The sequence below is a fragment of the Crinia signifera genome, chromosome 19, assembly GCF_055691185.1.
Source record: "Crinia signifera chromosome 19, ASM5569118v1, whole genome shotgun sequence".
In the NCBI taxonomy this organism is placed as follows: Eukaryota; Metazoa; Chordata; class Amphibia; order Anura; family Myobatrachidae; genus Crinia; species Crinia signifera.
Genome location: NC_139226.1, coordinates 63,163,755 through 63,305,845, shown reverse-complemented (window position 1 = coordinate 63,305,845; position 142,091 = coordinate 63,163,755). Strand labels below are relative to the sequence as shown.

Here is a 142,091-nt window from a genome sequence, read left to right as displayed (position 1 = left end):
GACAAACGATGGGCCGCATTTATCGAACAATCTACTCAGGGTCACGAAGGATAATGTACAATTTTGGGATAAAAATAAAAACAGGGGTGGTTACAACATATACACGTTCACAAATATGGTTTCTTTAAAGGGAGGTGGTTTCGATTTTAGGGTCATATACCAAACCCTGGTCTTCCTCTGTATCTCTCGTTCTTACACTCATGATTTCGGTACGTTTTGCCTTTCCCCGGGTCACCACCTTTAAACATTTGAACAATAGCACAAAGACTATGATGGCACCACCGATGCAGAGAAGGAGTTTTCCTATGCTAGCTATGATCCCCTGCGCCCATTCTCCTAAACCAGAGAACCAGTGCATTGGATTCAACCAGGAGGTCCATTCGCTAACTTTGTTACCTATTTCTGCCAGGCTGATATTATGTTCCCTTCTAAATTCCCATTTAAGCTGAAGAATCTCATCCATCCGGTGATCGATGATTTCTTCTGGGTCTTCAGTATTGTTGGTGATATATGTACAACATTTCACCCCAAACTGTGTAGAGAGGGTGACACAATATCCTCCTGTCATGGCTGTCAGATAGTTCAATACCATCCGATGTTGGACTAGTTCTCTTTTATACGCTTGCAACTCCTTCCCAGTGTATCTAAAAGTGTCATCATAAATCTCAGTGATGTTATCTACCAAGCTCGCTAATGCTTGTATATACTTAAAATTGATAACTCCTCTGGCGGTATGGGTGATATCTAATGCAATGAGGAATTGGATACCGAACGACTCGTGTATCATTTCAGAAGCCAGGGGTTCTTTTCTTATGGTTAAATCCCTTTTATGGATTTGGTCATAATGGGTATGAGTGTAAGGAGGAGAAATACCTCTGTGTATGTTCATCATCTCATCGTGTGTGAGGGTCATCACTTCCGGTAACACTCTGCCTAGATAACAAATACCAACGTAGTTCATGGAGAGCCATTTGTACGCCCTTCTACCACAAATATAATAAACATCGTCAGGGAGAAAATAAGGGACAGAGTATTTCATTATCTTGTCACACATTATCCATAAGAACATCCCCGTCCCCTGCTCCCTGACTCGTTCCTCACATGTTTCTGGCTGGAGGATCATATTACAGTAGCCGGCTGATACTCTGCCGGCCATCATTTTACTTTTCTTCACCGTGTAGACATATTTATAGTGTCTTCCACTGGTTCGGATTTTTAACAATAATTCTTTATCTATGGGCTCTCCATCTGGACGCTGGGAGTAAGTTATTGTCTGGTTTTGCCATGTCACTTCCCAAGTACCAATTGTTCTGGAACTTGAGAAGTTCATACATACCAGGGATTTATCCACTTGGTATGGGTGTAATCTAAGACTAGGGGACCTGGTATACAGGTATCTCTTATCCAATGGCCTCCCCTTATTTAATACGCTTATCTCTGAAATATTAAGCGGGTATGGGACTAGGCCTACACTACTCCTTTTATGTAATACTTGTGAACACACCCAGCACTCTGTTTGGTTTAAAACCTTACCCACTAATGAGTGGTAATCACTCAAAGGATGTTGGCCGGTAGTTGCCTTACTGGTCGACTGACATCGCTGGATACATCCTTCTTCCATTTTAGGTTGACAATATCTACAGACACAGTACTCACCAGACAATAAATCATCACATAGCCCTTGAACTACGTTTTCCTCATACCTTTTACCTTCTCCTGTCATGGGCAAAGTGTCAAGCTGGTTTAGGGATTCTACCTCACCCATATCTGGGTCCATTATTACACTGTCAGGACTCCGCTCCGATCGCTCTAGAATGTGGCAGCCACCAAGTATTTTTGGATGAAAGAAAGAACACAGAAAGAAAACAAAGACATATATGCATAACTGTGAACCTTTTGCTTGGAGTCCTTCCATCATCTCTACCAGGGGACTTTTATTTTGCTCTGCTCTTAGACCTTTGTTCGCTCAGGTTGCTCGACCTTGGCTGCTTCTCAGTGTTCCCGAAACAATGCTTCTAGCGACACTTCTTCTCTCTCGCTCTCTGCACACTGGGATTCTGGGTTACTGGCTTTCTTGCAGTGGGACGAATGTATCCAAGTCTCTCTCTCTGCGACTTTAATCGATGTAGTGCTGGTCAACAAAACTTGGTACGGTCCTTCCCAACGGTCTATCAAACAACCTGAGCGTAAGAAATTTCGGATCATAACAAAGTCTCCTGGTTTAAGATTATGACAATTCTCGGTAGGCATATCAGGGTTCAGAAAATTCAGCTGCTTTTGTTGCTCCCTTAGCTGTTTGTTTAGCTTTAGGATATACTGTACAGTTAGCTCATTATTACATTTTAGATCATCCTGTGGGTCTATCATGATGTGTGGCTGCCGACCAAACAGTATCTCGAAGGGGGACAGGTTGAGCGGAGTCCTGGGAGTGGTCCTAATGCTATACAACACAATAGGCAGTGCCTCTGGCCATAACAACCCTGTTTCAGCCATAACTTTACCCAATTTGTTCTTAATAGTACCATTCATTCTCTCAACTTTGGCGCTCGCCTGGGGACGATATGGAGTATGAAGTTTACTATTAATCCCCAGGAGTTTACACATGATTTGGAAGACCTCTCCTGTGAAATGAGTGCCTCTGTCACTCTCAATGACCTTTGGGATACCATATCTACAGACAAACTCCTGACATATTTTCTTTGCTGTAAAGGTAGCAGTGTTGGAGGCAGCGGGGAAAGCCTCCACCCAGCTGGAAAACATGTCAACACAAACCAATACATATTTCAAATTTCTACAGGGTGGTAACTGTATGAAGTCGATTTGTATTACCTGGAAAGGGCCTTCTGTAGGAGGGATGTGGGATAGCTCTGTTGGGATGGCTTTTCCAACGTTCTTCCTCAAACAGGTGAGGCATGACATTGCCACTCTACCTGCTTGAGAAGCGAACCCTGGTGCACACCAGTAGGCCTTTACCAGCTTGCACATACCTTCCTTTCCAAGATGTGTCAGCCCATGGGCCGCCTCGGCTAGACTAGGAAGGTATGCTCTGGGGGCCACTGGTTTCCCGTGTCCATCTCTCCAAAGTCCGGTGGACTCTTGGCCACATCCCTTCGACTTCCATACTGCTCTTTCCTGTGGGGAACACAAATTCTGCATGTCTATCAGTTTGGATGTGGATACCATGTTCAGTGTACAAAGGTTGGTGGGATGGGTAAAAATATTTACAGGGCATGCGGCCCTTTTCGCTGCCTCATCAGCGCGGCTGTTACCAAGTGACACCGGGTCTTTCTCTGATGTGTGAGCTTTGCACTTGATAACAGCCACTCTGTCTGGAAGCTGGATAGCTCCCAGAAGTCTCCTAATGTACGTCGCATGCGCCACTGGTGTGCCAGCCGCCGTCATGAAATTTCGGAGGCGCCATAGGGCTCCAAAATCATGGACTACTCCGAAAGCATATCTGGAGTCGGTATATATGTTCACTGATTTCCCTTTGGCCAGTTCGCATGCTCTGGTCAGTGCCACCAGTTCTGCTACTTGCGCTGAGTGAGGTGGTCCTAAGGGTTCAGCTTCCACAATACCTTCTCCATCTACTACCGCGTAGCCTGTGCAAAGCTCTCCCGTCTCCGTCTGTCTATGACAGCTACCATCTGTGAATAAGGTTATGTCTACCTCACTTAATGGGCTGTCGCTTATGTCAGGACGTGCTGTGAAGGTCTGATTCAGGTAGGTCATGCAATCATGTTTGTCCTCACTCTCACTAAACTCTGCTTTACCATATTCAGCAACATTTCCATCACCCTCCACCCTTTGTGCCTTGGAGGGCACATGAGGAAGAAATGTGGCTGGGTTTAGTGTGTTGCATCTTTTGATGGTAATATTTACTGGGGCCATCAGCGCCAGTTCCCACTTAGTGAACCGTGCTGAGGACACATGACGTGTTTGGGCAGAATTTAGGAGAGCAGAGACAGCATGGGGAGCATGAACAGTTAAATCGTGTCCCAGCACTACGTCCTCACTCTTACTTACTAGTTGTGCTATTGCAGCCACACTTCGTAAGCAAGTTGGGAGTGAGCGTGCTACTGTGTCCAGCTGGCCACTGTAGTACGCTATTGGTCGGTTGGCATCACCATGTTTTTGTACAAGCACTCCTGCCGCACACCCACCTGATTCAGTTCCATATAGTTCAAAGGGTTTCCCATAATCTGGCATTCCCAGTGCTGGGGCCTTGGTTAGGCTCACCTTTAATTCCTCGAAAGCCAGCTCAGATTCCTCAGTATGAGAGACCCGGTCTGGCTTAGTTGAGGAAACCATCTCTTGTAGTGGTAATGCCAGAATAGAGAATCCTGGGATCCAATTGCGACAGTATCCACACATGCCTAGGAACGTACGGATCTGATGTTGGGTCTGTGGCAGTACCATGTTTTGAATCGCTTGGATTCTGTCGTCTGTGAGGTGTCTCAGCCCTTGGGTAAGGCAGTGGCCCAGATATTTAACCCTGGTCTGGCATAATTGCAGCTTATCCTTTGATACTTTATGTCCTGTCTCTGAGAGATGCATCAGTAGCTGTCTAGTGTCATCCACTGATGACTCCAGTGATTCAGAACACAACAATAAGTCATCCACATATTGTATCAGTATCGAACCACTCATGGGTTGAAAGGATTGCAAACAATCATGCAAGGCCTGGGAGAAGATGCTGGGGCTGTCTATGAACCCCTGGGGGAGTCGAGTCCAGGTATACTGTACTCCTCTGTAAGTAAAGGCGAACAGATACTGGCTGTCAGGATGCAAAGGGACGGAGAAGAACGCTGAACACAAATCAATGACTGTAAAATGAGTACAGTGGGGTGGGATTTGCATTAGGATGACAGCTGGGTTTGGCACTACGGGGAATTGGCTCTCAACTACTTTGTTTACCCCTCTCAAATCCTGCACTAGTCTGTAGCCCCTCCCCCCGCTCTTTTTCACAGGAAAGATGGGACTATTGGCCGTGCTGGAAGTTCTAACTAGGATTTCCTGTTGGAGCAATCGTTGGATCACTGGAAATATTCCTAGCTCAACTTCAGGTTTTAAAGGGTATTGCGGTATTTTTGGGGCTATCCTGCCTTCTTTTAAGCGGATTTCTACTGGAGCTACATTTGCCATCAGCCCAGCATCCTGTCCATCTTTAGGCCAAAGGGAACTCGGTATTTGTGCTGTAATTTCAGCTACCCTAGATGGATTTGATTCTACAACAGTGGAACACAACATTAGCCTCTGAGGACTATCCAGCATATCTTGCACTTCTTGTGTAAGATTTCTAGGAGTGTCCAAAAATACCCCATCGGGGGTGCAATAGATGACACATCCCATTTTGCATAGTAAATCTCTACCCAGGAGGTTAGTCGGGGCCGCTGCAGCTAACAGGAAAGAATGTTTGGTATGCAAAGGCCCAATTGTAACCTCCGCTGGTTTCGTCAGTGGGTAATGTTGTATTTTTCCTGTTACCCCAATTGCTGCTACTGATTGATTAGTGAAACCCAAGTGAAGAGGAGTGTTGAGAACAGATCTGGCCGCCCCTGTATCAACCAAAAAGGTTTGCCTTACTCCAGCTATATCAACCTTCACCTGGGGTTCCTCTCCAAGGTGTTGTGTTAGTCTAACTGGCTGTAGGATACAGGTATGACCTGTTTCCTATGGTCTGACCTGGGTTGCCCTTAGCACAGTGTCAGCCATCAGATGGGGAGGAGGCATGTTGCGTGACCTGTCTGTCTCCTCCCATTGTCTAGGGGCTGGGTATCTCCGTGTCTCACCTTTGTGAGATTCCCATTCTCGCTTATGTGTCTGATGAGCTGCAATGTGTCCCTCCTTATTGCAGTTGTAACAGATAATTGGCTTTCTACCTGTTTCCCTGGTGTTTCGTTGTTGGTATGCAACTTTGTTTGGGGCATTAGTAAGGGCTTGGATGCTAACCATCATCAGTTTGTCAGTTTGCAGTTCCCTGTGCTTCTTAATGTTGCGGTCGTGGTCCACAGCAGATTCCCGTAGGGCATCCACTGTCATTCCACGCCAATTTGGGAAAGAGGTTTGGACTCTGGCTCTCAGGTTTTCCCTAAGCCCTTCCACCAGCACAGAGACAATCATCTCCCTCAGGTGGGGGTCGTCCTTAGGCTCGGAGACACCAGTGTATTTTGATACCTCCAGTAAGGCCTTTGTAAAATAATCAGCAGCAGTTTCGCCATCTTTTTGTTTTATAGTGAAAATCTTGCTGTATTCTACTGCCGCTGGAAAATATACTCCCAACTGTAAGTTAATCAGGCGTATATTTTCCTGGTTGATCTCATCATTTATCTCCTTATCCACTTTCAATCCACTATCCTGAATGAATTTCGGGATGTCGATGTGAGTGGGGAGACAGGCCCTCAACATGATTCTCCAATCCTTGTTGGTGGGCTCATCAGAGTTTCCTAGATCCCTTACAAATTTCCGGCACAATGCCAGATCTTTCCTAGGATCAGGGAAATCTGTAATGATGGACCGCAGCTCTAACCGTGTCCATGGGTTTAGCATGGTCATCTTTCTGGTAGGTATCACACCCTCTCTGTCTGCCTTACCATAGGGAACCTCCAGTGTGCGTACAGGGTATGTTTGTACCACCTCTGCATTACTGGGACCTGCTTGGGAGTCGTCTGTGTCTGTGCTGTGTAGTGCATCCTTACCTGAGTCCAATTCTATGCCGTTGGCACCAGCTGCCTCCTCCTCCTGTGCTGGAGCCCCAGCAGCGGGTTGAGCTTTACCCTCAAGCATATTAATTGCATGGGAGACGGCCAGTGCCAACAGCTGCTCGTTCTCCTCTCGGGTTTCCTTATAAGGGGATAAGACAGGATACAAGTTAGTAACGGATACATTATTACTTAGGTCTTTCTTATGAGACATTAACCCCTTCGGCACATATGGGGGTGGGGGAGCTGATTCTATTGTGGCAGCGGTTGCATTTGCATTTTTATTGTGGCTGATTGCATCAGATACTGCCAGACTTCTGGTTCCCCATTGTTCCTGTCCTTCCTTCTGCCACAATTTAAGAATATTTATATGCTTCACTCTCTCCTTACGACTGGAGAGTAGGCATATTTCATCTTTTACTGCCGATAAGATTTCTGGGTCGAAGCTACCAACACTGGGAAATTCTAACTTGCTGCCTTGTGTCATTTTTCTCCATTTATTTTGGTAAACAACTGCGAGTTCACCGTGCTTCCTGCACATAATAAAAGCAGCCGATCCTCTTGGCCGGCTTGCTTCCTCCCTATCCTGCACGTTATCACAGCGTGACCCGTTATTACCCATAGTTACAGGAATAAACGTTCACAGCTTAATAGATATCGGTGGGTTATTACTTATCTGAGAGCTCCCCAAACACTCACTTCTACAGCTTCCTAGAACATCCCACAGTCAAGCAGGTGCGAAGGATACGAGGTATGATACTCAATCACCAAGTCTTTCAACTAGCAGCGAACTTCTAGCCAACTTGCTTGGCGCGGCACAATTTTTCCAGGGTATAACAAACTTGCTTTCCTATACCCCCAAAAATCGGATTTCTAAAGTAGCTAATCGGAAACAAGTGCGTTCCGATATATCTTCTTGTACCCTCCTAGCGGAATTAATTCCACTGAAGGGGCAGTTCCTATGTGTACGTCGGCACGTACACTCTGTCCTAACTGGACCTGTCCTACACTGGACTACACTGCGCTTGGGTCGTGTCCGTCTCACACCCGTCCGCCTCAGTTATTTTTCACACTGGGCGCTAGTTACACCTTGGTCTTATGCTTATTTTTGAAATATTTCTGTACAGAAAATTTTTCCCAGGCCGGTAGCTTTTCACTAGATTCTTATGCAGGTATAGATCCCTTATAATAAACTATAGGAATCTATTAAAATAATGCTTGAGTTGCTTGCTTATGAGAAAATGAACAAAAAGAAAAAGAAACTTATTTTCTTTTATTAATCACCGCTTCATTCGCAGTATATTACTATACTGTTTAAATGAAGCTAGTGGTTTAATACTGTTCACCTCTTAATTCCTATGTGTGCTGCGTGTGCAGTACCAATGAACATCCACGTGTGTACGTGCGTTGTTCACAGGCCGCCGATGAATCGGCCACCCACGTGTTCTATAGTGTATTTGCAAGGTTGCGCTCGGGTTTCGCTATACGCAGTAATTGCGCCCAAATGTGGAATAAATCCCTTAACTCTGTCCGAGAGTTACGTATCAAGATGCGAAATAAATCCCGTACTTGATCCGTAAACCACGTACAAAGATGCGAAACCTTCCCGATGTGGGCACGTGCGCGCGCACCTTGCGTAATACACAATAGACGCTTTACGTTACTGCAAAAGGCCCAGGACTTGTCGCCACGTGGCGGAGTCCCTGTTTTTGTGGTAACTAACAATAAACAATTATAGTTTTGCACAGAGGGGATCCTCTATGTACTATAATAAACACAGATTCCACGTGTGCGAACCTTATCGCACGTGGTACATATACTGTAATGAACAAGCAACTCAAGACACTATACCCCGTTAAACTACTTGTGGCCGGCAGAAGTACAGTTTATTAAACACTTAATATATGCTTTAAAACACGTGGCTTTCACTCATTGTACTCCGGGTTCAGCGCTAGCACTTCCCGAACCCCGCACCGCCGTGGACTCGGCCTATCCAGCAATGGAAACAAATAAATACTTCCACCCTTTTGCTGGTATAGGTCGAGTCGCACGCCTGGTACTGAGTTCTGGGCTGTGGAGCGGACGGACGAGCGCTCAATTGTAAAAGTGCATTAAATATGACCAGAGAGACAATGAGTGAAAAGCGCAGTTTACGTAATGTGTCCGTAACCTGCTTACCCTTTATACCTAACTACGTGCGAACAAAACGTAGCGCAGCGTAGCGTACCTTTTATTGTGTATTTTGCACCAAGAACCAATACCTTAATACGAGATCCTTTCGCAGTACTTTGTCTCTAATCTGCGAATATACCTTAAAGGACAGAGTCCGCAATGTACCTTATCGCTACTATGCGAATAAACAGACACGACCACTGAATAGGAATAAGGAGATTAGAACTCCATAAAAAGGTTTGTATTTAAGTCCCTAACGGACAAAAAGGGGGTTACAGAAATAAGAATAAACAGGTATAACAGGTAATACAATATACTAACAATGAATACTAAACAGACTCTACTAAGGGGAAAGAATACAGTTACAAGACACAATCAGCCAACAATACTTATAAGAATAAATACCATGAAAATGCAACCGTTTACCGTGGTCATCTAGTAAGCGAAGCGCAGTCCGGTCAGAGCTCACTATCGTTCAGGAATGAACTATAGTCCGGTAGGAAGGTCCAGGGAAAGTAGATGTGCCGAAGAGACCGAGCCTGCTCCGGGTCGCCTATCTTATAGGGTCAGAAGGGGGAGGTCAAAGGCCATTCTCATTGGTCAGAGATCATATGTCCGGTCCACTGTGATTGGAGGTTAGACGCTGTACCTGGTCTGACCAGGTGCAGGGGAGTGAACTTTAAGAGTCCTTTGTTTGGTGGTTTCGGCGTCAGCAAGGATAAGAACCGGTTTGAGCTAGTTTCCTTTGTTAACTACTTACAACAGAAACTGTCTCTGGATTATGGATTATGTCCATAACTATCGGGCAATGTACATTGCGACATATTCGCAATGACCGGAATACTTCGCATAATGAACTGAGCGGAACGGTACTAAACACGATATAGACAGGTGTGTGCAGGGCTAACTAAGCTATGTGTGGCGTTCTAAACCTTTTAACTATATTTCATTTCGTGTAAGTGTGTTATTATGAATTTATGTGTGATAGTATGTCTACTCTTCTGGTCCACATTGTCACACATATTCGGGTATGGAAACTTTATTTGCGCAACTCTGCGAACCAAAATGGCGGCCATACTATCACAAAATGGCGTGTGTGTACCTAGACTTCAACAGGCCCTTAGACTGCTGGGGGGGGGGTTTCTGGGTACTCAGAACCCCCCCCCATGCGTACGCTACTGGAGGTGTAACAGACAGACAGAGCCCAGCAGATCCATAAGGCTCATTTACTGGATCTTTACTTCCTGAATCTAAAGTTAAATGTACAACAAAGCCCAGCAAATACAGATCTAATAAAATAAAAATATGCACTGCCTAGCCAGAGTCTATGGGCCTTATTCTAGTTCACTCTTTCTGACAAAATCTTCTTAGAAGGACAAAACCATGTGCACTGCAGGGGGGCAGATGTAAAATGATTTGGGTGAGTTATTTTGTTTCTGTGCAGGGTAAATACTGGCTGCTTTATTTTTACACTGCAATATAGATCTCACTTTGAAGTTAAACCCCACCCAAATCTAATTCTCTCTGCACAAGTAACATCTGCCCCACCTGCAGTGCACATGGTTTTGTCCATCTAAAGCCCCGTACACACAGGGGGAGATATATTGCTCAGCCATATATTGCTAGCAATATATGGCTGAGCAATATATTGCTCAGTTTCTCTGGTCGCTGATGAAAAGGAAAACATATCTGCTCCTGATGAAGCCGGAGATTCCGGGGAAACGCGTTGAGCCTTTGAGAAAAATGCTGTTTTAAACCATCTTCCTCCATCTATCAAGTGACGAGTCCATTCTCCCATCGATGATCCTCCAAAAATCGTTCTGGACCTAAGAATATCTGGGATACAGCCTGATCCCTAATTATCCAACAAATAACAAGAGGACATTCATTTTGGGATATCCTGAGTCCTTGAAAATATAGGACAACCCAAGGACACAGAGTCACAGACCCTGGCTTCCAATCGACCAGGCAGAATTGGGATGGTAATATACAGCTATACTCATATTATTACATCAGCTTAACAGCTACCAAAATCTATCTAAATATCCCCTGGGCTAACCCTTCTAATTGTGCACTATGGACTTTTAGGTTCTAGAGCGACTCATTGCAGTATTTTAATTGTTGTTTTTTAATATTGTTATTACCAATAATAAATTGTATACCTTTTTGAGAACCGTGTACTGGTATATTTGATTACAGCCAGCGCTGGCACACCTTCTTGATGATGAAAAGGAACCTCTGCCAACGGCGCCGCAGAGGTAATCAGCTGGTCATCGATTAGAACGGGGCTGAAAACGGGAGCGCGCACCACTGGCAATATGTTTGCCTGCGACCATATTTCCAGCGATTTCAGCCCCTATCGCCCCCGTGTTTACACAGCTTAAGAAGGATTTTGTCAGAAAGAGTGAACTAGAATAAGGCCCTATGTGTGGTGTGTCTGTGAGTGAGAATGTGTGTTCATGCTGCTCACCTTTCTGTGATTCTATCACTATCCTATTAGTCCAGATGTCCAAACACTTGCTGCTGCTTCTGGTACTGGGCCCTGAGCATACTGCTGTGCTAAATCTTCTGCTGGGACCTGTGTAGGTGCTTCTGCAGCAGGCATCTTATTCTGCTCTCATGCAATGCTCATTGCTCAGGACTCAGGAGTCAGTACATCTCAGCTGCCACAGGTGCTCTACATTGTCCTTATGACTCATGAGTCCTGCAAATAGTTCAGTAGATCAATTAGTTCACAGATTCATACAGATCCCTGAACTAATCTCTGAGTCATACAGCCATAACGAGTCTGTACAGTACCTCTGAGCTACCATGTGTGGCACTGCTGTGCTTAGGCATGTGTATTGTGTGTATGGAGCAGAACTATGCACTACCATGCTGCCTTCCACTAGGATATTAGGTCACAAGCTACACTCCCAATAAGCCACATACACAGTCACAGTGCGGGCTGCTGCATGTTACATACTGTAGCTCTGTTTACTCCACAACACAAAGATGGGTATGTATAAACCTTCATAATACATAAAGTGGAGCAGTTGCCCCTAGCAACCAATCAGCTTCTGTCACATCTTATGCAGCCCACACACGCACCGATTCCAGCGTGCGTTGTGGGCTGAACTAGCACACACAGCATCGCATCGTATGCCTTGTGCATACGATGTGCATGCGATGCGATGCTGTGCTAGAAAAAGCAGGTACAAAAAGTATGTGCAGCACATACTTTTTGTACTGTGCGATGAGGTGCCGCGGGAGCGCGCACCCCATCGTACAGCATCGCACCGCCGGCATCGGCGCGTGTGCGGGCTGCATGACTGTGCAAGATAAATGACAGAAGCTGACCGGGGGCCAAATGTAATAGGGTGAGAGTTTCAGAAAGTGAGAGATTTTGGGAGAGATTTCCCATGTTTTTTAAAGCAGCAATCAATTACATGGCAAAATCAACCTGGTTTTGCGGTGGCTCCGTTTTGTACTTTGAGATGCGCGCTCCCGTGCATCTCATCGTACAGTACAAAAAGTATGTGCTGCACATACTTTTTGTACCAACTTTTCATCGCATCGCATTGCATGCACAAGGCATGCGATGCGATGTGTACTATTAAAGTACAAAACGTACGCCCACAACGGAGCGTGTATGGGCTCCTTAAGACTATAACTCCTCCAATGAGCTAGTATTACAAATGCCTGATCTGTGTGTAATAATCTAGTCTAGTTCCATTAACTCCTCTGAGTCTCTGAGTCAGTGAGTGAATAATACCCCTTTTACACCAAAAACCCTGGTCGGACTCTGGTCTTTGAACGCTGGAGTATCCAGGGTCTGACCATGCTTTATACCCTATTTACACAGCACTTTGACCTGGGTCGGACCTGGGTCTGCACCATTTACACTGAACCCGGGTCAGCCCTGCCTTAAATATTATATATATATATTATATTTATATAATATATATATATATATATATATATATATATATATATATATTATATTTATATAAATATATAATATATATATATATATATATATATATATATATTTCTAGAAATGTAAATATTTATAAATAATTACTACTGTTTGAATACAATTTTTGAGGGGGTAGATGGGGAGTGCTGTCCCCGGGTGCTGTGAGGAGGGGGGTCCCTGCGACTGTTGAGGGGAATAGGGGTACCTGTCAGCCTGGAGCTCAGTGGAGGGGATGATGTGCGCCGCTGCTGTACCTCTCCCCGCAGCCGCGAAGTTCCTGCGGCGAATGTACAGTCAGTGGCGGGGGTCCCTCTGGCGCATGGGAACTAGTACTAGTTCCCATGCGCTGGAGGGAGATCCGACACTGACTGTCCATTCGCCGCAGGGACCGGCTGCCAGGGAGTGGTACAGCAGCGACGCACATCATCCCCTCCGCTGAGCTCCGACCGCAGGCTGACAGGTACCCTCAGCAGCCGCAGGGACCCCCTCCTCCCGCACATCATCCCCTCCGCTGAGCTCCGACCCGACCGCAGGCTGACAGGTACCCTCAGCAGCCGCAGGGACCCCCCTCCTCCCGCAGCAGCTGGGCACATCTTCCCCAGCGCTGCACGCCCAGGTAGAGGACCCCTGTAAATGGACACGGATATACCCCATTTACACCGCCGATAAACCGGGTCTGACCCGCAGCTGACCCAGATTTTTCGGCGGTGTAAAAGGGGTATACTTAACTAAATGAATGTCATCAGAACTGTACAGACCCTCAATGTGTGCCTGGAGAAAGACACAAGAGATGATATTATCTTTTAGCGGGATGCGGTCATTTGGTCTACAGCATTATGGTAGACAGTCATTAGATTGACATGGTAAAAGGTCGACATGGGTCTAGGTCGACATAGGAAAAGGTCGACATGGTTCTAGGTCAACAGGTCATTAGTTCGACAGGTCATTAGTTCGACAGGTCATTAGTTTGACAGGTCATAAGTTCGACAGTGTCTAGGTCGACAGTCAAAAGGTCGACATGGGGTTTTTTACTGTTTTTTGAGCTGACATGTGCCGACAGGCAGTATTTCATGCCCTACCATCCACTAGGGCGTGGTGGAAGAATAAAATAGTGTGCCGAGCGCAGCAAGGCACCGTGCCCGACGAATCGCAAGCGCAGCGACTCCACTCTAAAGAGAGTTATAGTACATGGACCCCTAATGGTTAAATGGGACACCCCTGTCTTGTGCCATTCATGATGGTGAAGGGAAACAAAAGGATTTCATTGTTAAAACTCATATGACCACTGTATACTAGGGGCGTGCTCCCACAACTTTTCGTGTTTTGGACTCTTAACAACACATCAAGATTTTTAGAACATATTTCTAAATTGCGACAAAATGCTAAATTTTGTCTATGCTTTTATTATATTAATTTACATGTATGTATATTATAATACTTTCCATTATTAATCTATTCCCATTTCAGAATACTACAATAAGGCTAATACAGGTGTGTCAAACTTGCGGCCCAGCACTTACACATCAGGCACCAAAGGAGTTGGTGGAGGCGGGCAGTCGGCTATAGGGAGGGAAGGATTTCTGGTGACTGAAGGCGGAGGTTTCTGGCGGCTATAGGCGAAGGGGTGGACGGCGCTGATTTCTGGCGAAGGAGTCGGGAGGGAAGGATTTCTGGTGGCTGAAGGCAGAGGGGCGGACAGCGCTGCAAAAAAGGTACACACTCCAGGTGGGGTGGGGTGGTCGGTTGGGGGGGGGGGTAGGAAGGAAACACTCGGTGACCCTCATTGTAAGGTTGGTGGGCATAGCTTGCTTTTGTGGTGTCAAAATCATGGCCCTCCAGCTGTTGTGGAACTTCAAATTCCAGCATGCCCTGCCACAGTTTTTATATAATGGATTGCTAAAACTGTGGCAGGGCATGCTGGGACATGTAGTTCCACAACAGCTGGAGGGCCATGAGTTTGACACAGCTTGTAATTTATGGTGTGTTAGGTGGACCCCTATACCACACCCGTCAGCTGACATTCCCTGTGTCAGGATGTGAATTTTTACTCATTCCCTGTGTCAAATGTAAATTTTGGCTTATTCTCTGTGTCCGAATGTGAATTTAGACTTATGTCACAATGTGAATTTTGGCTTATTCTCTGTGTCAGAATGTGAATTTCGGCTTATTCTCTGTCAGAATGTGAATTTTTACTCATTCCCTGTGTCACAATGTGAATTTCGGCTTATTCTCTGTCAGAATGTGAATTTTGGCTTATTCTCTGTGTCAGAATACGAATTTGAAGGCTAAATAGACACTGATATATAATATAGATTTTCTAATAACCCTTTGAAAATTGTATATAGGACTCTTTTTTTTTTTTTTTGCGGCCCACACAAGACTTACCTTGATTATTCGGCCCAGTTGGCATTTTGAGTTTGACATGCCTGGGCTAATACATTTTTCTGGTTACAATAAGGAAGAGGATTCTGCCATCTAGTGGTAAAATAGTATTTATTTTTATTTTTATAAAAGTACATCATGCTGTATAAATCTTTTAAGGCAAAGAAGATTCTTTAAAAACTCTGAAGAGATTTCTATGAAACCATCAGGAATCCAAAAACTGTATATTGACAAATACATCAGGGTTGCCTACCCTCCCGGTATGGCTGGGAGGGTCCCGGAAATCGGGTCCCCCTTCCGACCCCCTGGAAAGAGGGGCAACCCTCCTGCAAAAGCGCATGGCTCCCGTGACCCCCCCCCCCCCCTGCTTGTCGGGGGCGTGGATAAAATGATGCTATCGCTCTGGCCAAATCCCCAACAAGTAGCCACCCCACGTGGCTCCGCCCCCTCCCCAACCCTTTTCACTTCCGGAGCTCATAAGTTTACATACCCTAGCAGAATTTGTGATTTTCTGGCCATTTGTCAGAGATGATGACTCATAAACTTTAGTTTCACTCATGGTTAGTGGCTGGGTGAAGCCATTTATTGCCAAACAACTGTGTTTACCCTTTTTAAATTATAATGACAACAGCAACTACCAAAATGACCCTGATCAAAAGTTTACATACCCTGGAGATTTTGGCCCCATAACATGCACACTAGAGATGTGCACCGGCCACTTTTCGGGTTTTGGGTTCTGATTACCTTGAGGTTTTGGGTTCTAATGGGTTTTGCCAAAACACCTCCTAAGTGTTTTGTGTTTGGATTTCTTGGGTTTTGGGTTCTGATTTTTTTGTTAAAAAAGCATAAAAACTGCTAAAATTGCAGATTTTTTTTTTTTTTTTTGCTCCTACGCTATATTAACCTCAATAACATTCATTACCACTCATTTACAGTCTATTCTGAACAGCTCACACCTTACAATATTGTTTTTAGGGCAAAAGGTTGCACCGAGGTAGCTGGATAACTATGATAAGCCACACAAGTGTGCGGCACAAACACTAGACTGATATGGCACACTTAGCATCCCCTCTAGGCTGATACTGCACACCTAGAATTACCCCTGGACTGATATAGCACAGGTAGCATCACCCCTGGACTGATACGGCACATTTAGCATCACCCCTGGACTGATATGGCACACTTAGCATCCCCCCTAGTCTGATACAGCACACCTAGCATCACCCCTGGACTGATATGGCACAGGTAGCATCACTCCTGGACTGATACGGCACATTTAGCATCACCCCTGGACTGATATGGCACACTTAGCATCCCCCCTAGTCTGATACGGCACACCTAGCATCACCCCTGGACTGATATGGCACGCTTAGCATCACCCCTGGACTAATACAGCACACTTGGCAGCACCCCATGAATTATACGGCAGACTTGGCTTACCCCAGGAATTATACGGCACAGATGGTGGCACCCCTGACCTGATACAGCACACATGGAATTATACGGCACAGATGGCAGCACCCCTGGACTGTTACGGCACACATGGCGGCAGGCATGGAATTATACGGCAGACAAATTCCTGCAGTAAAAATAAAAATGTGTATTCTTTTAATTATAAAAAAGAGCAGCACACCTTACTTAGCAACACCCCATGAATTATACAGAACTCTTGGCTCACCCCTGGACTACAGTGCATTTAACAGCCCTTGCAGTAAAAAAAAAACAAAAAAAAAACACCTTAATTTTATTTTCATTAAAAAAAAGGGCAGCTCCCCTGGTCTGATATGGGACACATGGGGCACCCCTGGAATTATACGGCACACATGCGGGCACCCCAGGACTGATACAGGACACATGGGGGCACCCCTGGACAAATACAGCACACATGTGGGCACCCCTGGATGGATACAGCACACATGTGGGCACCCCTGGACTAATAGTACTGGTAGCCAGTGGAAACAGCAGATTGGAATTATATACTGCAATAAATACTGGTAGCCAGTGGCAACAGACTGGAATTATATACTGCGATAAATACTGGTAGCCAGTGGAAACAGCAGACTGGATTTTTATATACTGTGATAAATAATACTGGTAGCCAGCGGCAACAGCAGACTGGAATTATATACTGCGATAAATACTGGTAGCCAGTGGAAACCGCAGACTGGATTTATATACTGTGATAAATAATACTGGTAGCCAGCGGCAACAGCAGACTGGAATTATATACTGCGATAAATACTGGTAGCCAGTGGCAACAGCAGACTAGAATTATATACTGCAATAAATAAAATACTGGTAGCCACTGCCAGTGGCAACAGCAAACTGGAATTATATACTGTGATAGGTACTGATAGCCAGGGGCAACAGCACACTGGAATTATATACTGCAATAGGTACTGGTAGGCACTAGCCAGTGGCAACAGCAGAGAGCAGACTGCAGCAGACACTAGGCAGTGCAGGGCAGGCAGTGGCACTAGCAGCACCAGTGGACTATCACACTGTGACTGACTATACAGGAGCAGACTCAGCAGAGGCAGGCCCCAGCACAAAGGAGAGACAGAACACAGCACCAGTCATCCTTGCAATGGTGATGTCTTGATCACTGAGCAGAGACACAGTACACAGCAGCACAGGCCCCAGCAGAGACCACACACAGCAGCAGCACACTCTTCCCTTCCCTTCTCCGAGATTGGAGTGAAGATGGCGGCACGAGGTTGCGGAATTTAAGGGTTCCGTGATCTCGCGAGAATCCGACGCCGGGTGATGACGTTTTGCCCGTGCGCCCGGATTCGAGTAAGGCGGGAAGCGCCGAGCGCTGCTCGTATCCGGGCCCGGATTGATGACGTCCGTGCTGGCTCGGATCTGAGGAATCCGAGCCCGCACATCTCTAATGCACACAAGTTGATACAAATGGGTTTGAATAGCTACTAAAGGTAACCATCCTCACCTGTGCCCGGGGCGGGGCCACGACGGAGTGGGTGTATGGTGTATGGTGTGTGAGCTCCCAAGCAGGGAAGGGAACATCCTACCTATGTAGCGCCGAGCTGCCTTATCCTCCCAGCAAGAGAGTCCCTGAGCCGGGCAGTGTGGAGAGGAGACACGGTACGATTGACCCGGCGCCGCAACCCAGAAGTCTGGTTGTGCACCTGAGACGGAATCCCCTGCCGATCACGTGACACCGCTAGCGTCCGGAGTATTTGCGCCCGGAGTGCAGGCGAAACTGAGCACTGAGGGGGACCTGCTGGCGCCTGGAGTGCGGGTGTAACTGAGCCCTTGGGGTACCTGCTGGCGCCTGGCGTGCGGCCGAAAGTGAGTGTTGGGAGATCTGAGGGGAATCTGTGGCTGGGCGGCCGAAGTAAATGACGGGGACAGCAGGTTGGAGGCTGAACTGTGCCTCACACTGTGAAAATTCTGCCACTGGTGACAGACAGCCATAACCTTGGCAGACTATAGGTGGAAACCCCGGTCCCTGGAAGAAAGTGGAGAGTGGCTAAGTGACACCATACAGCAAGCTAAATATCAAGTGAAGCCGGTGCAGTATATTCTTTTGCCTTTTTACATATCCTACATCTTATGTGCCTGTTGCAATGACTGTTATCTGGTGCTAAATCAAAACTGGACATTAGCGGTGAACTCTATCTTTATTATTGAAAAGCTCCAGCTCTCTTCACTTACATGGGGTCAGGTGAGAGCGGCCCTGTGTGTGAGAAATTTAATATATAAGGTGGAGTATACACTGGACAGTAAATAGCAGCATCTTTAGGTTTGGCATACGTTTGGTGGCCATCACTGTTACTCGGTCCTAAATGTAATCGGACACTGTTCTGAAAACCAGATAAAACCCTTAACCCCTTTCCACCCACTTGAGGCTAGGTGTGAGCTGTCTGGGTGGTCTGAGGTACGCAGTATACAGCCAGGGCACATTGTGCTGTGACAATTAGCACTATTAAAAAATAAAAAAAGGAAACATGGGTAAAACCGGTAATGCCGCGGCCGCCGCCCGGCTTGAGAAATTTACTAGATCACAGTCTGGCAACCCCCCCACAGACCCCGACTACAATCCCGCATGCTACCCCGACGAAACATAAAAGCCCAGAGAAATCCACTGAGCCTATGTTACAGCAGGTCCTTGAGGCTATTACTAACTCAGAACAACGCCTCTCAGGGCAGATTAAGGATCTTCAAACTGAAATTTTATCCCTAAAGTCTGATCTTAGAGTCACCAGCGAACGCATTGATGAAGCTGAAAAACGCATATCGCTTCTGGAAGACTTTAACACCCAATGGCTTAAGAAGTGGACTCATTGCACCCAGCAGACCTCCGAATTAAAAAACAAATTGGTCGAGATGGAAGGAAGGCTGAGGCGCAATAACCTCAGGTTTGTGGGCCTGCCGGAACATGCCGAGGGACAAGACCCACAAAAATTTGTGGAATCCTGGCTGATGGACACAGTCGGTAAAACGGCATTCACACCCCAATTTGAGGCCGAACGGGCCCATAGAGTTCCTCCTCGACCACCCCCTCCTGGGGCTCCACCGCAAACCTTTATTGTAAAATTCTTAAGTTTTTTGGACAGAGACATTGTGTTGCGCTCAATACGCACTAATGGGCCTTTGCTCTATAATGGAAACAAGATCTCCGTCTTTCCGGACTTTGCGCTTGAAGTGCAGAGGGAACGTGCTAAATTTGGAGAGATAAAGAAAAAACTGCGTGAACAAAATCTGAGCTACTCCATGATATTCCCATCCAAATTACGTGTGGTGGATAATAATGCAACACATTTTTTTCTCTACCCCAAATGAAGCTGCCCAGTGGCTGGACACTAAATCCCTTGGCTCTAGGCAAATGGTTGCTATGTAGTATAAAAATGCAACTTAGAAAATGTAACCTGCTCGGGCTCTCCTCCCGCTCAGGGGTGGCCCTTTGTGCTTTTTTTCAGCCCCTATAGAGTGCTGTTCTTTTTTCTTTTTTCTTTAGATATTGCTGTTTTTTTTTGTTTGTTTTTTTTTTTTTAGTTTTTTCTTTACATTTTTGGGGGGGGGGAGGGGATCAGGTATGCCTAGAGGGTTTGGGTATACAGGGTGGGGGGACTTGCTGGGAGACCATTAAACCTGTAAAGCACTGCTCTGTGTTTATAACTACAACTGTTCTTACTGACCCATATGCAGACTTTGCCGAGAGGGAAATTAATAACCCTCTGGTCAAGGCCTGGGGGGATGAGGGTAGAATGTTCCATATAAGGGCTGTGTATAAAATAACGAAACTGGGATGGAGAATGTCAAGTTTGATATATTTTGTCTCTGTATATCCTCATTGGTTCTTTGATGGCCATTATAAAGAGTAAGAATCATGGTAGAGATAATAATTAGAAAAGTCAATGATTAAACTATTATCCTGGAATATTAGGGGGCTAAATAATAAGATTAAACGCTCTTTGGTGATGAACCAACGCTCCTATGGGGCGGATATCGCCTGTTTATCAGAAACCCATTTAACAGGTGGCAAACTCATGGCCCTGAAGCAGCGTTGGGTTGGCTGGGTATTTCACGCCCCGTTTACAACCTCCTCTAGAGGTGTTTCGATACTTATAAAGAAATCACTAGCATTCATGAGTAATCGGGTGGAGATAGATCATGGTGGTAGATACATCTTTCTAGATTGTATTATTAACTCTCTTCCACTGATGCTACTAGCGGTATATATCCCTCCCCCTTTTTCTTTTGAGATTCTAGTGAAAGCCATTGCCTTTGTCGCAGGTAATCCCTCGGCATCGGTAATATGCGCAGGGGACTTCAATAATATTCTAGATCCACAATTGGATAGATGGAGGGTGCGTCCCACCACAGTGGCGGGTGGAGGTACCCCTTTCTTGAATTTTATACAAGATGTCGGTTGGGTGGACATTTGGAGAGACCGGCACCCCAGGGAATCGCAATTCTCCTGTTTTTCTTCATCATATCAAACTTTCTCTAGAATTGACTTAATATTGACATCTCAGGCTTTTACTCCCTCTGTTAGCGTGGTAGAATATATACCTCGGGGTATATCCGATCACTCCCCAATGATTATGGAGTTTTCGGATAAACTACAAAGGGGTCAAAGTTTCTGGAAACTTAATCCAGCCTGGCTACACTATCTAGGACAGGAAGATATTATGCATAACCTTTGGCATGAATTTTGGGAGGCTAACCAGGGCTCGTCCAAGGCTGCTACGGAATGGGACGCCTTTAAAGCCTTCATGGTGGGGGGTATTTAGAAAACGAATAACTAAAGTTAAGAAGGCTAAGAAACAGAGAATACAGGAGTTGGAGGAGAAATCCCTGGAGCTGGAAGCGCAATATTTAACAAACAAAACAAAAACAGCAAGGCAGAGTTGGCAAGAAGCCCAAAAAAATTGGTTAGAGGCAGTACAGGAAGATAATAATAAATTAATGATCAGTCAGTCTTGCAGGGCCTACCCAACATCCGACAGAACAGGGCGGTATCTTGCATACCTGGCAAAAGCAGAGTCTCCCTCCTCCTGTATAGGCCCAATTAGGGATAAGCAAGGGCAACTGGTATTCGATACACCACAGATGGGTAATATGTTCTGTGAGTATTTTGAAGCGCTTTACTCCTCGGAGCTCAAGATTACACCGGATGAAATTCAGTCCCAGATAGATAAGATTGAACACCCTAGTTTGTCTCCAATCGATAGGGTCGATCTTGAAAAACCACTAGAGATTACCGAAGTTTGTCAGGCTATAAATGAGCTTCCGGGGAGAAAAGCACCTGATCTAGACGGGATCCCAATTGAGGTATTTAAAAGACATACAGAGGCAATTGCCCCTCAATTTCATGCCATCCTGACCCGTTGCTTTGATGAAGGAGAGATCCCTGCGTCAATGGTCGAAGCCAAAATTATAGTTATTCCAAAATAAGGAAAGGATCCTAGTAATTTAGATTCATATCGACCTATATCTTTACTATCAAATGAGGCTAAAATCCTCGCAAAAGTTTTAGCTAATAGATTAAAAAAACATATCCTTAAAATAGTTCATCCTAATCAATCAGGATTCATGCCTGGAAAATCAACATCGGCCAACTTACGCCGGTTATATACTCACCTACAGCTACCGGTGGATCCTGACAGCCATCCAGCAGTGTTATCTTTAGATGCGACCAAAGCTTTTGACGTGGTGGAGTGGTCATTTCTGTGGGCTACCCTAAAAGCTTTCGGCATAGAATAATTTCATTAAATGGGTGCAACTACTGTATAAATGTCCCACGGCACGGGTATCCCTGAATGGGTGGACATCACCCGCATTCAGGCTTTTTAGAGGCACCAGGCAGGGGTGTCCCCTTTCCCCCCTTTTATTTTCCCTTGCAATTGAACCTCTTGCCTGTATGTTAAGGGCACACACCGACATTCGTGGTCTTCGGATGGCCCATGGGATGGATGTGGTCTCCCTATACGCTGACGATGTGTTGGTATACCTATTTGATTACAGGGATTCACTCCCTGTTGTGATAAAACAGATAGCCGACTTTGTAAGGCTTTCTAGTTTTAAAATCAACTGGGAAAAATCAAACATTCTGTATCTGGGGACCGCACCATCCCAGGGTCTGCCCCCCCTCCATTGACATGGGTGGAAAAATTTAAATATCTGGGGATACAGATAACCCGAAAATCAGAGGAATTTGTCCAGTATAATATGCTTCCAATTCTGAACAAATTAGTCTCCAAATTTAAATCGTGGAGCAAATTACCGTTTACAGTAACGGGACGCATCAATCAGTGGCGTGAGGCAGGTGAGGCACAGCCTTTTCTGTGATACTAGCATATATGCCAGAGTTTTAAATTGATAAATTATGTAAAAAATAGAAATAATTTATAAAAAAAAATCTTATTTTTATTATTCTTATCATTTTTTTTAGTCAAAACTCTGGAGTAAAAAGTCAATGGCAGGTGAGGCAGTGCCTCACCTGGCTACCTTTTCTGCACCTCTCTTATCAAAACTCAGCGAATCTCCAGCAGTTTATACTGCTGCACATGTGTATAATGCTGGCATGTACCCCATGGCTCATATATTGTGTGCAAATCTGACTGGTACTTGTCAGGGACTCTTCAGCCATTTACCTCACCGCACATCTCTGGCATCAATTTAATTAAAATGGTGGTACTCCCACAATTGCTGTATATAATTGAGCAGGCCCCAATCTTTCTCCCTAAAGCAATATTTAGGCAATTCAATAGTAAACTTTCGTCCTTTATATGGCATAACACCCGCCCAAAGGTTCAGCTTAATAAACTAACAATGGACAAAGGAGCAGGGGGACTGGGTCTCCCAGATTTTCACTTATACTATCTCTCTGCCCAAGTGGCACAGCTCCGCCCGTGGTTAATGGAGGTCGAGGAAAGCGACATGGCGCTCGCCGTGGTTACGGTGGCATCATTGAGCAACAACCCTAAAAATAGGATTCTACAAACTAGTACTCAACTAAGGGATCCACCAATAGTGAAACAAGCTATAAAAACTTGGCAAGAGGCAAATAGAATTTTGGATATACAAAATATAGACCCTTTGCATCCAATAGACGACCCGGTGATGTTTAAAGAATTAACAAAAATACAAGTTAAAGAAGTCTGGCATCGTTATTCTATTACAACCCTGGGCCAAATAGTTTATTCGGGTCGGTTAAAAACCTTTGCGGAATTAAAAATGGAATTTGGTCTCCCTAAATCATATCTATACCGGTATTTGCAGTTGAAGGCGGCAATAGGGGCACAATTTCGTGAAGGCTTGCCAACCCTAGTAGAATCCCCATTAAAAACAATAATTGGGACAGATGGGGGGAAAAAATTAGTTAGTAGATTATACAAGAGATTTAACCAGGATAAGGGTCAGGATGGAATGGAAGCCGTAGTAGTAGTAGTAGTAGTAGTATGTTTATTTATAAGGCGCCGCAAAGTGTCCGCAGCGCCGTACATAGCAAACAAAAAACAAATTACAAGGTAACGTACAGGGTGTGTTGAAAAATACAGTATGAATAGGGGTATAGCTGGTAGAACTAAAATCAGCATCAGTTCAGAAGTAGGTGTCAAAATTGTCGAGGAGACTGAAGATGAAGTAGAGGAAGGGAAGCACAGGTGAGGTAAAGAGGTAGGGTGAGTACGTGAGGAAGGAGGACCCTACTCATAAGAGTTAACATACTAAAAATAGGTGGGTGGACGAACGAAAAACAATAGGATAGGAGGATCAAAAGAGGTTAGGAGGAGGGATAGGCTAGTCGAAAAAAGTGGGTTTTGAGGGAGCGCTTGAAGGAGGTAAGGGAATCAGAAACCCTGATGGGTGGCGGGAGGTTGTTCCAGTGCAAGGGGGCAACGCGAGAGAAGTCTTGGACACGGGAGTGGGAGGAGGTGATTAGGTGAGAGGTCAGTCGGCGGTCAGTGATGGAGCGAAGAGGCCGGGAGGGAGTGTGGATAGAGATCAGTGAAGAGAGGTAAGGAGCGGTGGAGGAGGAGAGAGCCTTGTAGGTGGTGGTGAGGAGTTTAAAGAGAACTCGGAAAGGAATGGGGAGCCAGTGAAGAGATAGACAGAGGGGGGAGGCGGAGGTAGAGCGGCGGGAGAGGAAGATGAGCCTAGCAGCAGCGTTAAGAATGGATTGGAGGCATAAATGGGCACAGGAGGTGGGGCTAATTGAGGAGGCAGATTGGCGATTTGCGGTCTCTAATATTGCTCAGGCTACTAACGCCCTGAGGGTACAACAAGTGCAATACTTTATAATGCACAGAGTCTATATGTCAGCAACTCGCATAGCCAAATTTAACGGACGCACATCCACACTGTGCCCGAAGTGCAAACAGTATGAGGGCACCTTTGTTAATCTTTTATTGCAGTGCCGATTGGTGGCTGCATTCTGGGCGAAAGTAATTCAAACTCTTGTGGATTGCCAAAATCCAGACAAGGGGGGGACGTGGATCGCCCCCCCTTGTGGGCTCGCTGCGCTCGCCACGCAGCGGGCCCGGTGCCTCGCTAAGCTTGGCACACTAGTTTATTCTCCCTCCAGGGGTGTCGTGGACACCCCAGGAGGGAGAATGTGTTGGGATTTCGGCGGTCGGGATTCCGGCGTCGGGATTCTGAACGCCGGGATCCCGACCGCCGGGATTTTAACTGCATCCCATACAAGCAATTGAGAATGCCAATCAGCAGTGTTCAAACTAACTAATTAAGAAGTGGAAAATTAGGGATTCTGTGGAACCAAATCACAGTCAGGTAGACCAACAAAAATTTCAGCCACAACTGCCAGGAAAATTGTTCAGAAGCTGCGCATGGGACGTACTTGGACGTTCCAACATGACAATGATCCAAAACACAAGGCCAAGTCAACCTGTAATTGGATACAGCAGAATAAAGTGAAGGTTCTGGAGTGTCCATCTCAGTCTCCTGACCTCAATATCATTGAGCCACTCTGGGGAGATCTCAAATGAGAAACACCAGTGATCAAGTGCCTAGCAGGAACACCACCACTGAGAAACACCAGTGATCAAGTGCCTAGCGGGAAAACCACCACTGAGAAATACCAGTGATCAAGTGCCTAGCGGGAAAACCACCACTGAAAAACACCAGTAATCAAGTGCCTAGGGGGAAAACCACCACTGAGAAATACCAGTGATCAAGTGCCTAGCGGGAAAACCACCACTGAAAAACACCAGTGATCAAGTGCCTAGTGGAAAACCACCACCAGTGATCGCTAGGTGATACTGTAATAAATGAGGGTAGATATAATTGATCTGGAGTTTGGGTCGACATGCATAAGGCAACAGTCAATACAATAGGTCGTCCAATATAGGTGTTTTTCACAATTTTTTTGAACTGTTTCATACTTTAATATCCACGTGCACTAAAATTGGGAATGGTAGGTAAGCATACGCAGTACACTAATTGGCGTTCCACGTGCAGAAATCTTCAAATTTACATAAAAAATTGAATGCCGCATGTTGTCTTGACCTTTCTCCATGTTGAATTTTAGGGTCGATGTAGACAATGCCGACCTAATTACTGCCGACCCTATATCCCCAGGGCAATGCTTTCCCTATGTGTCTAATTTTCTAGTAAGCCAACTGCTGATCTCTGCTGACCCTCATTTACCATTTACATTCTATAAGTGGTGGCTTATACTTGCTATATTTACAGTATAGATTGAGATACAATCAGTTACAATATGTGAATATATTACATTACAAAAAAATAAACACAATTAAAACATTGCCACGATCCAGTTTGCAGCAATGAAAAATCAGATTCGGAACATGAGTTTTTGTCATTTAAAAATCTTCCTATAGTATTACAACATTATCAGTATGAGCAGATATGGGCCCTTATTCAGATCAGTGCCCCACCTGCAGTGCACATGGTTTTGCCCATTTTGAGAACAAATTTGTACTGCGATCAGATCTGAATAAGGGCCATACTGCGTGCAAAACCTCACACTGATAACACTGAATTTAGTAACAGGGGCAGGATATGGCAGGATGACAGGAAAGTAAGAGGAAATTCTCTCTAAGGAAACATCCTTCAACTTCAGATATCAATACTCTGCAGCATGTTGTGCTGTACTGTATGTAGCTACCGATGTTACCACGGCACATTATGCTCCTCAGGACAAGTACAACTGCCTAGGACCAAACCATGAGGGATTCTGTAATAGCAGGTAATCATGGAATTATTCTATGCACAGATACATATATGGAGTAACTAAGAGGTACACTCGTGTTCTTATGTAGATTTCTAATAATATGTGTAACTAATTTGGGTTATTATTACAGATATAAATATACCAATAAAGGTGTAGAATAATTCTGGTTTTATTATATGCAGTTCCGATTCCAAACGAAACACAGATGCCTAAATGGTTGTTGTTATGGGTTACAGCAAGCCTGTGCATTTTGTAGAGTCAGTATCACACAGGGGACTAAATAATTAAATAAGTATTTGTTTAAACAGGTCTTGTTCATGTATAAGTACTGTAGTTCTATTTAATACATTTGTGACATCTGTAACTACATTTTATTAGGCAATGCATTTATCAAAACTAAGCTCTTTTTACATCTCCTATGTTATAATGAGATGATGAAACTATTTTCTATTCCTTGGGAGCCGATATATCACCACCTGAGGATGCGGATGTGCTGCGAAAACATCGGCCCAACTCGCAATGCGATAATTGACTACATCGTATGGATCTATCAATTATCACATGCAGGGACAGAGCTTGCGATAAAGCTCCGTACCTGTGACATGCTTAGCTACCCGAAAATTGGGTCCCCTTACCTCTGCCGGTCAACTACCAGTATTTGGGGCTCTTTGGGGAGGAGGCGGGGCTAAAATTATGCAAATCACATCATTTAAGACCACCCTGAAGAGTCGTGAATCACGGTATTTACCGGAAAGGGCATGGCTTAATACTGGCAAGCCCCGCACCTGGAAAAGCCGCATAGAGGCTCCTCCCAGAGAGGAGACACTTAAAGTATTGCCTGTGGGCAGAGAAAGCAGTGCAGAAGCCCCCAATTTGGACTCAATGTGATTTTTTGTTTTACATTTTTGGGGGTAAATTCATCCAGATTGCATTTCCTATTATAGTTAGAGGAAATGCAATCTAATTATTAAAGAAATTCGAATGAAACTATTTGGAGCAGTTTTTTTATGAAAACTGCTCCAAAAGCCCTTTAATGCATTCATGTGAAACTAAAATAATATGGAAAGGTAGAGAAAGCCGCCATCCAGCCAGAGTAAAAACCCGCGCTGTGAAAGGCTGTGAATGGTCCGTGAAATTCTTGCCGATCGGTGAATAGCGGCAAATCCATACAGAACTTACTCACCATCAAATGATTTTCCTAGTCTGTGCAGTCTGTGCGTAACCCAAAACCTTCTCAGCCAGTGCAATAGAAACAAACTGATTGAGGCCGGAGCTAACGTCACACACCCTCCCTGAATATGCCCAGGCACCTCTGCATTTTCCCTGACACTACCAGAAAGTGGTCAGTTACCACCCCCAATTGCCGGCTTCTGTCAATTTACTTGCGATCGGCTTGTGATCAGTATATAAGATGGATTATTTAGCTGTTTAGCCTTACACATGCATACTGCAATCTGTACGCATGCGCAGTTGATCAATAATCATCCACCTTGTGAAATCGCAGGTCTGCGTTCAGGTCTGAATAACCCCCGTAGACCCAACGTTGACTCCTGATTTTTTTTTTTATCTTTCAGTTCTCTGTCTGTGGATGAATCTGACCAGTGGCATGATGAATATTAAGTTGATCCCCCAGTATCCAGTGATCAACGAATCAGTCATCCTAAGTGTTACTGGGGTTACTGAGAAGATTCTCGCTTTCTCTTGGTTTAAAGGTCCAGACACAAGTGCCAAGTATCAAATCCTCACGTATTTACCTGATTTCAGTCCCCCATTATTAATTGGACAGCAATACGACTTACGAGTTAGTGCAGTGTCTAATGGCTCATTACAGATCACAAGTCTCCTCCTGAGCGATCAGGGCACTTACACAGTGAGGATGCAGACAGAGAAACCTGAGCAACAAGCCTCAGTTGTATTACCAGTTTATGGTAAGTGACACTTTGTTAATGATGATTGTATATGAGCTTTCTCTGTCCATACAGTCCGTACAGAGTTCATCATGGTTCTTAGAGTCTGATTCTGGTTGGTTTGGTAAGTTGTGAATATCTTACTGAGCACCAGAGACGCCGACCGCTGCCCCACCAAATACCTGACCCTCCCGCCACCTTTTCCCCTCGCAACCATAGTAGGGGATGAGCAATAAAGACAAATCCCCTCGCATGCCGCTGCTGCAGGAGAAACCATTTGATGTTTGCCGACCATTGAATGATTTCTCCTGCCATTTGCAAATAAGTCAGTCTGAACAGAAGACGGGGCAGGAGGCTGATGTCCTGTGATGTCCTGTGATGAGGCCTCTGACAGGCATTGGCCCATTCGCCTACCCATGGGAATGCCCATAAAATGTTGTGTGTTCCCATGGGCAATCCCCATCCACGCCACCTTTGTGCACCCGGCCCTTCCTCATCGCTGTGAACTCGCCGTGGCCGTTCACTTCCGGGGTTTGCACATGTGTAGAAATGCGCATGCGCAAACTCCAATCATCGGGGTAGGGGCTGAATTTGGATCACTACATGTGATCCATAATTGGCCTCTTAATCTGTGATGAGGCCTAAGGAGATCAGCTTTGTAACCCACTGTTCAGTATCTAATTCATTAATACCTCTTTCAGACAGCCACGGCCTAATAACCCAGCAATTACACAGCATATGAAGCGCTGGGTTATTCGGCCGTTGCGCTGTCCTGACCCCTTCACACAGGAGAGCAAATCTCCGGGTCTAAAATTTAGACCCAGTAATTTGCTTAATTACACTGGGTTTTCGCCTGTGTGAAAGGGTCAACCTGGATCTTAAACTTAGGTCTCCTACCCTGGTCATTTGCGGAGTTTAAGATCCGTATTGACCCTTTCACACAGAAAAAGGACCTGTGTATTTAATGAAAGGTCGCTGCACATGCGCATTTCGAAAGCTACGCATGCGCAGATAAAAAAAAAACCCAGATCCGCCCGTTTACGGTCCCACCGTACCAAACAGAATAAACCCCTATGTACATTTGTTTTTTTATATTTTTATGTTTTCTGGTGTCATATTAAAATACAGACAATTATATTGCCTGGACTTTTTTGTGATCATTTCAAGCTACTAGATTAACATTGCATTATCTTTCTATGGTTAAGGTTACTTTTTATTTGGGTGCAAATTGATGTGTACACATTATTGCAGCAAGAGGTGCCCTTGTCTTTAGTTGGTTTCAGAAGTAAATGTTGTGTATCCAGATGGTGAGCTTGGGTGCCCGATATCTAGATTCATGATAGATTGACTCTAGGTCAACAGTCATAAGGTCGACCACTATTGGTCGACAGCCAAAAGGTCAACAGGGTCCAAAGGTCAACAACCTAAAGGTCGACAGTGGAAAGGTTGACAGGGTCTAAAGGTCGAAGTTAATAGGTTTACAGGGTCAATAGGTCGACATGTCAAAAGGTCGACATGGAAAAGGTTGACATGCATTTTAAACAAAATTTTGGGTCGGAAGACGGTATTTCATGCCCTACCATCCACGACAGCTTGGAGTGAGAATATAATAGAGGGTGGAGTGCAGCAAGACACCGAGCCCGATTCGGTACACTTCGACAGCGTCCATGTTGACCTGTGTCGACATAGACAACAATAAAACAGAAAAAAATCACGTCAACCTTTTCCATGTTGATCTTTAGAATGTCGACCTTTTGACCATGTTGACCTTTTCACTGTCAACCTTTTGAACCTGTTGACTTTTTTGACTGTCGACCTTTGGACCCTGTTGACCTTTTGACTGTCGACCATTAGTGGTCGACCATATGATTATAGACCTAGACATTGTAGATCTAATATACCATAACCTGGCTGCCCCATACTTGTGGAATTTCCTATGCACTTTATTATAATTTTTTAAATATTTTTGATACATTGTATGCGCCTGATAGCACTTCATTTGTTCTGTTCTTATATTCAATTATATACAAAATTAACTCACAGAAGAGAAATCTTAATCAAATCAATATGTGGTGTCACCACCAGAAACAGCATCAAATCTTTTAAGTACAGATACTGTATGTCCTACATCTATGGGTAGCGGCTGCTTCCCGCTACCTATGCAGCCTCGACCTCTATACATAAGGTAGCAGGAGCATAGCTCCCTGCTACCCGCGGGGGCTGTCTGGTGTCCTCTGCTTGGAGTAGCGGGCGTTTGCATATACACGGAATGAATCTGGGTCCAGCTTGCAGTGTGTACATGGTTTACAAGTGGCTTAAACAGTGTTCAATAACCCAGATTGGGCCCAGGTTTCTAGTTTGAAATTGGTATCATTGGTATAATTGGAATAATAGTGTTACCTCTGGCTCATTTGTTCAATTACATTGGGCCCTAGGAGTGTAGAGCCAGCGATCTGTGGGCCATCATCCATTTTTCCATAAGCCCTGTGAGCACCCCAGGCGACCCCTACTCTCCCCTACACTCACCCACACCGAGCCGGTCGCCTGGCTCCAGGGGGGGGTGCGGATGCCCCACCGCTCACCCGCTCCATGGGTGGATGCGGCTACCACCGCTGAACTGCTCCATGGCACGGGGGGGGATGTATTACAATGTTTGCTGTAGCTCCATGGTGGGTGCAATGGCCGCTGCTTCCATGGCACACAGTGCCGCCCTACAGTGACCGGTGCCCAAGGCAAATGCCTAAAGCTGCCTAGTGGTGGTGCCTGCCCTGGCTGGACATCCATGCAGATCCTGCTACCACTGCGGAGTTTGGAACCAGCATAATAGCAGGTATATGGCCAGAGAGGAAGGAGGTGTGGCCATTGCTGGAACTGCAGCATCAACAGGAAGTGGGAGGTTTTTCTGTATACTGGCTTTAACTGTAATGTGGTAGTTTTGCAAGCTTCTCAATACTTATTGAGAACTTAGGTATATCATTTATTTTGTTTTGATATAATAAAGCAGAAATCTTTACCTAGTCACAGGGGCGTAACTTGTGTCTGGTTGGCTCAGGTGCAAAAATATAATTTGGGCCCTCCTCCTACACTCCAACCCTAGTCGACATTATGCCACACAGCAGTGGGTGCAGCAGTGGGCCCCTTAGTCCTCAGGGGCCCTTCTGCACCAATGGTAGTTCCACCTCTGACAAGTTATACTAAATGAGGTTCAACCTCAAACTTAAAAATAGGTAACAGAAAGAAGAATTTGTATGGTGGTGCACTGAGGCGGTTACTTACTAAGATGGGAATTCTATTTTAGATGGAATGCTGCTCATAGTAACAAATCAGAATCTACTTATTTATTAAGCACCTTCTAGAAGATAATATATAGAATCTGATTGGTTGTTCAAAACAACATCTCTGCTTCAATAGAACTCCTCTCTTAGTAAATAACCCCCTGAGGGACTATTAGGGCCCTTATTCTGGTTGGTGCGGCCAGAGCCGCACACGGGGCTCCGGCCGCACAAACCAATCCCCGCCCACCCTACGGATCGCCACGGCCGTCCGTACACGGACGGCTGGCGATCCGCATAAAAATGGTGGAGGCGTACGCCTCCACCATGGTGGGAGCTGCCCCCTGCATTCGATGGTCGTCGACCATCGAAGGCAGGTCCGCACGCCCCGGCAGCTCCGTGTGGTAGCTTGTATGGGGGCTGAAAGCTGACATCCGGCGACGTCAGCTTTCCGCCCCCATGAGTTGCGTCATGCCCTCATTACCATGCATACGCCCCGCGTTTGCATGGGAACGCCCATGAAACGCGGGGCGTACACATAGGGAAATGAGGGCATGAAGCCTCTCACGCCCCTATACGCCCCCTTTGCGGCGGACGAAATACGTCTGCGGCGAAGGGGGCTGCACATGCGCAGATTGACCTCTGCGCATGTGCAGAGTAAAAACATCGGCGGTACGGCCGCACGCGGGCCGTACCGCACGAAGCAGAATAAGGGCCTAGGTGTGGATGTAGCATTCAGTGGTGGATTTAAGGGGGGCACCAAAGGTCATTAGTAAGGGCTGTCTGCCACTTCTCTGGTTTCGGTGCAGCCTGTTAATTTTAGAAGGGAAGCATGACTGCGCTATCTGACAGAGCAGAATGGCCATCATCCCACAGCTGCCGCACTGCTGAGAGCCGGGCAGAGAGGAATTGAGGGTATTGGTCAGATCGGAGCTTAGGCTGGCCCCCAGCCCTACTGGCTCACCCATGGAGCTACAGTGCACAACCACTCCACTCCAAGTCCCGTCTTGCAGATTCCATAGCCCCTGCAGATTCAATGACTGCTTTAATTATGTGCAGGCTATGGGAACATTTGAATATTGACCAACTCTATATTTTCTGAAATGTGACCATTTGCTTTGCCCACAGAACTGGTCAGTAAACCAGTAATCACAACGTCTCACTCTCAGATCCAAGAAAATGACACTGTTACCCTCACATGTGTCTCAGTGAATGCAGAGAGGGTAATATGGAGCAGAGACAATGCCAAACTGCAGCACGAAGCCAGTATATCAGTGGATCAAAGGAACATAACATTTTCCAAAATCAAACGCAGGAACGAAGGAAGATATAAGTGTGAGGCTGAAAATCTGGTCAGTAAGAGCACCAGTGACATCTACACTCTGATTATTTTATGTAAGTTATTATATACTTAGAGCATAATGACATTACTTACTAACTTGTACAACACTGAATACAGTAGATGTCATGGGGATGTTGGCGGAATCAAGGGCTTTGGTGATTTTGGATTGATGTCTTGAGCAAGGCAGAGGTGGATTTTCCACAAGGCAACGTAGCAGCCAGCCTAGGACCTTGGAGGTCCCAAGGAGCCCCATAAAGATAGCCTGGCTGTCAAAAACGTTCCAAGAGGAGCATTGCACGACTACTGAGTGACATTATGACATCATGTAGACCTGCCCACACTCTGAAAGACCCTTTGATGTTCTTTGTTAGCATAATAAAATGTTTGGACATGCAAAATGGTTTCATTCACTGTATGTGGGCAGCCAGTTTACTGTAAATCTGACACAGGTATTAAGACTACTTCCAAAAGACCCGGGGCCTGACTAGACCATGATATTGCTACTGAATCTAGTGTTGCCACCTCTCCCAAATTTCTGTGATTCTCCAGGATTTGGTGGCAACCCTCCAGGAGGCTTTTCCAGTCACCCGGATTCCGGGATTCCCCCAGAATTTGGGTGACTGGAAAAGCCAGGACAGCCTCCCGCTGTGCGCTGATGCGCACCACTGCTGTCGGACTGGTCTACAGGAACATGGCCTCCGGCTTCCTGCAACGAGGACAGGTCTTGTAGGGTTTTTACAGAGGGCAGGGCTGTGGGTGGGGTGTAGGAGGGGAGGGGCCAGACACAAGGAATCAGCCTGTGCCAATCACACCCTACTTCCAGGCTGTGCGTTCCACCTTACTTCCCAATAGTGCTGTAGCCATGGTATCCGTCAAGATCAGGTAATGGCATCTGTACAAAGGGAGCAGCCCGTAGTGTCCTGTTAATATACAGGGGGGGGGGGGGCAGCCTGTCTTGTCCTGAAGCAGCCTGTGGTGTCCTGTTACTATACAGGGAAGCAGCCTGTGGTGTCCTGTTACTATATAGGGTAAGAAGCCTGTGGTGTCCTGTTACTATACAGGGGAAGCAGCCTGTGGTGTCCTGTTACAATACAGGGTAAGCAGCCTGTGGTGTCCTGTTATGTTTATACAGGGAAATCAGCCTGTGGTGTCCTCTTTTTACTGTTAAACAGTGGGAGTGGCCTGTGGTGTCCTGCTATTGGTATTATACAATGGAAGCTGCATGTGGTGCTGTTATGATTATACAGGGGGAGCAGCCTGTGGTGTCCTGTTATTATTATTATAGAGGGGGGAAGGGGCAGCCTGTGGTGTCCTGTTAGTATTGTTATATAGGAGGAGCAGCCAATACAAAAAATACATAATATATAATGTGTGTAATACACATTATATATTATGTATTTTTTGTATGCATTGAGTTTAAAATATCATAGTGCACGTCGTCATTATCTACTGTTATATCACACCAATTCTGATAAAGTTCCCTTCCTTAAATTCATGGGTCTTCAAACTGTGGCCCTCCAGATGTTGTGAAACTACAAATCCCAGCATGCCTTGCCACAGTTTTAACACTCCCTTATAGCAAAACTGTGGCAAGTTATGCTGGGATTTGTAGTTTCACAACAATTGGAGGGCCGCAGTTTGAAGACCCATGCTCTAATAACTTGGCACATACTGGTCAATATATACCAGTCGACCATCTGTACACTTGCTACAGGCAGGGTTTATTCAAATGCTCGCCCAGCTGTGATGTAAGTGCAGACACATCAAGCAGTCAATCAGTTAGTTTGTATGCTCACCGGGTACTGCACCCTTATAATTTTTAGCCTACAGGACTTCTAGACATGTAAGCTCTCAGGAAGGAACTTGTAAATAATGAACTTGTTCTTTCTTAATTGTCAGCTGACCGAACAGAAGAACATAAAAGTAATGAGGAAACCACCTCCACATTCCTGGACGGTAAGGTCTCTGGTACAGATTCCCTGTTTAATTAATTCAATGATTTGCTGAATGCCCTTCACCTGCCTGCACTCAAAATGCTCCATTTGACTCCATCACTCAGTCTTTATTATATATACCATGTTATGACTGTGGTACACAGTGGCGTAAATTCATCCCAGTTGCGGAGGCAAGATAAATATCGTGCCCCCCCTTCCCCACAAACACACACACACACATACTGCCTTATATAAATATATTTTTGCTTGTGTGTATGTATGTTATGTGTAATGTGTTTAAAATAAAGAGAGTGTGACCTCTATGGGACTGCTAGGAGGGGGAATAAGCCATAGAAGCGATATCAATGGATTTCAATTACCTGATTTAAACTAGCAGGGGAGTAGAGGTGCCCCCTTGGGAGCAGGAGCCCGGCAGCAGATGACTCCATTGCCTCCCAGAGTTCTGCCTCTGGTGGTACAGATAAAACAGGGACGGATCTTACTTGTTGCTTTCTGCACAGATAAATAACATAGCTAGCAGTTACTACTACAGTTATAGCCAAAACATTGTGTTGAATGGATTCTAATTGTGTACTGTATGTGCTAAGGACTCCGGGGTGCAAGCCAGAGATGCTCATGGTCTTCTCTCTCTTATTCAATCACAGAATAATCAGTAGTAGCTCAAATATGTGATTCCCAAGCTCTCCTTGTCCAGAGCAGACCATGTTGACATGAATGCTCATTATAGAAACTATGGGTGAGATTTAATAGGATGTGAGATTCACAAAGTGAGAGATTTGGTCAGAAATCTCCAGGTTTTTTAAAGCGGCAATCATTTACACTGCAAAACCAGTTTGATTTTGCAGTGTAAATGATCGCCGCTTAAATAACCTGGAGATTTCTGACCAAATCTCTCACTTTGTGAATCTCTCATCCTATTAAATCTCACCCTATGCATCTCCCGCTTGAGGCAAGATTAGGACACATCTGTATTAGGTCATTCCTGACCCTGTCAGAAACACCAATCAGTGATCAAATCTTCCGGGGAATAAGAGAACTTAAATGTTTCCGGTCAGGATTGGAGAACCAGGGTTTTAAAGCATACTTTATATTACCGATTTCCATCCCCACCAACAGTGGATTGGGGCAATACCTTATTAAACTGGCAGGGGTGAAATTCTACACAAACTACAGTCTACTCCTGGACTGTAAAATGACAGAATCTAATTAGCTGCTGTGGGAAAGGTTTGGTACATCTCCCCTCAAATATGGAATTTATATTTTCTTGTTGGATCCTTCCATGTGCTCAAGTGTCCTTTCTCTTTCCAATTATATACTGGTGTATTAATATAATAATGTCTAAATTAGCCTTACTATCTATCTTTATATGCTTGAGGTACAGTAGGGAAATAAAAATGTTAGCACTACCAGGGCAAGGGAATTATGTGCTTGAATAAAACGTTATGCCTTTACGGGGCTTTATATAGCTTTTCTAAAGTGATTATGTTAACAGAGACAACAGAAAGTCAGTACTGGCAGCCCATAATGGTTAGAATGCAACTTAAAGCATTATAACCATGCAGACATTATTGGGCTCTTTTATCAACGAGTTTTAAGGCCACACAGGGCAATTTCAGTGGTTCCCAACCTTTTTTTCTCTCCCATACCCCATAATTATCCATGGGGTGGGACGACACTCACTCGAAAGATTCCTTAATGCTGGGGTGCACACTCAAAATAGTCCTCCAAATGGAGTATACTTGGTATATACGTGGGTACAGGTAAGGTCACTCGCCAGACTGAAGTTTTTAAATCATTGCTTTATTTCATTATCTTCATACGCTGCCAACACTCTGGTCAACGTTTCGACCCGAATTAGGGCCTTTATCAAGACTTGTTTTGACAGCCATCATAAATACATCGAACAAAGTACACACCTTGCGGTGTGGAAAGAGTAGCAACACAATCTGTTGCACGTGCCAACGCCGTAATATAATTAGGCTTTTTATTTATTATTACCCTTTCCTCTTTATTTGAAATATCCACATTGGAAGTAAGCAGTATACGTGTCCTTACAGCAGGCATGTCCAAACTGTGGCCATCCAGCTGTGGTAAAAAAAATGGTGGAGCCCTAGAAAAAATAATTTATGATGAATTGGGTATCACAATAATGTTTTTATTTTGTTAAATTACAATATTGATATAATAAACACAATGTAAATATTTATAAAAAAAAAAACTAAAAGAAAGGTCAAATGACAATAGTAAGTCTAATAATTGAAATAACCAAATTCAGGTATAATAAAGGTTGTATACTTAATCAGTTGGAGTCTCACTTTCTCAGCTCTCATTTACTTGTTTTGGCTCACTTTTCCACTGGGTATCCTTATTAAAAAGAACAATTCTCAAGGGGGTCCAGAAACCTTGCAGGATAGGCCACTGTAGGGTAATGGCAGTCCTCAGTTATTTGGATAGAGGCATCCTCACAATGTTGCTGTGTTTTTAGCCAGATTGTGCAGGTGGTGGAGTGCCAATAAAGTGATTGCAGTGCAAAATCTTGTGCAGACTGTGGCCCAGGAGTGAGCTTGGGCGGCTGGTTAGAAGTAGGTAGTCCAAAGTAGTCCTTTGATAAAGTCATCTGGCACGATGAAACATGTCAGAAGCACCAGCACTTTTTGAAAAATACCATTGTTGGACTCTTAAGGTTGTATTAGACAGCTAATGAGAATATGTCTAGGCAGAATTATAATTGTTTTTGAAGTTCTGCTTACAATACTGTAATGGAGTCCATAAAGCAATTATTGGTGGGAGCAACTCCCTCACTGGGTGCAGGTAACGGTACCTGGAAATATATCTTTAAAGCATGCTGGTCCGGAAATGGAGTGGTACAATTTCCTGGGTGTGCAGTCAAAGTTCAATAGGATGGTGAATGGCAAACAGGCTCATGTACGGCTATCACATGATTAACGCATTTCAACATGGAAGTGCCCATATCTTCATCAGGAGAAAAAGGCAGAATGACCCAGGGCCTCTATAAATACCCCTGTATTAATGACATAGTTAATTTCAGGTATACCAAGCCGAATAATAAATACAATATTTTCTAACTTAGTTAGATAGTCACACGATCTAGATAAGTCACGTGATTCAATTGGTATACGATTCCCCTGAAATCAGGGATATATTATTATTATAGAAGGAGCGAGCTACTCCACCGGAGGGAACAGCATACCTAGCATAGACTCTTCAGGCTTGACTAAAATTGTTGGCCCCGCCATGTAGCGGTGTCCGCCGCACCTGGTTGGCGGAAGTCGCCGGGACCTGGATTTAGATGGACCATGGTGGAAGTGAAGCATTTAACACTATGGTTTTGACTTGCATATATTATGATTGGCGGAACTAATAGATATACAGTATATAGCGCCCAATAGGTAAAAGTTACAATTAAACATAAAACTTACAAAGGACATAAATGTACAATATAGAGGGAAATAACTGGGATGCAAGATGGGATTTAACATTATCGATATCTTAGCCTAGAATAATTTTTATATATTGAATATTAATGATTATAAAAATAAATAAACAAAACTAGGTAGAATTGAGTACAAATAATAAATACAGTGTGATACATTTTTCACTATTTATTGTTTGTAATTCAGTATAGCACAAGCGCTGTTCTACACCTTTTTTCTTTGCCATGGGTGCTAGTGCCTGCTTGGCGCAGCATACTATGCTGTGCACCAGCTAATTCTTTTCAATGAGCCAAAGGTGTGACTTCGATTCATGATCGTGGTGGTGGGTGTCATGATTAAGCGCCATTCTGGTGCCAGAACGAGCGTAATTGTTCATAACCTGCTATTGATAAGTGACCTGCATTTACCCTGGATGGTTATGAAGAAATGGTGGGTGAAAATGTTATTCCAACAATCAGGGAAGCAAATGAAATTCCTTTCCTTTGAAGTCCATACTCTCTGTCTATGATGTTGTGATGATCTCTCCTCAGCATAGCATCAATGGAAGTAATTCCCCTAGAACCCAGACCGAGATCTGGTCTGGTAAGTCTCAACACAGTTGTTGACTCTGACCCCAGGGGGTTGCTCTGGATACAAAAGTGTCAAAGCTTTGGTTGTTGATGGCTAATTGCTCAGCTTCAAAAGGAAAGTAAATTAGCCAGCCCCTGCGTATCTCACCAGGAGACCCCAGGTGAGAGTGAAGATTCTGGAGGTGGGGCTGTGTGATTGTGTGGGGGTTTGCAGATCTTAAAAAGTGTTTGGCACATAAGAAAAGTTGTCATTATCTTGGAATAAGACAGGATTAGTACCTGGTCTGCTATAATCATCCTGATGAAAAATCGGAGAGGTTCCACTCTGTCCCACTGTCCCAAACTGCATGTACTTGGATCAGTGGGTTTTTCTTTCCCTGTTTATTTTGTTTGAGAATGTTTTTCTGTGACTTAACTTTTAACAATATATCTTGTAACCTATGTTTTCTGTAATATACTGTAAGCCTTGTAGTGTTTTCACTTAAATTAAAAATCATAATTTAGTTTTGGTGTCTGTTGTTATCCAGCCCAAGCCTCTGATGAATTCGTCAGGGCGCTACCGTGTAATTCATAATTTGGTGTGTTGACAGAACCAAAGCTGTCGTGGACTAGGTCCAAAAAGTACTTTGGTTGTTGGCAAGTCGAAAATCGCAGTGAAATAAACACACGCTTGGGGTACACAGTAATCCTGTCATGTGGCTGTGATTCGCAGAGATTCCAGAGAATCTGGAAATTCATCATGCTAGGATCGTGACAGTGGGTGCGTGCCTTTCACCACGCATGTCACACGTGCAATACGCTGGACGCTTGATGAGCGTGGTTGTATCTGTAATAGATGTGCTCCCCTTCTGAAGGCCGTTCACAAGTTGATTGACAGGAAGCCTTTGTTTCTGGACGGCAACCTGACCTTTTATGGGAGTGTCAGGAAAACTGCAAGCGTGCCCAGGTATTTTAAGGGCGGGTGTGTGACGTCTGGCCTTGGTCAGGGTGATTCATTCGCAACTGCTGTGTAAGTCCTGGGCTACACAGAGTGTGCACACTGGGGAAATCATTCAGTGGTGAGCAACTTGCTGATGGATATGGAGCCCATTCGCTGGGCTGCAACATATTCACTACCCGTTTGCAAGCTAACTATTCACACGGTGCTCGCACGACACTGCTAATTCACCCAGCAAGACTGAATCAGGCCCTATATACATTGTTTAACGGACAAGGTACTGTATATACCAGTAATCTCGCTCCACCCCTCTCTGGAAACCCCCACTGACGAATCCTGCATTTGACCCTGAAGGGGCATACACAAGAGGCGTTTTTAACCACAATTCTAAGCGATCTCAATAGATTGCTTAGAAATGAAGCACGGATCACTCTGTGGGCCTTATTCAGATCTGAGCTCAATACAAATTTGTTTGGAAATGGGCAAAACCATGTGCACTGCAGGTGGGGCAGATGTAACCTGTGCAAAGAGAGTTACATTTGGGTGGGTTGTACTGAAACTGAAATCTAAATTGCAGTGTAGAAATAAAGCAGCCAGTATTTACCCTGCTCAGAAACAAAATAACTCACACAAATCTAACTCTCTCTATACATGTTACATCTGCCCCACCTGCACTGCTCATGGTTTTGCCCATTTTCTGAACAAATTTTTACTGAGCTCAAATCTGAATAAGGGCCTGTGTGTATGGCCCTGGGCAATGGTGATGTGTGTTCCTGTGTTTTGCTATTGCCAGCAGAGATAGACAGTACATGCACTATCTATCCTGCTAGATTGCAGGATAAAACTTTATTTTATGACATTATTAAAAGCAAAGCCTCTAGCGGTACAAAGCTATTATTGGTTTATGTCTGTCTCGGTTCAGTTTATTAAAAGCCAATAAACCAAAATAAGTGACTTGTGGTTCCAGAGATCAGTAGTACACTCATTCATCTCTTCTATCATAGATATTCCTGAATTCTCTGCCCAGACAAACGCTGCAGTTACAGCAGGAATCATCAGTGGGACCGTCCTGGGACTTGTACTGATTGCCAGTGTAAGCTTCCTAGTCTACAAGCGGTGTGTCCCACCAGTGAGAGGGGAGATGACAGGTAAGGAGAGGAGTACAATTTCTAATACGCTGCAGCACATCCTCAAGCGGGTGTGATATGCATACAGGAGGAAGTATGCGTTCCACCGCCTGGGGATGTAGTAGCGCTGCAAAGGCAGAAGTTGTCACAATGGGCCTTATTTTGGTTCATTCTTTCTGACAAAATCCTTCTTAGATGGACAAAACCATGTGCACTGCAGGGGGGCAGATGTAACATGTGCAGAGAGAATTAGATTTGGGTGAGTTATTTTGTTTCTGTGCAGGGAAAATACTGACTGCTTTATTTTTACACTGCAATATAGATCTCACTTTGAAGTAAAACCCCACCCAAATCAAATTCTCTTTGCACATGTTACATCTGCCCCACCTGCAGTGCACATGGTTTTGCCCATCTAATAAGGATTTTGTCAGAAAGAATGAACCAAAATAAGGCCCAATATGCACTCCATTTATAGGAAGTTGGAGCACGGCGTGCACTCCAATGACCGGAAGGGGGGGCGCTGTGAATATTTTGTGTCTTCTCAAGTTGTTTTATGTATGAAATATGGTAAATATATGTTCCAAACAAATATTATAGATCTGCCTCTTTTTAATATATTATTATATAATGGTGTATATTATTTTACAAGCTAAAAAATGTTTCTATACTGTATGTCTTAATTAAATGGATCAATTAGTTAAATTGTTAAGTGTATTTCCTGTTCATGGGTATAAAAACCCAGACATAACACAGGGTGCTACACCTTTGACAGTGGACAACAAAAAATGTTAGGAAGCAGCTGCTCTTTTTAACAGTTGTTGGACTTGAGGCTATATTGGAATTCCCCACACTACACCAGCTCTCTTTTGTCTCACCCCTGGTTTTGGTCCAGAATACTCTGCTACTTTTACAGCTTTTGCTAATTGGGACACTAACACTTGCCAAAATTTGGATTACAATATCGCAACATTGTGAGGATACCTCTGTGATTGAGAACTGCAATAACCTCCAGCGGTACAAATAATGCTGCAAGGTTAATGGACTCCCTCAAGATTTACAACTCAAAGGGGTATATTTAATGCCGGGGGGCGAGCTGTGACAGCAAGCAGTATTCAACTGACCCCGCTGAATATGCCAATTCCCCCTCGCTCTGTTTTTTGGAGCGAGGGGGAATCAGCGTATGCGGCCGCTGAAACAGCAAGACTTGCTGCTAAATGCAGAGGGCTCCCTACATTAGTCACGAGCCGCGCTGTTTGGGGGAATCCTCGCCGTCCTGTGACAGTGAGGATTCCCACTGGTGAGGGGGTTAAAAACCGAGGATCGCCTGTTTTCTGTGATCACCACCGTTTAACGCCCTCGCCGGCCACATTGAATACGGGCCAAAGTTCAAATCCATACCAGGGAACTGAGCATTCGCCATTCCACAGAGCCTAACAAGAAGAAGTGGGACTCCACACAAATAAGTATATAACCTCACCTGTCCACTAATTAGCATACTCATATTTGTAAATTGTACAGAACACTTGCTGCCATTATTATTATTATTAATTTTTACAGAATTATTAACTACTATTTTTTTATTAATAAAATGCTATTAACAAATGTAATACCTAATTGATCCTACCTTTATAGCACTCCACCATTTCCTTACCGAGTTTTTTGAGGTGGACAATGAGCAGGGTGAGGCCAGTATTTGCTGTGGGGGAGGGGATTGGTGGGTGAACTGTGACGTCGGTGAGTTCTTCGCAGGGCCCAATGTTATATGGAAGGAACTGACCGAGAGAGAGAGAGCTATAGAAGGAGTAATGAAAGACAGCAATGGAGGGGACAATGGAGATATGTGTTGTGTGAACTAAATAAGACAGCTATGGAAAGGATAGTCAGGGAAATATGTGGCAGGGCTGGTAGAAAAGCCAGGGCCACTTGGTTGTATTTTCCCCCAGGCTGAAAGATGCCAGCCACCCACGGGACACTCCACATTTAATATAATTGTCATTGGCATAAGTTCTCTCTCCTTTGTTCTGCAAACAGCTGAGCTTGGCACAGACTCTGTACTATACTGTGTTTATCTGGGGACCAATGTACTTTATTTGTGCTTAAAGGGGCACAGTGTGATTGATTGCTTTTTTCACATGGAGGCTAATGTGGTTTTTATTTCTTTATTGTTTGGGCCAATGTTATTTATTTATGTTTTCTGCGGGGGCCTGAGTGATTATTTTATTTTTATATAGGGGCCAATGCATTTTTTTTTATCCTGTGGGGGCCAATGTTTATGTTTTTCCCATGGAGGATTGATGGTGTGCATTGTTCAGTAAGTCTATAAGGTAATATGCATTAATACACTAGAATAGGTGTTCTCTATTGCATAATGGTTCACCAGATTACAAAGGTTCTTAGGGCCTGTTAGGGTATCATGGGTGTTGTAATGGTTAGGGGTTTGATTCCCACGACGGCCTTAACTGTGTGGTGTTTGTATATTCTCTCTGTGCTTGCATGGGTTTACTCTGGGTACTCCGGTTTCCTCCAACAATCCAAAAATATACTGGAAGGCTAATTGGCTCCCAACAAAATTAACCCTAGAATGAATGTGTTTACATGTATATGTAGTAGGGAATATACAGTAGATAGTAAGCACCGCAGGTGCACTCATTACTCATTGACATTTTAAAAGATCCACAGGTGGAGCTAATTATTTCACTAGTGATTCTGTGAGGAGACCTGGAAAACTTGCACTGTGTGGGGTCCTGAGGACCGATTTTGAGAACCTGTGCATTAGGTGTTGTAACTTGAATACACTTGGTGCTCTTCTATTCTGTTTACTGTTTGCAACATGCATGGCCCGAAGACCACATTAACTTTACCAGTGACATTTCTTGATTGATCCCAAATCAATGGTCAGGGTTTAGAAAAACAAGGAAAGAGTATTAAGATTTAGATACAGACTCAAGGGCATCACAAATCTACAACTAACCCATCACCTAGCAGCAGTGGTGTAACAATGGAGGGTGCAGGGGGTGCAACTGCTATGTTTCCCTTTGGCTTGGGGGCCTGAGGGCCCAGCAGGCAATCCCCTGCGGACCCTCCCTCACCCCTGCAGGTGACAGCCTATCTGCCCCCCCGATCCCTCCTGTGCAACCCCCCACTACCCTGCCAAGTCAGAGCCTGCTACCTGCGATGTCCTGTTCCTGCGGACCCCTTCCCCCTCACCCCTGCAGGTGATAGTATACCCCCCTGCTTCCTGAACCCACAGGTCATAGCCTGCTACCCCCTACCAAAGCCCTCTTAAGAGGTATTGTAGTGATAATGGCCGGGGGGCCTATGAAGATTTTGAGAAGGGACCCACAAGGCTCTATTTACGCCCCGGCCTAGCACTCTCAGAAATACAAATGTTAATGTTTTGTAAGAATGTTTTACTTCCACAGTTTTACAACAATTTTATAATATAATTTTATATTTCATGTAGGGTCCCCCAGTATCGAGCAACCTTCATATGCCACATATGATAATGTGCTGGACCTGGCAATGGTAAGTAACATGTAAGGCGATGTTACATAACATTAAATCTGTGGTTTCACTAGTCATATCAAAAAGCAATTGAAAAAATGATTATTTCCCACCAAAGTGAACCTGCTACAGGAATTCAGTCTATGGGCCATATGTAATGCCAGCCGAGTTCGGAAGCCATGCTGGATGCTGGATGAACTTGTAAGTTTTTTTAAAGTGCCAATAATAAGTTCAAAAAGAACGTACTTATGTTATGGAAGGTAAGAGAGTTCAACAACCAATTTCAGACATAATCCGCTGCCATTTTTGCCGATACCCAGACTTTCCAACACTCGACAGCCAGAAGATAGAATTCTGACTGTTGAGTTACTGTTGGATCAGAAGAAAATGGCCTGGGATTCAGACTGTTGGGACGTTCCGACAGTCAGAAACCCATATTGAATACCCCCCCATGGTCTCTTTCGAGAGGGGTTGAAATGTGTTGGCCCTACACCTTGGGTTGCAGAACCAGACTCGCAGCACAAACAGATGAGGAACTGAAACAGAGTCTGTACCGTGTTGAACCCAATATCTACTCTTGACCATGCTCTGATTGAACTGTCAGTTTGCCAGTTCCACTACCGCTGGTAATTACTACCCCTCTGGGTTATTTTTTGCATCCTTTTACTGCTTTTATATTGTTAAGAATTTTCGTTGTTCGGCTGGGATTGGCACTGCTTACTGAGCCAATGAGAAATAAGCCCATAGTGCTGGTTAAGTTAATACCAATCTTTTTCTTGCATGGTTTATTGGTGAAGAGAGGAGGAACCTTGATATGTACCTTGACTGATCTTGCAGCTCTGTCAGCATGACCTATATTTCTACATTTCGCCTACTTACAGTATACTGCAGTCACCACTAATAAAAATGGGTTGTCATTTGTAGTGATAGTTTGACCAATGCAAAAGTAATTTTGATTTTTCTTGAATTTAGGCTTAAATAGTTACTTAAATCAGGCATACTATTCTGATGACATTGTGTTGATAGACTCTTAATATATTATAACCAGCTGCAACTCTTTGTATAGATTGTTAGCTTGCTTCCATTCAAGTAGAAGGAACTCTTTACTTCTGATGGATTAGCATGAGGGCTGAGAGAGCCTAATGATAACAAAGCCAACTTCTGATAGGGAAATTTTCTAAGATCGAATGGGTACGCATGAGTACGAATGTTCCATTGTCTGATGGGAATCCCACATCAGAGAATTTACTAAACTGAAAATTCATTGGATTTTGCTCATTTACTAATGAAAACTATGGTAGAAAATACAAGTACGAATAAATAGAGCCTCAGCCAAACTGGGCAGGACTTTACATAGGCAAAAGGACAACACAGAAAATTTACTATAATTCATATGATAAGAGTCGCCCAATAATTCAGCTTAAAATACGAATGGCAAATAGAACACCATTTTCCATTTTGAGTTTGCAGAAGCATGCATGGGATCAGTGAGATCTGTGAGATGCTTCTGTATGTAAAAGTAAAGAAAGAGTTACAAATGAGAAAAAAAATAGTGTGGGGTTCCGCTTCCTACACAAAAACAACACTGGGCTATCCTTGTTCCAAAAATATGGGGAATATTTTTAAAACCAGCACCGTGCTCCATTAGTCAGTAAGGTATTGCCACAGCCAGGGGACACTTTTATATAGGTCCATTCGGCCGTGGCATTATCCACCCAACTAGTCAGCCCTGGGTGGGGTCCCTGGGGGAGCGTGGACCCCCAATAAAGGTCCCTCCAGAGCACCCAAGGGCAAGGGATGAAGACCGGGGCTATCTCGGGCACTCCTGGGTGGTGGATGAAAAGTTGATATCAAATGTGTAAATAAATAGAAAAAATATTGGGTGAAATGTAATAGGATGAGAGACTCAGAAAGTTTTTTTAAAGCGGCAATCAATTATACTTCAAAATTTAAACTGATTTTGCAGTGTAAATGATTGCCGCTTTTAAAAAACCTGGAGATTTCTTACCAAATCTCTAACTTTCTGAGGGCAGTATGTATTAAATTATGCAGCTAGCATCACAGTGTGGTGACAAGGGGGTCTCCATCACATCCTGGCTCAGTGCGGCTGTCCCTTGCGCCTCCTCCTCCCCCCTGCAGCCGGAAGGACATCCGGCTGTGAGATATGCTAGGGGGAGGAGGAGTTTCACGGCAGACGGGGAGGGGGGTTGGAGTCTGCAACGGATGGCAGTGTGCGGCGATAGAAGCCCGTAGGCTTCTATAGGGTATCGGCACCCTAAGGTGGCAATACCCTGCCCAGCGATGACACAGAGGCAGACTATTAGTGCATTTTCGTCTTAGTGCATTCCGCCCTTAATCTCTTATCCTATTAAATTCCCCCTTTTATCCTATTAAATACCAGCATATGGGACCATAAAGGGCCTGCTGGCACTTGTAGATCTACAGCTGAACAAAAAAAGTTTCACAGTATAACATTATTAAATATACATGCACACTTATACACACACACTTTAAAAAAAAGTCAGTCCACACAGTCTCAAGCGCTCTCCCCCTGCAGCTGCTGAATCCCAGGTGAAAATATTCAATCAATGATTATTTCAATGGACAATCTCTATGCAGAAACAGGGATTATCTGCAGCGCTGGGTTAATGTGCAATTCTTTATATGGGGTTCGCAGGTTTTCAAAATGAACAGATTGTTCCAGAAGTTTTTTCTTCTTTTACTTAAAAAAACTTTTATTTATGAAGCCAATATATATGCAAAAAAAAAAACTTTTGCCAAAGATATAAGTAAAAAACTTTTCCCAAAGATATGAATAAAAAAATTGCAAAAAATACAAAATATAAAACACAGTATACAGTCTCGTTCCTTGCAGAAAAAAAGTTTTAAAATAGGCTCACCGGACCTCTCGGGGGCAGAATCTCCTACCACTTAGATGTTTCTCAGTGGGATTTCTTTAGCAGGATGAAATGCTGCTCCTTCACTGGTACTCTTCCCTTCAGGCACCACACTGCCACTGTGGTGACCCTTCGGGTTTTCCCTGTGTTTGGATAAAGTATTCCCTCGTGTGTAGGAGATAGGGACAGGTAATCCTTAGAGCAAAAAGAACACACAGCCTGCGTTCCTCTCACCAGCCAGCACCTGCCTGCGCTCGCAGTCTGGCAGGGTCACCGGGACGCTGATCTTTAAATGTATGCTGTGGGGCTCCGATGTTATCTGGATACCTCTCCCAGGCTTCACTTGAATGTATGTGAGCCTCTCGGGGTGCGATTGTATATACCCCGGTACTGCTCCCTTGTGTCTGGTGGCTTTTTACTTTTCTGTGAGCTCCAATCTCCAGCTGCTCATCTACTAGTTTCAACCTCTTGGGTCTTTCTCAAGATGCAGCTGGAGAGTGTAGCTCCTGATTATTTATCCTCCCTGAGAGTTCCGGTTTGCCTGTTCCTGGGCTTCATGTTCTTTCTTGTACATGTTGCCCGGCTTTCTTAAAGTTGTATACACATATAAAAAAGCATGAAAAATTCTTACACATAAAATATATAAAACCAGATACATAAATCAGGTATATAAAACAAGATGGGGATATTTCTATTTGTAATGCAGTTAGAATACAAAGTCGGCATGGGTTTTATCTGGAGTGAGGTATTGGGGATACGTTATAGAAACCACTTTATTTCGAACTCCCCATTTAGCCCGTTTGGGTGCAATGTATCTAACTCGTAGATCCATCGCATTTCTGCGCAGGCCAAATCACTTTTTTTGTCCTCTCTTCTTCAATTTCCCTTCACTGAGTCTATTATTTTAAAACTCACAATTTTATTTAATGAACATTCATGCACTTGTTTAAAATGGGCCGACATACAGTGTCTCTCCACCCCTTTTCTGATATTATTTAGGTGTTCTCTTAATCTAATTTTGAACTGCCGACTTGTTCTCCCTACGTACCTATGTTGACACAAGAGTAAATTTGAGGCACTTACACGTCCATGTAGAACCCATTAGGGCATGGGTCTTCAAACTGTGGCCCTCCAGATGTTGTGGAATTACATGTCCCAGCATGCCCTGACAGTTTTGGCATGCTCTTATAGGAAAAAATGTGGCAACGCATGTTGGAACATGTAGTTTCACAACATCTGGAGGGCCACAGTTTGAAGACACATGCATTAGGGTATCTGTTTTAAAAAAACTCAACTATAACCAGTGTAGATTAGACCCCTTTGGTCCCTGTAGGTATCCAAAGGGTTAAAATAAAATAAAAACCTTATATTCCAGACCAGTTGGTTTCCACATGCTAAGTGTCCACATAAATAAAGACAGGGATTCTGCTGACTTTTGCCAATGGGAATCCTCTCAGTCAGTAATCATAGAGCTCCAGGGGAGCTCATCTGGTGCTTGTCTCTCCTCGTCCCATAGAGCTCAAGGTTATGAAAATGAATGAATGAATGAAAACAGAGTTCGATGATGAGAACCTGCAATTCAGCTTGAACATAAAGTTTTTCAAAGGTATCCAAAAGATTAGGAAAAGTGGGTTGTGGTTGGGGCTCTGTCGTACAAGACTAGGGGAGTCTTATTAGTTATATAAGAGGTGGCCTCCTGCTAAATAAATACCGTATTTGCCGGCGTATAAGACGACTGGGCGTATAAGACGACCCCCCAACATTTCCACTCAAAATGTAGAGTTTGTTATATACTCGCCATATAAGACTACCCCCTCTTCCGCACACCTCCCTGTCACTAGCAGCTGTCTGGTCCCTTGAGTGGTGGGTTTTGCTGGGGCAGGACAAACCTATCAGGGCAGGTTTGTCCTGCCCCAGCATAACCCACCACATAAAGTTTTAATACCCCCTCATCTGCAGCTTCCCTGCAGTGATGCCGCTGTCCTCATTAAAGGGTACCTCGGTATTCATTAAAGGGTACCTCTCCTCGCCCCCCCCCTTCTTATGCATAGGTACCATACCTTAATAATAAAAGATAGAAGTACGGTATTTGTCTGCATCGTGTTTTCTTCAGGATAACGGCCTGTCAGATTGCGCATTTGATGTCGGCGGCAGGCTCGGGTGCTTTCGGCGGGGTTCGGGGGGACTCGTGTGCCTGAGCGCTCCCGAGTCCCCCCGAGCCCCGCCGAAAATGCCCGAGCCTGCCGCCGACGTCACTGCCGTTAGGCTGAAGAAAACACCGCTGCAGACAAATACTGTACTTCTATCTTTTATTATTAAGGTACGGTACGTATGCATAAGAAGGGGGGGGGGGCCGAGGAGAGGTACCCTTTAGTGAATATATGCCGTACCCGGCGTATAAGACGACCCCCCACTAGAGGGAAAAATTTTATGGGCTAAAAAGTCGTCTTATACGCCGGAATATACGGTATATGAATTTTATTGCTGATTGCAGGGGTGTGCTACCACGGACAATGGCAAGTAGTATTTATAATGGGAAAGAGAATGTTTTGTCACTAAGTGGTGCACCAGTTACAAGAAAACACAATATTAAAATGTACCTTTTATTGGTTATTTATTAAAAAACGGTGAAATACAGTATAACAACAAATAACATCAAAGACAATTGAGTACAGTGCAAATGCACGTGCGGGGGTTGCCAAGTAACTGCCTCCCTGTATATTACTCCTATTAATCAAGGTGCCACCCTATTGTTCCTTCCCATTAAATTACACGGTAGTGCTATTCAATATGTATGTGGGAGGAGAGGTGTGTATCGACTAGAAATGGTAACAAGGAGTCTGTGTGTGAAAAATATATACAAAAATATAAATGCGTTCTATATGCTCAAAGAAAGTTGGTCAAATTGGTGTCACTAAATGGCTTGTCTATTAATTAGTCTTAAAGAGTCGATATGCTGCTAACTGGAATTCACTGTGAGTTATATATATATATATATATATATATATATCTTAGTCAGAGATTGGGTAAAACAAGGTGCAATGCCTATGTTTATTCTAAATCAATATTATTCTCCTAGTACAAATTGTACCAATGCCCCTTTATGTTATAGGGACGTGTGCTGGGAGTATAAGTCAGTGATTAAACATGCTAGGTTTAGCAAAGTGTTATATACAGTAAACATTCACACTATATTTTCAATTATGACAGTCTCTTGGTATATTGATGAATGGGTTAATATTCTACCCATTCAGACTATTATTGATATTGAAATATATAGGTGTTGTCTCACAGATAATAAATGCTAAAAGTAATTGCCAATGAATGGTGCAATACAGTTATTGCCACATATAGAATTTAATATGTTTAGGTTCTAGCGTGCCCTAAGGGATATTAGTAATGTGGCTGTGATAGCGTGACATGCTGCCGAGAGTCACAGGAGATCCCTGTGATGGGATAGGAGCTGCGAGACGGCCAGCGGTCACTAACTGACCAGCTTGTTCACTCTGGTCCCGTGCAGCGGCTATGAACAGATTGACTACAACATTTATAAATCACATTAGAGTCCTAAGAAGGACTGAGAGCATGAAGGTTACCATGTTTAGAAGGCATTAGAGTCCTGAAAAGGACTAGTCAAACACACATAGAGACAACAGGAGAGGCAGTACACGGAAGCCGCCCGCACGGCAGGTCAGCCGGTGTACGCTTCGCAGAGCTTCCTCAGGGAAACGTTGCCCTGAGGAAGATCTGTGAAGAGTACGCCGGCTGACCTGCCGTGCGGGCAGCTTCCGTGTACTGCCTCTCCTATTGTCTCTATGGGCCTTATTTTGGTTCATTCTTTCTGACAAAATCCTTCTTAGATGGGCAAAACCATGTGCACTGCAGGTGGGGCAGATGTAACGTGCAGAGAGAATTAGATTTGGGTGGGGTTTTACTTCAAAGTGGGATCTATATTGCAGTGTAAAAATAAAGCAGTCAGTATTTTTCCTGCACAGAAACAAAATTACTCACCCAAATCTAATTCTCTCTGCACATGTTACATCTGCCCCACCTGCAGTGCACATGGTTTTGTCCATCTAAGAAGGATTTTGTCAGAAAGAATGAACCAAAATAAGGCCCTATTTTGTGTTTGACTAGTGCTTTTCAGGACTCTAATGCCTTCTAAACATCATAACCTTCATGCTCTCAGTCCTTCTTAGGACTAGTCCTAGTATGTGTCACTGTCATATACCCAGCTCATTCCCCTATATAGGTGCTGCTGCATAGTTACTGTCTCTGTCTTGCTATGTATGTGCGGATCCTCTTAAATTCTTATACAGTATTCTTTTACTACTGTTATCTCAATAAACCAAAGTCCTGATCGTGTGGATTAACATCACCCATAAACAGCAACACTCTGCCAACATGGGCATCTTAGACCTTGAGAAAGTAGCCTTAGACAAGGACTTGCCTATATATTTCCCGGTAATCTATCAGACATCCAAATTTATTAACAAAGCACATGTGGTATCTAAAATGCTGAGAACTCTCAAAGTACCAGAGAACAGAAACAAAAACAAAACAAACAAAAAAATATAGTTTTATCTTGATTATAATGTTGCTTATGATGTTGTTGTTGTTGTTGTTGTTGTTGTTGTAATGCTTCATTTATTATTTCAAATGAAATCGAAAGATCATTGGTGTTATATTTTCATTTACAGAACATATTCCAGTGTTTTTTTCTCTCTGCCATGAAAATATACTTACACAATAACGGAACATGTATAATGTTATTTTACGTAACAATTGTATTATAATTTCATTTAAAAAAAATTTAAAACTTCCAAGATGTTACTAAAGGCCCCCTGAGCTGAGGTATTGCCTGCAGCCTCGCATGTCATACCTTGGCAACTACCCAGCAGCTAGGATAACATACAATACAGTGTATTCAGTCCTTTTGTATGTGATGTATCGTATGCAATGCCATTCACTGAAACAGGATCTGACAAATCCTTGTTGCAGCCATGGCGATTTCTGTATCCGATGCGCACGGGAACACCTATCAGATTGGAATCAGAAGCAAATGATATGACACTTTCACGCTATTTATCAACCCGATGGTTTGAAATCGTGTAACAAATGGTCTTACCATACTAGTGCATGGGCGCCTTTAGATTACAATAATATGAGAGAACGCTGCTCCACTAGATAAAGGACTACTAGATACTAACAATATTTATGTTTATTAGAGCCTGAAGACAACAGAAGAAGCTTCATATATGGTAAGTCTCTTGTAGTGTATGTTTAGCCCCAGTTATGATAAGATTTCACTTGCACATTAATCTAAGGGCACACAGTAAAGGCCCATACACATTGTGTTTTGTTGTTTGAGCTGCTTTCAGCACAAAAGTCACCCAGTGTGTATGTCCCGGCGATGAGTGCTGGTGCGCGCTCCTGCATCATCGCCGACAGCCACCGCTCTTCTGCTGGTATTGCCAGCAGATGAGCGATGTGGTGAATGGCTTTCCATTGCATCCTGCTATGGAAAGTGGACCACGCTGGAGAAAATTGATTATGGGCAGTTGCTTAGTGCGCATGCACTGGAGCAATTTTCAGCCGATTGATTTTCCCCATCATCGGTCTGCGTACACGCCGGGCAAAATTGCCAGTGTGTATGGGCCTTAGCACTTAAATGATCCAGACCCAATTGTCTTCTTACCCCTAACTTGCACCTCTCCCAATCCTACCCTACCCATCATGGTTCTACAGTACTATGCTCACTGCTGACAAGAAGTCGCTAAATTTGCCGGGATATTATAGGAGACAATTTTGATCTGATTTTGTAAAAATAAACAATTACATTAGCCAACTATTGTGAAAAAATCAGATATTTTACATAGTCGGCTAATATAACAGAATCTGAGTTCAGGCGCAGGACAGTCCCGAAAAAAAGGGACTGTCCTTCGACAATCGGGTCAGTTGGGCAGTATGCTATAAGTAATGCTACATGTTACAATCACATAGGTAAATGAAAACCTTTCAATAAAAATACAGTATGTTTGCTGCAAAGCACATGGCACAACCTTATACCTCCCAACATCCAGCAAGGTGCAGTAGGGACTTCTGCTCCCTAGAAAAGGGCATGGCCTCTGCAAAATGGGGCGTGACTTTAACGCAATGCCATAATGGGGAGCCATGCCCCTGTTTGCTGTCACTATGGGGGCATGCCCATAGCTTTGCATGCTCCCAGTCCCTCTGTCTCCTGTGAACATGGGCACAGCATCTATTCACCACTGCTCTGCTTAACATCAGCAAAATGACAGGTGAATTCCCAACTGACACCCCTTACCACCACCACGAGACCCTGCTTGCTGTGGGTGGGACAGCGGGACAGTCCTAAAAAAAAAAAACTGCTCCACGAACATCCGGACATTTGGGAGTATGCAATCTACTTCCATGAAACTACAGTTTCCCTTTCTATATAGCTAGGTTTGTTAATGGATTGTAATTTAAATAACAACATTTCTTTTTTGTAATTTTGACAGTGTCTTCAGTTTCAGTCAGAGGGTATATACGACGAGCTAGGTGGATGAGATGTCATTCTATGACATGCCGGATGGATACTATCACAGTCATTTTATTCTCACAGAGATGTCAGGTTTCTCTACTTTCCCATGGAAGCAGATGATTTGCTGGAACAAGTCAGCTCCTCGTTGTAGTCAAGCAATGCTTCTTTATCTTTCATGTCATTTACTTACAGTTATTAGCAGACATACCAGCATATTTTGTTTGTTTGATATGACTCAAATAAAATATAGTCACAGTATGAGATAAACAAAAAATAAAGGCCCAGAGTCTACAATGCTATTGTTTTGTCAGTCACATTATTTACTGTCAAGCATTTTCTGCCATCAGGATGCCTTAAGGCCCCCTTACACTTGTTCAAATTATTGATCAACAAATTGAACCTGATTGACTCGAGATTTATGTGCAGGAGGTTCAATCTCTTCCAATCTCTTGGTTATACCCAATGGCAAGGGATTGTGGATTGTGTCCTACACATCAGGCACATAAGATTTTGTCAGATAAATTGACTAAAATTCTTGCAGCCTGGGGGCATAGCCAGCAGCTCAAGGAGTGGTGTAAACAGGACGTGGCCTACTACAGGCCACGCCCCTTTTTCACTAGGCCCTGTGTGATGTTGTCAAACTCAGATGTGGTGTTACTGGTACCTTGTACTCTTTACTCCTGCCTGTCACGGTCCATCATTGGTCTTCTGATTTCACTCACCTGAACTCTGAGGGCAAAGGAACAAGGAACCACAAAGAGCAACCCCCCCTTCCCCCCCACACACACACACACACAATAACGGGTTCACCACATGTGAGGACGGTGAACAAAAGTTTTATTTGGCAGCTCTGGTTCACAGGTCACCGTTGTGAGCAAGTATGGAATAACAGGTGTAACAACCGGTAGTAGTAATGGAAGTGATAGAGCTAAAGTACACCGTGCGCTATGAGACCCTATCACACAGGTTGCAACTCGCACAGTACATGACATCCACCGTCACAATATGACAATCAATAGTGCAATTAATTTCAATCAATCAAAATCACTGAGCAATATTATTCAATAAGCAATACACGGTAATACAATCACTTAAAGGATACTGTGCGCAATGGGGCCCACAGTAGGCACTGGGCCGCAATTCGCACAATATGCTACACCAACCCCAACTATTGGCATAAACAGTATGATCATACAGGTAAGACGATTCCTGGTTTTAAAATGCAATAGGTTACATTAAGTAAAAATGAAACTCTGTTAGAGTGTAATAATTCCCCTAAACTGCGCAGTTTTACCCTTACAGTTAGGTACCTTTGGCCTAGGTGCACCGAATTTACTGCCAAGTGCGGCATAGCAGTATAACACTGGGAAACAGGCTCGGGCCTGAACAGTCTACAACTGATCCCAGAAAGGCACTGAGTGTGTGAGTGAGGTGGCAGTTCCTGCGGCCTTCTCAGTATGGGGCTGTGTGGTAAGGCCTCTGTCACAAAGCGGCCAAGTATCCTGGACAAGGTCTATTGCTGAGGACCTGAGGAGGCGGCCAATAAAGATGGCATCTTGGGACACAACTTCGGACTTGGAGGTAGTAAGGGCAAAGGGCCACTGGGAACATTGAAGCAAAAAGGGCTTGATGGCTTAGGGGGCAATTGGGCACCCAGGAGGGGCAATGTGGAGATACCTGGGGTACTGGTGCCTTTGCCAACTCCTGCCAGTCACTGCTAAATCAGAAGCACAGCAGCGTGCTCCTGATTCAGCTGCCGGGCACTTGGGAACTGCTGGGCACTTGTCACACTGCTGGGCACTTGAATCTGCTGGGCTCTTGTCATGGGTTCCTCCGTTCTTTCTGGGCTCCAGCTGTCAATCACCGCCGGGGGTTAAGTCTGGGGCGCAGGGTCAGGCTGTCTCCAGTTGGTGGCAGGCTGCCTCTCTCTTCCCGGCGGCTGGTCCCATCTGTCAATCACCGCCACCGTGCTGCACACGGGCGCGTCTCTCCCTCCTCTGCAGTAGCCCTGCTGACTGCCCGGGTCCCCGCTGCCAGTCTCTGGTTCGGGCGCTGGTTGTACTGCTAGGCTCTCTCCCTCTCTCTCCGCCGCCTGACCCCACTGTCAATCACCTACGGGGCTTGCAGTGGCGCTACGTGCCGGGAGTACCTCAACGGCTCTCTACAGCCAGATCTCCTCGGCTGCTGCTGCGGCTCACTGCACACTGTCCTTGCGCACCGGGACTCTCTCCTGCGGTCGGCTCCCCGGTCTCCTCTTCGGCGGCTTTGCTGGGGTTCTCTTTACAGTGCCCTGCACGACTACTTACTCCTTACTGCCGGGTACAACGCTTCGCGCCCAGTGCTCTCCTCCTCAGGGGCACTTGCTCCATGGTTTTCTGCCCAGCAACAGACTGGGACGCCCCTCTGAGTTGGCGCCCACTGAGTCACCAGTGAAAAAGGTCCAGGATTACTGGTGGGCACTGGGTCCCTAAGCTTGTCATTTATCTCCAGGCTGAGCTGTGGGGCGGTTGCCTAGTAACCCCCCGAGCACACGGCTGTCCACCATTTTGTTTAAGGGCAAAAAGATTGGCACAAAGAGGAAAAGGGGGTAAGAGGGGTATCCCCAGTTCTGGGGTACCACACATGTCCCCAATAAATTGCCTCCCTGGGTGCCAAAGTTGGGAGGTATGTAAGTACCAAATCCTCACACCCCATGCAGCCTAACCCAAAACTTCCCACCCCCTGCATCTTAACCCTAAGGTTCCCCACTAGTGCCCACTAATTCCTAAACCTAACCTGCCACCTTCCTGGGCTACTTGCATTCTGGCATCGGTATCCTACTTTCTGAAGTGCTGGCACCAGTGTTTTGATGGCAGTTGGGATGCTGGCATTGGAATATTTAGAGTCCTGATAGGCCAATGACCAGTTGATTTTTTTTGTTCACTACAAATTATTTTTTTAACTATGCAACTTAAGTGCAAGCACTTCACGGCCCTATGCACTGTAACCTACAACACAACAAAAATACTAAAGGGAAAAGATGGGAGTTCTATTTCACATGGGTTGTTGCTATGAGTGAACAATAAGATATTATCTATTATCTTCTAGTAGGTGTTAAACAAAAAAATAGTAGATTCTGATTGGTTTCTCACAGGGCCGCCGAGAGGAATGCTGGGCCCGGTAAAATTTGGGTGTGTGGCCTAAAAACAGGAGGCGTGGCCACATCCCATGATGAGGCCACGCCCCCAAACAATGTTAAGGTACATGCAGTAGGTGTGTGCTGCAGCTGCCCACTAGGGAGAGGGAAGAGGGGGGTGTCGGACCAGGGCCCCCGCCAGGCCCCTCCAGCAAGCCTGGGTCCTGGTAATTAGTACCTGCTCCCCCCCTCTTGGCACCCCTGGTTGCCCATAGCAACCATGTGAAATAGAACACCCATCTAAATGACCCCCTAAAGGTGCATACATACTGGGCGTTTTAGCGATATTTAGGAAAATCACTGGGCTGAAAACCGCTCAATGCATACACACTGAGCATTTTTCCCGGTCCAAGCATTTTACCTGGGGGTCGACAGCATTCCATAGCAGGACGCTATGGAAAGCTGTCCACCCCATCACTCATCTGCCGGTAATACCAGCAGATCAGCGGCGGCAGGCAGCGATAATGCGGCAGCGCGCAAAAGCGCTCACCGCTGGGTCATACACACTGGGCGGCTTTTGAGATTAAAGCAGCTCAAACGGCTGGTATGGGCCTTAATTATTATATTTATGATGCAGATCTGAAAATGTTTATTCGGTTGTTATGGGTTACGGTGCAAAGCACTGTTTTAAAAACAAGACCTTTAAGCTGTATTTATAGGAATGAGGCTTACATTTTTGCTAAATATTGTAGATTATGTGACACTCCACAGAGGAGTATTCAATTAGTGATGATTTTTCAGGCAAAAAATCTGCACTTTTCTTGGGGTTTTTTGGGGTGAAATGGTATTCGCACTTTTCAACTGGAGTGCAATTTGTTTGTCTAGAGGAAAAAATTTGGGAGCAGTAAAAAAACACTGGGATTGGCAAATTAGCTGCCAGTCCACATGTTTTCGCCACTTTGCCAGCCTTTTTGACGCTTTTTGACTTATTTTTTTCCAATACCTTTTCACAAAAAAAAACTATAGGAAAAAAACTGAACTAATTGAATCATCCCCCCCCCCCCAGTCTTAAACACACAGAGGGGGGAATTTACTAAGATGTGTATTCTACTTCACATGTGCTGTTGCTTTGGGCAACCAATCAGAATCTACTTCTTTTTAAATCTCTTTATTTATAAACACCATAGGAAAGGTTAACATTGAAGACATTTCGATACAGTATGCAAGTATGTTATTATATCAATAACAGAGTACAAAACCAATGTATTTCTGTATGCATAGTCATGACAATAAAAATCAAACTTGAAACCATGTCTGTTGGTGCAAATTTTTTTTTTTTGTCTAAACAGTAAAAATAATAATAAAAAAAAAAGGGGTGGGGGGGATTGTGATTGACAACTACTGAATCGCAAATTTAGTTGAGAAAAAATAAAAAAAAATAGTACCAGAATAGCATTGGTTACAGATATGCACTTGAAGAAGTGGTGAAATCATACCACACCAGGGAGTTGTCTGTGGAAATGAGAAAACCAGGGACCCCAGATACCATGGTATTTGGCCACTCTATCGTGGAGAAGAGCGGTAATATATTCCATTGATGCTAAGGACCAAATTTTATTTATTAAAGCTGGCATCGGAGGAGCAGAAGGTTGTTTCCACTGTGTAGCAATGAGGAGTTTAGCTGTGTTAAAAATATGGAGACAGAGTTTATCCTGGGGTTTAGGTAGCCCGCTCAATGGCTTGCACAATAAAATGTGTATCGGCTCTTTAGGGTACGTGAAGTTGATCACGTTGCTGACCAGAGATAGGACCTCATCCCAATATGCAGAGATCAGAGGGCATTCCCACCAAATGTGCATAAAGGTGCCCTTATTTCCACAATTCCACCAGCAGAGGTCTGGAGTTGTTGGGAAAATAGAATGTAATTTCTCAGGGACCAGGTACCAGCGCGAGTAAATCTTAACCCCTTCCTGACAGAGCCAGTTTTTGCGTTCCTGACAGAGCCCTTTTTTTCAAATCTGACATGTATCACTTAAGTGGGGATAACTTTTTTTTGCTTTTACTTATCCCAGTGATTTTGAGATTGTTTTTTCGTGACACATTGTACTTCAAATTAGTGGTAAATTTGGGTCGATACAGTCTGTGTTTTTTTGTGAAAAATACCAAAATGTCGTAAAAAAATGGAAAATTTAGCAATTTGCAAAATTTTAAATTTTCTGCTTGTGAGACAAATAATCATACCACTCAAAATAGTTAATAACTAACATAGACCATATGTCTACTTTATGTTTCCATCATTATTTCAACTTCCTTTTAATTTTTTTGGACACTAGGAGGCTTACAATATGAATAGCAAATTCTCAAATTTTCAAGAAAATTTCAAACACTGATTTTTTTAGGGACCAGTTCAGTTCTGATGTGACTTTGAGGGACTTGTATGTGAGACACCCCCATAAATGATACCATTTCAAAAACTACACCCCTCACAGTATTCAAAACAGCATTTTGGAAGTTTGTTAACCCTTTAGGTGTTTCACAGGAATTAAAACAAAGTGTAGGTGAAATTTAAAAATTTCATTTTTTTTTGCAGATTTGCAATTTTAATAAATTTTTCTAAGGAACACAGTACATTTTACTAGAGAAATGTGACTAAAAATTGATTCCCCCAATTCTTTTGTTTTCAAAAATATCCTATATGTGGCCCTAGTGTGCACGTTGACCAAACCACAGGCTTCATAATAGAAGGAGCACCTACTTGATTTTGGAGCCTCCTTTTTATGAGATTATTTTTTAGGCACCATGTAGGTTTCTAGGCACCATAAGATGCTAAAATTTAGGAACCCCCCCACAAGTGACCCCATTTTGCAAACTACACCCCTCAGGGAATTCATCTAGGGGTATAGTGTACTTTTCAAACCCCCAGGGGTTTCACCAATTGTGGTACAACTGGGCAGTGAAAATGAAAAATTACATTTTTTACACAAAAATGCAGTTCTGGCTCAAAAATTTTCATTTTCAGAAGGTATGAAGGAGAAAAAGCACCCCAAAATCTGTGCCCCAATTTCTCCCGAGTACGGCAATGCCTCACATGTGACCAAAAAATACCATTTGGGTGCATGGCAGGACTCAGAAAGGAAGGAGTGATTTTTGGATTTTGCAGCTCAGATTCTGGTGGAACGTTGGTGGGTGCTATGTTGCATTAGCAAGACCCCCCAAGCACCAATACAGTGGAACCCCCCCACAAGTGACCCCATTTTGCAAACTACACCCCTCAGGGAATTCATCTAGGGGTATAGTGTACATTTCAAACCCCCAGGGGTTTCACCAATTTTGATACAACTGGGCAGTGAAAATGAAAAATTACATTTTTTTACACAAAAATGCAGTTCTGGCTCAAAATTTTTCATTTTCATAAGGTATGAAGGAGAAAAAGCACCCCAAAATATGTGCCCCAATTTCTCCCGAGTATGGCAATGCCTCATATGTGACCAAAAAATACCAGTTGGGTGCATGGCAGGACTCAGAAGGGAAGGAGTGATTTTTGGTGGTGGAATGTTGGTGGGTGCTATGTCGCATTAGCAAGACCCCCAAAGCACCAATACAGTGGAACCCCCCCACAAGTGACCCCATTTTGCAAACTACACCCCTCAGGGAATTCATCTAGGGGTATAGTGTACATTTCAAACCCCCAGGGGTTTCACCAATTTTGATACAACTGGGCTGTGCAAATGCAAAATTACATTTTTTACACAAAAATGCAGTTCTGGCTCAAAATTTTTCATTTTCACAAGGAATGAAGGAGACAAAGCACCCCAAAATCTGTGCCCCAATTTCTCCCGAGTACGGCAATGCCTCACATGTGACCAAAAAATACCATTTGGGTGCATGGCAGGACTCAGAAAGGAAGGAGTGATTTTTGGATTTTGCAGCTCAGATTCTGGTGGAATGTTGGTGGGTGCTATGTTGCATTAGCAAGACCCCCCAAGCACCAATACAGTGGAACCCCCCCACAAGTGACCCCATTTTGCAAACTACACCCCTCAGGGAATTCATCTAGGGGTATAGTGTACATTTCAAACCCCCAGGGGTTTCACCAATTTTGATACAACTGGGCAGTGAAAATGAAAAATTACATTTTTTTACACAAAAATGCTGTTCTGGCTCAAAATTTTTCATTTTCAGAAGGTATAAAGGAGAAAAAGCACCCCAAAATCTGTGCCCCAATTTCTCCCGAGTATGGCAATGCCTCATATGTGACCAAAAAATACCAGTTGGGTGCATGGCAGGACTCAGAAGGGAAGGAGTGATTTTTGGTGGTGGAATGTTGGTGGGTGCTATGTCGCATTAGCAAGACCCCCAAAGCACCAATACAGTGGAACCCCCCCACAAGTGACCCCATTTTGCAAACTACACCCCTCAGGGAATTCATCTAGGGGTATAGTGTACATTTCAAACCCCCAGGGGTTTCACCAATTTTGATACAACTGGGCAGTGAAAATGAAAAATTACATTTTTTTACACAAAAATGCAGTTCTGGCTCAAAATTTTTCATTTTCAGAAGGTATGAAGGAGAAAAAGCACCCCAAAATCTGTGCCCCAATTTCTCCCGAGTACGGCAATGCCTCATGTGTGACCAAAAAGTGGCAGGACTCAGAAGGGAAGGAGTGATATTTGGATTTTGCAGCACAAATTCTGGTGGAATGTTGGTGGGTGCTATGTCGCATTAGCAAGACCCCCAAAGCACCAATACAGTGGAACCCCCCCACAAGTGACCCCATTTTGCAAACTACACCCCTCAGGGAATTCATCTAGGGGTATAGTGTACATTTCAAACCCCCAGGGGTTTCACCAATTGTGGTACAACTGGGCAGTGAAAATGAAAAATTACATTTTTTTACACAAAAATGCAGTTCTGGCTCAAAATTTTTTATTTTCAGAAGGTATGAAGGAGAAAAAGCACCCCAAAATCTGTGCCCCAATTTCTCCCGAGTACGGCAATGCCTCACATGTGACCAAAAAATACCAGTTGGGTGCATGGCAGGACTCAGAAGGGAAGGAGTGATTTTTGGATTTTGCGGCTCTGATTCTGGTGAAATGAATGGTGGGTGCTATGTGGCATTAGCAAGACCCCCGAAGCACGGTGAAATTATGAACCTAATAATCCATAGATGTGTGGTATAATTTAAAACACTCCTTTATACATAGGCCGGGTTTGTCGGGGCAAGTGTCACACTGGAAAATAGTTTGCTTTCTTATTCCCTTTTTATAGCAAACTTTGCACCTTTTTTGTGTCCTGCCCTTTTTTCCAGTGGAGGGGATTTCATCAGGAAAATGCTGCCCTGGTACAATACGGGGGCCAGTACTAGAAGTACTGGGGCCCTCTGCTTGCTGGTTCCCAAATATTAGGCCCTTTATGACTTCCTCTTGAAAGTGCATAAATGTCCCCCTCTGGCCGGTAGAACGGAATAGCACGTAAGCGTTATACAGTGCCATCTGGATGATATACACGGCCAGCTTCTTGTACCAGATTTTTGTTTTCCGCAGGGCACTGTACGGCTTCAGTACCTGATCTGAAAGATCCACTCCGCCCATGTACCTATTGTAATCCAGGATACAATTAGGTTTTGAGGTGTGGGTACTGGTACCTCGTACAGGGACGGAGGTGGTACTGTCTCCGTGAATTGTTGTCAGTATAAGGACATCCCTCTTGTCCTTATATTTGACCAACAACATATTTTCGGTGCATATTCCCCTGCTTTCACCCCTTCTCATTACTTGGGCAATGTGCGTTTTTGGGAGGCCTCTTTGGTTCTTGCGCACAGTACCGCAAGCTGCTGTACCTCTTGAACCAAGGGCCTTAAACAGGGGGATGCTAGTGTAAAAGTTATCCACATAGAGGTGATAACCTTTATCCAGGAAGAGGTGCACTAAATCCCAGACAATTTTTCCACTAACACCTACGAGGGAGGGGGGGCATTCTGGCGGTTCAATTCTTGAATCCTTCCCTTCATATACCCTAAACCTGTGAGTGTACCCTGAGGTGCTTTCACACAGCTTATACATTTTTATGCCATACCTTGCCCTCTTACTGGGAAGGTACTGGCGGAATTTAACCCTTCCTTTAAAATGTATAAGGGACTCGTCTATGCAAATGAATTTATCTGGGATGTACATCTCTTCAAATTTGGCACTGAAATGATCAATGACCGGCCTGACTTTGAATAGCCGGTCAAAGGTGGGATCATCTCTGGGTGGGCACTGTGCATTATCGTTGTAATGCAAAAATTTAAGGATCGTCTCAAATCGAGCCCGGGGCATGGCCATACGGTAAAATGGGGTGCTGTACAGAACATCTGTACTCCAATATTGCCTAATTTCTGGCTTTTTTACTATGCCCATATGAAACACCAGACCCCAAAACGTCATCATCTCTACTGCATCTACAGGGGTCCACCTAGCAAATGATGACGTGGGGTTTTGAGCAATAAACTGCTGGGCATATAAATTAGTTTGGTCCACCATTAAATTTATAAAATCATCAGAGAAAAATAATTTGAAAAAGTCAATTTCTCTGAGACCTGTGGAATCAAATTGGATTCCTGGCATGGCCAAAAACTCAGGAACCTGGGGCTCAAAATTGTCTGGTGGTGGGGTCCATACGAGATCAATTATTGGGGGGGGGGTCTCAGCTGCTCTACGGGGGCGTCTTTGAGGGGGTCCCTCGTCACCAGAGGAGGAAGAGGAGCTTAAGACGAATCCTTCAAATTCCCCGCTTGCATCACTGGCTGTGTCAGAGTCAGAGGCAAGCATGGCATATGCCTCCTCCGCTGAATACATTCTTCTGGATGACTGGGATGACATTTGGGATGACATTTGGGATGCCATTTTTATTTTTGTGTTACTGGTAGTGAAATGTTTCAACACGTGTATAGTGTAGGGGGGGGTACAAACTTTATTTCAACCCGGGGGGTATGTAGTGTGTAGTGTGTATGTAGTGCAGAAAAAAAAAATACTTTATACAAAAAAAAAAAATTGAAGGGGTTAAAAAAAAAAAAAATTGAAGGGGTTAAAAAAAAAAAAATTGAAGGGGTTAAAAAAAAAAAAGGTCCTGCGCCAAAAATTGAGCACAGATGTTGGTCAGTAACGTCCGTCACTGAACAGCGCTCAAAGGCAACAGGAATTTGATCAAAAAAAAAAAAAAAATAGATCAACCCTGTGCCGAAAAAGATGATCAGTGATGTACGTCACTGATCAGCGCTCAGTTATATAAAAAATATATAGCACAATCTGTCACTATCTCTCTATCTCTCTCTCTCTATCTCTCTCTATCTCTCTATCTATAACTATATCAAACTGCAGCAGCACAAAATATAGCACTCTCTGACACTATCTCTCTCTATCTCTCTATCTCTCTCTATCTATCTCTCTCTATCTAACGCTATTACACTGCAGCAGCACAAGTTCACAACACAGGAAGTCACAAGTAGTAACAGGATCCAGGAAGCATCCAGCACACTACAAGCAGTGATGAAGCAGTGATCAGGTAAGTATTTTGCTCGGTTCAGGTCAGTAAATGGCGGCAGCTGGGCACGGTGACCGCACTGCACGCAATTCCAGACCGGAATGGCGTCTGCAGTGCAGTCACCGTTAGTTTAAATCCCCCTCCTTGGCTGTGATTGGTCCGTCGGTCCGACGAACCAATCACGGCCTTTGGGGGCGGGCGGGGTGAGGTGGAGTGACACCAGTGTCACCCTTACACCCCGCGGTGATTGGTGCTGTACTTTACAGCACCAATCACCTCCGATCGCGTGTCACCGGCGAACGTTATTCGCCGGTGACACAGAAAACGCTGTGAATGGCTGTTCACACTGAACAGCCAATCACAGCGATCGCCGACGGGGGGGCAGCATCGCAGCCCCCCCTGGGCATGCAGGGACATGTCTGCTGTCAGGGACAGCAGACATGTTGAAACTGTCACCGCGTCTATAGACGCGGTGACAGTTACAAGCCATGACGTACATTTACGCCATGTGTCGGGAAGTACTTCCCGACCATGACGTAAATGTACGTCAAATGTCGGGAAGGGGTTAAAAGAGTTTTCTTTGATATTTGTGTTAATAGAAGTTTTAGCTACCCGTCGTCTAATATCTGCCCAATCTTCTTCCTCTATATTAATCCCCAGATCCGTTTCCCAGGCCCTTTCAAAAGATTCTTTGTGTTGGTCAGGTTGGGCATTTAATACAGAGTAGAGAACAGAAATGGCTCCTACACTCAGCTCAGGGCTATAGTTGCAGATTCGCTCAAACGTTGTCATTGGCCTCGGCTTTTGTGTCTTATAGGAAGTTTGGATGAAACTTTTCAATTGCATATATTGAAAAAGGGTTGATATTCAAGAGAGAATATCAAAAAAGAAACTCCCGGGTGGGGCACAACCTTCTATGGTAATATACGTATCAGTCTAAAATGTCAACTTTATTAATACTAAAATTGATCCTTTAGGTGGATCAAATGACAAACATGAGACAAGAACATACAGATAACATGAATAGTAGTAAACACTTGAGAAAAATCGTGAAAATATGATGTGAACGTCTGAAAAAGGGGCTAGATTGCCTCTATAATCAATGTAGCAAGAATATCAATATATTTCTGTAGAGAATTATTTCAGACAAAACAAGTCTTCACTTAACCAACAAATGGTTTACATATCAATATATCAAAATAAATAAATGTCAAAATAAATGTAATATGTTATCAAAAAGGCTCACTGTCAGACAGCACAAATTTATCTTATTAGTGTAATCTCACTCAAGTTGGACTGCAAGGTTGGGGAAGATATGGAGATGGGAGAAGTGGTGAAGTACCTGAGTTATGAATACTCGCGGGGTGGCTGCTGCCTGTGCATATAGTGGCAATCGGATAGCTGCACAGTTGAGCGGACTCGGCGAGTGTCACAAGTACGAGAGTAAAGAAAAGGGGTTTCTGCTGTTTCCAGAGGCGACCAACCTGGCCCTGTTATACAGAGACAGCGCAGAGTCAGGTATTGGGTCCACTGGAAATGAGAGAACCCTGACTGGAGGGGATATTGATAAAGAGAGCACCTTCACTTGAATCCCTGGTATACGCTACTGTCCAGTGTGTACGTACATAGACGTAGTGAACAATGGTTGAGCGGTATGCCTGGGTAGTAAATTGCAGAAGGAAGCATAGATTGCACTTTGGTATTATTTTTAGGCTCGTGAGTCGCTGTTATACCGTGCAAACGTGGTAATTAAGGAGAAATTTCAAAAAGGTACACAGTCTGTACTGCCATAATATGGGGATAAATTGCCCAATGCTCTCTTGGCACAGAAAATGAACTGGGCTAACAATATAAAGGGTCACACTTAATTTTATGAAACTGTTGGCCGATTAGTATATATAATATAGCATGTGGGATAGTGTTCTAGTGTGATACTGATCTATAGTCCTAAGACGGAATAAACACTATGATATCAATTACAGAATACACTGATTTCAGACTCAAATGTCTCCTGTACCGTGATTTTTAAATTAAGGATATAATCCCACACATAGAGCAGGGTGGAAAGAATGGGGAAGAGTCCCCTGTGCGATGCAAAATCACAATTTTATGCGTTAAATAACCAGCCAATGTGTTTAAATAAAATGCAACATTCATTCCCTGTGCGATACAAAGTCACAGTTTTATGCGTTAAATAACAAACCACTGTGTTTTAAATATAATACAGCATAGTATAGGCAATAAATTGTTATATTATAACCCCGTAGTTAGAATCACAGGGGATGTGTTTTTATATTTCTTATAACACAGGCAGTGCCCTGAGGGCTGTTTTAAACTCACGGACACCAGGTCCAAGGTGTATCGCTGGAGAGTCTGTGCGTCAGATAACGAAATCCCCCAGTGTGTATGCTCTGGTACAGTTGCTGCGACCAATCAGCAAGATAGTGGAAATCCGTAATATTGGATATATAGACTATCACAATAAGTAAAGGAAGGCAGTCTTGGTGTGAGGGTAAATAATAATAGATAATAAGCGGCTGTACTTACCTTACTCCCTGGGAGCACCTCCACAACAATATTATATATTATAATTTACTCATTTATATGTTGATTGGAGCAAACCTTCTTACCTTCTAGTAAATTAGTCCTGTGCCCTTGGCCTCCATCCCTTTCCCCTTTTCCCTTTGCTATAATTGCATATATTCAAAGCTGTGTGTTATCTCCAATTTGTACTTCTCACATAAATCTGAGAAGTTCTGAGGGGCGAAATCACCCAATATGTGTAGAAATCGTGTAATCCCACGTGTGGCTCATGGGTGCATATAACTACTCATACAGCCCAGTTGAAAATGGGGGTGTCGCCAAAGGGGAGTCATCAGGGATGGATAGGGCGCCAGACCCCTCCTTTTGTTAAGTTTATCCCATGTGGTGAGGATAGCTTTAACACATGGGACATCGTGTATCGTAGCTGGTCTCAGAGCTGGGGAGAGCCATGGGAGAAAACTAGCTTTTTAGAGTCCGATCAGATCATTCTCAAGGGTCACCCATTTTTTGGAATCCTCCCTTGCATGCCATGACATAATGTGACTCAGTTGGGAGGCATGATAATAATGCTCAAAAATAGGGAGGCCTAAGCCTCCGCTAAGTGACGTCTTAGCCAAACATGATCTGCGGAGTCTAGGCTTTTTATTTGCCCACACAAAAGCGCCACATATAGACTGAACTGAGCGAAGGAAAGGGTAAGGAACCACTATTGGTATTGTCTGAAACAGATAAAGCAACCTAGGCAAAATGTTCATTTTAATAGTGTTGATACGTCCTATCCAGGATATATATAGAGGGGCCCACCTATTTAGATCATTCTTAATAGTTTGCAAAAGGGGGATGTAGTTGGCCTTGTACAATTGGTCTAGTGATTTAGTAATTTGAATGCCTAAATATTTGATGCTTTGTGGTCTCCATATATAGTCAAAATTAAGTTCTATGAACCTCCGCACTTCAAGGGGTAGATGCAATGCCAGAGCCTCCGATTTCGTTCCGTTGACCTTATGCCCAGAGCATCCCAGAATCTACTTCTTATTTATTTAACACCCTCTAGAACAGGCTTTCCCAACCACGGTCCTCAAGGCACACCAACAGTGTAGGTTTTAGTGATATCCAGGCTTGAGCACAGGTGACTTAATTAGTACCTTAATGATTCTGATTAAACCATCTGTGCTGAAGCCTGGATATCACTAAAACCTGCACTGTTGGTGTGCCTTGAGGACCGTGGTTGGGAAAGCCTGCTCTAGAAGATAGTAGACAGGACCTGATTGGTTACCCATAGCAACATCACATGTGACGTAGAATACACATTTTAGTAAATTTCCCCATAAGATTAAGGCTTAGGAAGAGTTTTGGACAGAAAATAAGCACTGCAGTGCCAAGTCAGAAAGAGATTTCTCCAAACTTCCTCTTTTCCCGGCGACAGCTTAACTGGGATTGATATGAAATCTGCAGAGGCATCATTTTAAGCGTGAGAAAGTAAAGTAAGGACAAAAATAACAAAAACACATCCCTCTACATATTTAATAAATATGCATATCTCTAAAAAGGGTACACAAGTGCATTTACAACATACAGAACTTGCCGAATTTCAAAAAACCCAATCCAAGAGAGTCTTAAACCCTATGCAATTGGGGGGGGGGGGGGGGCTTAAGGATGAATTGCTGTCATTGTGGTCCCGATCCTACTGCTTAAAACCACAGTTCATGGTGGGGGATAGGGCTAAATCTCACCGATACATCTCACCGATCTCCGATCCCTGCTGTGATCCCCCTTCACCGCCGCATCCCCCATATGCTTCTATTGGGGGTGCGAAGCCTGGCTTCGCACCCCTGGGCTATCACCATTCTGAGATGGCGTTAGCCCATTGTAGCCTATGGCTACGTGATCGCACTGCCAAGGTGGCAGTGCGGTCAGCGCTAACCATGCTGAGCCCGTCCCCAGCTCCGGACTTCGCAGGGACGGACTCTTTTCGGAGCCCTGTCCCTGCGCCCTCTGGGATATACATCCCTGTGATCGCAGTTTACAATGCGATCCTGGGCGGTAATATTCCACCCAGAATAATAAATGGGCCCCTTTAGTTGGGAAGTGGGCAGCATTGGGAGAATGGATAGCATTGGCCCTTATTTAGATCTGATCGTAGTACAAACTTGTTCTCAAAATGGGCAAAACTCTGTGCACTGCAGGTGGGGCAGATGTAACATGTGCAGAGAGAGTTAGATTTGTGTGATTTATTTTGTTTCTTTACAGGAAATTACTAGCTGCTTAATTTTTAGACTGCAATTTAGATTTCAATTTCAACACACCCCACCAAATCTAACTCTCTCTGCACATGTTACATCTGCCCCACCTGCAGTGCACATGGTTTTGCCAATTTTGAGAACAAATTTGTACTGCGATCAGATCAGAATAAGGGCCATTGTCAGGAGGCTGTAAGAGCCCCTTCAAGTTTGAAGTTAGCAAATACTGTATAATTTACATGCATGCACTCAAACAAAAGAAAATAGAGATAGTGTTGGTATAATGTAGTGATAGTAGGGATAAATTGCTACAGAATATAATATAATGTAATTGAGAACCATATACAGAATAACAGAAGATACTGGGCCTAATTCAGCATTTCTCACCAAATTACAACTCCTTCCCCCACCATGCAGGGGAGGGGGGGGCTGCCCAGCACAAGGCATGCGATTGCAAAGTTTTGCAAATGCATCGCAAAAAATGTGAATCCTTCGCCAAGCTGCGAAGGCAGGCACTGGGACACCATTTTTTAGTCACAGCAGCTTTGTGTGATGTCACCCAGCTACTGCAACCCGCCAGTGTTCTTGACATGACTTGACATGACTTGTTTTCACCGCACCCCCAATTCCGCATCCCTGTCTGCGCACTATCTTTGAGCCAACCATCTAGACCAGTGGTTCCCGAACTGTGCCGTGGCTTCCTGTGGTGCCTCGGAGCACTTGTAGGGGTGCCTCAGGTTAGTGATCCAGAATCAATTAAAATTATTTATGGTCAATATAATAGGCAAGATCAGTGCTTGTGGCTTCCAATTATAATATATATGGAATGGATAAACGGAAGTGAATCCTGTCTCTCACCACGTAACTGAACCTAAGGATCACCTATAAGCACAATTATTTTTTCTGAAATTCTCTGTCACAACATTTTGGCCCAGGGATACCGTGAAAAATGTTTTGATTCTCTAGGGTGCCATAATTCAAAAAAGTTTGGGAACCCCTGAGCTAGAAAGATCAGGGGTTCCCAAACTGTCTAGATCAGGGGATCAGGAACCCCTGATCTAGACAGTGTTATTAATAAATGTAAAAGTAATATACAGCTATAAATACAAAATAAAAGTATAAATTAATATACACAAATGTATGTTGTTCTCTTTATTGGGGCTAAAAGTTAAATAAAACAATGGCCATGAATTGCTGATATTTGAACAATTTTCCCAGAAACTACTGTAGCACTATTGTAGCACCCACACACATAACAAATATCCAGATTTGCAGCATATGAAGATGCATGGGGCAATGTTGGTCATTCTGGTTGACTAGCAAAGCTGTGAATTCCACAACTTTGTGAGCCAACTAAACGCCGCCCGCCTGCACGAACCTTAGCCCCCTTCTACGTGAACAAGGTGGGCAGCTGGCATCTGGTGATGTCAGCTGCCCACCCCGGCGCCATTAGCATGGGAACGCTCAGCGTTTGCATGAGAACACCTATGAAATGCTGGGCCTTCACATGGGCGCGACCAGTGCCCACCACCTCATGCCCCCCCCCCCCCCGCCCGCACTGCTCTGTGCAAACAGTACAAGTCACCACATCCATTTGCAAAGGGAGCCTGAACTGCTACTGTGCATAAATGCTTCTGTGCAGTAGCAAAACATCGCTCCCTTGTTTGATCGTGTGCGTGGTGGAGAGATCAGAATGACCTCCCATCTGTGATGCGGCTCAAACGTAATTCTTGGCAATGTTCTTGCATTAACAAGAAGTGGATTGCTTAGTAACAAATACAATTTTCATTAATTAAATGTAGTCCAAATGGAAATATTAATTCAGTAATACATGTTTGCAAGATGGGGCCTGATTCAGACCTGTTCGCTAGGCATAACCTCCCAACTTTAGAGGTGGAGTGATGAAATGTTGGGGGTGTGTCCTCATGAATAAGGGGCATGGCATATGTCCACTATACTCTCACAAGATCAAGCCCCAATTTTTGCCACTCTGGGGGCATGAACAGCACTGTGTGAGCTGCTGGCCATGCCCCCAGCCCCTATGTCTGCCTGAATAGATACTGGGCCTTATTTAATGCCATGGCGAGGGGGTTTTCTACAGCAACGATGGCTTATTGAAAAGCCACCCTTGCCCTTCAACCCCCTTGCCGTATTCAGTGTTTGGCTGGAATGTTTTCAATCCCCTTAAATGGCGAGGTTCACCGCAAATGCAGCCGCATTTTGTGGCAAGCCCCTGCCGTTTTGATGGCCACACTCATTGTTTCCACCTCCCTGAATGGAAACAACAAGGTGGAAACAGAGAGTGAAGGGTAGTAAATTGAATACTCTTATCATCACAGCATTGAATACCCCTAACTATGCACATGTGCACAGCATCTGTTCCCTGCTGCTCTTCTAAGCAGAGTAGGGGCAAGGGGGAATCTCAAATGCCCCAAAAATGAGACAGTCCCACAAAAAGCAGGACAGTTGGGAGGTATAGTAACACAAACACAGGCTGCTGTTGCTGCAGAGATATAGGGTGGAGAGGAAGGGGTTTACAAAATGCTGTAGAGACACCAATGGGCGTGCATGTGAAATTACTGCTTTGCCCTGGGTGCCAAAAATCCTAGTTTTTGCCCTGCTTATCACTGCTGCAATATTTGTGCAAAGGGTACGATGGTATGGCAGAGTGAGCGTACACACCAGCGGATGACCTAAAACAAACAGCCCAGTACTTACCCAGTGGGATTGTTTATTTAGTCAAAATGTTATAGTACAGTCATACCCACAGTCTTGTATACACAGACTTGTTGCATAGAATGGAGTTTAACAAAGCATTTAGGTCCCTAGATGATTACTGAATATGGGTGAGATACAAGTGGAACCTACCATACCCTTATTTGACCTGATTAGCATACAGTACATGTGAATGCAATTTGGATTAAAATTCATATCTTCATACTCCATAAAACCTGAATTAAAAAACCCTGACTGTCAGGCAAATTTGGTAATGGTCAATACATGCAACAGTATAGTATCTATGGGAGGAAACGTCTTTTGAAACTGAACTGCCCTCTGACACTGTGACAGACTCGTCATTGGGGATAAACTTCCCTAACTGCAGACATAATCAGAAGACAGTCTGTGCGTCCCTCAGGAGAGAGACTGTAGCCTGGGAGCTAACGATGTGGACATGGGTAATACCAGGTAAGATAGGAAACGTTTTGTGATGTAATTCTGTGTGTTTGTTACCATGTATAAGGTAGTACAGAGAGAAATATTCTACAGTGTACACAAGGCACAAGATTGTGCATGCTGTACAGTGCAATACAGAAATAAAGAGGCACATTTATCAATCAGCAGGTTCAAAGCCCCATACACATGGTGAGATATTGGCTAATGGACAATTTTGACTAAGCGATTTTGACTAGACGATCAAGAGATTTCATCTAGATGAACTGGAGATTTTGACTAAGCAATTGTGTCTAAAGGTGCCCATACACGGTGCGATAAACTCTGTGCTTTTAGTACTAGATTGCATAGCATCTAGTACAAAAAGCACACAATGTGCTACTTTTTGTACTAGATACGATGCAATCTAATACTAAAAGCACGTGCAGCAGTAGCGCATGCAGGGGGGGTTTCTGAGTACCCAGAACCCCCCCCCCAGGAGTCTAAGGGTCCTAGGCTGAAAGCTGAGGGTCCCCTCTTTCCATGGGTACAAGAATTAAAAAAATCGGCCCTTGGGAACCGGAGATATCTGACTTCAAAGCAGTGGTCCCCATCCAAGCCTGTTAATTGCTCTTCCCAGTCAGATATTTCAGGTTCTGTCTGAGATAGACTTTTTCTGAGGGTATATTCCAAAAGCTGCTCCTTTGATGGACACTAGTAGCTTGTCTCTACTGTTCCCAGAACCAGAGATATCAGCCTTCCAGCAGCTGGTTACTGCTCCAGCTCCACACACCTGATATGTAATTTTATATACTAGTTGGCAGATTGCTCTGCCTTCTGAACTCTGATCCCCTAGTCCCCAATACCATTTGGTAGGTGGGATTCTCTAGTTTTTAATTCCATTAAAATCTAAGAAATCTAATTCCGGGAACTGGAGATATCTGCAGTCAAGCAAGCTGTCCTCCCACCAGAAAATTATGAATAATAAGCCCACTCCACTATACACCCCTCCTCTGCATATTAAACATCCTCTACCACCTCAGGAAGTTATGTATCAGGGCCCCTTTATTCAGCCCAATGCCCTCTTCTCCCACCTCATCTCCCACCATCTGTGCAGTAAAGGGGTCATTAGTGGAAATTACTAATCCAGGCCCTACATGCTGAGCGGTTGATATAATAAAATGGAGGATTAGTAGGGGCTCCAATACATTGTTATCCCCAGGGGCCTACACTGCTGTTGATTCCTCTGTATGTATATACAGTATATGTATGTATATGTATGTATTATTAGTCGAGTGCCTGACATTCCACAACCTGATAGGTGTGGATACTCCCTGGACTGTATATGTATGTATATATATATATATTTTATTATTATTATTTATATACATTTGGTCTATCTATAAAACTTTAACTGACCCGGCATATACTGGGTCACCTTAGTGTCCATCTCCGTGCTTTGCTCCGCCCCTCTGGAAACCCCCTTCTGAAAATCCTGCGTTTGCCCCTGGGCAGCACAGACTTTATGTGCTGTGCGATGGGATGCCCACGGGAGCACGCATCCCATCGCACAGCACCATTGTACCTTGTATAGGCACCCTTAAGTAATGATAGTCTATGATCTAGAGCAGGGGTGGCCAAACCGTTCCTCAAGATCTACCAGCAGTTCATGTTTTTCAGGCAACCTGTGGATCTATAGTAGCAATGAATGCAGCATGTTTAAAAATGTGACAGTTAGTTATGATTACAGCTGTGCATCAACTAGGTGACTTGGAAAACGTGGACTGTTGGTAGATCTCGAGGACTGGTTTGGCCACCCCTGATCTAGACAAAATTGCCTCGCCTGCACAGTCAATCTATGCTAGACAATATTGACTAATGAGGAGAAAAATTGGGAGATTTTGGCTAACCTTCTAGAATTTAGGGGTACCAAAATGAAATGATATTTTACCCCTTAACACAATCAGGAAGGATGTGAAGCCCATGCAGTGCAGGATACAATACATTGGCATTCTACACATGACATTTTCCATCTATAAAGCAGTAGGTACAGTTGGAATATGTTATCTTCTACATCCAACATACATTGTGGCTATACATGTAAGTAATTGTAACTCGCAAACAGGTATATTTAGCCATCTATTATACTGTTTAACAAATTTTTATTGAGGTACGTTGGATGGTAAAGCCGCTTATAGTGTTATTCCTGTTTTTGGCAATTATAAGTATAATCATTGCCATTGCTAAGTATATGACCATCATACATTATGAAGTTGAATTAATTGTTTTCTCCTTTAGGATTGGTTCCCAAATTTTCTAAATATTTTGGGGGGCTAGGTAAAAACTTTGGTACTTGTTTCCTAGCACGGCCACAATCGCGGGCATTTTTAGTGGTATACGACGCGACCGACGCAATGCCCCCGATTTTCCCATTGAAATGCATTGAAAACTATCAAAATCGGGTCGGTCGCGTCGTATGCGGCTAAAAAAGGCTTAAATGGTCCAGACGCGATGCCCCCGATTTCCCCATAGGAAACAATGTTAAATGGCTCAATGTACCCGCGATGCCCCCGATTTCCCATAGGAAACAATGTTAAATGCCTTAATTTCACCAAATCATCATAGGGAACAATGGTAAATGGGCCAGAAAGCCCCCAAAACACCCCAGAACAGTGAAATGTAGTTTACGCCACCCCACGATCAACGCGAACCCGAAGCGTGGCGAGCGCAGCGAGCCCGCGAGGGGCGGCGGTACGCGTCCTCCGACCTTTTCATACCCCCACTATCCACGTCGGCGTGGAGTTGAGAATAGAATAGTGTGGCGAGCGCAGCGAGCCACCGAGCCCGAAGCGGATACCTTCACAGGTAAACGCGTCCCTTCGCGGGCTTCACAGGTATCCGCTGCACTCGCCACGCTTCGGGCTCGGTGGCTCGCTGCGCTCGCCACACTATTCTATTCTCAACTCCACGCCGACGTGGATAGTGGGGGTATGAAAAGGTCGTAGGACACGTACCGCCGCCCCTCGCGGGCTCGCTGCGCTCGCCACGCTTCGGGTTCGCGTTGATCGTGGGGTGGCCTAAAATACTTTTGGGGGGACATTTCACTGTTCAGGGGTGTTTTGGGGGGTTTCTGGGCCATTTACCATTGTTCCCTATGATGATTTGGGTAAATTGACCCATTTAACATTGTTTCCTATGGGAAATCGGGGGCATCGCGGCTAAATTGAGGCATTTAACATTGTTCCCTATGGGGAAATCGCAGCGATGGCCGCGATGCCCCCGATTTTTCCTCACGATGCCCACGATCATGATCTTTGTGGCCGTGCTAGGAAACAAGTACCAAAACTTTAACCAGATTGAACGCCAGAATGCTGGTAGAGACAGGCTCCATTCACCAAACTGCCATTCCAGAGCTTGTAGTTTCCAGTCCGGGGTTACCTGTGACGCCTATCATCAGGTAGATAAGGAGGAAGTGATTTCAGGCTCCCCATATAGTCCGGACCATTCCATTTTTTACTATGACAGGTGTTACAAGCACCCCCTGGACATGGCACTAAGACCTCTGGAATGGCAGACTTTGATGCGATCTGGTCCAGCATTCCGCGGTTCTGTGCAGTTTTACGTTTTTTTCACCATTTTCATTTTCCTCTAATCGCAGCGCCCTAGAGTATCATCATTTTTTTCTCACCACCCCTAGGCCAAAAGTTTGTTTTTCAGAGATTCAGAAAAGAATATAAAATGACGTAAACTTTGTATATGTCATCCTAAGGATCAGTTAGGTGGTGAAGGACAGGATTAGCTTCTGTTTGTCCACATAGTTTATGATTGGGAGTCACAGACATGGGTTTGTCTATCACAGTGACCATAAATAATTCGGATTGGACTACCAACTCGAGGTACCCCTGCAAATGCCTTAAGACACCCCATGGTGCCGCAACACCCAATTTGGGAACCACTGGCCTGTACCATAAAATGTCTACTTAGTGCCAGCTTTCCTTAACTTATTCATACCTTTCATCTTGGGAGGGGGTCATAATTATAGGGCAATGCAGCCACTGATAACCTTACCACTGATAACATATATATATATATACATATGGGCTGCGCGGCGGCACTCGGAAATAAGACAGCAGGCAAATGTGGTGCCGACGTTTCAAAGCCCGCAGGCTTTTTTATCAAGGTGCTGGTGAACAAGGAGGCAGTGAATGTGGCTTACCTTTATGCTGGGCAGCACGCCATCCATGACTCCGGCACACGTCCGGTAGGGAGGGCGCATAGAGATGACAGCACTTCGTCTCGGTCTGCGTTACGGAGGCACAGAGGGGGCCCGATCTAAAGGAACCAATCAAGACTTGCACTTTGGACACTGAGGAGGACACTAGCATCACCAGACCAGGAACTACAATATTTCCTGCTCAGGTCCATAGGCATACTATATGGTCAACTTGTCCTTTTAAGGACACATAGAAAAGGCTATAAGTCTAAATTCCATTGGAGTATATATAAAAAAGAGTGATTAAGACCCACTCCACTCCACTCTTACATCTGGGCTACAGGAAAACACCCCCTGGTCTATAAGTCTATTAGGAAGCGACACAAATAAACAGGGTCACGTCCATTCCGCCATATGTCTCGACTAGATGAAAAGGTGGACCACACTAATTAAGCCAAACATCTAGCACCCTATTACAGGAACAAAGTATATCCCTATATAAGATCTACTCTAATCCAGAGGTACCAGAAAGATCCAAAAAGAAGACACTTCTTTAAAAGTTGTCATCCTTTTGAACAGAGATTACTGTTTTAATGTCTGTACCCCTGATGAAGTCTTGTTAAAAGACGAAACGCGTTGGGTTTCATCTGTAAAAACAAAGAGTGTACTCCTATGATAAGAAGAACCTGATTTTAAGCAATTCATGTTTTAGTAAACAGCATTTTTATACACGTAAATATATGTATGGTTCTTATGGAATAGTATTGTGCATATGGAAAGACAGAAATAATCATTGTAATTCAGGGCGCCTGACACTATTGTGGTAGTATTGGGTAGAGGTAGCTCCGCTAGTAGGGAGCAAAGTGTCTTTGGCGACCACTTATTGATAGCGCAAATTCCAGGAATTTTGTTGTTGGTTATATATATATATATATTTATATATATGGGTAGGGGTTATTAGTATACATTATATAAGTAGAGTGGTAAGAAGAGGAGGGGTATACAGGGCTGAAAATCACTAAATATGTGTACAGGAAGGTGTTTGAGGGTACCTAGGTGTATATATCTACATGGGAGAGGGGTCAGAAGCACTCACGGGGAGGTAGGCAGAGGCATGCTTGTTGCGGCTAGAGGCAGTGGTACACAGGGAGATATATGCCAATGGGGAGGAAGGAGGCAGAGGCACTCATGGGGAGGAGGTCAGAGGTGCGCCTGGGGAGGTAAGTGGCAGAGGTACATACAGTATGGGGAGAGGAGATTTTTGATGCACATGTGGAAGTAGGAGCCAGAGGTACTCCTGAGAGGGACATGTTTAGTGAGATAAGAGGCAAAGGTACATATGCGGAGATGGCAGGTGCACATGCAGAGGCCAGGAATTTATGGGGAGCGGAATCAGGGCCTCGCTCGATGAGGCAATGGGCAGAGGTACATATGGGCAGTGGAGATGATAGGTACACATGGGGAGGTAAAGGCACTTATGGGGATGGGGTCAGAGGCATGCTTGAAGGGCAGAGGTGTATATGGAGTGGAAAGGTAATAGGTGCACATAGAGAGGTAACAGGTACTCATGGGGAGGGGTCAGGAGCACAATTGGGAAGGCATGATATGAGTACGGCCTCCATGAACACTGTCCATCAATGCAGGTTCATCATTTCTTCCTTCTTTATTTCAGCTCTTCTCAGTCCATGGATAGACCCGACTAGTGGAATAATTAATATTCAGCAGATCCCTCAATATGCAGTGACCCAGAGACCTGTCACGCTCAGTATTACTGGAATTACTGGTAGAATTGTATATTTCTACTGGTTTAAAGGACCAGATACAAGCTCCCAGTACCATATCATCACATATATTCCCACTGATAGTTCCTCACTACTTATTGGACCTCAGCATATGTCTCGCATCAGTACTTTCCCTAATGGTTCGTTACTGATCTCAGATCTTATTATCACGGATCAAGGTAATTACATAGTGAAGGTGCAGATGGAGAAATCAGCAGAAGAAGCTTTCATACACCTGGTTGTCTATGGTAAGTGTCAGTGACCTTTGTGAATTGCCTGGACACTCAAATGTCTGTACTACACATTACTTATGATTTCGTAAGATGAGGGCTGGGATATAATGTATGACAGACGATTTTAGTGGCTGAGAAAAAGTCAGACGTCCAACTTTTTCCAGGAACTCGGCCAATGTAATAACGTACATCTTTAACACTCCAAAAGCAAATGGGGTCCGACTCCCCATGGTATTTTCAGAGCAAGAAGCATCCAACTTTTTTGACAAACCATAATTTGTGGCATAGCATAACAGTTGCAGGCAGTATTTAATAGATGTACTGTAATGGCAGAAAATGTCACACAAAACAGCACCATAAAGGTCGAAATAAATAGAGCTGTTGTGTTCGGCAAGGATGTAAATCAATAAAAAAATACACAATTGCAGCATATTTTCAACAAATAAACATTTTTTTAAAGCATTTCAAACCTTAAAAATTAAAAATATACTTCGATCTTTCAAAATAGCTTATGTACAATACATGTAATTTTACACTTTTTTCCCATCAAATGAATCTTATGCTCATTGTTATGCTAATCTGGCATGCAAGCAGCTTCTGCTGACTAAAATGACAGGTAGCATGCCTATATTCTGTATTTAATTGCAACTGTGTCTGCATAAAATAATGTTATTCTACAGTGTTTTCCATCCAAACATTGTAACATAATTTGGTATGCAAATACATTGGTAACTACACACATAATATAGGCACGCCACATATCATTGTATGCAAGTGATGCATCAGCAGTTTCTACTCTTATAAAATGTTTTCTTTTTAACGTCCCGCACATCACTTTCAGAGCAAGAAGAAAATGGCCACACAAAGCTTTTCTTACTCCAGCTCAAACATTTTACAGATATGGTTACATTACATCACACTCTTTACACAACACTCTTTTCCACATGCACAGTCACACAAAGGGTCCACAGGTTCCTGATTCACATCCTCGCTTTTTCAGGTCCTACTATTTGACCACATTTTCTCTACAAAACCCTCCAAAGAAAGGCATATTTGCCTACCCCGCTGGAATGGCTGTGAGGTTCATGAAAATCGTGAAACCCTCGCTACCCACCGGGAAGGTGGTAAAATTCTCACGCATTCTCACTGGAGCCACAGCACCCACTAACCCCACTGAAACATATTTGTGTGTCTGTGGAGATGCGAATAGAGTAATTTTGTTTAATGATTTCAGCCTTGTCCCCTCCCCCGGGGTTGTAGCATCTGAGTTTTCTCTCCGGGCTTCTCCTGGAGAGACAACAACAAATGTAGACCAGTATAGTCTCAGCTATACAGTATTTACAATCTAAAGCAGTATATAACATAAAAAAAGAAATATCGACGCTCTACCCAACAGACACAATGGGCGGGATTTTATAGGATGAGAGATTCTGAAAGTGAGAGATTTGGGGAGAAATCTCAAGTTTTTTTAAAGCGGCAATCATTTACACTGCAAAACCTTTTTGATTTTGCAGTGTAAAAGATTGCCACTTTAAAAAAACTGGAGATTTCTCACCAAATCTTTCACTTTCTGAATCTCTCATCCTATTAAATCTCACCCAATGTCTTCTATTTAGGAAGGTTTTGGGGTGTGGACCATATACTCTACTGTGTACAAACACTTTAAAATGTATATATACAGTATGTGTGCAGGAACACAGAAGTTCTAGCAGAGTTTACATGGGGAAATGCTCATTCCCAAAGAATGCAAAAACAGTGAAAAAGTTATAAAGAATGCGCTGGAAACAATGTATATATAAATTATAAATTATTTATTATACTAAAGTTCACTGGGCAGTGATAAGAATACACAATATAAAATTATGAAAAATTCATTTTGGATAAATATAAAAAAAAATTTTCACACAATTCAACAACCAGAATTAATTAGTGGGTTAATATCTGCTTGTGGAGATGGAAATTCTGACCGAATTAGATAACAGCAGAATAAGTAGTTGTGAGAGGGGGACAAGTTCTATATTGTCCTACTCGGGGTGGATAAACGATATTTATGTCCACTTCATGGGAGATAGAGGTATGAGCTCTCTATTGTCTATTGTCTAGCTCTCTATCCACTGTCTGGCCAGACACAGTGAAAAATTAAAATAAAAAAAGGCCAGGAACCTCCCTATACCTGCAGCAAGTAGACCAGGTTTTGTTTGCTTGTGGCTGTGTCTGGCTTTGTATGGTCCGGAAGCCCAGGCTCCTAGTTGGAGCTGAGGTAGCAGCAATCTTATGTCTGTAAGCCTTTTGTATAAAGGGGTCCCCGTATACTCCAAAGATGGAATGTTGCTCAATGAAGAAAAATTTAGCATATGACGCGTTTCCCTGCCTCTTTAGGGACTCAGCGGCTTCCTCAGATAATGAGCTTATTGTGTGAAAATAATTTTCTTTTTATTTTATTCTTATATTTAGCCAAAATTAATTTTTCTGAATTTTATATTGTGGCCAGTGATTTTTAGTATAATAAATATTTTCTATTTTATATATACAGTTGTGCTCATAAGTTTACATACCCTAGCAGAATTTGTGATTTTCTGGCCATTTGTCAGAGAATATGAATGATAACTCACAAACTTTGGTACTTATGTAATATCTGGGCTCCTGTTTTTCTTATGAGACCGCGTCCCCTCGCCACGCTTCGGGCACGGTGACTCGCTGCGCTCGCCACACTATACACACATGTGTAGTTGGATAGTAGGGATATGAAAAAATGGGGTGCATTTAACATGGGAGCCCAGATAATACATAAGTACCCAAACTTTTCTTTAACTCATGGTTAGTGGTTGGGTGAAGCCATTTATTGTCAAACAACTGTGTTTACTCTTTTTAAATCATAATGATAACAGAAACTACCCAAATGACCCTTATCAAAAGTTTGCATACCCCTTTACATACTTTACCCCAGTACTTAATACCATATATTGCCCCCTTTAACATCAATGACAGCTTGAAATCTTTTGTGGTAGTTGTGGATGAGGCTCTTTATTTTTTCAGAGGGAGCCACACCAACTGGTACCCCAAATGCTGCCAATCATCTCTGGCAACTGCTGTGACTCCCCTATTTGATTTTTGGCCTGCATGGCAACCCCAACTCTGGAGCTGCGACAGCTTACAGGTATCCACCTCTAATGGGGAGGTGGAACATTTGAACCTCCACATTGGCACTGCACAGTAATTCTCACAGAAAAGCATTCTAGTTTGCAAGTGGATACCAAAAACCCTACCTCTTATGGGGTGTGGGGAGCAGGCATCATCAACGATATTGAGTGTACACACTAGATGTTTTTTTTTTTAAAGATACCACTCAGAAGAGCCCTCCTGAGCGATATCTATTAACTTCTCTATGTCTAGTGTGTATGGGGCTTTATATAAAGGAGATAGCTTTTGACCTTTTATGTGTTTTGCCAACTCTATTTTAACCATTATTTAATCAGTTATTTTCTCCACAGAACCTGTCAGTAAACCAGTCATTTCTGCCTCTCCTGCTCATATCCATGAACATGATGCAGTCACTTTAACCTGTGTCTCAAATAATTCTGAGAGGATAATATGGAGCAAATATAGCCTCAATATATCAGCAGAGAACAGGACTATCACATTTTCCCAAATTAAACGCAGCGATGCAGGAGTATATCTGTGCGACGCTGAGAATCTGGTCAGTAAAAGCACCAGTGACATCTACACTCTGACTGTATTATGTAAGTAAAAACATATTTAGCAATGTACAACAGAGTTTGTTTTTTTTAGCGGTTAATTCTTACACATTGAAGGCAGGGGTCGTAACTCCCACAGGCAATAGAGTTGCCTAAATCCGGAGACCTAACCCTGAAGGTGCACCTTCATGTACAGTAGCATCTGTGATGCATTCCTCCCAACTTTGAGGCAGCCGGAGGAGGGATGCTGGCACACGCGCCGAAGGCACGGCCTAGCTGGGGGTGTGGCCTAGGTAAAGGGGTAGTGGCCTATATTTGTGATTCTCCCGCGGGGTCACTTCCCTCATTTTTGCTGCTGTTGGGCATGAATAAACAGTGTCTATTCATGGGCGACAGGGGGAGACTCCCAACTAAGACTTTCCACACTATTAAACATGCGCCCCTATCACTGATTTCCCTGGTGGGTCCTGTCAGCCCATATGCAGAGCTGCAAACATCTTGAGTTGCTTATGCCTCTGCATCAGGAATATGTGCACGGGTTTCTGAAATCTCATCATTGCCATGGTCCTCATCATTGTTTATCATGTACAAAACAGATGCTGGCTAGCTGGCATATATGCATTTCTAGTATGGTTGTCATGAGCCACATTTGTGTAAACACTTTATTACTACATTCAGCCTGTTAGAAAGCCACACCTTTCCCTCTATGCCCTACCTCTTCAGATGCAGCTGGACATTAGTGGCACAGGAATCTGCATAGTTACATATGCGCTATTTGACAAGTGTCATGCAAAATCATGCAAGATACTGTAGGTGACACACAAGGGCGTAACTACCATAGGTGCAAGGGGTACAGCTGCTATGGGGCCCAGAGCTGAAGGGGGCCCATCTGTACAGTCTAAGTTATGTGTGCTATATACATTTATAACCATCAGTTGCTAAATAGGGGGCCCTTACAAAGTTTTGCCATGGGGCCTATGAATGTCTAGTTACGCCCCTGGTGACACACATAGAGGTCTGGGTCCCCATTGCCGAGTTTGGCAGTATCACCTTACTACCATCAGTGTCCTTGACTGCTGTCTGCAGCATCCCTGAAACCTGCGGTCACTAATCTGTAAGCGTGGTTGTCTCGCACTCCTGGCAATAATCATTTTCCTGAACTGTGGGTACTGCCATATTGGATGTGGGCTAGCAGTCAATTTACAGTTGGACGTTTTACCAATTATACGGACAACCATTGACCCACAGTCAAAATACAGACACGGTAACATTCATTATTGCTGACATGTTCAGTTGACCGACAGTCAAAATGCCAACATTTAACATGCCAAAATATGTCTATCAAGCAGTATTAGCCCAAAAGCAGACTTGTTTATGCTTTACCATCCCAGTGAACTTATAATATAATAGTGGGGAATATAATAGTGGCACCATATAATAAAGTAATTGTGGGGGTTATTCTGGTTCACCCGCAAAGGCAAATTCACTCTCAGATGAACAAAACCATATGCACTGCAGGGGAGGCAGATGTAACATGTGCAGAGAGAATTAGATTTGAGTGTTATTTTGTTCCTGTACAGGGTAAATATTGGCTGCTTTATTTTTACACTGCAGTATAGGTATCAGTTTGAAGTAAACCTCCCACCCAAATCTAATTCTCTCTACACATGTTACATCAACTCCACCTGCATTGTACATGGTTTCATCTGAAAGTGAATTTGTCTTTGCGAGTGAACAAGAATAACCCCCAGTGCCCGAAGCATGGTGAGCGCATTAAGCCATGTGAGGGGGACACAGTACACTTGGATGGTGTCCATGTTGCCCTACTTTGATAGACAAAAAACAGTAAAAACATATGTTGACATGTTAAATGTCCGAATTTCCACTATTTTGGTCAATTGAACATGTCGGCATAATGAATATTGGCATTTTGTCCATCAGTCAATGGGTGTCAGTGTAATGACCATTGGTACAACGTCCGATCGAGAAATCATACTGAACCCTAGTTGTGGACACATGTTCCGCCCAGCCTACCAGCTCTTAGAGCACTGTACTGTATGTAAACCAGTAACTGCCAACAGCATATTGTCAGTACAACATCTCTCTGTGTGGACCAGTAACGCGGATTGCTGAAGTAGGTTAAAAAGATGCTCTGATTTGCACCGTTCTACTCTAGTACTTTGTAAGTGACAGCTGCTTTATATAATCTATCATAGATACTCCTGAGTGCTCTCCGGATTCATATGCTGCTATTATAACGGGAATCATCTCTGGCACAGTACTGGGAACAATATTGATCATTTGTGTAACCTACCTTCTGTATAGGAGACTGGTCCCTCCTGTAAGAGAATGGCAGAACCGTAAGTCCAGCGACTTTTTAAATCTTTCATCAGCTTTGAACTGAAAATACTAATTGCTGTCCCCACTGTTCACTTAAAGAACAATGGGCCTTATTCTAGTTCACTCTTTCTGACAAAATCCTTCTTAGATGGACAAAACCATGTGCACTGCGGGTGGGGCAGATGTTACTTGTGCAGAGAGAATTAGATTTGGGTGGGGTTTTACTACAAAGTGAGATCTATATTGCAGTGTAAAAATAAAGCAGCCAGTATTTACCCTGCACAGAAACAAAATGACTCACCCAAATCTAATTCTCTCTGCACATTTTAAATCTGCCCCACCTGCAGGTTTTGTCCATCTAAGAAGGATTTTGTCAGAAAGAGTGAACTAGAATAAGGCCCATAGACACCAAAAAAAAGAGGAAAAACTTGTGTTGACCTTATCACTGTCGACCAAGTTCTATATTTAGGCCTCTTACTAGTTAGGTCAATTAACTAGCCGATCTAGACATGGCCGATCTTCTATACCACAATCCATAAATTGCTGGTTTGAAATTCAATAGGGTTATCTCAAAAATACCTATAAAATCTCTAGAAAATGAGTACAATTTATATTCATCCCGTATTAACCAAAATCTTATAGAGACTCCCCCCCCCCCCCCCCCTTGCTGAGCCGACGTGACAAAAACAGAGGACTGCTGTTGTTCACATACTGTACATCACTTGTATGCTTTTATGTGCTGTGTTATTGATTCTAGGGCCATCCAGTTCTGAGAAGGACCAATTTGCATTATATGACAAAGTTCTGGATCGTGCAAATGTAAGTAACCTATTTGTATTCAATAATAACTGTACAGACAAAATTCTCTCTTATGTGTAACACACTTTGTTACATTATTATATTGAGGGCATAGGTGTGCGCACATTGAGTGTTAGGTGTACAGAGGCACACCCTAATGAACCAGGCTTGCCTACCCTCCCGGAATGGACAGGAGCCTCCCGGAAATAGGGTCCTTCTCCCGGTCCCCCGGGAAGGTGGGCAAGTCTCCCGCATTCTGGAGAAAGCCCCTGCTCCCCCCTTGCCCGCTGGTTTAATTACCTGAAATCGCGGGTCCGCGGAGAGGGGTTGGGGCTAAAATGAAGCAATCGCAGTATTTTGCGGCATTTAAGCCCCGCCCCCTCTCCGCGGCCCGTGAATTACAGAGTTTTCCGGCATGGGAGGGTGGGGCCAAGTGATGTCAACCTTGCTCCCGCCCCCCTGATGTGTTACCTCTCCAGGCTTCTCCTGGAGAGGTGAAATGGAAAGTAGGCAAGTATGTAATGAACACCTTCCTGCTGCTATGACGATTTAGCTTCAGGGCCTCTGGAGGCCCTCGGCTATTTAAAATGCAGCACCGGCTCGTGAGCCAATCAGAGCTTGTGTGTTTTGCATTGTTAATTGTACTAGACCAGTGGTAGCCAATTCCAGTCCTCGACAGCTACCAACAGTTCACATTTTCCAGCTCACCTCGCAGGTACACAGGTGCACTCATTACTGATTAACACATTTTAAAATATCCACAGGTGGAGATAAATATTTCACTTGTGATTCTGTGAGGAGGCATGGAAAACGTTTACTGTTGGTAGCTCTCTAGGACTGGAGTTGGCTACCCCTGTACTAGACCATTTGCCATATAACTACATACCTGCATTGTCCATATATGTTTTTGACTTTTTTTTCCCCATTTACAGAGTAATTCAAAGACTAAGGGCCTTATTCTAGTTCACTCTTTCTGACAAATTCCTTCTTAGTTGGACAAAAACATGTGCACTGCAGGTGGGGCAGTTGTTACCTGTGCAGAGAGAGTTTTAGATTTGGGTGGGTGTTTTACTTCAAAGTGAGATCTATATTGCAGTGTAGAAATAAAGCAGTCAGTGTTTTCCCTGCACAGAAACAAAATAACTCACCCAAATCTAACTCTCTCTGTGCATATTACATCTGCCCCCCCTGCAGTGCACATGGTTTTGTCCATCTAAGAAGGATTGCATCAGAAGGAGTGAACCAAAATAACCCCCTAAGGGCCAGATGCAATAAGCTTCAAAAGTGATCAAATGAACAGTCATTAACAGCCAGCCAACTAGCTCCTACCTGTCATGTGTTTGAAAAATGTCAGACAGGAGCTGATTGGATGGTTGTTTATCACTCTCCATAAGTCACCCATATGTTTTATTCATTCAGAATTCGCCGCTAATGAAATAAAGACTCGGACACAAATAATTGGACTCGTAGACAATAAATAATGACTCAGACAACTGTGTAAATTGGAAAATTAAGGTCACAGCCAAAATGTATTCAATCGAATGGCTGGAAATTCAAGGATTAATCAAAAGTGGCCCAAGAAGCATGGCCCTCGGCAATCGCCTATGTATCGCTGCAAAAATGGGCGTGGCCATAGCCACGCCCTGCGTAACCTAACTGAGTAGCTCAATTTTCCCTTAACTGGCAGAGCACTGGTCCCTCCCTAAGATGGTGACCTGGTCCTCCCCTAAGGTAGTGACCGACTCGCCTCTCTCCCAGGGAAAATGCTAGCCAATTTCTGTCACGCTAATCTCTTTCAACCGAGGAGCCATGCTCTCCGCCCTCCATCACTCTTGCAAGGTCCTAAACCTTTGCACTTTTCCTTCGCCCTTCAATTTGCAAGGCCCTAAACCTTTGCAACTTCTCCTTCTCCTCCTCCTGCAAGGTCCTAAACCTTTGCACTTACACAACAAAATTTCTTACTTCGGGTGGGTGGGTGGGAATCCAAAAATGGCAAGAGGGATAATTTACCTCAGCCAACACTTATATAACCTTTCAAACTCCTCCCCCTACTCTGTCACTTCTGGCTAACCCACCTGACCTGCAACCAACCAGCACCTAGCACTAAACCACCAATGACAACTGCTCTACTAATTCTTACTACAAAAACAGGGTGCTTATTTCATCTCAAGCTTAGGTAAGCTTTTGATTCTATTAAGTCACCCATATGTTTTATTCATTCAGAATTCGCCGCTAATGAAATAAAGACTCGGACACAAATAATTGGACTCGTAGACAATAAATAATGACTCAGACAACTGTGTATATTGGAAAATTAAGGTCACAGCCAAAATTTATTCAATCGAATGGCTGGAAATTCAAGGATTAATCAAAAGTGGCCCAAGAAGCATGGCCCTCGGCAATCGCCTATGTATCGCTGCAAAAATGGGCGTGGCCATAACCACGCCCTGCGTAACCTAACTGAGTAGCTAAATTTTCCCTTAACTGGCAGAGCACTGGTCCCTCCCTAAGATGGTGACCTGGTCCTCCCTTAAGGTAGTGACCGATTCGCCTCTCTCCCAGGGAAAATGCTAGCCAATTTCTGTCACGCTAATCTCTTTCAACCGAGGAGCCATGCTCTCCGCCAAAATGAAGGCCGCCACCGCAGGCCGGAGTCCGCCACTAAGCTAAAACTCCTCACATACCCAGCACTTCCAACAAGGCTGTGACAAATAGTTTCATCCCTTCCCTATTAAGATGCACTCCATCCGCTCTATAAAGCTCCACCTGCTCATATCTGATCCCTGGGTGCTTAATCACAAAACCTCCAATGCTCCAGATAAACTTGGATACTGCTGCATTAAGCTTTCTCCTCACCTTATCCAATGCAGCTCCTCCTTGTGTCCCTCTCCATACCCTCCTCAGAATCATCTCCGACCAATACAACCTCACTTCGGGCCATCTCTCTTTTATGCCCTGAAGATCATTCTTAATTGCCATAATCAATTCAACGCCTTTGAACGACCCTAAGTCGTTACCACCCGCGTGAATGATCAGCACATCTAGAGCACCCCACTTCGCCTCTGAATTCAATAATATGTCCCATAATCTGAACCAGCAAAGACCTCTCACACCAATCCACTTCACCCTACCAGCCCCTTTGGTCCTGATCTCATGCTTTCCTGCCCAATATACATATGAGTGTCCTACAATCCACACCCTACCCACCACATCAGCCGAACCTAAAATAAAATTATACAGAATAACCATTAGAAACTTAAATGACTTAACATATCTAAAGCAACTAGCCAAGGTAAGGTAAACTGAGTTGTTTAGGCTACCCAGATGGATGTGAACAACACAAAACCTCAGATTTTAAGAGGAAAAAAGTGAAACGCCATCCAATCCCCCTTTATAAAAGGCAGGTGGCTTATGGCCCTGGGTTACCTAAAGAACAAACTCGCCAGGAGCGCGCTCACTATAACTTATCCCCTCTTATATACGCCTTAAAAGCTGAAGATTTCCACCTACCCAGCCGCTTTATTGCCTCCTCTGAACTGCCCGCTACCGCTGCGCAAGTTGCTGCTCCAATCCTAAAGGAATGAGTACCATATTCTTCCTCCGGGAGGCCCAAAGCCACCAAACATTTACCAAACACACTAGAAAATTGAAATTTGGTTAACGGCGTACCATCCTTATGCACTAACCACTGAACCCCCCCCTTTGGCCTAACCAAAGCAAAGTTGTTTGCTAATTCCACCGGACAGATCCCCTTATTCTCCTCTGCCAAGGAAATCCAGCGCCCCTTACCCAGCTGATCCGTTTTGGATCTCTGAATCTTTATCAACGCTAAATCTTTTTTAATCACCACATTCTCTTTCAACACCCCAGAGACCACACACGATTTATTTCTTGCAACTAACTCCCCAATCCTAAACGCCCCAAAAAACGCAAGCACAAATGCCAAACCAAAAAGGGCTGATTCATACTCATCCACTGCCACCCCCGAAACTGCTGTGACTAAATCCTGCAGTAAACCCTGATCTATGGGCCTTCTCAAATCTCCTTCCACCCTCTGTTCTCTGGCCCACCCCTTTAATGCCTTAGACAACAGGAATGACTTGGTAGGATCTTTTAGACCCTTCAATTTAGAAAAATAAGCGATTCCCGCCAGTGCCCCGGACATTGCTGCCCTAGATCTACCTTCCTGGTGGCAAGCCCACACGAATTCTAACATAACTTCCTCTTCACACTTACCCTCACCCCACCTTGCTGTAAAAACCGACCATTCATTCCAAGCCGCCGAGTAACTTCTCAGCGTACTTGGGGCCAAAGCCTTCAGGGCTAGACTTTCGATGCCGGCTCGATGATCTGCCATAATTGAGAAGGACATGACACACCATCAGGATCTGCTGTCGGGGCCAGCCTCCTGAACCTATCCCATTGGAACCTCGATAATGCATCCGCTATTTCATTCTTTACCCCTGGAACATGCCTTGCTGAGAAAGAAATATTCTCCTGCAAACATCACAGAATGAGATGCCTAAGTAACCGCATTACCCTTGGACAATCTGACCTCTGATTGTTAATTGAATGAACTACTCCCAAATTATCACACCAAAAAACAATGTTCTTGTTAGCAATCTGCCCAGCCCATAGTTCCACTGCCACGATTATTGGAAAAAGTTCCAACAGCAACATACTAGCAGTAAGTCCTTTCAACCTCCAATCCTCCGGCCACGCCTCCGCGCACCAGTGCCCCTTAAAATACGCTCCAAACTTTCAGATCTTCTTTCAATTCCGCGGAGATTCTTACTTGATGATGAGGCTTCCTAACCCCCGCTGTAGCTCTCTCCAACCTTCTACAAAAAACTCTACCCATTGGGATCACCCTACAGGCGAAATTTAATAACCCCAGCAGTGACTGCAACTGCTTCAACGTGACTCTTTTTACCTCTAAGAACTCTTCCAACTGCCCCTTCAACCTCGACACCTTTTCTTCTGGAAGCCTGCAAATACCCAATACTGTGTCTATCTCAATACCTAAGTAAGATAGCCTATTAACAGGCCCCTCCGTCTTCTCCTTTGCAATTGGTACCCCCAGTACCCAAAACAATGCACTGGTTGAAAAAAGTAACTCACTACACACCTCACTATCCGCCGGACCTATTAACAAAAAGTCATCCAGGTAGTGGGTTACCCCTTGCTGCTTGCAACCTGCTTTAATACACCACTGCAGGAAACTGCTAAAACGCTCAACGAATGAGCATGAAACTGAACAACCCATCGGTAAACATCTCTCTATATAAAACTCCCCTCCTAACTTAAAACCCATATACTTGAACGATTCCGGGTGTAAAGGCAAAATCCTAAAAGCTGATTCCACATCTACCTTAGCCATCAGGGCTCCCTTACCGAACCCCTGCACCAAACTTAATGCATGCTCAAACAATTCATAGCTAACGCTACAAACCTCCTGATCTAACGCCTCATTCACCGAGCCCCCCTCTGGATAAGATAAATGCTGAATCAACCTATATTTCCCAGGCTCTCTCTTAGGCACCACCCCCAGCGGAGAAATACATAGATCCGCGATTGGGGGCTCCCTGAAAGGCCCTACCATTCTACCTAAGTTTACTTCGCTCTGCACTTTTTTCCGAACCACCTCTGGGAAATCCCTAGCTGACTTCAGGTTTCTATTTGCCGATGCAATCACCCTATCTATAACCGGTAAACGAAAACCCTCTGAAAAACCCTGTAATAAAAAGGCTGCTTCCTCCCTAAGAGGATAGAGTCTTAACCACCTCTTTAACTCCTCAATCCTAACTGGCGACTCCGCCTTGCCTATTGCCAGGCCCAGCCTCTCCCCTCCCAGCTGCTTGCCCCCTTGATCTTGCACACTCCTTTGCTGGGTGGGTCCCACTGCATTGCAAGCACACGTGTCTGTACCTACACCCTGCTCCTTTTGTGCACTGCCCGTTGTTAAACGCATAGCATTTTCCCTTCCCGGGCACACTGTACCCGGGCTTGCTAAGAAAAAGCTGTCTTCGCCCCCCACCTGCTTCGCTTGACCCCCTCATTTGCTGGGTAACTTCCAACCATACTTCCACATCCTTAAACCCTAAACTAAAAACTTTTTGCCCATCCTGCTTTTTCCTAAAAAGCTCATCGTACTGCCTCCATGCATTAACCCTGCCTGTTGAATACATGTTATGTATTAGATGAAAATACTTAAACATATTCATATGCTCCGATGGCCTGGTTTCCGTGTAGCATGCTGCAAACACATAAGCCCCTGCCAGCCAGTTGGTATAAGACCTCCTAGCCTCCTCTGCTGCCGGGCCCTTAGCCTTGGCTTCCTCCAATTCTTTCTTTGCTTCATGTGTTATAGCAAACATGTCCACGAAACGCCCCTTCTTTATTTTGTCTCTAATTTTAGACCTCACACCCCTCAATATGGCCGTGTTAGAACAATGCACAGCGTCACCTGATGCATCCGGACCTACCCTGGCTGCACTGCTAGCTACACTCCTCGAACCCCCTGCTCCCTTTTTTTTTCCCCTAATTTTCTGCGCAAAGTACTTCATCAGCTTGTGCGGCCTACCATCTGAGCTGGATGAATCAGTAGTCTGTCTGAATGCGACCCTTCCACCTGCTGCTGCGCTGTGTGCGTGATCTCACCTGCTCTTGATGTCGACAGCCCCGCCTGCTCTTCAGTTCTTACCGTCTGTCCCACGTCGCGCAGTGCGCCCACCGCGACTTGACTCGATGATTCCAGGACTTCAGATACGCTTCCAGGCCCTGCGCTTTCCGAAACCGCCTGCAAAGGAATACTAACAGGAACAGAGTTCACAACATTTTCTTCATCAGCATCTAATGTAATAACCCCTTCACTGCCACCATGCTCCCTGACAGGCCCCCCTCCCTGCCCAACCTGCTGAAGTGCTGCCGTTACCCTGGGAGGTGCGGCCTCCGGAATGGGCGGGGGCGGGGGTGGGGGTGGCAATTGAAAATTGCTTTGCTGCGCTGAGGTGATTACGCCATGCTGGCCACTAACCCCATAAAATCCACCCGGAGCTTGCCCAAATCCCTGATTAATTGCCCAAAATTGCTGACCCTGGTTACCAGGTACAGTGCTCAGCCAAGCCTGACCCTGTGGTTGATAAAATGGCTGCTGCATGCTCCCCCACTGCTGCCCCACTGGCCACTGCCCTTGCACACCCTGCTGCTAAACTGCCGTGTTAAAATAGGGAGACCAACTCCTGAACTGCGCTGTTTGGACCGTGGCTATATTGTTTACTGTCCCACCCACTGCCTGCAGCCCTGCAGGCTGCGCTATCGGCATCGGCCCCTGCACTAACACTGGTGTAGGTGGGGGCTGGGAGTAATTAGGAGAGGATCTAATCCTAACAATAGGTGTAAACGCACCCCTCACTGACTGAGGTGACTGCCAATCATTTATCCTAATATCCTGCTGCCTGCTGACAGGGGACAAGTTAACTGACTGCCCCCACTGCTGCATGTCCCCAGCTCCTAAAGCTGTAGGACTGCCCACTGCATGCTGAAAATATTCAGTGGACAAAATGTCCGCCTGAGATAAGGGGGCGGGGCTAGCCGCCACCTCCGTACCCCCACTCTCTGACCTGGGCCCCCCCTTTTGCATATTATTGTCGACTGAGGGTGACCCCCTGCCCTGCGCCCCCTAGCTAACCAAGCCTGCAGGCCAGAAGGCGAGGGGGCCGGGCGCGGCGTGCCTACGACCGCGGCCGCCATTACAGTGTCCTGCCCCGGCAGTGCGAGCAGCCGCCTGCCCCGCCGACCCACTGCGTCCGCGCGCCCTCCCTCTTACTCCCGCCATGTTACCCGCGGGAGCTGGGGCCAGGCGCGAACCCCCCACCGCCGCCGCCCAAGGGCGTAACTACCATAGGTGCAAAGGGTGCAGCTGCTATGGGGCCCAGAGCTGAAGGGGCCCCATCTTACTGTATAAGTAATATGTTTTACATACATTTGTCATCATCAACTGCTAAATAGGGGCCTGTAAAAACGTTTGCTATGGGGCCTACGAATATCTAGTTACGCCCCTGCCGCCGCCGCTGACAAGCGTGCTCCCCTGGAGACCTGGGAGGACGCGGCGGCCTGTAACGGCCTAGCCACTTCCACCAGCCGCCGGGGAGGGGGCGCATTGCGGTGAGGGCGAGACATCCCACTACCTACAGAAAACTTTTTACCACACTTTGTGCTGAAAGCACAGCAGGTGCAGCAAATAACTACAGCCAGCAGCCAGACACTGACAAAAGGGGGAATGACAGAAAAAATAAAAAACTCAAAAACGGAGAGAAGAAATTTATACACAGAGATAGACAGAATAAGAAATAGAAAGCTTAGGACAAATAGAATATAGAAAGATAGTAAATAAAGCGACACTTAGCCTATCTAGACTCCAGAGGGACCGCAATCTCCAGGGAATCCAAAAATGGCAAGAGGGATAATTTACCTCAGCCAACACTTATATAACCTTTCAAACTCCTCCCCCTACTGGCTAACCCACCTGACCTGCAACCAACCAGCACCTAGCACTAAACCACCAATGACAACTGCTCTACTAATTCTTACTACAAAAACAGGGTGCTTATTTCATCTCAAGCTTAGGTAAGCTTTTGATTCTATTTTTATCACTTTTGAAGCTTAGTGCATCTGGCCCTAAAATTGAAAGGTGGGAGATTATGGTGTGACTGAGAGATGTTTTATATTGTAGTGAGTGCCAATAGATGATGGTAGACACGCCTGATTTGTGGTATTAGACACGCCCAATGGGTGGTGCTAGACACAACCCTTTGACCTTGCATCCCCTAATAAAATGTGCTGAGCATGCCTTTGATTGGGGGTAATACATCTTTAATGGGCTATACTACACATGAAAATGTGTTTTGTAGTGTAGACTATACCAGTGGTTCTCAACCTCGGTCCTCAAGTAGCCCCCCAACAGTCCATGTTTTTCAGGTCACCTGGCAGGTGCCCAGGTGCAATCGTTATTCACTGACACATTTTCAAAGATCACAGGTGGAGCTAATTATCTCACCTGTGATTCTGTGTGGAGACATAGAAAATGTGAACTGTTGGGGGTACTTGAGGACCGAGGTTGAGAACCACTGGACTATACACTATCCACCGTACAATTGCTGTAATGTACTATGGTTAACATGGACTGTGTAACATCCATTCGCAAATCCCTGCGTGCGAATTGCCCTTGTGTATGGTTGCAGCCTTGCAAATCAACCAGAATAACCCTCATTGCGTGTGTATATTAGATATGTATTGTATATTATACACACAATGGCCCGTATTCTGGTTCACGCGCAAAGGCAAATTCCTTCTCAAATGGACAAAACTATGTGCACTGCAGGGGGCAGATGTAACATGTTCAGAGAGAGTTACATTTGGGTTTGAGTTATTTTGTTTAAGTGCAGGGAAAATACTGACTGTTTTATTTTTACACTGCAATATAGATCATGAAGTAAAACCCCACCCAAATCTAATTCTCTCTGCACAAGTTACATCTGCCCCACCTGCAGTGCACATGGTTTTGTCCATTTGAGAAAGAATTTGCCTTTGCGAGTGAACCAGAATAAGGGCCAATGTCCAGTGATAAAGTAATATGTTGCTCAGAGGCCCTGCCACCGATCCCAATTCCCACCTTTGCAGCAAAAAAAAAAGTGCACTCAGTAGAAAAAACTTTGGTCTCTATCTGAAAAAGTAATGAACTCTAAAGCGAATAAGTTTACAATTATTCCTCGCTAGTTATGCTCACAGCACACACCACAGTGAACTACCTCCCATTGACAGGTACCCTGCAGGCTTCTTTCTTTCTTCTCCTTACACTGAGGTCTGCCCTAGGCGAGTGATACCCATCCACGCCGAGTGCTATATCCCTGAAACGACCACTGACACTAGGCTCCTACCCCGGCAGAACGGAGGATCACTGGCAGCACCACTTATCTTTGTTTCTTTACCACATTACCCCGCTATAACCGCTCACCCACTGTTCACTATAAACATAGTTTATACACAGTGGAGAGCACCTTGTATAGGGAATTGATGAGGTAATCTGGGCACTACCATTTATGTTTTCTTTGCGGGCTCTCTCATCCTGACGGGTTCCCACCATCAGCCCTGCGCTGCCATCATCAGGGCTGGGGTCGCTACCCGCTGTTGCAGAAGAAGCCTGTTCTATTTTTCTATATCTCCATATTCGTGATAAACGTAGAGCACACTCACCCTCTTATTCGCTGACCGTGAGTCATATGTGTGGGAAGCAGCTGCCCCAGGTGTCTACCAGACATGAATAGGATAAAAAAAGGGGCAGACTTGATGGGCCAAATGTTATGTTATGTTTCTATAATAGCCTTTTTCTGCTCACCTACTACCTGTCCGGCCGGCACCCTATCACTCTGTTATATTTATATTCATTGCAACACATGTTCCCAATGGCTGCAGTGTATGTTTTTATGTCTAGAGTGTGTAACTAAACATCTGGGTACCCCCATGCTATCATCCCCATATGATAAACTTTTAAAGGCTCAGTCTTTCCTTTGTGTCGATTAAATTGATACTTTCATTAAGCTATACATACTGTAGTAATGCTCCATCCATGGTTCATACAAGTGTTGCTGTTTTTCATTCTGTGTCAAGTGGATGTTTAGCAACTATTATTCAGGTTCACAATTGATACTGTCTCTGATTCATACCGTACTTTTGTGGCAGCTAAATGGGTTTTACAGTCTGTAGATGTTTCTGTCAGAATAAATACTGCAGCAATCTACACTTATGAGCTAATTATAGATCTGCAACGTCATGCTGATTTGTGTGCTCAACAACCACTTTACATGAACTGACAACCGCATATTAGTAGCAAATGTTGGTGTTTTATATTGTGTGAACGGGACACCTTATTACCTCTTTACCTCACCAGCGCGCCTGCCCTGTTCTTCCCTTCCTCTACTTCATCTTCAGTCTCCTCGACAATTTCCACACCTACTCCAAATTGATGCTGATTTTAGTTCTCCCAGCTATACCCCTATTTATGCTGTATTTTATCATCACACCCTGTACGTTACCTTGTAATTTGTTTTTATGTTTGCTATGTACGGCGCTGCGGACACTTTGTGGCACCTTACAGGGCCGGCGTCACCACTAGGCAAATCTAGGCATTTGCCTAGGGCACCAGCCACTGGAGGGCGGCACTTCGCCCCTCGCCTCTCGCATGGAGGCTGCAGGGGTGTCCGTGCCGGGTACCTGCGGCACTGTGTGATCTGGTGGCGGGGTCCCTGCAGTGATGCGCGCTATCCGGCAGTCAGGCGGCGGCGCGGGAAACGCTGCTGGGTTTGGAAACATTCCGCATGCTGATTGGCTGAGATTCAGCCAATCAGCGTGCGGCGAGTTTTCAAACCCATCAGCGCTTCCCGCGCCGCCTGGCTGCCGGATTGCGCGTATCACTGTAGGGACCCCGCCGCCAGATCACACAGCGCCACAGGTACCCCCCCGTAGGCACCGGGGCGCCCCACCCCCCCTCGCCTGGGGCGCTCCGGTGCCTTGCACCGGCCCTGGCGCCTTATAAATAAACGTACTACTACTACTATAGGTATTTCCCTAATAATTGCCTCATTTTGTCACATATCCTGGCACACATTGAAAATTCAAATATCTCACTGCTTTCTTATGTTTACCTCTCATAACATACCATCAGATTATTGTGTAAATACACTGTATGCTGTTTGTTTCATGTCATTCATCTGCTTTTGTCTGAGGCCCACTGTCACAGACCTTTTAATAATTCTAAATAAAAAGGTTATTTTAGACTTGCGGTGCAGCCTCAGATGAAGGGAACATCGTTTTGCTATTCCATCGATGGAGGGAAACCATCTGGTACTCCCCCATCGATGGCAAAAGTATTCGACATCGGCCATGAACCATAGATGATTTCGAATCATCGATGGTCGATGGCCATCCCTAGTCCCCCAACCACCCGCACAAGCTGCTAGAGATGGGCAAAACGGATCATCAAGCTGAGCCGGGATCCGCCGGATCTCTCGGTGGAAAGATACGTATCTTTAAGACGGAACCTCGGCTCACTTTGAAAAACAAAAAGGGGAATATACATGACCGAGTGAAAACACTGATCGATGGCTGGGTGCAGAATCAACATCGATGGCAACCATCGATGGCGTCTGTACCGATGGCCATCCCTGGCAGCAGCAGCTAATCTTTCTATCACTTGTAGTCAAAGCACTGTACTCAGTCTACAGAGGTAGTACATCTCAGCTGCCACAGGTGGCAGCACTGAGATCAGGAAAATGGGTACTTATGTAGTATCTGGGCGTCCGATTTTTGATTGTATGCCTTAAGTTAAGGCATACAATCAGATGCGATGCGATGCGATGACCCGATTTTTCCATAGGAATCAATGTTAAAATGACTGAGTCCATTTTAACATGGAATTCAATGGGAAAAAGGGGTCCTTTTCATACCCCTACTATCCAAGTGGGCATGGAGTTGGATATAAACCTGTGGCGAGCATAGCGAGCCACCGAGCCCGAAGCGTGGCGAGCGAAGCGAGCCCCGCGAGGGGACGGTATTCTGTGTCCGCTCGCCACGCTTCGGGCTCGGTGGCACGCTACGCTCGCCACAGGTTTATATCCAACTCCATGCCCACTTGGATAGTAGGGGTATGAAAAGGACCCCTTTTTCCCATTGAATTCCATGTTAAAATGGACTCAGTCCATTTTAACATTGATTCCTATGGAAAAATCGGGTCATCGCATCCGATGGTCGCATGCGATGCGATGCGATGTGCCCGATTCTAAATCGGACGCCCAGATAGTACATAAGTACCGGAAAATGCATTGTAAACTGAAACGGATCACCTTTTGGGGATCGGCGGCTCATTCGTTCTTGAATGGGATCCGTTCAAAAGATCCGGTTTGTTCGCGAACGACCCATCTCTACAAGCTGCCACAAGCCCCAGGCTGACTGCAGACTACCCCCGACTCCCGGAGCTGACAGAGGCGCCGCCGTCGCTATACATTGCACGCCAGGCGCGGCAGACATAGCACCTGACATACTGGTCCCCCAGCCGCCCGCACAAGCTGCCACGAGCCCCACCTGAGGGCCGGCTACTACCAACTCCTGGAGCTATAACAGGCGCCGCAAAAGTAGGATGCGGTGGCCGGGATCCCCCGCTAGCCAGACGTGGCGGACGTAGTGGCTCTAGGGCACTACACATATAACCGCGGTCTCAAACACACCCTTGTCTGTTTCAGATACATCAACGACTGGTTTTGGGGGAAATCCACATTCATTAATTACGACCTGGAAATGGCTTTCTTCTACACCTATAATCCAGGTGCTTTGCTCCACTCCCCCAAAAACAAAATCCCACACGATTTATTGAACATGGTTTCATTTCAAAGCACATATAAGGCATCCGTATTGGTGCATTTTGGGCTGACAGTAATATCACAGGCATCCAAGTGCCGCCCCCAAACATGTGCCGCCCCTAGGCACGTGCCTCACGTGCCTAATGGGAAATTCGGCTCTGTCCGTAGTTACTAATAAACAACTAATGAGAAATCAGTAGGTCTCTTGATTCAATACTTTGTGGGGGAATCCTTTATTATATCCCCTCTGGCATGGAAAATTACACTTTTCTGCGATGGAGGGATTGTGGCATAGCAGCGATAAAACATGTGTTTGATCCAGGTGGCGTTCTACTTTCTTTTTCAGCATTGAAAGACAAATCTAGTTTGTTAAATTCAAACTTATACCTGCAAGTTAGGGACTTCATCCAAACACAACCCAATCCCATGACATCTGACAGTCACAGATCCTGTTCAAATATTACTATCCACCACTCAAACAGGCACGTACAGACTAAGATTATACTACGCATATCTGTATAATTCAAATAGGGATAAGAAATGGAGTAACTTCCTCACTAAATGGAAGTGCGACCAGTGGTGCAAGTAGATTTTTTTTCTTGATGGTACTGATAGCCTCCACCAAAAATGGGTGTGGCCATGTGTCATGAGGGGGCGTGGTCACACAAAGCTAGAGGAGTGACTAAATGACAATAGTGGCGTGGCATCAGGAGACAGGGAATGAGAAGCAGGGAATGACTGGGGGTGGGTTGGCTCTTGCTTGGGGGAGAGCCCGGCAGCTTGTGCTTACAATTGTGGAGCCTGCTCTTCATGCTGTCGGCACCGCTGATGCCTATCAATGTGACAGGCTAAATCAGCAGTAGCCGGTAGCTGCATACAGCACCAATCATAACGCTGGGTGGGCGGGCTGCGGATGCATTATATTTAGACTTAAAATAAAAATAGAATTGACAGTGGGTCAGGGGGTAAGTGGTACTGCGTACCTGCAACATATTTCTTACAGGTACTCCGTACCACGCCGTACCCCCTTACTTGCAACACTGAGTGCGACATACCAGGTTTGACATCTGTAGAGGACATCCTGGGTCACTAACATGACACTTAAGCATCTCTTCCTCCCTGCAAGAGGTCTGTTTAAAAATCATAGCTCGTGCCTACATGTCACCAGCTCAAAGGGCACACATGGTGCCTGAAAGTTCTGACTGCTGTATTAAATGCACAAGCCGAGCAGCATCCCTATTTCATAACCTGTGGGAGTGTGCCAAAATAGCTAACTTCTGGAACAGAGTGGTCGGCTTTATCAAGTCAGTGTTCAAACTACACATTGTTAAATCTCCTTGGCCTTGTGCATGCGTATTGCTAAATTTCAAGGAATGGGATTTGGGCACAAGAAAGAAGAAACGTATACCTCTACTGACGGTTATTTTAGGGGTGGCAAATAAGTTGGTGATGAAACACTGGATTAAGCGTTCTGTCCCTTCAGTATCAGAACTCAAACAGGTATTACACAAAAAAGGGAGACACAAAACTGTGCACTGTAGGGATATAACTATTTTATATATTAATAAACATATTCAATTACATAATATAGACATAATTACACAAAACTAAACACAGATAGCTAAATAAGTGGCCACTCTATTGCATAATTAACACATAATCATAATGACATACAATTCATAAAATAATTGTTAAAATAATAGGTGAGATATTATCAATTATCAATTTTGGATAAAGAGCCCGCATTTGGATAAGATGTTAATCAATAATTAGTAGCTTATGATTAGTATATTGCCAAAACAGTTTAGAGACAGTTCTTAGGGGTGCAGCAGAGAGTAGGTTTATTCTAGTTCATTCTTTCTGACAAAATCCTTCTTAGATGGACAAAACCATGTGCACTGCAGGGGGGCAGATGTAACATGTGCAGAGAGAATTAGATTTGGGTGAGTTATTTTGTTTCTGTGCAGGGAAAATACTGACTGCATGATTTTACACTTCAATATAGATCTCACTTTGAAGAAAAACCCCACCAAATCTAATTCTCTCTGCACAAGTTACATCTGCCCCACCCGCAGTGCACATGGTTTTGTCCATCTAAGAAGGATTTTGTCAGAAAGAATGGACTAGAATAACCCCCTTAGTCCTCTGGTTAGTTTGTTAGGCATTAAAGAGCTAAGCAGATGATATTGTTAGTAAGTTTTATCAATAGCTTGTTTGTAGGCTCAGTTCATCATGTCTGGCCAGACAAAGATTAAAGGTACCTTTACAGCCTCAGTAGAGAAAGATGTCCTCCCAGCTACCAACACCAGTTTATTTAGGCGGCATCTTTATCCAGAGTGAAACACCGTACAATTTGTTGCAGAATGCAGGAATGCATATGAGATGGATGTCCGTTTAGGTATCTCTAACGCGTTTCCCAGCCTGTTGTTAACCTCAGGGCTTCTTCAGAGAGAAATGCCCAGTGCAAAAACTTCAGTATCAGAACTCAAACAGGTATTACACAACATTTTATACATGGAATGCAGAGCCACCCTCCCAGATGTTGAGAATGGCATTCTTCGATTCTACAAAAAAATGGGGATTATACATAGAAACTTTCACACCTACTGCGCAAGGACATGTATTAAAAATGTTTGAAAATACAAATTGTTTTTTATACAGACAGTTGGCCACCCCCTGTGTGACCTCAAACACGGAATATATTGCTTCCTTTATAACGCTGCAACTTTTGCCACCACATATCAGTGATTTCTTAAAGCTCCACAGGACACACTTTCCATCAGTTATTGTACATTATCCTAGGCCTTACTGTTGTTCTTGTCTCGCCCCTCATGTGTGTCTCTATTAGAGTAGATATGTATGTTAACGGTTCTTTAAGTTTAAGCATTAATATAATGTATTGCAAGCTCAACTCCACTCGTGAGCATAACTAGCGAGAATGTATAATCTCACTGTTAATAATAGCGAGTATCATACCATGACATGTTGGAGTAGTTAGTTTACTACAGTTGCCCAGCATGTTGGATATTAAAATGTAGGTTATTATTATTAATACTATGATTACTATTATACTGGGCCAGAAATGGAATTCAAGTTGGTTATGCAATATACAAATTAGGTGAAATTTTGTCACAATGTTGCTTGTACAATGCAAAATTCTACAAATAAAATGTTTTTGAAAAAAAAAAAGTTATTTTATTACCACACACCAATATATACATAGAAGGCTAGTGCCCCACACGAGGAGATCTTTCCTTATCCTCTCTTGGATATTTTTTTTCCATATCAACACTATACTCCCAGGGAGCACCTCCTCAACATTACTTGCCTGTGGCACCCACTAACGTTGACAGGATTACGCTTTCTTACCAAGTTATAGTTTCAGTTGTTCAGTGCCCTAGACCCACACTCCCATTTCCCCTTTCTCCCCAGTTCTTATCTAACACTTGTATACAGGTGGAGTCTCCCTTATCTGTATATTCCAAAAACCAAAAATTTCCAAAAAGCCATGGTTTTTCAGAATATCTCATTGGTTTTTTTTTTGTTTCCCCCTCGCTACCTCTTTTTTCATACTTACATCGTCCCCCGGTGTCCACGGTGGCCATCGAGATCCTCTTCAGGTGCATCCCCGGTCCCAAGGATGCATTGCGCAGGCGCACCGGTGACATCACTGGGGCACCCACACACTGCACCCCTGGGACCGGAGATGCCGCTGAAGAGGGTTCCAAAACCACCGTGGACGCCAGGGGACACCATCGGGGTACCGCTGGGGGACCAGGTAAGTAGAAAAAAATGTCCAAAATCCGCAAAAATCCCTTATCCAAAATGCTCCTGGTCCCGAGCATTTCGGATAAGGGATACACAAACCATATATAGTTTATTAAATTATAGGTATTTTAAAAATCTGTACTGAAACAAACACATAACCCATTCCTATTCTTTAATGTGGTGATAGACCAAAAAAAGTCACTTAAAATTAATTATATTACTGATTAAAAGATCTTTTCTTTTTTTTTAGAAATAAAAACATGTTATAATTGTTGGGTTACTGAGGACGAAGGTTAAAGTTGGTTTATGACATCTGTAACAGATCTCTACTTCTGCACATCTTCATCATCTGAGAGTTATCAGATCTGAGAGAGTAGCTGGTACCTCAGATCCATATTCCTCCACCTTCTGGATTCCTCTGAAGTGTACAAGTATGATGATCAAAATCAAAAAAAGGACCAGTACTGAGAGAACATGTCGGATGTATATCAATCTGTGTACTTCTGAAACTGAAAACAGAATTTTTTTAGAGAGTAATGTGCATAAATGAAAGCAATATACATCATGAGCGATAAAAATAAAAAATATTGTCAAAAGTCTTTTATCAATGTCATGATGCATGTGTGACCAGGGTTGGACTGGTCAATGTGGATAACGGGGTAACCCTGGGCCTAGAGGGCCCCACAGCCTCGCTGACCAGCTCCTCCTTTGGTGATCTGCTTCTAACACCGCTTTCAGACAGCGGCGGCCGAATAACCCGGCAATTACTCAGCTTTTCAAGTCATTGCTGTCAGACCTTTTCACACAGGAGAGGAAATTTCCGGGTCTAATATTTAGACCCAGAGATTTCCTCTATTACATGGGGTTTTTTCGCCTGTGTGAAAGGGTCAATCCGCATCTTAAACTCGGGTTTCCAACCCTGGTCCGGATTGACTCTTTCACACAGAAAAAGGACCCGTGTTTAATGAAATGGAACTGCTTCACCTGGGAATTTAATTTTCTATGTGAAAGGGGCATACATTAAACAATCGATTATACATATAGAGGGTTATTCTGGTTGATTTGCAGCATGGCGAGTCCACCAAACCCCGCCATGCGAATGGTTGACTGGGGCCACCCATTCTCAAGCACAATTCACACTCAGGGCATGCGAATGGATGTTACACAGTAACATCCATTCGCAGGCCAGGGGGAACGCCCACACCTTTCGATGGTTGCCGATGTGGTGCGTGCATTAATCCTCATAAATTTATCATAACTTTCACCTATAACTACAGTAGTACAAGAGTCATGTACATTAAGAAATTGCTACTTACCAATTATTAATTGCAGAACATGATGTTGCTGAGACCATCCTTCTGGATAATTATAGAGGCATCTGTAAGGTCCAGTATCAGTTGTATTTACATTTGCCAAAGTAAAGTTTGCAACATTCCCATCACCTGTTTGATCTATATAGTTTGTCCAATTGTCTCCTATATATAAACGAAATACCTCGGCATAATGGTCACTTGAACACTGGATTGTTACACTTCCTCCCTTTGTAACCACTTTACTGGGGATGGCTTGCATGGTTTCTTTAGGTTCTAGTAAAAAAAAAAAAAGAATATTTGTGCAAAATACATGTTGAATCAGATTCCATATGAATTCCATATGAGAAAGCCGGTTCTCCCCGCTGTCAGTGCGGGGAGAGCCGGCTCTGCTGCAAAAGGGAGACCAGCGCTGGATCCTGGATCGGTATGTATATTGGTGTAAAGTTGAAGTGTGTGGATGTGTATGTAATAAAGTTTTACTTTTCTGTGTGTGTGTTTTATTTTAACATTCATTTTACAGGTGGACTACAAGTCCCAGCAGGCCCATTAATGCCCTGCATGCTGGGACTTGTGGTTCTCCAAGTCCCAGCATGCGGGGGAGGTCTGCTGGCACTTGTAGTTCTCCTGTATTAAGCAATGTTAGGAATGTGAATTTAACCCTATCAGGCCGGCGTCCAATGGCCAGGGACGCCGGTGACAGCCCTGGGCTTCAGCCCTGGACGGGTGAAGCCTGGGGGTGGGGGACCCCTTTATTGGGGGGGGTCCCCACTCCTCCAGGAACCCCGTCCAAGGCCGACCAGCCACGGTGCTTATGGTATGGCCGGGGGACCTTGTGTAAAAAGTGTCCCCCGGCTGTGGCATGACACTGCGGGCTGTTGGAGCCCGGTGCTGGTTTCAAAATACGGGGGACCCCCAGATTTTTTGTCCCCCGTATTTTTGGAACCAGGACCGGTCCAAGAGTCCGGGGCTGGTTTCAGAAATACGGGGGACCCTTACGCTTTTTGTCCCCCGTATTTTTGGAACCAGGACCGGCTCAATGAGCCCGGGGTTGGTTATGTACAGGAGGGTCACGCCTTTTTTTATTTTATTTATTTTTTAATGACAAAATCGCACATTTCACCAAAATCGCACCTTTTCATTCCGAAAATCGCCCTATATCGCACTTTCTCGCACTTTTCATGCCGGAATACACACCTCATTAAATATGCGAATTCGCTGCAAAAAATGCGATTTTAAAAAACGGCGATATAGGGCGATTTGAGAAAACAATCACATTTTCTCAAAAACGGTCAACCCACTAAATCTCGCCCATAGTGTCAAATTATCATACAAAAAACAATAAACACATTAAGGATCAAGCTAAGCTAATAAAGTAGATTAGCAGAAGCCATTTTTTCTAATGTGGTGCTGTTGAATTCCTTAATTTGTAAAATCAAAACATAAAAGTTAGTGATTTGATTACATTATTTTACCAAAGACAGACCTGCGCTAAACCATTTGAGCCAATCATTTTATGTATTTCCATTGGGGCATGTCCAAGAAGGTTTAATTCTTATATCAGTAATAATAAAGGAGGCAAGTAGATTTTCAATGGGATTATTTTATGTCCCTGGTATATGGGGCACTACTGTGGGGTGTATTGTGTATTAGTGGCGCTACTGTGTGGCATATTATAAATAGGTAATACTATTATGGGGCATAATGTTTATAAGGGGAACACAAAAGAGGAGGATGATGATGATGATGACATTGATAAGCATGTATACAATACACACAAGATTATTGTACATCCACTGGCGAGTGGATGTACAATAATCTTGTGTGTATTCGATGTCTTCTTGAGCCTTTTGGTGAAGGCTTTTTGTATTTCCTGGGCAGAGTGTCACCATCTGCGCTGTGGGTTGCTTAGTAAATTCTTTTTCTAAGCATGTATACAATATTACAACAAATTCATGCACTGTGTGATTTTTGGATAAAAGAAGCAGTACATCTGTACTTTTCTGTAAAGCGTGGAAGATAGACTGTATTCTGTATGTAGAGGCCAGCAGCATAACAGGGCACTATGTACCTGTACCATAGAAGGCACAGGGCCACCAGCACCAGGAAATGCAGAACTGTCCAGAATATCCTGAGGATGCGCTATGCGTCAGACTGCAGATTTCATTGTTACATAGGGCCTTATTCTGGTCGATGCATACTTTCCCGAACTCTTTCGGATGGCGTTTTTTAGCCGTCTGCGCATGCGTGGGCAACGCTATGCGCATGTGCCACGCAAGGTCTCCGTACTTGTTCTCACTAATACCGTACAGAAATGTGCACCGCATTCACTTTGGAGATATGGGCGTATTATGGGCGTCATTCTGAAGTACACAGGGGCGTAGTTTCAAAGTGGGCTAAACTGGGCGTAAACATGGGCGTACTCGAGGGAGTGCACTAATTTTGGTACGCATACATTCGGACAGCACACCGACTGCACACGAACAAAAAGGCAGGAAATATGCGGTCTTCATAAGCAAGTATTGCTTTGCGGACACCACTCGGTCATGCGCTAGGCATTCGGAACGCCCAATCAGTACGGGCGCACCTGAACCAATGTCAGCTGAACACAATACAATCCACTCCTTTACTCATTACTCATTAATTACACTCTTGTCATTGCTTCAATTGGAATCATTGCAGCTTAAATGGACCATTACAAAACACACAAATATATGCTGCCTTTTTGACACACATTTACACTGCAAGCAATGGACAGAACTTCCTATCACTAATATAAATATCCATGTCACTTTTACATTCACCAATAACAACGGTGCGTACGGGCAGGTTCCCGTCCGTTCTGACGCTGTAAGACCGTGCAGACGCTGTAAGACCGTGCAGAATATGTGTGTGTCCACCGCACACGCAAGGTTTGGATGCCGTCCGTAAACACGCCCTCTTCTTAAAGTGTGAGTCCGTCCAAATGCGGAGGACCGGTGGGCGTTTCTTCGTACAATGTCCGCACAGCGTGGCGTGCGGACCGCTCCGAAAGAATTCGGCAATTTACGCACCAACCAGAATAACCTCCATAGTTACATAGTTACATAGTAGTTAAGGCTGAATAAAGACTGGCATCCATCGAGTTCATTCTTGGTAAACTGGCATTTGAAGAATACTTTGGGCAGCCCTGTAGCTTTGATACTAGCTGCCAGGTGCCATTACTGGCAGCCCGATAGACAGAAGCCAGTGCTGTGGGCAGCATCAATGTTATCCTCAGGGCCTTGCACTGTCTGTGATGCCCTCCCCCCCTAGTAATGGCTCTGGTAAAGGCTAGCAGGCTATTAATCTTTTTTTTTTACGATTTATTTGTCTTTGATTTAACTATGGTCATCAATAAAAAATAATATAAATTTTTTACCTTTTAGTAAAATCCTTATTTCATTGCTGAACTTGGTATTCAATTGCCTCTTACAGGAATAAGTGCACTCAAACTCCAGCTGTGTAAAATGAAATTCGACTGCAGATCCATTGGACTTCTCATGTAGAAATTGTGTCCCATCTTTGTACAGGCTGATTGTCTCCCCTGGTGTTGCTCCATCACATCGCACTGTAACAATACTGCCCATGGGAATATTTGGATTGGCAGATAAGATAGGAGTCTCTAATTCTGGAACATAACAAAATATATAGAAATTGCAATGTGTTTTGCACCAATCACAATGGATTGCTTTAGTTTTTTAAAGAAATTGATTTCCCCATAATACAATTTGAGCCTCATTCAGACCTTTGCGCTAGGCTGCATACACTCACAGCCTAACGGACAGGTCAGTGCCGCCCTGCTAAATGCCAGCCACCCACGCCACCTGCATCCCTGCGCTTGCATGTGAGGGAATTTATATGAGAACACCTCTTCTCTGATCGCCAAATACAGGGCGGGCGCTGACATCATGTGAAGTCAGCCGCCTGCTTGAGCAGGCAACACAATGCCTGTGTTCCCAGGGAAGTGCCCAGAGGTTTTGTGGGGTGTTCCCCTGCTCCAGACCCCTGTTTGCCCCGTCCGCCCAGTCTTGAGAGAAAGGGTGGCAAGTTTGAAAGCTGCTGAAAACGTTCACTTCTGGAGTTCTGGAGTTTGCACATGTTCATAAAAGTGCATGCGCAAACTGCAAACATTGGGAAAGGGTCCGATTTTGGCTTGCTGTGAGATGGTCTGAATCGGCCCCTTTGTCTGGTCAGTTCATGTATTTTAATAACAAAATCAAAATGAGGGTAATATAGAGTAGGAAAAACACATTACACATAAAAAACTAAAGATGAATATTCATAATACAATAATATACAGAATACATTTGTGGCACCCCCAAACAGGGCTGCCCCATTCTGAATTAGCCCAGCAGGAAGGGGTTAACAAGCAGCGCGCGAGGAGACTGAGGTGGGAGGGCACCGGATGTGAGGGGGAGGAGAGAGTGAACTCGTGGCGAGACGGAGAAGAGAGCAGTAGGACGGGACGACGCCGGGAAGCCTGTGAAGACGCGGGGAAGCCTGAGAAGACGCCGGGGAGAGAGAGGTGCGGCAGCGACGCGAGTGTGAAGAGAGAGAGAGGCGGGGAAGTGGCGGCAGGAGCTGAAGACCCCTGGAAGAACGCGAGCCGGCAGACAAGACCCCCCAGCGTGGAGCGGCACAGAGCAGGAGCGGCGCGGCTGAGTGTGGCAATGCTGCAAACGCAGCGCCCACACTAGGGTGCCCCTGCAGAAGAGGTGGCCCGCACCAGACGGACGGAGACCAGGTCGGGACGGGCACCTTGCTCCAGAAAAAAGGTACTTTCTAGTGCAAGGCCCCCAGGCTGGATCCCCAACCTCCACTCCCTGCCACCAACGTAATCCATTGCTGGAGCCTTAAGTGCCCACTGGAATAGCCCCCAGGCTGGATCCCCAACCTCCACTCCCTGCCACCAACGTAATTTATTACAGGAGCCTTGGGTGCCCACTGCAATAGCCACCAGGCCGGAGCCCCACTATTCACTCCCTGTCACCAACGCAGCTTTACCCTATCCAAGGGAAGGGAGAAGCCTCAAACCATTCCCGGATCCCCTTTTCCCCTTTTTCATCCTCTGTTCACCTGCCACTTAATGGGAGTTCATACAAAGCCCATTTAAACAGAGTAATCCGTTGTCAATTCAGGGGACAAGTTACATTACACTTTGGGCCTTATTTTGGTTCACTCTTTCTGACAAAATCCTTCTTAGATGGACAAAACCATGTGCACTGCAGGGGAGCATATGCAAAATGTGCAGAGAGAGTTAGATTTGGGTGGGGTTTTACTTCAAAGTGAGATCTATATTGAAGTGTAAAAATAAAGCAGCCAGTATTTTCCCTGCACAGAAACAAAATTACTCACCCAAATCTAATTCTCTCTGCACATGTTACATCTGCCCCCCTGCAGTGCACATGGTTTTGTCCATCTAAGAAGTATTTTGTCAGAAAGAGTGAACCAAAATAAGGCCCTTTATCCTGCATTACAGTGATTCATTCTGGGAAATGCTGCCATCTTGTGGTTGACATTGATTATTACTGAGACTCAACTTTCCCTGTATTCTAAGTGCTGATTTGACATTACTTCTCAGGGAATACTTTGCTTGATACCTACTAGTTAGGACATTCCTTCTGTATTCTGTTCAATTGTGTCTGTTTTGATGTCATGTGATACGTGATAAGTTATCTGTACATGTAATGTTAAATACTCCGTGAATTTATGCACTACTTCCTAGAGTCATTTGATTGGGTGTCGCATAGCCGAGTGAGTAGACATCCGCCTGCAGGGACCCAGTTGGCGGTCAGCGGGGCCAGTTTATTCACTCCCCAGTATACTGGAGACTGTTGGGGAAATTGGTTCTTTGACAAGTAAGTGTTTAGCAAACCCATTGTTGTTAGATACCCATTTAGTGGTCTTGTTCCATTTGCACTAAATAAAATTACAGTTGTATCTGTCCGAACGCCTTGCTCTGGTTCTTACGGAGGTGTGGTCTTCCCAACTGGCGGGGTGAAGAACCTGCGAAGGGAGAAGATATCCGGCCCAAGCGAAGGTAACAACCAGGTAACGCCCCGGCTTGTCACACATTAATAAATCCTTGTGATGAAATATAAATGGTCATAATATACTAGAAATAGGAGGGAGACAACCTGTAATATACATGTTATGAAACTTCACACAGGTGTTGTTTGTATGTCTCATGGACCATGCACATACTGTACCTGCGATGTATGGAAAGCCATTGCATTCCCTGGGGTCTATTTGCCCCAGGCCAGTGCCTCTGGAGCTTATTGGGAGGCAGGTAGAGGATGCTTTCGGGTTGATTGTGAATGACAGAGTGGCCAGGCAGTATTCTCTACCTGCACCCCAGTCTGTCACCAGTCAGTGATAGACTGTCAGAATACTGATTGGTGGATGGCTGTATTTATCCACCAATCAGTGCCCTTACAGCCATTTACTGTATGGATGCATGTAAAGAGAAGGTGAGGAACTACAGGAGAATAAGTTATGTTTTTATTTTTTTATGAAAATGGGTGGGTAGGTGCATTGAATTGCACAGAGCCTACAATGCAGTTAAAATGGAAGTTCATATTCTACAGGACTTTTAGTTCATTTAAACACATCGTGCTGTCTCCCTATGTGGTAATCATGACCAGAGCCGGATTAAATGGGATGGGGGGGGGGGGCTCAGGGGGTCAGTTCCTCCAGGGCCCCCTCTCTCTAGGGCCTCCTTGTGGTCAGCATTTAGAAAAATATATATAAAAAAAGAAAAGGTTCAGAGGGCGCTAAGACTAAATCAATAAATACGTAAATGTTTAATTAAAAATGCTTATCAAGCATTGCATCATAAATATAAAATACAAATCGATACAGCTTGGATGAAATTCTTTCGGATAATCGATTAACATACAACATACAATTAACAGGTAAGTACAAAGGGCTGACGCGTTTCGTCATTTCAATGACTTGGCTGGCTCAAAATAAGCTGGTGTTTATTAACTCAATAACAGCTATCAGATTATTGCTCAGAGGGTGGACATGTGCACTTTCAGAGGTGCTGTTCTATATATATATATATATATATATCGAGCACATATTGGGGTATTCTCTATCTGTCCATATACACAGTTTGGGGTCACCCAGAAAAATTTGTATTTCACATAAAAGCTGACTTTTATTTATCAAATGAGTTGCAAAATGAATAGAACATATAGTCAAGACATTTGCAAGTTTAGAAATAATGATTTGCAATATTAATTTTGTCCTTCAAACTTTGCTTTCATCAACAAATTGATGCACTTTTGCAGCAAGTACAGCATTGCAGACCTTAGGCATTCTATTTGTTAATTTGTTGAGGTAATTTGAAGAAATTTCACCCCACACTTCCTGAAGCACCTCCCACAAGTTGGATTGGCTTGATGGGCACTTCTTGAGTAACATATGGTCAAGCTACTCCCACAACAGCTCAATGGGGTTGAGATCTGGTGACTGCACTGGCCACTACATTCCAGACAGAATACCAAATCTACTAGGGCACTATGGGTGTATTCAACTGCACAAATATGTTTTGATTATTCATCAATTATTTATTGTAAATTAAGAAACTGATTAGGTGGCCACCTACAAATAAATTTAACATAAATGCACAGTATAAAAAATATATAACATTTTACATAAACATTCTTTCAGGGTGTATGTAAATTAGTATAATTAGTAGCTACAAAAATAGAAACAATTAAGATGCTATAAATCGCTCTCTTAAAAGCATATGCTAGTACTCTGAGTATATTCCGTGATCCAGCACACTTACTTGATCCAGTAATTATATATAGAGAAATGTATTACTTTTCCGTTAGAGATGAATTTTTACAGATGGTATTATTGCTCAATTGCTTCACCTGTCGTGGTACCCATCTGCGGCACCCACAACAGGGAATCTCGTGGAAATAGGTATGTCAGACAGGGTATATGCAGGCAAGTGTGCCATGGGTCAGGGCGGCGTCTCACACCCGCAGCGTGACGATGATGAGTTGTCTCCGGCAGAGCAAGATTAAGGTCTAAATGGGCCTGGAGCTGAAAATGATCAAGGGCCTATTATGCGCAATAATAGGGGTTGTGTCCAGCACCTAATAATGTGGGGGGCGTGACCAGTGTTCTATTTGGGTGGTCTGCTCATGCGTCTCTATTTGTTTAAATACTTTCAACTAATTATATATGCCTGGAAAAAGCAGGGGGCTGGCATAGGAAAAATGCAGGAAGATATATTGGCGGGTGCCCTCCAAAAGGTGCACCCGCAGGATGCCGATGTCCTAAAATCCTAAGATACTTGCGGGGTGAGGCGGCACTCCAGTCATAAAAAGAATACTGAAAGACAAAACTTGATAGACAACATTTCAGCACCTTTTATGTGGTCACCTAAGTTTACCACACCATATACCGGGATGCGGTTAATATGCCAGTGGTCGGAATCCCAGTGGTCAAAATACCGATGCCAGAATCCCGACCACTCTAATGCACTTTGTCCCTTTATGGGTGTCCCCTTTATGGGAGCGATCCACAGCCCCCCCCCCCCCCCCTTGTCGGCATTGCGGAGGTCGGGATTCCGGCGTCAGTATTTTGACCGCCGGGATTCCGACCGCCAGCATATCATACCGGACCCCATATACCCCTTATACAAATCATGCAACAAAAGAGTAACCCCTTTATATTGTACTTGCCTCTTAGACATTATGCCACATGGAATGAGCAAAAATTCATATCGACAGCCAAAATTCACACTATGGCACACGGATTGAGTCAAAATTCACGTTATGCCACGTCGATTAAGGCAAAATTTTGCAACATGGAGAGAGCCAAAATACACACTATACCAAACAGATTAAGCAATAATGCACAATATGCTTCATAAACAGGCATTGTGCGCCAAAGGTGCGCATTAAAAATTACACCATAATGCCCATTACATGTTAAGCCACACACCATAATGTCCATTACGTATTATGCCAAACACCATAATGCCTATTAAAAATTATGCTACATAAGTGCTGCTTACCTATATGCTCATTGCCAGGGGTTACATGCTCATTGCCATGTGGGATTGCATGCTCATTGCCAAGGGGGAATACATGCTTGCGGTAACTGGGGGACAGCCGCCGCCTGGCAGAAATGACAGCCATTGGCAGCCGGACAGAGAGCAGGGGGCTGCCCTGCTGTATTCAGAGCAATGCAGGTCCCGGCTATTTGAAATAATACCCCTTTCACTCCAGAAAATGCAGGGATTTACCCGGGCTGGCCCCTATTACACCAGCCTAGTTCCTGCATTTTCTAGTGTGAGGAGAGAAAACTAAACCCCCCCCCCCCCCCCCTTTAAAGTTTAAAGGGGGGGGGGTAGTTAACCTGCATTATCTTCGGAACCAACTGACCCATTTACATGTGGGCTTCGAATGATTTTCAAATGATTTTGGCCCTGTGAAACTGGGCCATTTGGTTCCAGAGAAATCTGTCCTCAAACAACATGAACAGCCATGAAATGACATTTCAAACATGAAAAAAACGGTTTACCCGCAATATCTCTAGAACCAATGAACTCATATGGACCAGCCTGGTATCAGATTGAAGGCCCAGCGATTTGTATTAGACTAAGATCAACCACGAGCTTCTGTGATGCCATTGGAACCAGGTGGGGGTCGGAATTAGCAGGTCTCATGTTATCCTATGGGGAAAACGTTCCAGCTTTGCCTGGCGTTATCTCCGGTTCCTGGGGGGCTAGCAACGCGGGGCCGGGCTCGTTGGAAAGCCCTGACCCTCAGCTATAAAATTTAGAGAGTGAGCCTGGAGCTGTAGCTCCATCAGGCCCATTGTTAATCCGGCTCTGGTCTCCGGTGAGCAAGACACGGTGTCTCTCACTCACCGTGCCGTGACACGTGCTGCTGCAAAGTGCCATGTATGGTGGGTGGACCTTGCCGGAGACAGGTGCTGCTGATGGATTGCAAGAGACTGTAACTCTCACCCGCAGTGTGGTGGTTGCTCCTTTTGCTCAAGCTGTATTGTGGTTCGCTTCCAGCTGCTGATAATTGCAGGTATCCCAGAGATTGCGGTAGCTGTATTTGTCAACAATGTAGTGGATGGCTGTTAACAGTTGCACAGGGATCAGGGAATGTCCAGAATGAAATACAAAGCTGCATACATTCTTTAATGTAGTCCTCTCTGCAGTGGCGTAACTATATATTTTGCACCCCCCCGCCAAACTTTTCCGGCGCCCCCCTCTCTCTCTCCCTCCCCTCGGCGCCCCTCCCCATGCCCATACCTGACAGAGCCGCATCGTCCAGTCTCCCGGCGCCGGCTCCTGCTGATAATGAAAAGTGACTCTTAGAAAATGGCTGCCAAAACTGTCTGCAATACGGGGGCAGCCATTTTCTAAGTGTCAGTTTTCATTATCAGCAGGAGCCGGCGCCGGGAGCGAGTGACGGGACAGTGACCGCAGATGCGGCCGGGCAGCAGCGCAGCGGGTAACTATAGCACCGCAGCCCCCCGGCGCCCATAGTTACTCTGCGCCTCCCCGCCACGGCGGGGGCTGCGGAGGCATAGTTACGCCACTGCCTCTCTGGTGTTTGCGGGTACCAATAAATGAAGCTGCCACTTTAAGACCTGTGAGGTGTCTATTTCTCAAATGAGAGACTATAATGTACTTGTCTTCTTGCTGTGCACTGGGGCCTCACACTAAATGCAATATAGATAGATAGATCTATAGATAGTTATATTGAGATATATATATATATATATATATATATATATTGCACAAGCAGCTTATGCTCAATAAAATGATATGTTGCATGTTTATATTGTTTGACTGTGATACTGTAACAGTCAAACAATATATGGGGGGGTTAATAGGATGATAGATTCAGAAAGTGAGAGATTTGGAAAGAAATTTCCAGGTTTTTTTTTAAAGCGCCAATCATTTACACTGCAAAACCATATACTAACACTATGAATATTATATAGTGAAATCTAAAGATAAGTTCAGATTTTTACCTTGGATCACTACTTTTACATTGTCAGAAATCCTTCTGATTGAGTCAATCATGCAGAAATAATAGCCTTGATGCTGCATAGACACATGTGCTATATGAAATATGGCCTCAGGTCCATTTGTATACTGCTGTAAGAATTTCTTTCCATTTCTATATAGACTCACAGTCTCCCCCTGCAAAGCTCCATCGCATTGGATTGTCAGATTGCTTCCCAAATAGACGCTGTTTTCTGGTTTCACAGATGACTGGCTTCACCTGTGTATGAAATAAAGCAACTCACAAATTAAACTGTTAAAATCTGAAATGCTTGGCGCTATAAATGTGGTAAGAAATTGATTTAGAAATATAGAGATAGAAAGTACGAAAGACAGAAAATAACCGACACTCCTTAAAAAATGAATTGGGCATGGTGCCCTTGTGACAATGCCCCTGTACGGTGTGGTGCAAGATGGCGTACCTTAATCTGGAGCTGGTGACGGCGGCGGCTTCTGGATTCTTCGCGGCTTCTGCTGGGGAACCTGTGGCAGGGAACGGCACAACCCAAGGGACCCACAAAAGACAACTCTACCACGATTAGCAGCGACAGTAATTTATTTACTAACACACGGATTGACCGCTGCAATATCTCAATGACAAATGACAAGAAGAAATACTCAATGAACAAACACCTACAGTAAAGCATACAATCAAACAATAATCATTCTATCTAGCAATCAATTTAAATGGCTCAGAAACCTCAATATAATCTATTGGCAAATGAATCAACATACACAGTCACGTGTCAACATAATGGTCCCACGTCGACATATATCCTCACTTTGAATTAGGACTTAACTTAGTGTGCACACTGACTACGAGCATGGCAGAGCAAATTAACAATCCCTTCAATAGGGTACAGGCGGGTTCCCGTTACCTAGGGCAACCCCCTGCTAGACATTACAACGAAGGCTGTAGATATAGGCTTGGCAGTGGTGGCAAATCTGGCATGCAGCCAGAGGGGTGTTGCAGGTGTCTCTGGGCTGCTAATGTCGCAGGGTGATCAGCACCCCAATAACAGTTGTCCCCTATGCAGTGCAGAGCCACTTCAATAGCTGGGTAAAGTGGGCCAATGTGGGGTGCAGGCCAGCCTGGGGGTAGGGGTGCTCCTGTACCTTAACTCTCAGCTGCAGATGCCAGCTCCTGCTGGTCATGACTCTTCAGGGTCTCTCACTCCTCTCTATGGGCGGGATGTATTAAAATACATCGCCGCCCTTCGCGCCCCCCCCGCCGCGATGCCGCCGCATATGTACTAACATATGCGGCTGGCATCGCGATGCGGTGACGGAGGCCCCCCGCGATACCTGTACTGTGGTCTGCGGGGGGTCTCCGTCACCTCCCAGCCGGCTTCTGCAGCTTGTTTCACGCCGGGGACAGCTAAGCAAGCTGTCCCCGGCGCTTCCTCCTCCCCCTGCAGCCGGAAGGACGTCCGGCTGCGTTGCTAGGGGGAGGAAGGGCTTACCTTCCGGGGTCCAGGAGGACCTGCAAGAAGGTAAGCCCAAGGGAGGGGGGAAAGGGGGGGTCGGCGAGGCGGCGGGGTTGCGGCGACGCGGCGGGCAGCGAAAAGAAGCCCATAGGCTTCTATAGGGTATCGCCACCCAAAGGTGGCGATACCCTGCCCTGCGAAACGGCTGCGAACGGGTTTTAGTACATAGGAAAATGCGGTAAAATAGGGGTTTTACCGCATTTTCCCTTTAGTACATCTCGCCCTGTGTCTCACTCTGCTGGCCAGTCACGCTGCCTGGCACCTATCAGCAGCACCTGATCTCCTCTTCAGTGCAGGACAGGGGAACAGCTTCTCCATTCACTGCACACACGCTGCTGGGTTTTCTACTTCTCCTCTCTCTGCCTGAGTATCACCCTGCTCCCAGCACGTCTTCTCACTCTCTCCACACTTCCTCCCTCTCACCTTGCTGCTGGGATCACCTCTGACCTCTCAGCTTCCTGTCACAAGTGCAGGGGAGCTGGGACACTAGCTGTCTGTTAACCCCTCACAGCCCTGCTGTTTCAATAAAAATGCAGTTCTTTCTCTGAGCAGCATTAGCTGCAATTGACCTTCTTTGAGGGCACAGGGACACCTCTGGGGTGGACTGCCACACCCTCTCCTGATCCGCACTGCAATTGACTACTAATAAATCAACACATTAAGGGACAGATTTATTAACATATTTTTTTTTCACTAAAATAATATTTTTTTACACTCTTTTCCCAATATTTCGGTACCTGTATGTAAAGGGCTTTTGGAGCAGTTATAGATTTTATGAAAAACTGCTCTAAGGAGGTCATTCTGGTCTGTCGGCTCCCCAGCGCGTTCACACAGGGAGCGATGTTTTGTTTGTGTACATTCGCATAAACATTTATGCACATGTGCAGGCTCTTTGGGCAAATGGACGCGGCAAATTGAATATTCGCCAGCCCCTTCGTAAGGAGCAGTGCATTTCATGGGTGTCCACATGATAAGTTAACACTGGGCATTCCCATGCAAATGGCACCATGACACGGGTGTCAGGGGCGGGCAGCTGATGCCACCGGATGTCAGCTGCCCGCCCTGTTCACGTAAGATTGTGACTTAGATTTGCGAGCGCTTAAGAAATCATTTGATGGTCAGGGATCATCGAATGATTTGGTGCCCGCATGCAAGCCTGCAAATGGATTTTTATGCAAAACATCCATTCCCATGGGTGCAGGGACATTCACCGTGCGAGCAGGGGCAGGAGTCTGTATTGGCGGTGGGCTACGTTTAGTTGGCTCACAAAGCTGAAAAAATCACAGCTTTGCGACTCAAAAAGGTTGACCTCCTTAATCAGACTTTTTTAGTAACCAGATCACATTTCCCATACTAATAGGAGATGTGATCTAGCTAAACTTATTGTTTTTAAAAAGTGAAAAAAAAAAAAAGCAATCAGTGATGCTATGGCTATACTAAGACAGCATCATCACAGGACTCATCGTGATATGTCTTTCTCTGTCTATATGCTGAAAAAGCTGTGCTGGGACATGGGCAGTGCGATCAGCTATGTGTCTGATGGACAGACAAGCTGATCACTGTGGAAGAAAGAAAACAAAATCATAATCACCTTCAGCGAGGGACCTGAGTCCTGCTGGTCCTCAGGTCCTCCTGCGTGGCCTCCAGCAGGAAAGTAATGCTGCTGAGCGGCGCTCAAGTTACAGAATCAGAGGTGGAGGATACGATGACAGACAGTGCCCATGGAGCATTGATCACAGGTGCCTGGCTTCAGGTAAGTATAGTTGGCATGGACGGGCGGGTTGCATACTGGGGTGGGGGTAGTTGCGATGGGGAGGTATAAGATGCCGTAAGATGCATCTTGTGCACAGATTTGAAGTAGGCATTGCTAGGTGGTGATGATCAAGATGGACATAGCTGTTTCTGATGCAAGTGCCATGTGAGTGCTATGGGCATGGGGTTTGGATTATTATATAGGCAGTCAATAGGTCGACATGCAATAGCTGGACGGGGTGAAAAGGTCAACATGAAAAAGGTCGATAATTAGTTTTTTACATTTTGTTTGTGTCAATGTCGACACCTGACAACATGGATCTCCAATTAGTGTAAGGTGTACCCTCGCATGGCATGCACTCACCATGCTTCAGGCCCGGTGCCGCACTGCACTCGATACTGTTGATAATTTACTGTTCTAGATTGTAGTACACGTGGATGGATAATAGTCTGAAAAGTGCAAGAAAATTAAAACATTGTGAAAAACTTTCAATGTACCTACCTTTTGGCATTATCGACCTTTTGAGCATGTTGAGCATGTTGACCTATTGCCTATCGACCTTTTGGTGTTGACCTATTGCCTGTCTATCTAGACACTGTGGGGTAAATTTATTAAGATCAAACAGGTACAAATGCACCCGTTCATAACCGTTTGGTCTAAAATACGTCCGTTTACCATGTACGGATCATTTACTATTCATCATTTACTGGAATTTGTATTTAGGAACGTCAACTTCAGCCAAATTAGGATATACAAATGAGTACATTATGGACAGAATTCAGCTTTCTATGGCCATGAGTGCTATGGTGTTCGGCTCATTTAATAACATTTGTACTGCTGAATTCGGCTAAAAATACAAATAGAACACATGACACTCTGGCTGGTCAGCCCTGTCCGAGTCCCTGGGGGAGTGGGGACCCTCCAAAAAAAGGGCTCATCACCCTCCAGGGCACCCCTGACCCGGGTTAAAGCTAGGGGCTGTCCCTGATACCCCTGGGCACCAGGTTGATGGCAACTAAAGGGTTAAAAACAAGTGTTAAAATAAGATATTGGGTTTTGTAGTAGAACTACAAGGCCAAGCAATTCTCCCCCATGTGCTGGGACTTGTAGTTCTACTACAGAACCAATACCAAAATAACTGAACAACAAGCCAAATAAAGTACAACTGTATTACATACATACATTCATACCTATCTTGATCTGCAGTGTCAGTCTTTGGGGGAGCACCACACCTGGTAAGTTGTGTCAAGTTTTACTACAAAACCCAAAATCTTATTTTTACACTTGTTTTTAACCCTTTAATCACCATCAGCCTGGTACCCACTGCCCAGGGGTGCCTGGGGCAGCCCCAGCTTCAGCCCAAGCTTAAGGTGCACTGGAGAGGGGATTCCTTTATTGGGGGTCCCCACTCCCCCAGGGACCCGGCCAGGGCTGACCAGCTAGGGTGTCATATTTTGCCGTGGTAACTTATATAAAAAGTTTTCCCTCAGCTGTGGAATGACACCACTGGCTGTTGGAGCCTGGTGTTTGTTATAAAAATACAGGGGACACCTATTTCCCCCCTGTATTTTTGTAACCAGGACTGGTCCAAGAGCCTGGTGCTGGTTTCTTGAATACAAGGGTGACTCCATTTGATTTGTCTCCAACCAGAACCAATGGGCATGTACAGATGTGTCCACATACACTTTTCAGAAAACCGTGCCTTGGCACTGAATTTGGCCTGAAAGCAGGGTTGCCTACCTTCCCAGAATGGCCGGGAGGGTCCCGGAATTCAGGTCCCCCTCCCGGCCCTCCCTTAAAGGAGGGCAACCCTCCCGTATAACCCCCATCTCCCACAAACAGCCCCTCGGCGGGGGTGTCCGCGGGTAAAATTATCCGTTTACCCTAGGAACGCCCCCCAACAGGACAACCCATCTGTGGCTCCGCTCCAAACCGGCTCTTTTTTTCTCCCAGCGATGGCCCCGCTCCCCGCCAAACAGAGCTGGCTGCCCTCTCCCGGAGACGGCAGCTCCAAAGTCGGCAAGTATGCCTGAAAGCAGTCCTCATATCATGTTGTGCCCTGATGTCTGCTGAGCAGCAAGTTGGTATGTATAGTTTTAACACTGGGTGGTGTAATGTACTGTATTACAGCTTATAAAGTGTTCCACCAATGTAGTGAATAATTGTTTTTCAATTGCAGCAATGGTCTGCTTTGGATTTACTAGCCACTGAAATACAGTATTATCCCCCGCAAATACTGTGCCTAGGAAATTAATCCGAAATCACTTGAAATCATATTTCATCTACAGTACACGAGCCATAAAATCATATTTTAAACAACTGTTTATTTGATAGAGATATAGAAAATATGTATATTTCATTAATATATATTGTATAGTCTAGTGTCTGAGCGTGAGCCTTTCCTTGCCACAGCTCGGTGCCACTGTCTCAGATAGTGTCAATCTTTACTGGGATATGTTGGTATTTGTCTCTTGCTGGTCCCGCACAAACCTGGAGCCTCGGAGGTAGTGCTTGTTTTGAGGTTACGCTTCTCCCGGGGTTTGCTGCGGTATTGTGTCCGAACCTAAAATCACGAGCCGACAAGGAGACTTAGGTGGTGGATGTCCTTAAGGTCAGGTCCTGAGGCTCGTGATGTGATGCGCTCCAATGCATACTGCATTAGTCCATTGGTGGTCTCTTTATCCCCATGACCAATCTCATGGGGATATGGTCATTGGGTCTACAGCAACTAGGTCGACAAGCATTGGGTCGACACCACTAGGTCGACAGGCAACAAGGTCGACATGGGTCTAGGTGGACATTGGTCAAGGTCGACATGTGTCTAGGTCAACAGGTTATTATGTCGACACAAGCATTAGGTCGACATGGGCAAGGTTGACAGTCAAAAGATCTTCATGGTGTTTTTCACAGTTGTTTGAGCCGACATGTGCCAACAGGTGGTATTTCATATCCTACCATCCATTAGGGCATGGTGGGAGAATAAAATAGTTTGCCGAGCGTAGCGAGGCACCGTGCCCGAAGCATCACAAGTGAATGTGGTGCACTTCAAACTTTGTCCACTGTGTTGACATTCGGGTAAAAAAACGTGAAAAACCCCACGTCGACCCTTTGACTGTCGACCTTGCCCATGTCCACCTAATGTCCTGTCCACCTACACCCAGGTCGACCAAGGTTGACATCAACCTTGACCCATGTCAACCTAGACCCATGTCGACCTTGCTGATTGTCAACCTAGTGGTGTCAACCTAATGCTTGTCGACCTAGTTGTTGTAGACCAAACGATCCCAACCCATCTCATGATGGTGAGCATGTCTTACTGCATGATAGACATTTATGATTTGCATGCTGTGGATATGCATTATATTTAAGGTTTGGTCAGGTTCAGCCAATGGGCGGGATATATTTATATACATCGCTGCCCTTCGCCACTCGGCCGCCACGGTGCCAGCGCATATGTACTAACATATGCGGCTGGCATCGCGGTGCGATGACGGAGGCCCCCCGCGATACCTGTAATGTGGTGTGCAGGGGGTCTACATCACCTCCCTCCAGCCCAATATGTTATGTGCCAGACATTTTTCTCCATATGGTATGGTAGTGGTTCCGAAACTGTGCGCCGCGGCGCCCTGGGGTGCCGCAGCGCAGAGACAGGGGTGCCGCTGCGCCACTGTCGCTAGATTCAGCAGCCTCCTGTAATAAATATCACCATGCGGGTGCAGGGACTCCCTGCCAGGAAGTGAGAATCTGGCGGCTCGGAGGAGTGAGTGGCAGGAAGGGGGCAGGGACTGAGCGATGCGGAGTCGGAGAGAGTCAGCCCCAGCAGTAGGGAGGGAAGAATGATGGCGCTTACCTTGCTGCGGGAGTGTGCACAGAGCGGGAGTGTGCACAAGTGTCTCCTGACAGAGAGACACTGTAGCACAGTAGGAAGTTACTACAGGGGGTGGGTACTTTTGTAAGTAATTTGTGAAGCTGGCAAGAAAGGGGGGAGGGGGGGGGGTCCAGGACAGTGCTGTACTCATAGGACGGGGGTGTTTGGCAGAGCCGGTTTAAGGTGGGGAGTCAGTACCCCTAGTTTCTGCTATAACCTGAAGTGACTCTATCGCTACACCACAATTCTTGCATATAGCAAGTTTCTGTTTTATGTAATAGATTTCTAGTTCCAGCTAGAAATATAGTAACAATTTTTTTCTAACTGCCTAAAATATAGGCCTGTTTCAGCATGGGTTATAGTTTTTGAATGTTTGCAAAACTACAACTGCATTTGCTAGCATATGGGTGGGGGCAGAGGCATAGCTCGTGCTCCGGGCACCAAAGGTTTGCAGGGCGCCCCTCTGCTGTGTCCTGTGTGGCAAGCCTGTATCACAGAAGTCAGGTTGGGTAATCAGCAACATCTGTGATCTACTGATATAAGTGATTCCAGGACAAAGGGTAAATGCTCTTGCTGGTGGATTAGCTGCACAAGCGATAGGCCAGGGTGTGGGCTATGGTAGCGACCACTGAAGCATTTGGAGAGTCTATGCTGCGATTACCTGTATGCTGCTCAGTGGCGTAACTAAGTTTTAGGCGCCCCCCCCACCGCTGCCCCGCCAAGCACCCCCAATCCCCCGCCGCCCTCCCCCCCCCAATCCCCCACCACCCCGCCGCCCATGCAAACCCCCCCCAATCCCCTGCAGCCTTACCTATCGCGCTGGTCCCGGCGGCTCCGTTCTTCTTCTGCTGAGGACCACCACAAAATGGCCGCCCCCATACAGCAGACAGTTTCAGAGAACTGTGTGCTTTATGGGGGCGGCCATTTTGTGGTGGTCCTCAGCAGAAGAACGGAGCCGCCGGGACCAGCAAGATAGGTAATTCTGCGGGGGATTGGGGAGGGTGTAACTATAGCACCGCAGCCCCCGGCGCCCCTACATGCACAGCGCCCCCCGCGGTGGCAGGGGCTGCGGTGCTATAGTTACACCGCTGATGCTGCTGCCTGTAGCTCACTTGCCTATGGAATTTATCTGGTATGCTGTGACCTGCTTTTCAAAATAAAGACCAAAAACTTCATCTGAATCCCTGTGTTTGTGATCCTTGTCGCAATTACTATCATGCGAGTGCTTCACTATAAGGCAAAGCACTCGCATATTAAGGTTGACCCCATGAATCCAGTTGCCGGTCCACCATGTTTCAGCTTGCAGCGGCTGCATGTTATTTCATGCAATTAAAGTGGCCCAACCAGCAAACGGTCTGCTCCCCACACAATGCCTTGTTGCTGCCTCCAAAATGCTGCATCGCTGGTAAGCGACCACAGTTATGTCATGTGTGCACGCATACCTAATAGTCTTCTGTATATCAGAGGGACCTCTTGGTGGTATTTGGACTTAAGATCCAGAACAGGCAATATGTTGACACCATATGTTCATCATGTATGAGGTTGACATTGACAAAATGTCTTTATGGATAAAAGGTCAACAAGTACTAAATGTTGAAAGACCCAAATGTTTTGGGGATTTTCATGTTTGATTACTGTACCTATTATATGGTTTACTATTCATGTCACTAATCATAACCTTTAGTAACCTTGTGATGAGCAATGCATTTCCACAATGGTGGTCCTAGATGGAAAAACCATCCACAATAAATATAAAAAAATCAAAAAACCTTTTGTCCTTACCAACCTTGTGCATGTTGACCATTTGGTGTTGGCCTAAATATTATTGACCTTCTGACTGTTGTTGACCCTTTGAACCCTCCTGGTCCCTCCGCACTTGCAGTTCAGCCATTAGTATGTCCTGATCACTGCTGGCCACAGTGATTGGACAGCTCAATGCATCCCACCTGGTGGGCGACAGGGGTAAACATTTTCCAAAGTGGGTTTTTTTTAACTCACATTTTGTAATTTACTAAGCACCTGCGTTCATTCATTTCCTATTTTTCCATGTGGATTTACAGGTCCCAGCAAGCTTGGAGAACCACAAGTAAGAACATGCAGGCCATTAAAGAATCCACAGGTTCCTTTAGTTCAACAAGAAACTAAACATTTACAATAATTACAGGACACACGGGATGTGCATGTAGTGAGTGCCATATGCAGTATGTTTAATACAGTAATAGTATGGATAAAAAATAAAATACATAATAAAAAATAGTTTAAATTCTGGCACAATATATTTAATGGGGGTGGTCACTTTAAATAGAAATTGCAGCTCCCAAGTAGTACTCTCTGGTCAATTCTATATACTGTGCCTGAGTATGATTTCGGCGGGGGGATATTGGAGTTGGCTTAGCAGGGACGCATGCCTCCCCCCACATCTACCCCATTAGTCACCTATGTGAATGTCTTCATGGTGTCCAGTTTTTCTCCTTCCTTGGCCTGGGTCTCTTATTACACCTCTTATATCTTCTATCCCCCTACTTAATTGTAACAAATACAGTATGCCACAGCATACTATGCCTTTCACAAAAACTCTTCCTCTTTCCCAACCCCTCTATATGGGCATGGGGGCCCTGCCACTTTTGTCAGTCCTTGGCCCAATGATTTTACCACCCTGTATACACATGCACACAAACCGTATGTAATAGGACAAACAATTGAAATTCTTGTAGTAAAATAAATGAATACTCACACATAAAGCACAGGAAGCCGATTAACAGGAGCATGTTACAGACCATTGTACTGCCAAACTGTCTATACAAGCTTGTTTCATACAATGGGGAAGTATAACATGATGGTACACTGTAGGCAAAGACAAATGACAGATTAGGCACAAAAAGACTTCTACTAACTTTAAATAGACCTTCTACTGCAAGTCACCAGATTGTCACTGGAACTGCCGCTGACTATAATTGGCAGATACATTCTACAGTATTGGCATTGTTTTGGGGGTCTAAATATTAAGTCTAATAACTAGTCTTGGAAACAGAAAAAAACAGTGAAATTATTTCACAAATGAGTGTTAAAGTTTCTATGTTCCCTGTTTCCCTGTGGAACACAAACTGTTACTTTAAATCTAAGCTCCTCCCTCCTGCAAACCCATAATGCCAGATTCTTGTTAGGTGCCTTGGAGTTAGAACACAGTTGATAGGGCAGCTGTACATCCCTCCGTAGTTCAATACCTTTTTCTTTTTCTTTATAATTGATTTTGTTTTATTTTCTAGGTTACTGTAGGTCAGTTCACTGGTTATAACTAGGTAAAGCTACAGCGCAGCAACTTTCTCTGCTGCTGGAGACTAGCTTGCCATGCTGCAGCCACACAATGGGGGGGGAGCAGCTGTGGGGACCCCTCCATGCGCTCTGGTCACAATAAAATGGATTGTCGGGCCCAGGGCATACTTGCCTACTCTCCTGGATTGGCTGGGAGGCTCTCGAAGATCACGTCCGCCTCTAAGCCCCCAGAAAGGGCAAATCCCCTACAATGGCTCCAGCCTCCCACAACCCCTATTGGTGGGAAAGTTCATGGGAGCCAGATGACCCTGCCCCCTGCTGTGCAATGCCTTTATTACCGACATTGCATGGCAGGGTTGTGGCCATGATGATGAAATCGCAATTGCCATGCTCTCATTCTGGCTCCATTGGCGAGCCCCGCCTCCAGCCCACCCCCTTTTGATTCATGCCTGCTGCCCCCTCCCCCTACACCATTCCCTAAAAGTTGACAAACCTGGCCCAGGCACAGTGCGCACCAGCACCCTTGCAAAGGATTTCAGGTACCCAGTTCTGTGTTGGATGCGGGACACCATTTCTCTGTTACAAGGGTGGCACCCGCTTGGTGGTAGTCATGACAACCGGAACTCGGCGAGATTACATTGCATAAAAGCCGTTGTTCCTTGCTGCATCCGCCATTTTTTTGAAACCACAACAGGTTTATTTAGGTTGAACCATTTCTGTCCATATCCATAAATAATATCTAAAAGGTAATTTATCAGATAAAAACAATAATCAGACATATGGGGATATACAACAATAAAATCTAATATAATTCACATAATAAAATTGGTTTACATAAAAGCTGTTTTAAGATCTGCAAGGAGTGACACTTATTCTAAAAAAACATTTAAGTTCGAATTCTGTGTTCAGGCCCTAGTGGGGTTAGGGTTTTGAGTTTGAAAATCCATTCCATTTCTGTTTTTGAAAGTCTTTTTTCAATATCTCTAGTTCTTGACTTTGGAAGGATTTGTGTTATAACCCAGAAATTTTTGATAAAAAAAAAAATTTCTGGGGTATAACACAAATCCTTCCAAAGTCAAGATATTGAAAAAAAGACTTTCAAAAACAGAAATGGAATGGATTTTCAAACTCAAAACCCTAACCCCACTAGGCCTGAACACAGAATTCGAACCTAAATGTTTTTTAGAATAAGTGTCACTCCTTGCAGATCTTAAAACAGCTTTTATGTAAACCAATTTTATTATGTGAATTATATTAGATTTTATTGTTGTATATCCCTATATGTCTGATTATTGTTTTTATCTGATAAATTACCTTTTAGATATTATTTATGGATATGGACAGAAATGGTTCAACCTAAATAATGACTGTAGACCTAAGTCTGGTCTGACAGATGTACCGATTCCCTCCGCACTCACCAAAAATCACCACACAACCTGCTCATCCCACAACACATTTGAAAAGAAGCTCCCATAACACATGAGTGCAGGCATGCATTAATTAACAAATTCATGTGTAAGTTTGCTTAAATTAACCATTCGTTGCCAACAGCAGATAAAGGTGAACAACTACAAATAAATGTTAATTGAATTTAATTTGCAATTAAAAAACGCAGATGCAAAAAAAATAATTTATTTTAAAACAGACACCGTCCTGCACATCAGCAAGCAAATTGCAGCAAAGGATGAAGAAATAGTAGCAGAACAAACTTAAATTACCACTGATATCAAAGAGAGTGCTCAAGAAAGGAGAATGGCAGAAGAGGCACCAGCACCCCCAGCAGCATCAGCAAGGGCATCTACAGTATATCAACAGAACAACAAATTGGTCAGGAAGGGGCAGCTCCGGAGGAAAGAGAAAGGCCCGGCACCAGTGGGGAATCAAGCCAAGAAGCCAGCCATAAAAGCAGAAATCCTGCATTCCTACCTCGTGAGCTTGCAATTTTGGTGCCTAGAACAGAGGACTTTATTGAATCTGGCCCAAAAAATATGTGTGCTGCTTCCAAAGAAAGGGTATGGAAAGAAATAACGGTCGCCGTCAACGTGGTCAGTCATTACAACGGAACCTTCCAACATTTTAGATGTCAATAAGTGCAGAAGACTAGCACAGTTTTGATATTTACAGTTTGTATGATGTTTATTCATGTTAAAATGAATACACAGCCATGCGGTAATGTCTATGGCAGTCAGGGCCGGTGCTAGGGTGTTTGGCGCCTACCTGCAAACTATAAATTTGCGCCCTCTCTACCATAATTAATAAAAGGACAGAAGGTGTGTAAATCAGAAAAGTGACACACAGTAGCCCCTCTTATCCACATTGTCTTTCAGTAATGTTTCTTATTCACACTGTCATACAGTAGTGCCTCTTATTCACATTACAACACACAGTAGTACCCCATTACACCACACTGTAGTGAAATTTATACACAATGTTAACTGTAGTGACGCTTATAAACAATGTCAAGTAGTGTTCCTTATATATATAATGCCTAGTGTCACTTATACACATAATGCTCACAGTAGTAGTGCTGCTTATACACATAATGCCCACACTAGTAGTGCCCCTTACTAATAATGTCCACAGGAAGGAAAGGGGCAGTGGTACTGAAACTAAAGTGCCTGCCACTGCTGCCTGTCTGTCATACAGATACCACAGGGAGGAAAGGGGGTTTTCCAAATCCAAAACAAAGAAATAAAAAGAAGAACAATTGTGGTACCCCAGAACCAGGAGTATCCCACCTTTCCCTTGTTTGCCCTTCTTCTTGCCCATCATCAATATGGTGGGCTCATGTATGCTCGGGGGGGTTGCTAGGCAACCGCCCCGCAGCTGGATCGCTGGCTAAAACCCCTGGGACCCTTTTCATTGGTGGCTCAGAGGGCGCCAAGTCTGTGGGGTCGTCCCAACCTGTTGCTGGGCAGAGGAACATGTTGCCAGCGCAGGAAGGAGGAGGAGGGGGCGGTACCTGAGAAGAGCGCGAAGAGAGAGGAGGGATCGGAGCCAGGAGAGGCACGGGGCAGTGAGGGAAGCCGGAAGAGCGTACCGGAGAGCTGGGGGCTGAGAGGGTGATCCATCCCCACACAGCCGCAGTCAGCAGGAAGCTGGAGAGTTGCGCTCCCCGGCGGCCGAACTGACAGAGGAGAGAGAGGGAGAGCCACTACGAGTCCCCCGGCAGTGAGTGACGCGGCCGGAGAGAGGACGGCAGCAGCAGCGGTGACCCGAGAACTCCCCACCTGACGGAGAGCAGCGCCGCGATCCCCGCCAGGAGCAGAGGCCGGGGACAGAGCAGTGTGCCCAGCAGCAGCAGCGGTCGGCGCCCGCCAGAGAAGACAAGAACCACCAGGAAGGAGGGAGAGAGTCGGCGCAGCCACCCAGTGAAAGGCGACACAGAGGCCCCAAATGTGACCAGCAGGAGCTGGCAGCCAGTAAGAGAATACAGGTACTGCACCCTCACCAGCTCCCCTTCCACCTCCTAATCACCAACCTCCTAGTGCCTAACAAGTTAATTCCAGGACTCAGGAGCTATTGAGCTCCAGTTGTTCAGTGGCCCAAACACCCCTTCAGTTTCTCCCAGTGACTGCCTTTACCTCCTCCCCACTGCCCACAGCCCCGTGTCAGCAGGAAAAGGGCTTCCCCTCTCTGGACACTCAGCTGCAACTGAGCCCCTGTAAGCCCCTGTGACCTGTATAGTGTGACAAGTGCCCAGCAGTGTGACAAGTGCCCAGCAGTGTGACAAGTGCCCAGCAGTGTGACAAGTGCCCAGCAGTATGTCAAGCGCCCAGCAGTGTGACAAGCGCCCAGCAGTGTGACAAGTGCCCAGCAGTGTGCCTTTGGTTCAGTAGTGACCGGCAGGAGCTGGCAACGGCACCAGTATCCCAGGAATCACCGAGTTACCCTTCCTGGGCGCCTCGCCTTTCCCCTGAGCCCGCACTACCTCTTAACCCTGAGCTTCAGTGACCCTTGCCCTCACGGCCTCCTAGCTCAGGACACCAGTGGCCCATGCCCTGATTATCTCCTCAGGCCCCCAGCTACCAATCCCGCAGTGGAGACTTTGCCGTTGTTGCAATAGAGGCCTTACCGCACACTCCCTTGGCGACAGGCCACAGGAATTACCATTCCCCTTTGATCTCCAGCAATTAACCCGGATTCACCAGAGACTGTGCGGGCCAAAGCCTGCAAATCCCAGTGTTAGATTGCTATCCTCCACGTAGTAGTGGATTGGTGCACCTAGGCCAAAGGTACCTAGATTTAAGGGTAAAACTGCGCAGTTTTCAGGGAAATTGATACTGTAATTTATGTATTGAGAAAGTTTGATGTTTGCACTTCTTTGCACAGTGGGTTAACTGTATAGCGGTACTTTTGTCGGAGTGTACCGTGCGAATTGTGGCCTGTCAGTACCCTAGACGGCCCCATCGTGCACGATACCTTTCTTTATTGGTTCTTCTTATTATTCTTGCATTATTGCAAAAGGTTATTTATAGAAAACGGTGTATTGCATTTATTGTAGTGGTACTGCGCGAGTTGCGGCCTATGGTGCCTCAGTGACCTCATTGCGCACAGCATCACCTAGGTGGAAATTTCTCTAAATCTTTATTCATCAAATGTGAATTGTCCTCATCCATTTTATCGCGTTTCCTTATTGTTGTGAAATATTCTTCATCATTCCTCAAAGCGGTGATCCAGTTTCCTTGGAGCTAAATAAAATCGTTGATCACCGTCCTAACGTGTGGTGACCAGTTTGTGGGGTGTTTTGGGGTATTGTCTCCCTGGGGTACCCTTGTCCCTCTGCCCTCTGAATTGCAGGCGAGTGAAACAGGCAGACAGTAGACGAGCAGTGCCGGAAGGGAGAACAGGAGTGTCAGGTAACGGGACCCCACGTACACATAGTCTGACAACATCACACAATACTAGTGGGACCCTTAGGGGGCATGGCCTTAAAATGACGGGCAGTGAGGAAGAGGGGTAGGAATGATGACAAACAGACAGCTGCTGACACATACACACACAAATGGTGACATGCAGAAAGCTGCTTACAAACTCATGTATGCTGACAGATGTTTTCTGACACACAAACAATGACTCACACATGTAGACGTATGTGGACACTCACACACAAACAGCCGCTGTCACACTTGAACAAAGATGCTGACAAGCAGACAGCCAATGACACACACAAATGCTGACAGCTGGACTCTGACACAGACATGCAGACATATGCTGACACTAACTTGTATACGCTGACACACAGATGCTGTAAGACACTAAGACAGATGCTGACAAACGTTAACCTGCTGACATTGACACAACGAAGCTGACAAACTAACACACACACAGATGCTAACACAATGATGTTGACACAATTATGCTGACACACTGACAGATCCTTATACAATGATGTTAACACAGAGAGATGGACGCTGACATGCAGACATATGCTGACATTAACATGTAGGAGCTGACACACATAAGCTGTCACACCTGCACTGACAGATGCAAAGATTAAGCCGACACACAGACGTTGATACATGGATGCAGAGACACAGACACTGACACACACAGATACATAGCCGCTGCTGGGTGGAAGAGATGTAGCAGCCAGGTAGTAACATACCTCCCAACATGACCCTCTCCAGGAGGGACACAATGCTCTGTTTCTGGACTTTCCTCATAATTTATGATTCCGGTTACCTGTTTTAAACAGGTTAATGGACAAGAAAGGCGTTATACCACAGGTGATGGTAGTAATAAATTAAGAGGGAAGTCCAGGAGCAGAGCACTGTGTCCCTCCTGGGGAGGGTCATGTTGGGAGGTATGTAGTGGGATAGCAGACGAAGGGGAGTGAGACACTGCAGTCGGGCTGAAAACAACGGGGTGGCGACAACAGTGGCTGTGTGGGTGAGATGTAGAGACCACGGGGGGGGGGGGGGGGGGGGAGACAGCTGCAACAAGGTGGGAGAGAGGTAGAGACCACGGGGGCAACAGTGGTCAGTGGTGGGAGAGAGGTATAGACCACAGGGGTGACCATTTATGAGAGAGGTAGAGACCACAGGGGGTGGGGGTTGGGGGGGCGACAGCAGCTGTTGGGTGGGAGAGAGGTAGAGGCCACAGGGGGTGACAGTGATAGGAGATTGGAAATGGCCGACCTGGAAATCATGGCAGAGAGATGCATGTTGCCTGGAGGAGGTTGAAGGGGTCTTACAGATGAACTCAGATATGCCTGTGGAGACCTTTTTTGAAAACATAGCTGGTAACAATTTGCATTATTATTTTATGTTGTGAAAGTACTGTTAAAGGTAAATTTGTATTTCAATTTTAAGATCAGATGATGGTGAGGAGGGGAGGTGCCCTGCGGTGGGTGCGCAAGAAAGAACTGCAGTGGAGTATAGCCCCCCCACACACACACACACACACAAACACCTCTTCCCCCACAGACTCAACAATAGATCTCCTTAAAATAATTTAAGATCAAGGGACACTCTGGAAATACAGAAACAGAGCGGAGTGGAGCGCTGCAGGTGCAGAATTATGAACTGCAGCAGCAGAGATATCAACTGCACAATCACAGCGAATGCAGGTGTGTTCCTCTGCAGTACTGGCGGAAATCCAAAGTGATCTATACAAACTATATTGTACCATCAGAGATGTGTTTAGGGAACTATGCACTACCCTGGCTACTGTATGTCAGAGGGTGATCACACCAACAGCAGCAGCAACACCACCACCACGAGCACTCTCAACACAAGCACCAGCACCAGGACCTTCCCAGGGCAGCCTCCAGACCCTCAAGCACCATGACATCTTACCTGGCAGACTATGGCCAAAACAAATTCCCCAGCCAAAACAGTATTTTTGACTTTGGTAATCCAGCAGATTCTGGTTTATGATGGACCTTTATTATATTAATGTGATTGTGATTAATTTATATGTGTGGGTATGTGATAAAAGCCATATATGCTAATAAGATTTTCACAGACCCTTACAAGCTAAAGAAAGACATGTGGTGCAGATGCACACTCTATATTATTAATCAAAATCAATTAATAATAGAGGTTCTTGGTATATTCATTGGCCAAGAAATATTTGCCCACCAACCAGCTTCACGGTAACCTCATTTCCAAGAACCTCTATTATTAATTGATGTACTGCCCTGGGGTGACTGGCTTATGCTGGCCTTTTTGGGGTTCCGCACCCCAGATTCTTAGTATTAGGGACCAACCAGACATGTGGTTACCGTGAAGCTGGTTGGTGGGCAAATATTTCTTGGCCAATGAATATACCAAGAACCTCTATTATTAATTGATTTTGATTAATAATATAGAGTGTGCATCTGCACCACATGTCTTTCTTTGCAGAACTACAAGTCCCAGCATGATAGCACCTCATGTAAATTGGGTGTGCATTCTAAGATCCCCCCCCCCCCCCCATAAGCTAACATTGTGTACACCTGTACACCTGAAGGTTGGGACTCCTTCAACTTAGAGTAGCACCCCGCCCACCTGATCTGAACATTAGTTCACCAGTTTGGTCCCTGGTAGCCACAGACTGCAAACTGAGGGCACAATGAAGGTAAGACCTAAAAATTTACACTCATTGCTAGTCTTGGAGATGGATTTAGGGCTCGGCTCCCCTTGGGTTGGTGTAACCGAGTTACTTTCGGGGTGGCACACCCTAACATTTATTTAGCACTATTTATTTTTACTAATATTATACTTCCTAGCACTACACTTTTTAACCTCTAGCTCCTGCTTCTTTCTTATTAACACACATTTATAGCTTAGTTTTTCACTTGTGTGCTGCCCTGGGGTGACTGGCTTATGCTGGCCTTTTTGGGGTTCCGCGCCCAAGATTCTTAGTATTAGGGACCCACTAGAAATGAGGTTACCGTGAAGCTGGTTGGTGGGCAAATATTTCTTGGCCAATTAATATACTAAGAGCCTCTATTATTGATTTAATAATATGGAGTGTGCATCTGCACCACATGTCTTTCTTTGCAGAACTACAAGTCCCAGCATGATAGCATCATGTAAATCGGGTGTGCATTCTAAGATTCCCCCCCCCCCCCCCCCCCCCCCATAACCTTACAAGCTAAACCCTGGTGACCTTCACTGCTGACACCATGCATGTCAACCTCAATGGGATTAACCGTGTAAACCAATACCATTTAGGCAACGCTTTACAACCATTAGTTGTGGTATGTTAAGATCCACACACATGAGTGTGGATCAGTTTGCTACAGACAGATCTGGCATTCCAGAGGGTAGAGACATGAATTAAATGATCAGGGTTGCTGCAGCATATATGTGAGATTGATTTGAAGAAGCGGTTGAAGAGGATGCTGGGATGTGTGGGCTCCTGCGAGGAAGGGAAACTGCAGTGGTGGGCAAGGAGAGAATTAAGTGAGGCAAGGTTACTGTAAAGCAGCCCATACACGCTGCTATTAAGGCGTGCTGTACTAGCACGGATCAAATTGCATTGCATTGCATGTGCATCCGTTGTGCATGCAATGCGATGCAATTTGATGAAACCTAAGTACAAAAAGTATGTGCTTGCACATACTTTTTGTACTTAGGTTTCATCAAATTGAATCGCATTGCATGCACAACGGATGCACATGCAATGCAATGCAATGTGATCCGTGCTAGTACAGCACGCCCTCATAGCAGCATGTATGGGCTGCTTAAGAGAAGGGAGGTGTAGGGGTTAGTAGTGGACAATTAACAATGCTGGAGTAGCAGTAGAAGAAGTGGAGAATACTATTGGGGTATAAGGAAGATAATGGAGGAGAAATGCAACCATTTACACCCCACCACCACCACCATCCCCATCCCCACCACCACCTCCCCACCCCAAATATAATTTAGTTCAGCACTTCACATTTACTAATAGGATTTAATAAAGCATTTCTGTATTTATAAAAATAACAACTATTAATATCTAATAACTTCTTCTTTCCCTTATGCAACATATCAGTCTCACTTTATATACAGATTTCCATTATTGGTCAAGAGACTAAACTGTTGACTCTTCAGCAAAGATTTCAGAAATGACTGGTCGCTTCTTGTAAATCTAAGAATAGTAAGCTACAGCACATATTGTAATGTAATACTGAATAGCTGCTTGGGCTGGTAAACATCCAGACCACAGAGTCAGAATCAGACTTGTCAAAAACAGTAAACCACGTTGAAAATAGCTTCGGTTTGCCGTGTGTACAGTATATTTCACACTATTTCAGCAATTTTTTTCTAATGGGTGTCCTAAATCGAAATAATTTGCATTAGTACATTGCAAAAATACCACACATACCAGTGCTTTTCTCTGAAGATACTTAGCAGTATGCACAGAAACAAAAGTGTGTGCGTCACAGTGGCGCTGTCGGCAGTATACTACCACCCTTTGAACAGAAATATTACTTTCCTGTTCCATTTATTATTTCCAGATTATGGGGCTTCTTCTCTAAAACTCAAAATAAAGCAAACATAGTGCAAAATATTGTTCCACAAATGGATATTGAGTATTTTGTGCATTATTGTGGAATGATATTTCGCACTATGTTTGCTTTATTTCTGTGTTTACTGCCGACAGCGCCACTGTGACGCACATATTTTTGTTTCTGTGAATTGTCTTTTGGTCTTGGTGAATGGCCTAAGTGTGATCACGGGAAGCAGCCAAAGGGTGTGCGCTTTAATACATGTTTGTAGAAACACACGGCGCCCATCGCATCGCATACCATAAGCCTTACAATGGTCTGCGATGTGATGGCACCCGATGTTATACAATTTAAAATCGTATACCATCGCATTGTATGCCATTGTATGCCATATACAATGGCATACAATTTTAAATTGTATAAGCACCCTAATGGGTGTTTTCAATGTTAAATGGCCCCCCTATAAGATTATTAATTGTATAAGCACCGTAATGGGTGCTTACAATGTTAAAAGCACCCCCATGCCACCCCCAGTATCAACGCAAACCTGAAGCGTGACGAGCACAGCGAACCTGCGAGGGGTGGCGATACGCGTCCTCCGACCTTTTCATACCCCAACTATCCACGTTGGCGTGGAGTTGATTACAGATAGTGTGGCGAGCGCAGTGAGCCACCGAGCCCGAAGCGTGGCGAGCAGACATGGAATACATGTAAAGTAATTTGCGTCCCCTCGCGGGGCTCGCCACGCTTCGGACTCAGTGGCTTGCTGCGCTCCCCACACTATATAAAGTCAACTCCACACCGACGTGGATAGTGGGGGTATGAAAAGGTCGGAGGATGCGTACTGCCGCTCGCCACACTTCGGGTTGGCGTTTATAGTGGGGGTGGCGTGGGGGTGCATTTAACATTGTAAGCACCCATTAGGGTGCTTACACAATTAAAAATCGTATAGGGGGGCAAAATCGCATCGCATCGCATGCGGCTATATGGCATGCGATGCGATACAATGCATAAGATGCCATACGATTCAAAATCGTGGGTGCCGTGCTAGGAAACAAGTACCCATTTTTTTGTATCATTTTTAATTCTTATATCCAGGTACAGTAACAGGAAACAAAAAATTAATTGAATCAAGAATATATATCAGTCAGCAAACATAGGGGCAGATGAATTAAGTCAGAGGTGGCCAAACATGTAGATCCGCCGGTAGATCACGATAATTTTGTAAAGTGTAAAGCCCCCGTTATTTAATAATTCTTCAGAAGCCTCTTTTGGCTTCTGGGTGTCAGTATTGAATTGCGCGGGTGCGCCGGTGCATGGGTGACATCACATCGAACCCGTGCAGTGCAGGACCAAAGCAACAGAGGCGGGAGGTCAGAGGGGGTGCCGGAGGGGTTCCCGACAGTTGGGATCCCAACAGTCGTTTACCCGACGTCGGGATCCCGACTGTCAAAATGCCGTCAGCCGGGTGCCCGACGGCCACCCGCTATTTTCCCTCGTGGGGTCCACGACCCCCGTAGCGGGAGAATAGAATAGGTGCCCGCAGCGTGGTGATCGCAGCGAGCCTGCAAGGGGCTTTTTTGCGCTCGCCATGCTGTCTGACTCCGGGCAGTTGGGATCCCGATGTCGGGATAATGACTATCGGGATCCCGACTGTCGGAGTCCCGTACCACACCCGGTCAGAGGGCAGAGGCGGGAAGTCAGAGCAGTGGCTGAAGGCAGAGCGGTGGCGGTTTAAGGCAGAGCAGCTGAAGGCATGGCGGCAACAGGCAGAATCTCAGTCGACTACAAAAAAAGTGAGACAGAGTTTTTTAAAGGTGCTTTTTTTCTAAGATGCTTAGTAGGGGGGTTTGGGGGGGGGGAGGAGCAGGGTCTCTTTATCCCAGCTGAATGGGATGTTGTTTATAACAAATATGAGAGAACAACAACCGGCGCTGATTATAAATGGTGACTCGTGAAGAGGTTTCCTCTTCAGTTTCCACAAGTCCTACTGGGATCCCAGTGAATATCACTATTGGACCACACTGACCTGAGTGTGGGTCCCTATGTACACATAGCGTTTTCTTTGTCCAAATATCTTTATTCACCAATCCACATGTCACAAATGATTCCACGCACTGACCTGGGAAATGGTCCCTATATTCACATAAAGGTATCTTTGGACAAAGTATGTTCTCCAAAATCACTCCAGAGTCAACCAGCAACGCACATCATAGGCATAAGGAGACAAACTGACCTGTGTTTAGGTCCCTATATTCACGTAGCGTGTTCTTTAGTCACTCACTCCTTTTCAATGGACCAAAGTATACGCGGTCACCGGATTTTCTCCAAGACAAATTTTAATTTCCAAATGGATAAAAAACATACAATAAAATGTAGTAAAATAGTGGGAGCTTTGCACAGGCAGAGACCAATAACACTGTATTATTCCTCCTCACCCGGAATGAGTTGGAACAATCTGTGATGCCCTGATGGTAGGGTAGATATTAGCCTTTCCTGTGTCCAGCGTCCCTGTACACCAACGCGTTTCTGACGTCACCGTCCTTCCTCAGGGTGTACTAGACACATGTCCCTTTGGGATATATATACCCAAGGGGATTGATTCAAGAGGAGGGATCAAACCTCCCCTCACCGTGGTAATATAAAAAACCCGGAAGCACCAACATTCACATAGCATATTACCATTAAGCTAAATACACATGAAATCAATAAATAAACCTATCTCCATACTAACACAACAACTAGTTATATAATGTGTGCCAATATTAGGCTTTTCGCTAGTTAGTGCAGGATATCTATAGCACATAGCGTTCCTGGTATTAGAATTAACCAATTTACAAATCCCGCTCCCCGTTATCCAATACATGAGTCCGTACGCGTCATTTCCCCCCTTTGACACGCATAGTACTCAGTTCGTACAGCTGAAAAGTCCGTTCGCGTCACTTCCCCTTTGTGACACGCATAGCCGCTGGTTCACACATAGACGGATCACTTCTGACTTGGACTACCGACTTCCGGTAGCGTATATCCGCTCTGACTCCTCCACATAGTATCGGAGCTATGTCCGGTGTCTGGACTGCATGCAGCTGGAACGCAAGCGGCTTGGGAGCGTACTTCCTGCTTTGGTAATAGGCGGAAGTTGGATTTTGTATGGAACCCGGTATTTGACACGCATACCGGAGTCTATGGTGGCCCGCACATCCCCTCTCTCAGAGATTCATTTTTTCACATAAAACATTAAGAGAAAGAGAGATGAAAATTAATCATAAGGATTATGCGCCATTACCACATTACCATATATATTAGGATATTTCTATTAAAAAACTCACATATATATTAATAAAAATAGGGGACAATTACACATATACTACATATATTGTTAAAATGGAATTACCATATAAAAATACAAAATTTATATAGGGGGATAGATATAAAACTGACATATAAAAATACAAAATTCATATAAGGATACAGAGTTCATATAATGATAAAAACAGGCGACCCATTAATGTATAAGGTACAGAAGGATAGAACCAGCCACCAAAGGATTCATTGTAAGCTTTGATGGTATTAAAAGCTCAGGGAGTTTTTGAGAATAGTAGGTGGGGCTTAAACACACTTTATAGGAACCATTTGAGTTCGAAGTCTGCATTGAGTCCTCGTGGGACCAAGGTCCTCAATGCATGTATCGTCCTCATCTCAGTCCTGGCCAAAGTGGTGTCCCGATCTCCATTCCTCCATTGTGTAGGAACGGTCTTTATGCCACAAAAGGAGACCAAATGTTTAGGGTCTTGGCCGTGCATTGTTTTAAAATGCATCGATACATTATGTGTCTCTAGACCCAACTTAATGTTTCTAGCATGCTCCGCAAGTCTCACCTTAAGCATGCGGGTAGTCTTACCCACATACTGGAAACCACAAGTACACTCCAGTAAGTAAATACAGTGTTTGGAACTACAGGTTATAAAATCCCTGATTTCATATTTTTTGCCAGTTCGATTGGATTTATAATGCGTTATTTTTGTAGTTTCACTTTTACATAATTTACACAGACTGCAGGAGCCGCATCTGTAAAAGCCCTTAGATTTTATGTTCCCTTTGGTGTTTGGGACGTCCGTACCACTGCATCCTTAATATTATTGGCTTTTCTAAATATAAACCTAGGTTTGGCCTCTATTTGTTCTTTTAAAAGTGGATCTTTGGTCAGCAATCCCCAATGCCTTTTAATAATGGCCTCAATCTGTTTATGGTCACTATTAAATTGCGTTACAAAAGGAATGTCATGTATCGGGATCCCGACTGTCAAAATGCCGTCAGCCGGGTGCCCGACGGCCACCCGCTATTTTCCCTCGTGGGGTCCACGACCCCCGTAGAGGGAAAATAGAATAGGTGCCCGCAGCGTGGTGATCGCAGCGAGCCTGCAAGGGGCTTTTTTGCGCTCGCCATGCTGTCTGACTCCGGGCAGTTGGGATCCCGATGTCGGGATAATGACTGTCGGGATCCCGACTGTCGGAGTCTCGTACCACACCCGGTCAGAGGGCAGAGGCGGGAAGTCAGAGCAGTGGCTGAAGGCAGAGCGGTGGCGGTTTAAGGCAGAGCAGCTGAAGGCATGGCGGCAACAGGCAGAATCTCAGTCGACTACAAAAAAAGTGAGACAGAGTTTTTTAAAGGTGCTTTTTTTCTAAGATGCTTAGTAGGGGGGTTTGGGGGGGGGGGGGGGAGGAGCAGGGTCTCTTTATCCCAGCTGAATGGGATGTTGTTTATGGCCCCCATATTTTCTAGAAAGAGTAAAAAAGGTAACACTACTACTATTATTAATTAAAAAAAAAAATTTGGGGGGGGGGGGGGGGACCAGCAGTCATGAGGATGTACTGCCCCAGGGGATGGGGTTTTATTTAACATAGCAGTTTTATTTTTGTCAGCAGAAGGTTAGGTAGCAGATTGGTTGGGCACAGCATATGTGACCCTCAGTATAAGGTGGGTGGGCATAGTTTGCTTTTGTTGGTAGTTTGTCTGATATGCTAAGCCCCTGGCCTATTGCTCTTTACATTATGTATAATATTGTCTCTTCACTGTCACATTGTGAATTTCAGCTAATTCCCTGTGTCCTAATGTGAATTTCGTCTCATTCCCTGTGTCAGAATGTGAATTTAAGCGCATTCCCTGTGTGAGAATGTGCATTTCGAGCACATTCCGTGTGTCAGAATGTGAATTTCTGGCACATTCCCTATGTCAGAATGTGAATTTCCACTCGTTCCCTGTGTCAGAATGTGAATTTCACTCATCCCCTGTGTCAGAATGTGAATTTCGGCTAATTCCCTATGTCAGAATATGGATTTGGGACTCATTCCCTGTGTCAGAAAGTGAATTTTGAGCTCATTCCCTGTGTCAGAATGTGAATTTCAGCTCATTCACTGTGTCCTAATGTTACATTTTGGCACAAAACCTGTGTCCTAATATGAATTTTGGCCCGAAACCTGTGTCCTAATGTGAATTTTGGCTCATACCGTGAGTCCTAATGCGGATTTTGGTCTATTCTGTTTGGCATATTTTTTCACATTTGATTACAGGTATTACCTGTGGGTCCATGGGACCGCAATGGGTAGTACCTGTGCTCCGACGTATGCTAATTTATACCGTGGCTGGTGGGAAAGAGAATGGGTCTTCAACAATGAAAATGAAAAATACACGGACTGTATTATAGGATGGTACCGATTTATCGATTACATCCTGATAATATGGGAAGGTAGCACAGGAGTCTTCAATGAAATGATGGAGAAACTCAACAATAACCCACTGAACCTCAAACTCACCTCATGTGTCAGTAACACTGAAATTTAATTTCTGGAAATGAAAATAAAAAAAAAAACAGAAGACAATACACTAACAACAGACATCTTCCGTAAAGAAACTGCAACTAACAGCATCTTGCACAAGACCAGCTCACACTTTCCTGCCACTTTGAAAGGAATACCCAAAGGAGAATATATTCGCCTACGACGCAATTGCTCTGAGGACAGCGTGTTTGAAATTAGGGCCAAAGAACTAAGACAGAGACTACTCCTGAGAGGGTACAGTAAGAAACTGTTGCAACAAGCATATTATACAGCAAAGAAGACACCAAGAGCAACACTACTTGTACCAAAAACAAGGAAAAAAGAGGACTCTGCACCTAGATTCATCAGCACATATTGTACAGATTGGAAGAACATCAATAAGATTCTGTCCAAACACCAACACATCCTCACAACGGATGAAGACCTAAGAGTAGCAATTGGAGACCGCATTCCTACTAGCTGGAGAAAATCACAGAATCTTAGAAACAAACTAACACAGAGCCATTTCATTTGGAAACACAAGAAACAACCCAACGTGACAGGCGTAAAGCCTTCGAATATGTGGGGAATAGTAAACAATTCACTAACAGATATGGGATGAACACCAGAATTAGATACTTCATCAATTGCGAGTCAGAAGGGGTAATCTATTGCCTGACGTGTCCCTCTAACCTGCAGTACGTAGGGATGACCAAAAGACCATGGAAGAAAAGGATTCTTGAGCATGTGGGCAACATTAAGAATGCACAAAAAGATCTGGACAAAATGAAAAAAGTCACGAGCGTAGCAAGACACTTTCTGAGACACCACCAAAGTAACCTCAAGGGCCTACAAGCTATGAGT

General features: G+C 44.7%; 3 protein-coding genes across 6 annotated transcripts; 2 read left to right on the top strand and 1 right to left on the bottom strand.

The window, feature by feature from the left end:
- The first annotated feature begins 26,786 nt into the window (after nucleotides 1-26,786).
- LOC146041859 (cell adhesion molecule CEACAM15-like) lies at nucleotides 26,787-54,707 on the top strand. Of its 4 annotated transcripts, XM_083161731.1 has the most exons (8): nucleotides 26,787-26,911; nucleotides 28,471-28,824; nucleotides 33,204-33,470; nucleotides 35,317-35,373; nucleotides 41,338-41,481; nucleotides 44,924-44,985; nucleotides 53,090-53,122; nucleotides 54,386-54,707. In XM_083161731.1, the coding sequence occupies exons 1-8, from the start codon at nucleotides 26,890-26,892 to the stop codon at nucleotides 54,431-54,433; spliced, it is 987 nt and encodes a 328-aa protein (XP_083017857.1). In that variant the 5' UTR covers nucleotides 26,787-26,889; the 3' UTR covers nucleotides 54,434-54,707. The 4 variants fall into 4 exon arrangements, with proteins under 4 accessions (XP_083017857.1, XP_083017860.1, XP_083017859.1 ...); XM_083161734.1 differs by lacking the exon at nucleotides 33,204-33,470; XM_083161733.1 differs by lacking the exon at nucleotides 41,338-41,481.
- Nucleotides 54,708-72,895: 18,188 nt separating this feature from the next.
- LOC146042609 (cell adhesion molecule CEACAM7-like) lies at nucleotides 72,896-104,660 on the top strand. Its single transcript, XM_083162686.1, has 6 exons — nucleotides 72,896-73,015; nucleotides 78,865-79,221; nucleotides 82,698-82,946; nucleotides 85,118-85,261; nucleotides 85,999-86,060; nucleotides 103,470-104,660. Exons 1-6 carry the CDS (start codon nucleotides 72,994-72,996, stop codon nucleotides 103,473-103,475), a joined length of 840 nt encoding a protein of 279 aa, XP_083018812.1. The 5' UTR covers nucleotides 72,896-72,993; the 3' UTR covers nucleotides 103,476-104,660.
- LOC146041548 (immunoglobulin superfamily member 1-like) lies at nucleotides 103,579-115,780 on the bottom strand. The gene is made up of 4 exons (XM_083161505.1): nucleotides 115,573-115,780; nucleotides 107,930-108,178; nucleotides 104,536-104,805; nucleotides 103,579-103,637 (listed from the first exon to the last, which is right to left on the bottom strand). The coding sequence occupies exons 1-4, from the start codon at nucleotides 115,649-115,651 to the stop codon at nucleotides 103,579-103,581; spliced, it is 657 nt and encodes a 218-aa protein (XP_083017631.1). The 5' UTR covers nucleotides 115,652-115,780.
- Nucleotides 115,781-142,091: the final 26,311 nt, after the last annotated feature.

Excerpts from the sequence above, each read along its gene's own strand:
- LOC146041859 (XM_083161731.1), top strand. The coding sequence starts at position 26,890 with ATGAGGGATTCTGTAATAGCAG. Across the intron at positions 44,986-53,089 it reads ATGTGCTGGACCTGGCAATG|AGCCTGAAGACAACAGAAGA; the intron begins GTAAGTAACATG and ends TATGTTTATTAG. Across the intron at positions 53,123-54,385 it reads CAGAAGAAGCTTCATATATG|TGTCTTCAGTTTCAGTCAGA; the intron begins GTAAGTCTCTTG and ends TAATTTTGACAG.
- LOC146042609 (XM_083162686.1), top strand. The coding sequence starts at position 72,994 with ATGTGGACATGGGTAATACCAG. Across the intron at positions 79,222-82,697 it reads CATACACCTGGTTGTCTATG|AACCTGTCAGTAAACCAGTC; the intron begins GTAAGTGTCAGT and ends TTTTCTCCACAG. Across the intron at positions 85,262-85,998 it reads TGTAAGAGAATGGCAGAACC|GGCCATCCAGTTCTGAGAAG; the intron begins GTAAGTCCAGCG and ends TATTGATTCTAG.
- LOC146041548 (XM_083161505.1), bottom strand. The coding sequence starts at position 115,651 with ATGCAGCATCAAGGCTATTATTTCTGCATGATTGACTCAATCAGAAGG. Across the intron at positions 108,179-115,572 it reads TGTAAAAGTAGTGATCCAAG|AATTAGAGACTCCTATCTTA; the intron begins GTAAAAATCTGA and ends GTTATGTTCCAG. Across the intron at positions 104,806-107,929 it reads AATAAGGATTTTACTAAAAG|AACCTAAAGAAACCATGCAA; the intron begins GTAAAAAATTTA and ends TTTTTTTACTAG.